The 105,098-nt window shown below is 37.6% G+C and overlaps 12 protein-coding genes, 2 long non-coding RNA genes, 1 other non-coding gene and 2 pseudogenes across 27 annotated transcripts; 7 read left to right on the top strand and 10 right to left on the bottom strand.

Moving 5' to 3' along the window:
• Window positions 1-371: 371 nt before the first annotated feature.
• LOC104702064 (uncharacterized) lies at window positions 372-3,016 on the bottom strand. 6 transcript variants are annotated; one of them, XR_753930.3, is made up of 5 exons: window positions 2,551-3,016; window positions 2,053-2,130; window positions 1,329-1,399; window positions 1,030-1,199; window positions 372-642 (listed from the first exon to the last, which is right to left on the bottom strand). It is a non-coding gene; the product is annotated as an uncharacterized LOC104702064 (long non-coding RNA). The 6 variants fall into 6 exon arrangements; XR_015564144.1 differs by having other exon boundaries at window positions 372-717; window positions 1,329-1,383; window positions 2,551-3,012; XR_753931.3 differs by having other exon boundaries at window positions 1,329-1,383; window positions 2,551-3,012.
• A 1,932-nt stretch (window positions 3,017-4,948) lies between these two features.
• On the top strand, window positions 4,949-12,656 carry LOC104710942 (CLIP-associated protein). Of its 2 annotated transcripts, none has more exons than XM_087462356.1 (21): window positions 4,949-5,591; window positions 5,732-5,887; window positions 5,995-6,057; window positions 6,243-6,311; window positions 6,475-6,640; window positions 6,732-6,893; window positions 7,028-7,125; window positions 7,447-7,521; window positions 7,602-7,670; window positions 7,762-7,847; window positions 7,920-8,037; window positions 8,271-8,369; window positions 8,496-8,850; window positions 8,960-10,752; window positions 10,840-10,938; window positions 11,311-11,415; window positions 11,528-11,602; window positions 11,688-11,756; window positions 11,858-11,926; window positions 12,047-12,148; window positions 12,262-12,656. In XM_087462356.1, exons 1-21 carry the CDS (start codon window positions 5,259-5,261, stop codon window positions 12,418-12,420), a joined length of 4,320 nt encoding a protein of 1,439 aa, XP_087318482.1. In that variant the 5' UTR covers window positions 4,949-5,258; the 3' UTR covers window positions 12,421-12,656. The 2 variants fall into 2 exon arrangements, with proteins under 2 accessions (XP_087318482.1, XP_087318487.1); XM_087462361.1 differs by having other exon boundaries at window positions 5,029-5,591; window positions 7,742-7,847.
• Window positions 12,657-15,776: 3,120 nt separating this feature from the next.
• LOC147950363 (uncharacterized) lies at window positions 15,777-17,231 on the bottom strand. Its single transcript, XM_087513129.1, has 3 exons — window positions 16,570-17,231; window positions 16,409-16,457; window positions 15,777-16,322 (listed from the first exon to the last, which is right to left on the bottom strand). The coding sequence occupies exons 1-3, from the start codon at window positions 17,229-17,231 to the stop codon at window positions 15,777-15,779; spliced, it is 1,257 nt and encodes a 418-aa protein (XP_087369255.1).
• Window positions 17,232-18,398: 1,167 nt separating this feature from the next.
• LOC104702085 (transcription factor PIF1-like) lies at window positions 18,399-21,480 on the top strand. 4 transcript variants are annotated; one of them, XR_015564141.1, is made up of 8 exons: window positions 18,404-18,988; window positions 19,141-20,053; window positions 20,178-20,246; window positions 20,310-20,375; window positions 20,475-20,540; window positions 20,681-20,753; window positions 20,834-21,028; window positions 21,120-21,480. XR_015564141.1 is itself a non-coding variant. In XM_010417915.2 (7 exons), exons 1-7 carry the CDS (start codon window positions 18,891-18,893, stop codon window positions 21,201-21,203), a joined length of 1,644 nt encoding a protein of 547 aa, XP_010416217.2. In that variant the 5' UTR covers window positions 18,399-18,890; the 3' UTR covers window positions 21,204-21,480. The 4 variants fall into 4 exon arrangements, 2 of the variants coding, with proteins under 2 accessions (XP_010416217.2, XP_010416208.2); XR_015564140.1 differs by having other exon boundaries at window positions 18,594-18,988; window positions 20,172-20,246; XM_010417915.2 differs by having other exon boundaries at window positions 18,399-18,988; window positions 20,681-21,028.
• Window positions 21,481-22,019: 539 nt separating this feature from the next.
• LOC104710952 (protein neprosin-like) lies at window positions 22,020-36,378 on the bottom strand. Its single transcript, XM_010427615.2, has 6 exons — window positions 36,223-36,378; window positions 24,805-24,891; window positions 24,530-24,729; window positions 23,185-23,350; window positions 22,799-22,945; window positions 22,020-22,415 (listed from the first exon to the last, which is right to left on the bottom strand). The coding sequence occupies exons 1-6, from the start codon at window positions 36,376-36,378 to the stop codon at window positions 22,020-22,022; spliced, it is 1,152 nt and encodes a 383-aa protein (XP_010425917.2).
• Window positions 25,158-27,232, top strand: LOC109132208 (soluble inorganic pyrophosphatase 1-like). The gene is made up of 5 exons (XM_087509450.1): window positions 25,158-25,335; window positions 25,667-25,790; window positions 25,875-25,903; window positions 25,990-26,055; window positions 26,918-27,232. Exons 1-5 carry the CDS (start codon window positions 25,294-25,296, stop codon window positions 26,939-26,941), a joined length of 285 nt encoding a protein of 94 aa, XP_087365576.1. The 5' UTR covers window positions 25,158-25,293; the 3' UTR covers window positions 26,942-27,232.
• A 1,039-nt stretch (window positions 36,379-37,417) lies between the features above and the next one.
• Window positions 37,418-38,987, bottom strand: LOC104702097 (disease resistance protein RPV1-like; annotated as a pseudogene). Its single transcript, XR_015596309.1, has 3 exons — window positions 38,507-38,987; window positions 38,009-38,081; window positions 37,418-37,904 (listed from the first exon to the last, which is right to left on the bottom strand). The product of XR_015596309.1 is annotated as a disease resistance protein RPV1-like (transcript).
• Window positions 38,988-39,572: 585 nt separating this feature from the next.
• Window positions 39,573-41,970, bottom strand: LOC104702106 (26S proteasome regulatory subunit 4 homolog B). The gene is made up of 6 exons (XM_010417934.3): window positions 41,413-41,970; window positions 41,039-41,284; window positions 40,527-40,696; window positions 40,223-40,439; window positions 40,000-40,140; window positions 39,573-39,914 (listed from the first exon to the last, which is right to left on the bottom strand). Exons 1-6 carry the CDS (start codon window positions 41,884-41,886, stop codon window positions 39,831-39,833), a joined length of 1,332 nt encoding a protein of 443 aa, XP_010416236.1. The 5' UTR covers window positions 41,887-41,970; the 3' UTR covers window positions 39,573-39,830.
• A 434-nt stretch (window positions 41,971-42,404) lies between these two features.
• LOC104702117 (uncharacterized) lies at window positions 42,405-42,905 on the top strand. Its single transcript, XR_753932.2, has 2 exons — window positions 42,405-42,516; window positions 42,645-42,905. It is a non-coding gene; the product is annotated as an uncharacterized LOC104702117 (long non-coding RNA).
• Window positions 42,906-42,942: 37 nt separating this feature from the next.
• On the bottom strand, window positions 42,943-45,227 carry LOC104702123 (uncharacterized; annotated as a pseudogene).
• A 5,102-nt stretch (window positions 45,228-50,329) lies between these two features.
• Window positions 50,330-50,436, bottom strand: LOC147950362 (small nucleolar RNA R71). The gene has a single exon (XR_015565331.1). It is a non-coding gene; the product is annotated as a small nucleolar RNA R71 (small nucleolar RNA).
• Window positions 50,437-65,590: 15,154 nt separating this feature from the next.
• LOC147950361 (uncharacterized) lies at window positions 65,591-66,004 on the top strand. The gene has a single exon (XM_087513119.1). It carries the CDS (start codon window positions 65,591-65,593, stop codon window positions 66,002-66,004), a length of 414 nt encoding a protein of 137 aa, XP_087369245.1.
• A 6,791-nt stretch (window positions 66,005-72,795) lies between these two features.
• LOC147950360 (meiosis-specific protein ASY2-like) lies at window positions 72,796-75,862 on the bottom strand. The gene is made up of 3 exons (XM_087462401.1): window positions 74,202-75,862; window positions 73,370-74,121; window positions 72,796-73,304 (listed from the first exon to the last, which is right to left on the bottom strand). The coding sequence occupies exons 1-3, from the start codon at window positions 74,455-74,457 to the stop codon at window positions 73,029-73,031; spliced, it is 1,284 nt and encodes a 427-aa protein (XP_087318527.1). The 5' UTR covers window positions 74,458-75,862; the 3' UTR covers window positions 72,796-73,028.
• A 47-nt stretch (window positions 75,863-75,909) lies between these two features.
• Window positions 75,910-76,602, bottom strand: LOC147950359 (uncharacterized). The gene has a single exon (XM_087513106.1). The coding sequence runs from the start codon at window positions 76,600-76,602 to the stop codon at window positions 75,910-75,912; it is 693 nt and encodes a 230-aa protein (XP_087369232.1).
• A 10,650-nt stretch (window positions 76,603-87,252) lies between these two features.
• Window positions 87,253-90,529, bottom strand: LOC104702130 (UPF0725 protein At4g11700-like). Of its 3 annotated transcripts, none has more exons than XM_087462395.1 (5): window positions 88,753-90,529; window positions 88,504-88,611; window positions 88,197-88,324; window positions 87,962-88,092; window positions 87,253-87,868 (listed from the first exon to the last, which is right to left on the bottom strand). In XM_087462395.1, exons 2-5 carry the CDS (start codon window positions 88,539-88,541, stop codon window positions 87,494-87,496), a joined length of 672 nt encoding a protein of 223 aa, XP_087318521.1. In that variant the 5' UTR covers window positions 88,542-88,611; window positions 88,753-90,529; the 3' UTR covers window positions 87,253-87,493. The 3 variants fall into 3 exon arrangements, with proteins under 3 accessions (XP_087318521.1, XP_010416263.1, XP_087318515.1); XM_010417961.3 differs by having other exon boundaries at window positions 88,197-88,395; window positions 88,753-88,936; XM_087462389.1 differs by having other exon boundaries at window positions 88,197-88,395; window positions 88,535-88,611; window positions 88,753-88,925.
• A 6,379-nt stretch (window positions 90,530-96,908) lies between these two features.
• Window positions 96,909-99,166, top strand: LOC147950358 (uncharacterized). Its single transcript, XM_087509443.1, is given in 2 exon segments — window positions 96,909-98,928; window positions 99,060-99,166. Coding segments are annotated over 2 exon segments (2,127 nt in total).
• Window positions 99,167-102,851: 3,685 nt separating this feature from the next.
• Window positions 102,852-103,937, top strand: LOC147950357 (uncharacterized). Its single transcript, XM_087513102.1, has 4 exons — window positions 102,852-103,133; window positions 103,198-103,404; window positions 103,494-103,671; window positions 103,705-103,937. Exons 1-4 carry the CDS (start codon window positions 102,918-102,920, stop codon window positions 103,935-103,937), a joined length of 834 nt encoding a protein of 277 aa, XP_087369228.1. The 5' UTR covers window positions 102,852-102,917.
• The last annotated feature ends 1,161 nt before the right edge of the window (window positions 103,938-105,098 follow it).

Here is a 105,098-nt window from a genome sequence, read left to right as displayed (position 1 = left end):
CTTGTCATTACCAAAACTAATAGGTGTGTGGCTCATGTGTTTTCTAATGTACTATAAATAAGGACTTGTGTAAGAAGAGTAATACTTAAGTTGTCTTTTGATCAAACAAGCTTCCCAATCTCTCTCACTCTCGTGCATCCTCCCTCTCTCTCTTTCTTATTTCTTGTTCTCTATTCATAATACTACAAACACATATAAGTGTTTGGTAGTTATAATTCACAACAAAGTATTTATTTTTGAGGAATAATGCTTGAAAAAATGGTTGTGAAGAGAGAATTAGAGCATCATTAGTGGAGTACCTCTCCTAAGTTACTCACAAATTAATTAATCATATAATTAATATTAATTTAAGTAAAGTAACCCTAAGAGTATTTTTGCAAAATCATTCTTTTACTAGAGAACCCAAAGAAGGTTGCTCAATCTTTTAAACAATGTTTTAATGATTCACAATGATTCACAATTGTGGATATGAAAAGATTAACAATGATTCACTTAAACATTGTTGTAACATTGAATTTTCAATTTACAAAGAGTACTTGAGGCAACATGCCATAACACAGAATCTGCAACTCTTATACAAGACCGTTGATGTTTTTTTTCTTCATGGGATTCCACTGAATCCAAAATAGCTTGTTGTATGTTCTGTATCACACCAACATATTAATAAGAACCATGACAAAAAGGAACCTGGTAGAATGTTCCTCAAGTATTGAAGCTCTGGCAGAATAAAAACCATCAGCATAAACAGGAGATGCAACCAATTACAGACCACAAAACAAGTACTATAAACTAAAGAAATCAGAAAGAGCAAGAGAGTCCTATACAATACAAACGTAACAGAGTCATCAACAATGGAGGAGAAAAAAACATCTACACCAAAACCATATTCAGTTATAAAAAGAGATCGGCAGTGCAGATGCTTCAGACAAGTTACATAAAAGATATTCAGCAAAAAATCAACTATCTCAGTCTATGTCTACTATATTTATCAAAGTTAGAAACGATTTGTAGAAGAAACTGTAAAATTACCTTGGTCAGTAGTTGTATGAGGAGCCTAGTCAAAAACGAGATGTTGAGCTTAACACTCTGTTCGATGTCTTGAGATGTTGAGCTTACGCTTGAGCTTGTGCTTGATTGCTACTGAGGAGAAGGAGCAACTAATCCTACTCCTGATCCTGGTGATCTGAATCTCCTTGCTCCTGCAAAATCAAGAAATTAATGAATGATCAATCAATAATTGACTCTTTCACGTGCTAATCGAGTAACATGATCCAAAAAGATCAGATTTTTTCAATCAACCTAATAGATACATAAGCTAAGATACTAACCAAAACAATGTTGTCAAAATCCATTGCACCGAAACCAATTTCTTGAATCCAAAAGCTGAAACAGACAAGAACTAAGTTACCAGGAAAATCAGAATCAATCACTGTCTTTAACCACATTAGCCACAAAACAATCTTAGTGAGATTGAGTAATAAGATCAGCATAAGAATTACAAATTACAAACTTTGTGGATCCTAATGGCAAAACTCGATTCGTTCCATAAGGCAGTGACCAACCTCACATAATCTAGTTAGCCCATATATAAAGCAAGCATCTTTTTTTACATTCAAACTATGATTCATAAACACGAAATCTGAAAACCCACAAGCCAACACAACATCAAACCGTGATCTTCTACTAATTGCATCTCAAATAAAAAAAATTAGACACAAGTTGAAATGAATCTACTATTCAAACTGAAACCAGAAGAAAACTAACTCCAATGCTCTTCACACCAATGCTCAGCAGATTTTAAGTTATAATGTGGCATGTATTACATAATCAAAAGATGAGACAGATTCTTATCAGTAAGACATGCCACTCAACAACAATTCAGAACCATTTGTTAGGATTCACATTAGTACACTCCTTTATTCAATATTTCAATTCACCAAAGAACTACACATCATCGAAAGACTTGATTAACAACCTATTAGCTGTCTAGAAAACCAACTCAACGAATGTTTCTTGACAGGGGAAAAGGGAAAAATATCCAAAGAACTAGACCTGCATCATCAGACCCGCTTGACAAGGATGAATGAAAGCCATCACAGATCAATCGTAGTGCATCCTCCTCCACAAAATCTAAATCAACAAAACAAAACAAACGACAAGTTAATTTGATGCAATTTAGCAAACCCAAAGTTGAAAATTAAGAAGCAAGAACGAAGTGCCTCAGCAAATATATAGATCGATCATAGCATCATAGGATTCACTTCAAAAAAAACCAGCACGACGAACAAAGCAAATTACAATAATCAGAGACTAATAATAAGAAGAACAGAGGGAGAACTACAACAACTAGAGATGCAATTGAAAGAGGTCAACAAATCCTAGAGAATAGTTCACAAGTAGGAACAAACCCTCTAATCTTAAGCTGGAAAAATTAATCGATTCAAGGTGATCGATTGATTTCTATGGATTTCCGTCAAGAGATAAAAGAGAGAGATGTCGCGAAGAGATAAAAGAGAGAGAGAGAGAGATATAAAAATTAATCGATTCAACCTGTTCTTTCTTCTTCTCCTAGTGCTGTCGTTTCTCCTCCTGACTAGTGACGGCGTCGTTTTTAGTACCATCTTCATCGCTGATTTCACGTTCGCTGGCAGTCTCGAATCCGTCGGAATCATCTCCGTCGACTTGTTTCGTCTCCGTCGTGGGTTGCTGCGGTGAAGACGAAGACGAGGGCTTTGGTATGAGAATCTTATCCTCCGCTGACCATCAATCCTCCAGTCGAATCGATTGATTTTTCTAGACCATCAATTCGCCTTTTTAGATCGAGAGAGCAAAGAGAGAAGATCGGGAAAGAAAGAAGGAAGAAAATAGAAAAAACAAAAAAAAAAAGTTTTATATTTACATATAAACGTATCAGAACACGTCACGTAGCATTGCTCAATTCCTTCTCAGAGAATCGATTCTCTTGTTAATGGACCGAAAAATGATTTTTTTTTTAATTCTGGTTTGGGCATTGCTCAAATACAAGAGAAGTCACCGGTAAAGATGGTCTAGCTAGGGAACGTGGTCCCACTACAGTCATTATCTTTTTTTTTTAATTAAGATCGACCACTCTTGAGTTTAATTACTCTTTATATTATGATCGATTACCAGCCAACTAGTAGCTAGCTAGTGATAAAATCAGAGGTTCTTAAGAATGAGTGGATCCATCTGTATTTGGAACTTGCGGTTGCCACAACTAAATATGCGCCATATCCAACACGGACACGGTGTGGCCGGTCTGAGGATTCGCAAAGTGGCTATGGAAATCACACACGTGACCTGGAGCCCTTTCACAAGGGACTTGGTGCCTATGATGCTATTTTCCACATTAGGTACACAGACACAGACTCATGGAAGGATCGGGCTGGTGATGATGTGGAGCGCCTTGATATAGTCAGCAGAAACGTGGATCTGCATTCGGAAATCATTAGAATCATAACACCACCAGCATATATCAAACGGAACTGCTGCGATGGAAGCGTCTCCAGAAGACTAGAATGATCCGTTTGAATACGTACGTACGTACGTGGATCAGAATAATCATCGATGGTGGCGTTTCTCTTCCCTCCACCAGCTTTTGGATTATTAGATCTGAGTTCATCCTTAGAAACTGTGAGTGCATTGTCATGTTACTTGTCTTGTCTGGCTACCAAAAGTGATCACTTGATCACCTAAACTTTACGTTAGTAGGAGAGTCGTACGTAATTCTTCATTTTCATAATTTCATAACTAATCATCGTACGTATTGCCTAATCCGATGGAAAGTAATTTTAATTATAATCAGCATCAAAGCAAATGATAGGTTTTGGGAAGTGCTAAACAAATAAATAGATTATACATTGGAAGCAAGGATAAAATTAAAATAGAAAAAGATGGGAAAGTTTATATTACTTGTCAATTACGTTTCACCCTCTTTGGTCCGCACCAGCTGTCTCAAAAACTTTAAGAACATGATAACATTTGGCATGTCAACGTGTGTGATTTATAATCTGAAGTCTAACTTTAAACAAAAATTTTGAACTTGATTATAAACTAATACGAACGAGACTGGGATAAGCCATTGTAATTAGTTTCCATCTAAAACAAACCATTTTATTTTTATACTTGATCAATCTGAGAACCGACGGGTCGTACTAGATAATTATATCACAGTTGAATGGTCTTAATCCGTCTAATGGAACAGATTTCACAATAATTAATCCATGGGTAGCTATTAATTAGTATAACATATCTTATTTATGATAGTCTTATTTAAAATTTCCAAAGACCTAGAATTTGATTATACATAATTTTGGATTTATTCCAGCTTTTGTTAGGTTGGTGATAGACATGCAGATTTATTTATTTTTGATTTAAAGTTAATTAATGAAATTATAAACATTCCCTAAATTGAATGTGAAGCAATTTATTAGTATTCTCTTTTTATTTTCTCTAACGAACTTACCAACCATTGTATAAGTCATTATATATCCTATGTTTTGTCTGGATTTGGGTGTTATTTTAAGTTTTTAATCAAATAGATTGTAGAAACTTTTGGTTTTTTTTTTTTCCCGGTGAAAGTCATAATAAAACTAAAATGCATTTTATGATTATGTGGTGTAGTTTGATTGTACCAACCAGATTTATTCATATATATTTTGGTCGACAATTATATTATTTGTTATATTTTGATAATTAATACCTCAAGTAGTTTAACAGTTACAGAATTTTATCTTCATTATTCTCAAAAAAAAAAAAAGGATAATTAGTTTATAAAATTCTGTAATGACTCAATTCTCTTCACACTTAACCTAACCGGATTAAACCGGTTCCGAATCGCGACCAGTGCCTTAAGTTCAGACCATAACATAATACAGTGGCATGTAACAGTAATTATTAAGAAAAGCAAGGGTAAGTTGTCAAATTGGCCAGCCAACCACATGGTTTCGTTTATCTTCTTCAAAAAATGAGTTTAGTCTTTTTAACAGTCGCCTTTACTCTTTTTCTCTTAAGTACTAAAAATTAAACGACACTTCTCCTCTAAATCCCTTTTTTTTCTCTCTCTCTCTCTAAACTCTCAATCACATTAGAGAGAGATACACACACAACTCTCTCTCTCTCTCTCTCTCTCTCTCTCTTTCTGTGTTCATCCTTGAATCGATTCGATTTGTGAAGTTCTGATTGGAGATTAAAGCAGATCTGAACGGAGTAGAGTCAGATCGGAACCGTCGGTAGGTAATATGGAGGAAGCTTTAGAAATGGCGAGGGCCAAGGATACGAAGGAGCGCATGGCCGCTGTGGAGCGGCTGCATCAACTTCTCGAAGCTTCTAGGAAGAGTTTGAGCCCTGCGGAAGTGACGTCACTTGTCGATTGTTGTTTGGATCTCCTCAAGGATAGTAATTTTAGAGTCTCTCAAGGTGCGCTTCAAGCGCTTGCTTCTGCCGCTGTGCTCGCTGGTGAGCATTTGAAGCTTCATTTGAATGCGCTTGTTCCTGCTGTTGTCGAGCGCCTTGGTGATAGTAAGCAACCCGTTAGGGATGCTGCTAGGCGCTTGTTGACTACTCTTATGGAGGTGAGTGTTGATAGATTTTACTAAACTTTAGGGAATTTGAATTGCTTTGTGTTTGCTTAGAAGTGTCTACTATTGAGGGATTGGTTTTGTGTTTTGCTTAGAATTGCCTTCTTAGTTAGTGTTTTCTTTGTTTCTATTAGGTTTCGTCTCCGACGATTATAGTTGAAAGAGCGGGTTCGTATGCTTGGATGCATAAGAGTTGGAGAGTTAGGGAAGAGTTTGCGCGTACTGTTACATCAGCTATTGGTCTTTTTGCATCTACCGAACTTCCTCTTCAGCGTGTTATTCTTGCTCCGGTGAGTTTCTCTATCTCTCCCTTTTTTTGATATCTCTACTTTGTTGCCTTTAGTGCTTTTTCTTGTATCGAATTGAATTGATGGCGGGTGTTTGTTTGCTTTATCAGATACTTCAGATGTTAAATGACCCTAATCAAGCTGTTAGGGAAGCTGCAATTTTGTGCATTGAGGTGAGTTTTGTACCATCCTTTGTGTACTGAGATAGTTACTAGTGAACTCTTTCAATTTTGAGTTCAGTTTGAGTAGAGAATTTCACTTCCTCTGTGGAGATCTGTCTATTTTTGTTTTAGAGAATTCAGGATTTAGATGCTCTATTTCGTGTTTGGTGTTAATATTGTAATTCTGTTTTTCTCAGGAGATGTACATGCAGGGTGGGTCTCAATTCCGAGAAGAGCTTCAGCGCCACCATCTTCCATCATATATGGTAAATCTCAGATTAAGATTCATCCATATGCAGAACGAGAATGCATAATGCATATTACTAGTTTTCATCTGCATCATAACTTAGTCTACTTTGATAAAGAATAATATGATTTCTGTCTTCGGGCGCTCTTTGCTACAACTCTTTCTCTGTTTTTTTTCATCAGGTGAAGGACATTAACGCTAGACTAGAACGTATTGAGCCACAACAGCGTTCGACAGATGCCCGTAGTGGTCACCATGTTGTTAATGAGGTTAAGGCATCAAGTGTCAATCCCAAAAAGAGCAGTCCCAGGGCAAAAGCTCCCACGAGAGAGAACTCTTTATTTGGGGGTAAAGATGTTTCTCTCAAGTATTAAAGTCTAAAACTTGCTGTTGTAATATTTCCATCTCGGCTGACTGGTTTTGTATCTTTTCATTTCAGGAGATGCAGACATCACTGAAAAACCCATTGACCCCATCAAAGTGTACTCAGAAAAGGAGTTGATACGAGAATTTGAGAAAGTTGCTGCAACACTCGTCCCAGAGAAAGACTGGTCAATGCGTATTTCAGCTATGCGGAGGGTTGAAGGACTTGTTGCAGGAGGTACCACGTCTACATTTTTGTCTGTCTATCTTTGAAACTAAGTTTCATTTGCTTTGATTGCATACATGATATATTCTCCAGCAGCAGGGGAAATTTCTTGTATTTCATCTCATGAAATCTTTTTTCTGTTGAAGGTGCGACTGATTACTCTTGCTTTCGAGGTCTCCTGAAGCAACTTGTTGGTCCCTTAAGTACTCAATTAGCTGACCGGAGATCTACCATTGTCAAGCAGGTTAGTTAAATTTTCGATTTGACATCCTCATTATTAGGATTCAGAATGTATTGTGATTCTTCTTTTCCTTGTAAAACAAATTGATAAGTTGGCAACTCGGTGAGGTATTCCATTTCCATTAAGTACTTATTTTATAGAAAATTCATCTTTTTCGATGGCAACACCCTTCATCTTTGTAAAACTTATATTCGTTTTAGCCAGAAAATACATTTTGCTAGTAGGCGTGAACGGTATATTAGATCAATGCATCCTATCTTATGTAGTTTTGATAACCATTTTTGCCATTGCCTTTCCTTCATATGCTATGTCTCGTGTTCGTAGGCCTGTCATCTCTTGTGTCTCTTATCAAAAGAGTTACTGGGAGATTTTGAAGCATGCGCTGAGATGTTTATTCCGGTAAGCTTAACCTCCTCTCGTTTACTGCCATAACATTCAACGCATACACATTTTTGTTAATAGTAATATATGGTAATCAGGTGCTTTTCAAGCTGGTTGTGATCACTGTACTTGTAATTGCAGAATCTGCTGATAACTGCATAAAAACGGTAAATTATTAGCTTGCTTTTTTTTGGTTTCTAGAACCTGGCCTGCTTGTCTAAGTTTTGCGCTTACACAGATGGTTTCTTGCTATTCCAGATGCTGCGTAACTGCAAAGCTGCCCGTATACTTCCTCGGATAGCTGAATCAGCGAAACATGACCGTAATGCAATTCTGCGAGCAAGGTAAACTGGAGGTTCTCTATCAAACATAAAATTTATGATGTTCTGTAAATTGATCTCATTCTTTTAATACAGATGTTGTGAATATGCATTGTTAACACTCGAACATTGGCCTGATGCTCCAGAAATTCAGCGATCCGTTGATCTATATGAAGATCTGATTAGATGCTGTGTTGCAGATGCTATGAGTGAGGTAGGTTTGTGGTACTATTTTCCATAAGACTATATGTTATGCTGCAGATGGTATGAAGTAGGTTTATTGTTCCTTGTTTATATCTCTGGTAAGGCAGTGATTAGGATTGAATGCAACTTTAACGGGATGCATGTTCTGCATCAATAGTATCAAATGATTTGTAGTAGTTGTTGTATTGTCCATCTATCTCTTTCCCATGTGCCATTGAAAGCTGTAAATATATTGAATAACAGGTACGAACAACTGCTAGAATGTGCTACAGAATGTTTGCAAAAACTTGGCCTGATCGTTCTCGTCGTTTGTTTTCCTCCTTTGACCCTGTCATACAAAGGGTAAGGCTTCTCAACTCTCTATAGTCTGCTTATTAGCATCAATGAGGCTTGATAAGGCTTCTCAACTCTCTATAGTCTGCTTATTAGCATCAATGAGGCTTGATAAGGCATTCCATATGTTCTCAGGTAATAAATGAAGAAGATGGTGGAATTCATAGGAGACACGCCTCACCATCTGTCCGTGAGAGACATTCCCAGCCTTCATTTCCTCAGACGTCTGCTCCATCTAATCTACCTGGATATGGAACATCAGCTATAGTCGCTATGGATAGAAGCTCAAATTTATCAACTGGAGGATCTCTTTCTTCTGGGTTACTCCTTTCGCAATCAAAGGATGTCAGTAAAGGTTCTGAACGTAGTCTGGAAAGTGTGTTACAATCAAGCAAGCAGAAGGTCAGTGCCATTGAAAGTATGCTCCGAGGACTGCATGTATCTGATAGACAAAATCCTGCAGCCCTTCGTTCAAGTAGTTTGGATCTAGGTATTGAGTTTCTTTCCTTACGAGAGTATAGTTTGTTTTTGAAACGTTCTTTAACATGAGTTAAGATATCCTTGCGCAGCTAAATTGTATTCTTTTTCCCCTAGTGCAGGAGTTGACCCTCCATCGTCTCGTGATCCTCCTTTCCATGCTGCTGTTCCAGCATCCAATAGTTACACAAGTAGCGCAACTGCTGAATCAACGCATAGCATCAATAAAGGCAGTAATCGCAATGGTGGCCTTGGTTTGTCAGATATCATCACCCAAATTCAAGCTTCAAAAGACTCAGGAAGATCATCATACCGTGGCAATCTGTTGTCCGAGTCTCATCCTACCTTTTCATCCTTGACAGCGAAACGGGTCTCAGACAGAAATGAGAGAAGTTCTTTTGAGGAAAACAACGATGCCAGAGAGGCGAGGCGGTTTGTGGCAGGTCATTTTGACCGACAGCAGATGGATACCGCATATAGAGATTTGAATTTCAGGGAATCAAACGCTAGCCATGTTCCCAATTTCCAGAGGCCACTTTTGAGGAAGAATGTTGGGGGAAGAATGTCCGCTGGCAGGAGGAGGAGTTTTGATGATAGCCAATTGCAAGTTGGCGATATGTCAAATTATGTTGATGGTCCAGCTTCCCTGAACGAGGCCCTTAACGACGGACTGAACTCCAGTTCTGATTGGTGTGCTAGAGTTGCAGCTTTTAATTTTCTCCAAACTCTGCTGCAACAAGGCCCTAAAGGGGCTCAAGAAGTAATTCAAAGTTTTGAGAAAGTAATGAAACTATTTCTCCGGCATTTAGATGATCCTCACCACAAGGTCGCACAAGCAGCACTGTCGACACTTGCGGATCTTATACCATCTTGCCGAAAGCCTTTTGAGAGCTACATGGAAAGAGTCCTACCCCATGTCTTCTCACGGCTAATCGATCCTAAAGAGGTAGTTAGACAACCCTGCTCTTCAACCTTGGAAATTGTCAGCAAAACCTACAGTGTGGATTCCCTTTTACCTGCATTGCTTCGTTCACTGGATGAGCAGAGATCACCAAAGGCTAAATTAGCTGTCATTGAATTTGCCATCAACTCCTTCAACAGGTACGCTGGTAACCCTGAAATTTCGGGTAATAGTGGCATCTTGAAGTTGTGGCTGGCGAAGCTGACGCCATTAACCCGCGACAAAAATACCAAGTTGAAAGAAGCCTCTATTACTTGCATCATATCTGTTTACAATCATTATGATTCTGCGGGACTGCTAAATTACATTCTCAGTTTGTCGGTTGAGGAGCAAAACTCTCTGAGAAGATCACTAAAACAATATACTCCCCGCATCGAGGTGGACCTATTAAACTATATGCAGAGTAAAAAAGAAAAACAGAGAATGAAGTCTTATGATCCATCTGATGCCATTGGGACATCGTCTGAGGAAGGGTATACTGGTGCCTCCAAGAAGAATATATTCCTTGGACGGTATTCTGGGGGTTCAATTGATAGTGATAGTGGCAGGAAGTGGAGTTCTTCCCAGGAGCAAACAATGATCACTGGTGGTGTTGGTCAAAGTGTTTCCAGTGGAACCCAGGAAAAGCTGTATCAGAACCTCAGAACTGGGATCAGTTCTGCTAGTGATCTGTTGAACCCCAAGGATTCTGATTACACATTTGCTTCAGCTGGCCAGAATTTGATATCAAGAACTAGCCCTAATGGAAGTTCAGACAACATGGAAAACTTGGACGACTTGTCACCACCACATTTGGAGAAAAATGGTCTGAATCTGACAAGCGCTGACTCCTTGGAAGGAAGACATGAAAATGAGGTCTCTCGCGAATTAGATTTAGGTCAGTACATGCTTGCTTCTATTAAGGTCAGCCCAACGCCGGAATCTGGACCTAGCATCCCTCAGATTCTACATATGGTTAGTAACTATTGTCACATCTGATAAATGTCGTTATCTTTTTCCCTCTGGTACTAAAAAACATATCTGATGATTGAGCTTTCACAGATCAACGGGAGTGATGGAAGCCCTTCTTCGAGCAAGAAATCTGGACTCCAGCAATTAATTGAAGCCTCTGTAACTAACGATGAATCAGTTTGGACCAAGGTATACTTAATGAACCCTGGTTCCACTAGTTGGAGTAATTGGTCGTGACATTTATATCTTATACATTACAGTTCTACTGTGTCCATGAAACTTACAAGGCTTAATAATAAGATTGGGCAAGCCAAGAAAAATGTGTTGGTAAACTCTGTAGGTAGGATAAATTTAACACTGATGAATAGATCTTTAACTTATAAGTGCTACGACTAAAAACCTAGCACGCCAAACCATGAATTCACTGTTGTGGTTTTTGTAAGTGATTCTTGTTCGTTTTGTTGTTCTGAGTCAGAAGTCGTCTATTCTTCATAGTTGCTTTTGCCATGTACAGTTGCCTATTAATCCTAATGGCTATTCCTCCTACTTTTCTATTCCCAGTACTTCAATCAAATTTTGACGGTTGTTCTTGAAGTGCTCGATGACGAAGATTTTTCAATCAGAGAGCTTGCTCTTTCGCTGATTTCTGAAATGCTAAAAAGCCAGGTTTGTTCCTTACTTAGCCTCATCAATCAAGCATCTCTAACACGTTAAGGGTGGCTTTGTGAAATTACAAACACCTTTTCTTACTTGTATATATCTTGCTTATTAATTTCAGAAAGATGCCATGGAAGATTCTGTTGAAATAGTAATTGAAAAGCTGCTTAATGTATCAAAGGACACTGTTCCAAAAGTAAGGATTATACTCTCAAACCTTATTCTTGTGGATCAACCCCTTTCGATACGTCTCCAGGTCTCATATGATAATACCTTTTCAGGTTTCTAGTGAAGCTGAGCAATGTCTCACCACGGTCTTGTCCCAATACGATCCTTTCAGATGTTTAAGTGTATGTACTTAGAGTTCCTCTCTTTTCACGGCCTCATTTGGTTTTATGCTTTTGTTTCTTCTAGTTGATTAGTCTATAAGCAAAATTCATTTCTGCTTCAGGTGATTGTCCCATTATTGGTGACAGAAGATGAGAAAACTCTCGTCGCTTGCATAAATGGTTTAACGAAGGTAAGATTTCTGAATTTTACGGTATATTGTGTGTTTTCCCAGATTGTTAATACCAAGTCGGATAAAGATATAATCATCAGGTCTCATCACTGAAACAGTTTCATTGGTTCTTGTGTACAGCTTGTGGGTAGGCTCTCGCAAGAGGAATTAATGGAGCAATTGCCATCTTTTTTGCCTGCCGTTTTTGAAGCATTTGGGAGCCATAGCGCAGATGTCCGCAAGGTAAAGGAATTGAGAAAAAAAAAAACTTAAGTTTTAAACTCACACCAGTAACTTGAGACTTACGAAATCGTATAATATAATCTGAGCTCTTTTGGGATTTGTGATTGTTGCAGACGGTGGTGTTCTGTCTGGTAGACATATATATAATGCTTGGGAAAGCATTTTTGCCGTATTTGGAAGGTCTAAACAGCACGCAGGTTCGTCTAGTGACCATCTACGCAAACCGGATCTCGCAGGCTAGAAACGGTGCCCCTATCGACGCAGACACCTGACGAGCTGCTTGTAATCATCGTTCATAGGGTTTCTCTTGTGTCTTGGGGTCATTTATTCATTATTGTTTATTTTGTATATGGGTGTGTTTCATTTTTTTGGGTGTAATTTTGCAAATTGGTTTTTTTTTTCTTTTTTTTCTTTTTTCCATTATGTTACGGTGTTGTGTGGTCTATTTTGCTTTGTATTGGTTTATTATCTCCTAAATTTTATAAAACTTTGCATCTGATTACTACAATACCTTTATTACTGAACAAAAAAAAAGATCTATGATTAAACTTCCCATCTGGCCTTAAATTGACACTGCTCTGAAATTTTATTTAAAACAAAGCCAATTTGATGATAGTATCAGAAATAGTAAAATGTAAAATTTGGTGATCTAATAAGTTCACCAAAATAGTAATATTACACAGATTTAAGGTTCGATAAATGTTTTAGAACATTTAATAAAGTTTACTGTTGATTAACATCTTGTAAATTAATTGTTGTATTTTTGAAGTTTAAGATTTTGATAGTACAGTTTGGGTGAAAATTATGTACCTGTAGTTGTTTTTTTTATTTATAAGAATTTATAATTACCCTAAAAAATTTAGGTTAAAATGGTCAGATATTTATGGCTAAAATATACAGTATATAATCATAAAAGAGAAATAATTATTGCGTTAGGATTAGGATCACCAATTATTACCCTCTCGTGGAGGAACATAGCACGATGAGACAGCGAACCTGCTTGTCTTCCCCATCGATATCCTTTTTCAATGCATCGATTCCTAGACTATTTTATTTCCAAAAGTATTTCACAACTAATCATTTTTATCTTTCTTTCTTCGTCTTTTTTTCACAAAAATTTCTTCCTTTTCTATGCTTTAAATCATGTGCTTAATTTAGAATTTTAACAATTGTTTTTCATTTTTGGCTAGTTAATAATTGATATATCCGATATTGGAATCTCTAGATAAATTAGGATGGTTGATGGAAAATAATAATGATAATAATAAAATGGTAGCACGAAATAGAAGGTGTGGGCAAATGATTCCCCAACCACCGCCGAAGTAGTTTGCAATTTTCCTAAATAAGGATATTATATAAAGTCAGATCCAAAATATATGCATTTATTAATATTTCAGTATGATATTTAGGTCCACCTTATCTTCTACGATTACTATATTCGTCTAGTATTAAAAAAAATTGTATTGTATTTCTGCTTTCTTATTAATTAAAAATATAGACACGTCGCCATCAAACATCATTTTTCGTCATCATTTTTGTGTGTCAACCATTTTTGTCATCATTTTTCTACTTGTAAATTTTTGTTGTCAATCATTTCTACCAGTTATTGAAAACTTTGTTGCATGTTGAAATTTCAATAATGTTTTTTTTTTAAATATATACATCTTATAACCTATTGGTTTGTACAGTAAAACTTCTATAAATTAGTAAAACCTCTATGAACCAAGATATTTTATTAATTTATAGTAATATTAATTTATTTATAAATTAATAATAATTATTTTACAGTGTAAATTAATAATTATTAATTTATATGTATAGTTTTAATTGTTTAATTATTTTTAAAATTATGAATTGAGACAATTGTTGCAAAATAAAATTAGAATTTTGGATGTTGTAAATTTTATGGTATTGAAATTCAATTTGAAATAATTAAAAAATATTATTGACAATGAATTACACACATTATAAACAAATTCACTTATACACATAACATAAATATTCAAATTTACGAATAAAATATCAATTATCGTATTTTAATAGTCTATCAAACTATCAAAATGTAAATAATGCATATTTATAAATTAAAAGTTTTAAAAAGTTTTAGCTGTTTTATGAAATATTATAGAATATTTTATATTATTATAGTTTGAAGATACAACATAACAATTGTTTTATAGATATGAGGTTTAAGAGAAAAATACTGTACTATATCAGCATATATATATATATAAATTTATACGATTATTAATTTATGATATTATTGGACCATATTTTATATGGGGATTTTTAAAAAATTATTATTTTATTATCTTATCGAATTTTGTTATTTTATGCACTGTCTCGATTTGAAACTAGCAAAATTTATTGTGTTTATTAATTTATAGAGTATTCATTTATAGAGGTTTTACATATCTACGATGATCACTTCAATATGCATCTTGCATGACAACGGAAAAACAAACTATATGCAATAATCACTATTTATTTAATTATCCAAACCTCAGACGTATATATATAGTACTTAGTATTACTATTTGTAGGTAAATTAGCAATGCAGAAAATAATATATTGAGGTTACGGTACGTGCGATCTAATAAAGTATTAGTATTAGCTTGTGATTACCTGAAAAAAAACATTGTCTTATGCTTTGAAAAAAAAAAAAACATTGTCTTATGCAAATGATTAAGGTTTTATTGGTATGGGTTATCGTTTCCTTAAACCCAACACGCTAATTTAATATTTGAAAGCTAATGGAATTAACTAATCTGATGAGAGGAAAGATGGAGTATTTTATTAATCTAATATAATGAAGACAGACCTTTTTTAATCCCAAAGCTGGTAAAGATCATCAAGTAGACAATATAGTGACCTAAAACTTTATCCTCGATCATAATTTGGTTATAGAAAGAAAGCTACATATTTTGCATGATCATAGTAGAGTCTAGAAGACCAGATATGACAATTTCAAAATATCATTAGCATATTTGAATAAAGAAAGTAATTAAATAAGTTTGATAGATGATAAAAGAGGGCTGGGTTTGTTTAGCAACAAATATAAACATATTAATTATTACACATGTCTCTTACAGTGCTGGTCCAGCAACATTGGAGGTCCAATACCAAAAAAATTGTACTTTTAAAATGAGGCCTAATAATATTTTTTTTTAATTGTTTTTCTCAGTAAGTCCAATGCAATTTTTTAAATTGGGTTTCAACTCAAAGCAATTTTTAAAATGAGGCCTCATCTGAAAATAAATTTAAAAAATGAGACCTTTTAAAAGAAACTAACTCTTAAATTGAGGCCTTATAATTAAGAAAAAAACAAAAAATCCTTACCGAATCGGCTTCAGAAAATTGAGGCCCGATACCTATGTATCATACAAATGTGTACAGGGCCGGGCCTGGTCTCTTATTACAAATCATTGAGGCTTCCAATAGAAACCCAACTTCTGTTTTAAATATTATTGTCCCCACCAATGCCAAGGACAAGGAGTCCATATCTGTTTTCTTTCTACTCTATTGGAGTTATATATGTACATATCAACGATAAAATGCTCTTTATCAAAATTAAAATAGTGAAATGTTTACATTGATAGATGTAATTTTTTTTTCCAGCAAAGTTAATTTATTCAGAATAAAAATTTTCAAGATACAAAGTTTCCATCAGCCATACAGGAGGATTACAACAATCAGAATAAAAATCGATATCATTACAACCCACTTTAGCTAGTAAATGGGCAACTTCGTTGTTTGTTCGATGAATAAACGAAAACCTAACTTCATCAAAACTATTGTAGAAGAGCTTTATGTCATGTAGTAGGCCATGAATGACAACGTCTTGTATAGTTCTGTTAATGCAATCAATGAGCAATTTGCAGTCACCCTCAAACCAAACCTTGTTGAAACCCTTATTAGCAGTCTGTTGCATCGCAAAGAATAAAGCTTGTGCTTCGCCCTCTAACGAATTAGTGGCACTCCTCAAAGTAATGGAACCCCAATAAGTGGCAACTCCAAGATGATTGCGAACCATCCAACCTCCGATCGTTTTCTTTGTATCTGCTCTATAACTAACATCAAAGTTACATTTCACAAATGGATATGCAGGTCGTATCCAATTGGGATTAATTGATTGCTCTATACGAACTGTATGAGGTGATTCCGAGGGAAAAGACTGTATCCATTCAGAGACATCTGCCTTAGATTATGAAACTGTTTGATTATGGTCACTCATAACATTTTGAAAAATGAATTTATTACGATCTTTCCATATATTCCAACAGAGCCAAAAGGGGAGAAGATTATGTTCCTTGGAAACAGAGTGATCATCATAGATATGTAATAAAGAGGAGATATTTGATTCATAATCTGTGGGATGGAAAGTTGAAAGGAAGGGTAGATCAGCCAAATCCCAAACCAACCGTGCTGCAGGACATGTGAATAGAGTATGATTGATTGTTTCATCTGATCCTTGGCAACGCTGGCAACGTTTACTAATGTTAATACCCCGAGTAGCCAGTCTAGTTGCAGTACCTAAAGATTTTGATAAGACATTCCAGAGGAAATGCTTTATCTTTGGTAAAACTTTTAGGTTCCAAATTTTGTTTTTCAGCTCGATGGATCCATGAGGAATAGGAGGACCAGGTATCAGATTCGTAGGATCATGTGTAGCAAGCCAATAGCCGGACCTAACAGAGTATTCTCCAGAGGTATTATAATGCCAAATTATTTTATCTTGTGAGTCAAATTGCTGTACGTAAATTTCTGTTAAACTCTCATAATCATTCGGTGACATCATGCTATGAATTGCAGGTATATTCCAGGATTTAACGGAACCAGAATCATCAATAAATAGTGATAGTATTCCGTTATACTGAGGATCGATTGAACGAACAGGGCGTGGTGGATGATATGCTATAACATTATCAACATTGACTTGTATTGTCGACCCATTACCAACTATTACCCGGATCCCTTTCTTTAACAAACTTAAACCAGTAAGAACGGAAGACCAACCATAAGATTGTGACTTTTTAGGTGTTGCATCAAGGATTGAATTATCTGGAAAATATCTTGCCTTCATCACTTTAACAAATAAACTGTTCGGACATTTTAATATTCACCATGCTTGTTTTGCTAATAGAGCATCATTAAATTTCTCTAAGTCTCGGAAACCAAGACCACCTTCTTTCTTAGAGTATTGAAGTCTTTTCCAAGCAATCCATGAAATACCTCTTGATGATGCTGATTTCTTCCACCAAAAATTCATCAATAAAGATCCAAGTTCAGAGATATGTCCAAGTGGTAGTTTGAAGCAGGACATAGCATAGACCGGCATCGCAACTGCCACAGATTTGATCAAAACTTCTTTTCCTGCAGGTGAAAGGAACTTGCCACGCCAATTAGATGTGCGCTGTCGTACTCTTTCCACTATATACTCAAACATTTATTTTTTCCTTCTGCCAAATTGTTCTGTACTCAAACATTTATTTTTTCCTTCTGCCAAATTGTTCTGGGAGTCCAAGATACTTCCCACCTCCTCCTTGATAGATGTAATATGAATAGTAGAAAGCAAAACAGAGAATCAGAATTAAGAGATAAATATACAGAACTTAACTTCGATTTAGTTACCTATACATGTTTATCTCTGAACCTGATCTTCAAAAGATTTATACAGATAAATAAAAGGCTTGTATTTCAATTTGCTAGTATTAACACTTGATTTGCTAATTTGACTACTATACATAGAAAGTACTCACTTAGTCACTTAAGCTAAAACACTACCCTCTAATTTAAAACTTAGGTCGAATATTTCAGTTCATTTTTATATCAAAATGGTGGTAAAATTTTGTTCATCTTCTATATATATGTTCTAAAAATTATATGATATCCTTCTAATAATTTGAGAAAAGCAAGATAAGATAAAAAATCTCAGTGAGGAACAAAAACTCTGTACATATCCTCTCTTTTTTTTTTTTTTTTTTTTAACATCATCAAACACTATAATATCCATTACGACTTTGATGATGATGCAATATATTTGAAGAAGAAAGAGGCTGGTTTTTTTTTTTTTTTTTTGATATTATTACTGTCATCTACAATGTTCTCATCACTCGTACATTTGTTTTTATTGTTCAAAATTCAAAGGTTGCACAAGTTTCAATCCACAAACACACACTCATAATAAATATTTCCGCTATAGAGAAAGGAGACTTTTTGATATATAAACTGATAAAGTTAGTTGATACACAGAGTAGTAAATGAGATACACACTAAGATAGTCACGAAAACATCAAATGTGAAACAAAAAGACAAACAAAAAAAAAACCTTAGACAGAAGAAGAAGAAGAAAGAAGCTTATCACATTCTAAAAGAAAACACGTAATTCAGACACCCCCCCCCCCCCCCAATAGATAGATTAGATAGATCCCCCCCCCCCAGAAAAATAAATAATAAATCAAGTTGAAGCCTATCCAACTCAGTTCTCTAGGTTAGATATAATCTGGGTATAATATGTTTCTTCACTGATTAGTAATCTCTCTGGGCAGAGTACCACTAGTCACACTCCTACTATTTTGGATCTTTCTGTCTTCTCTTTGTTTTTGGTCGTGACTATATATGAATATACATATAAACCAGAAGAAGCAGAAGATAAACTGTCTCTTTTTTTTTTTTTTTTGAAGAATAGAATAGATAGAACTACTACTTTAGCTAGTAGCAGCTTCAACAAAGATAGAGAGAGATGCATCATTTCGTCCCAGACTTCGATACAGATGACGATTATGTCAATTCCTCATCTTTGAATCTTCCTAGAAAATCCATTACTACTACTACTACTATGTAAGTTCTTCTTCTTGTTTTACTAATAAATATTCAAGATCTGAGTTTTTTTTTTGTTGTTGTTGTTGTTGTTGTTGTAATTACTACTACTATAGTGTATAGTAGAGAGAGTATTTGTTTGATGATGATAACAACACGCACTCACTGTATAGGGGTGGTGATGATGATAATGATCATCTTATGGAGCTTTTATGGCACAACGGTCAAGTTGTTGTTCATAACCAGAGACTTCATCACCATAACAATAACAAGAAACCTTCTTCTTCTCCACCCAAGATGCTTCTTCAACCTCCTCCTTCTCCTATGCAGCAGCAACCGTCAGATCAGAATCTTTTTATCCATGAAGACGAAATGACCTCATGGCTTCATTATCCTCTCCGTGACGATACCGACGACTTCTGCTCAGATCTTCTCTTCTCTTCAGCCGCGCCCGGTGCTCCGTGTGTGGCGGCGACGACGGCGGAGAGACAGATGACTAGTCTAGCGGTTACGACACCGAGACCGCCGGTGGTGGAGAGACAGATGACGAGTCAAGCGGTTACGGCACCGAGACCGCCGGTGGTGGAGAGACAGATGACGAGTCAAGCGGTTACGGCACCAAGATCGCCGGTGGTGGAGAGACAGATGACGAGTCAAGCGGTTACGGCGCCGAACCCGTCGTTGCCGAGGCCGCCGGTGAGGAATTTTATGAATTTTTCGAGGCTGAGAGGCGATTTTACCAACGGTAGAGGTGAATCTGGACAACCGTCGGTTTCCAAGGCGGTTGTGAGGGAATCGACGCAGGTGAATACTAGCGCTGCAGCCGCGAAACCGTCGGCGGCGGTGGCGGGTGATTCTGGTTTATTGCGGAGGACGGATGGTACTGAAAAATGCTCCGCCGTGGCTGGAGGCGGACTTGATCGGAAGGGAAAAGCAGTGGCGACGACGACGATTGCGATTCCTCCTGATATATCTACTTCTATAATGTCGAAGAGCGAAATCGAACCAGAGAAGACGATCGTGGATGAGAGGAAACGAAAAGAGAGAGAAGCCATTGACGAGACTGAGTGTCGCAACGATAACGAGGTGAGTCGAAGATACCGAGTTTAACTATCCTGCGCAGATAGGATTCGGTGCAATTTTAGTCTGGCTCTATATATTTCGGCGCATTTTTAAAAAATTGGTTGAACTTCTTTTGGTGGAGGTGCAGGAAACTAAACAAGGACGTGGATCAACCAAGAGATCCCGTGCTGCTGAAGTTCACAATCTCTCTGAAAGGGTCAGTTGTTTTTTTCTTCATTAGTTTCACATAAGATCGAATCTGAGGACTTTGGTGTAACAGAAACGAAGAGATAGGATCAACGAGAGGATGAAAGCTCTCCAAGAACTCATTCCTCGCTGCAACAAGGTCTTTTTACTAATCTTCTCACTTTCTCTTCTTCAAGTTATCTTAAACATTGATTAATATGTTGCTGATTCAAAGACGACCCTTGTTTGATTCTCTCAGTCAGACAAAGCTTCCATGCTGGATGAAGCTATTGAGTACATGAAATCTCTACAGCTTCAGATACAGGTCTTTCTCTTTACCTCTATCAAAATTTTAGGAACCAATAGATACTCATGAAGCCTTATTAAGTCTTTTTAAATAGTCCATGAAAATTTAAATTCATACCTTCCCATGGAAACTCCAGTTTTTGACTGAGATTAATGCAGATGATGTCAATGGGATGTGGTATGATGCCAATGATGTATCCGGGTATGCAACAATACATGGCCATGGGGATGGGTATGAACCAGCCTCTTCCTCCTCCTTCCTTCATGCCTTTTCCCAATATGTTGCCTTCTCAAAGACCTTTGCCTACACAGACCCAACCTATAGGAGGAGGCTCTGTATTCACAGCACCCCAGTACCCTGTTCATCCTTCTGACCCATCAAGACTATATGTTCAGAACCAGCAATGTGATCCAACAACATTGAGCCAGCCTCCTCAGTATCCTGGTTTCATGGATCCATATCAGCAGTTCCGCGGTGTCCACCCGAGTCAACCACCTCCGTTTCAGGTACTTTACCTCCCATCATCTGGTTCCAAAAATGACAATTGCTCTCCTCTGCTCACAAAAAAATCACAAGGTCTTATCTTTATTCGTGTAGAATCAAGCAACATCGTACCCAAGTTCAAGCAGGGTAAGCAGTAGCAAGGAATCTGTGGATCAGGGAAACCACACAAAAGGTTAAAAGCTTGGAGCAGCCAGCCAGAGTATCTTTTTTGACAAGCAAACACACAATTTTGAGAATTTGACAGAGAGAGACCTAACATGTAAATCGCCATCTAAGATAACGTATCTCCCCTGTTCTTTTTGTTGTTGTTCTCTCTTTCCGAGTTGTAAACTTAGAGAGCTGTACATGTCAAGATCCAGTAATATAGGAATCAATACATAGAAGGTGCAGAGGCTTTAGTGAAGAGAACAGATGGAACATTAGGTTCATATATACAAACCCGAACATTATTCTTTCTTGTCTTCTATAAGTTTTGACTACAGTTAAACAAGTCGTCACATGCTACTTCTGAATTCTGAGAGTAAGCTTAGCTCGGTGAATATGCACAAACATCCCAGTCCTATGGACTCACAGACAAATCCAGCAACAAACATTTATTCTTTTGTCTTTCCTCTTCGCCTAAAGTATGAGCCATGAGGAAGAAGTTTGCATTTTGATGAAAAGAAGAGCTCACGAGTAAAAGGGTCAGAAGAGCTATCGACAATGAACACTAGTTTTTGAAGAGTATACATATATATATACTTCTTCTCAGTTCTCTAATAAATGGCCTAACTATTAATTTCTCTATTAAAATTGATTTCAATCATGAAAATATTCATTAGTTTGACACTTGGACTTGAGAGACACATGCATATAAACCATATCATTCCTAAATTCGTAAAATGAAGAGGATATAAATTAACGTTATTTCGACAACATCCTTTTTATTCTTTTCTTAACACACACAAAAAGAAAAAAACAGAAGATATACTTAAAAGATTTATTAGCTAACACCTAAAATCCTCCTGGCCCTCCAAAGTAGATAGCAGTAGACCAATATTCACCAACCCCTGATTTTGTTTCGACTTTATAACAAGTTGGACTGTTTGCGAACAATATTAAATCTGAAGCTCGTGGACTGTTTGCGAATATTGCAATATTTGAAGCGGGTGGACTCGTATTCTTTTCTGAAACATGATCAATCACTTTAAGACCATTCACAAAAGCTGCTTTTTTGTAACCCTCTTGTGGGAAATGTCCACTTCCCATGATTGGGCTTATCCTTTGTCTCACTGCACTAAATACTCGACTTGCTCCATTAGCTATACCTTCACCATTGAACAATGATCTTGGCCAATACCCAATTGGCTTTCCCTTTAGCAAAAACCACCAATTTCCTGTAATATGATCCTGCTTAAACCAAAAGCCGATTAAGATTATAGTTTGGTTTTGTTTATTTATTTGTTGTTTTTTATGGAAATTCTAACCAAATGAAAAAATTGTAGTTCTTTTGGTTTTGGTTCAATTTAATGCAATTTTGGTCATGAAACTAAATTTTAAACCAAAATTCATGAATTTTTTTGTTCATTCTCTGTTTGATTACACTAAACTAATTAATTTTGGTTTGGTTCTTTAAAAAAAGCACTCATCAATCTATAAACAAATTTTGTTTCGGTTTGGTTTAACTATTCCAGTATGGATTGGTCAATATTTTGTTGTCAGACTATGCCAAACTGTTATGTAACTTCAACTTTTCCGTATGTGAGAAATTTGAGAAAATTGGTGTTATATACCTGAAAAATGATGACTTGTAGGATATATTGTTCACCATCATAAGTGGAAACTGGTTTGGCAAGAGTTCCAAGTCCAAATTTGCTACTCACTTGTACAAACCCAGGGCATACGGTATTGTAGCAACCTGTCTTGTTATCCCCATCTGCCTGTTTCCAATCATAAATTAAGACTGATGATTAACGACCGGTGTAGCTGGGTCATGTAATGAAATGCCAAACTTTAACTATGTTTGAAGAACTTACGGTCCAGTATGTAAACAAGCCACTATGATTCTGTTCAGTTTTGGGGACACCTGTGGGATATATATATATATATTTTTTGCAATTTTATAGTTAAAAAAAAAAAAATTGTTACGAATTTCGAAGTCAATTGGTTTTGGACTTACCATCCATCCAGCTGAAATGCTCTGTAAGCGGTCTCTAAGGCCGTTCTGGATAGATATACTTGCAAGACTAAATTGATCAGGTTTGACAGGCGGATCCCATATATTAATGTTTCCCATTCCTCCATGATTTTCTTTATAATACTCAGCTATCGCAAACGAAGATAATTAAAAGAAGAAAAAAAACAAATATTCTAAGTAACATGTTAGGATGTTAGGGTCTCAACTTCTGGAGACTCTCAACAAGCAGTCAAGGATCCTCAATGTGGAAACAGCTACTTAAGCTGAGAAACATTGCAAAAGCATTCCTCTCATGCAAAGTTGGCAATGGAAAGCATTGCTCTTTCTGGTATGACAACTGGACCCCCTTTGGTGATTTTTACTATCATTCTTAGGTCCAGGAGAACACCAAAGACTAGGCCTCCCGCTACATTCCACAGTTGCAAGTGCACACAATGGTGATGGTTGGATATTCAGAGGTGCGAGAAGTGATAGGATGGAACTCCTCTTAACCCATCTCGTGGAAGTTGAGCTAAATGAAAACATCAATGATGTTTACTTGTGGACTACCGCGACATCCGAGCCTCGTGATCGCTTTAGCTTCACTGAAACTTGGAACACTTATAGGCCACCCGCTCAGGAAGTAAACTGGCATAAGCAAGTGTGGTTTAAAGGATCTATCCCCAAACAAGCTTTCATCATGTGGCTATGTTGCCTTGATAGGATGCCCACCTTATCAAGACTAAGAAACTGGGGTATTCTAGAAGATGATACCTGCCCCCTATGTGAAATCTACTTTGAGACAAGGGATCATTTGTTCCTCAGATGCCCTTACACATACGACCTCTGGAGATGGAGCCTCAACAAGTTAAAGCTCCCATTCACCGGCTTCTTTACCTGGGACAGGTTCCTTTCCTGGCTACAGTCTTCTACAAGTGACGAATCGATGGCCACCTTAAAGCTAATTGTGGCTCAGTCTGTAATCTACACACTATGGCACGAAAGGAATGCTCGGATCTATACCAGCCACCGCACACCAGTGGAAGGTCAGTTCTCCCACCTGGATAGGCGAATCCGCAACACCTGCCTCGCTCTTGAAAGATCAAAAAAACTCCAAGGCTTGCTAGCTCTCTGGTTCAGCGGACTCTATCCCTAGTATATGGTATTTCTTTTTTTCTTCTCTCTTTGTTCTTGTCCCGAGTATGTTCAGCTCGGCTCCTGCTATCGTTGTTGTGGCACCCTATATCTAAATTAACCCTATGTAACCGTTGGAATATATAAAAATCAGAAATTCTATTAAAAAAAAAATGTTAGGGTCTCAACTCTGAGAACAAATAGTGTTTCTTACATGACGACCGGTATGACCGGTTTCTCACCTAAGAGTTTCAAAAGATGAATTTGTATAAGATCTTCAAGTGTAGTTCTTTTAATAATCACTGTCCCAAGTGGACAACGTATGTTGTCGTCTTCTTGTCGAAAAGGCAGGGAACTTGACTTTTCAGAAGTGTTGTTATCTCTTGTCCATTTAGGTATAGATGTAGGCTTCAACTACAAGTGATATGTAAATCCATGCATTAGGAAGAAAAAAAAAATCTTGAATAGCTTCTACTTGTATGATAAAACCTGAATAGAATGGTTTTTGAGCAAAGGATGATCAAAGGCTAGCTGCTTTTGAATGTCTATGCAGTCCAATACGTAACCATGTTTCGTCTGTCAAAAGACAAGGTAAAAAACTAGAATGAATTATTCAAATGTTATCCAAAAGTTGGTTTATTACTCATTATTAAACTCTGAAAATTACTCAAATGTTTAGTGCTCTGGGTGTAATTACAATTTACTCTTTGGATTTGGTTTTTCGATTTTGAGTGATAAATATATAAAAAAAATACACATCAGCAAGTTAAAATATACATCATTTTCGATTTTCCACGTCACTAAACAGTTTTTTTTTTCAGAATGGACAATTGTTTTTTCTTGTTTAGGTCAAAAGAGGAAAACAAACAGTTTCTTTGTTCATAGCCCAAAAAAAAAAAAGACACCTCTCTCTCGTCGTCTCTCGTCCTCTCTCGTCCTCTCTCGTTGATTTTGTTGTCATTGTTCTTGAATGACTAAATGTTTCTTTTAACTTTCTTCTTCGAATGTTTCGATCCGAAGGTACGTTTTTTCTCCTAAAAATCGTCAAAGTTGGATGCTTTTTGATGTTTAATCTACTGGGTATTGCTTCAAATCTCAATCGCCTTTGGAAAGAGAAAAAAAAAAAGTTGAACAGATTTGGCGTAGATCTTTTATTTATCGATACGTTATATCAATAGAAATGTATATCTTAATTTTGGTATTATCGATCTTAAATCTGCTCTAAAAAGATTGTTTTTCTTTTGTGGGGTCTGATTCTGCAATAAATTTGGTATTTTAGATTCGATTGATACTCTCTCTTTCTCTCTCTGCCCCAATTTTGAGTTTTTGATTCGTAACGTTTTGAAAACAGATGAGTGAAGAAGGGAACGAAGACCAGAAGCTGCAACGACCTGCTTCTCGTCTTAACGAGAGGATTCTCTCATCCTTGTCAAGACGTTCTGTAGCTGCACATCCATGTCATGATCTTGAGATTGGTAAACAAAATCATATCTAATTCAGTTTTTTTTGCATGCTTTTTGTGTTTTGTATTTTGGGACTAATTCATAATTTATATGTAGGACCTGGAGCTCCACAGATTTTCAACGTGGTAAGTTTCTTTTACTGTTTTGAGAATCTTGTTATGTGATGGATTCTTGAATTATTTTGTCTTTGGATGATGATGATGATGATTAGGTTGTAGAGATCACAAAAGGAAGCAAGGTCAAATATGAACTTGACAAAAAGATAGGACTCGTCAAGGTTTGGTTATATATCAAGATCAATCGTTATTTTCATATATTATAATGGTTTTCTTACCGCAAAGCCAATAATATATTTGCATTATCTCTCATTCAAGTTGATCGTATTCTGTACTCATCAAGTCAAATATTGGATTAATGCCTATGATTGATCAAGTATTTCTCGTTTACTCTCTAATACTATACAATTCTTGGTCTGAACTTGTAAACTATTCAACCCTAATGCCTTTTACTCACAAATTTGATTGAGAAAGGTTTTAAAGTGAGACACTTTTGATGCTTGTTGCTTAAAGTTTTGATTTTTATTGTCAATTGGTGATACAGGAAGTGCATTTATTCTTTATCAATTGGGTTTTTGGAGAAGCAATATGAGATGTGTGATTGGATTGATTTTATTTAAACTAGTTGTATTATTCTCTTTTGTGAGCTTCGTGTCGTTTCATATTCTCAGTTAGTCTTTGCTGAACTTGTCGAATTGAGGATACTGGGGAGATTCTTGATGTGGACAGAACACTTTTGATTCACAGATTCTTGCAAACTCTTCAACCTTAATGCTTTTTTCACAGTTTTGGTTGAATAGTGATGACGAAGGGTTTTAAAGTGAGACACCTTTGGTTCTTGTTGCTTCAAGTTTTCATTTATATTGTCAATTGCGTTTTTGGGGAAGTAATATGAGCTGTGATTGAATTGAATAGCTCGATAAAGCTAGATTTTTTTAGACTGAGGATAGGTTTCTTGATTATTCCTAACAATGACATTAGCTATACATTTGGAGTCTAAATGTTGTTTTGAGGTTTTGGAATTTGCAAATATCTATTAATTAGTTTTTGGTTTGCTTATTACTGTTTGCTTTTGTTTTGCAGGTTATCTTATTCTTAGGTGGATGATTTGTGAAACTTTTCTAGGAGATAATTGTTTACGTTTTATTTAAAAATGACAGCTTCAAGCGGCTCTGGTTTGGAAGGTGAGAAACATGACCTCAGTTCTGGTGATCACTTGAGATCCTCCATTCTTATGTTGATATATGTTTTCTTTGTATTTACTGATTTTGGAAGTTTTATCTAGTTTCCATTTCTCTGTTTCCCTTTCTTTGAGTGTTTTACTTTTACGTTTTAAGTATAAATAAGGATGAGTTTGATTTGTCTATTTTTAAAGTTATGGCTGATTTACGGTTAAGTTACGGCTGAGTGATGAATTACGGAGTTATGAGATATTAGTACGTATTCTTCTTTCTTTCTTGGGTCTTTCGTTCTGTCAGATTCCTAATAAATTATCTAATTAAAACGTCTCTCGATATCACAAAAAATGTTGTTGGGGAATCGCAAAAAATCACTAATTCTGTGCCTGTTCAGATCCACACATAATAAATAAATAAAGTTAGCTTTTCTCACAATATATTATTCAAATTAATTAAAAATTTTGTAATATTTGTAAATATTTGTAAACGGCTGACTTATGAAATATTTGTAAATTAGATCTATTATAAATCAAAATTAAAATATAGAATGAAAAATGAATATTACAATCATTATAAGCAATAAAAAGTAATAATTATAGACAAAGATTGATTTTTACACAGTCTAATCAAAATGTGTAAAACATTCGAAATATGACATTTAGGGGTTAGGGTTAGGGTTTGAGGTTTATGGTTCATATTTCCAACATTATGAGTTTTAATATAACAGTTTGGTTTTGGTTATATTTTGTTTGGTTTAAGGTGGTAATTTGGATACACTAATATGATAACCATTTGAAATTTAAAAAAATTTTGAAATTACTTTTTGGTTATTTCCGGTTATGGGTCGGTTAGATGAATATATAACCATAAATAACCCAAATGTTATCCAAATTAGATAGATTTACTTAATATAACCGATAATTAACCGAATATAACCGTAATTAACCGAAAATAATGGAAAAATAGTTTTCGGTTTGGTCGGTTATTTCGTCATTCTAATTTGAGGGTTGGCTGAGTTATGGTAAAGTTATGGCTGAGTTATCGTTTAGGGTCTTCTCAATAATATGAAAACGTATTCTTCTTTCTTTCCTGGGTCTTTTGTTCTGTCAGATTCCTAATAATTATTAAAACGTCTCTCGATGTCACAAAATGTGTTGTTAGGGAAGCGCGAAAAATCACTAATTTTGTGCCTGCTCAAATCCACACGCATAATAAATTCATAAAGTGAGCTTTTTATCACAAGATATTATTGCAAATAATTAAATAATTATTATTCGAATTTAGAATTTTATTTTTCTAAAATTTCTCCAACAATTAAATATTAAAATTATTATAAATCAAAATTTTAATTTAGAATGAAAATATGTCTATTATTAGGTTAACTGATGGTTTCCCGCCAAAATATCGCTTTACAGCTTAGTTATAATCATTACGGGTAAACGAAAGGTCATGTGACGGCTGAGTTAGAGTGAGTTATGGCTGAGTTATCACAAGTAACAATCTGAAAGTAAATGGATTATATATATGACTTTACTGCTGAGTTATAATATTTACGGGAAAACGAAAGGTCATGTGACGGCTGAGTTATAGTGAGTTATGGCTGAGTTATCACAAGAAACAATTTGAAAGTAAATGAATGATATATATGACTTGACGACTGAGTTATAATATTTACAGGAAAACGAAAGGTCTCCTCGATTCATGTTACGGCTGAGTTATTGAGTTTTATGGCTGAGTTATCACGAGAAACAATATGAAAGTAAATGGCTGATATATATGACTTTACGGCTGAGTTATAATATTTACGGGAAGACGAAAGGTCTCGTCGACTCCACTAGTTTCTGTAGACTCTTTCGCCGAAAACTCTACACAGAGACGTAGCTGATCGGTTTTCCATAGCCCCAAAAAACATTGCAACTGTCGATCATTGGAGACAAAAACTGGTGGAGTATCATGCGCCATTAGTTTCAGTACCTTGTTCGAGAACATGTAGCTCAGCTTTAGCTCATGGCTAAACGCGTCCAATCCGTAGTCTTCAAGAACAAGCTTCACAAGTTTGTCGTGTGTTGTGCCTCCATTTATTTGCACAACTATACAACCTCTATCATCGGTGTTAAATACATATCTCTGTGTCTTTACCCAATTACCGGAAACAACTAGAACCGGAACTGAATCCATGAAAGAAAAATGAAGAACAAGGTGAAGAAGAAGTAGAAGAACAAGGTGAAGAACAATGTGAAGAAGAAGTAGAAAGAACTAGGTGAAGAACAATGTGAAGAAGAAGTAGAAAGAACTAGGTGAAGAAGAAAAGTGAAGAAGAAGTATAAGAACAAGAGTCGAACGAAATTTCGTATTTTTGGAGAAAAAAAAGATGACATGGAATGCTGACATAGATGTTGCGTCCGACGTGGCAAGTCAGCCATCAAACAATTAATAACTCAGCCTATATAAAACTCAGCCACAAAATGAAAAATATTACAGTAATTAAAAAAACATTACAGTAATTAAAAAGCAAAAAAATTGCTGCCAAATTCAGCCGTATCGTTTAATAAGTCAGCCGTATCGTTTAATAAGTCAGCCGTAACTGAATAACATTCTAGTAATTAATGTTTTGTTAATAAGTCAACCGTCAAATGGTTGAGTTGTATGATAAGTCAGCCTATCACGACTGAGTTGTACGATAAGTCAGCCTATTACGGTTGATTTTTACGATAACTCAACCGTAACAGTTGCTCATAAGTCAGCCGTGTCGCAGTGATAACTCAGCCAAACTTTTGACAACTCAACCATCGGGTGAAAACTCAGCCGTAAGGACGGTTGAGTTATAGCATAACTCAACCAGATTTTAATAAGTCAGCCGTAAGGACGATTGAGTTATGAGTTATAGCATAACTCAACCGGATTTTAATAAGTCAACCGTAAGGACGGTTGAGTTATAGCATAACTCAATCAGATTTTAATAAGTCAACCGTAATGCTTGGTTGAGTTATGCTATAACTCAACCGTCCTCTCTTACTCAAATGTTTTTTTCCATAACTCATCCGCAACATTTATCTGTAACGCGTTACGGCTGAATTAAGGTTACACGTCAGCGATTTCTGACGTGGCAATGGCATTTTTGTAATAATGTTTTTTTCGGTAACATAAAACAAAGGCACGCTGGGTATTTTGAAAATATCCAAAATATTTTAATAATAAAATCTTATTTTGGATTCTGGTAATATTACCTAATTTGGATAACATTTGAGTAAATCACCCAAAAAACTATTGATGTAATCCGAAGAAAGAAAAAAAATGCAACTTAAATTGCTGCGTGGATTAGTAAAAAGACACGGTCAGTCCAATTATTACTGAGACTCAAAGTGAGTTTAATTTTTTTTTTTTTGCACATCCTAAAAAGTTGCTTATAAACAATGGTTATATTTTTCTTAACGTTTAACAATCTCTTTCTTTCGTATTAATTATATAAAAAGACAGATTTCTTTCTTTAATCGTTAAACAAAAAAAAAATCTTTCGTTTCTATCTTTTTTTTTTTTTTTGAAAAAAACGTTGTTACATCTAGTGCAGCAGGATTTTAAAAAAGTGTCGAAAGAAAACTATAACTTTAATTTACAACAGATCAAAGTAGGACAGGGTCTTCTCAACGTGATGCTAACCATCTCTCCATACAGCCAGTTAACTTTCCCGTGGCTTGGAGTGATAATAGTCTGTTGCGGACTTGGCGATCTAGACGTTGAACAAGCATAGTGGGCTGTACCTGAGCTTCCCCATGTCTACCTTTGTTCCTCTCCGCCCAAATTGAGTGGAGCGAGGCTTGGAATGCATAACGGAGCAGGAAGAGGATAGATTTCCCCAACGAGGTGTCAAGGAGATCCATGTTGGTGTTCCAGTATGTGGAAAAGTGATTATCGAGCAGCTTGGAGACGAGACCTGTCCACACCTCTGTCGAGTAGGGACAAGTGAAAAACAGATGGTTTCTAGATTCTTGTGTGGCTTTGCATAAGGGACAAGAGACATCAATGCGAGTGTTCCCGTGCTGCATACGGTCCCCGGTAGTGAGGTGGTTCAGTGTGGCAACCCATACCATAAAGGAGTATTTTGGGGTGGCCTGGGAGAACCACACACCATTTACCCATGATTTCCGCTGACCAGGAGTCCTAGTGTGTTCCCAGGTGTCTTTGGTGTTAAATTTGGTCTTAAAAGTGTCCCCTCTCCCTTTCCACAGTACGACGTCCTCTGCTTCTACATGTCCTCTGTTTCGAATGGTCACGAGAGAATTTTCCATCTGATTCAAATGATCCACTCGATGGTGTTGTTGTCGATGAGTGAGAGCTTCTGCAACAGTGGCATGGAAGCAAATGCCCATGTCAATGGTGCCCCTTTGTCCTGCTATTGTGATCAGACATCCCAGCGGCGACCAATTATCATGCCAGAAAGACGTTCCCTCCCTAATTTTTACGTCGTATCGAACAAAATCCGCAGCTAATGGGCGATATTTGAGAATTTTGCGCCACATCCAAGATCCTGATGTAGTGTTAGCTTTGATTGACCAGAAAGAACCTTGCTTAAATAGATAAGTGCGTAGCCAAGTAACCCATAGGGAGGATGAGGTTAATATGCTCCATATGAGCTTTAGCCAGCTCACTTTGTTTGATTCCTTCAAAGACCGTATCCCCAGGCCATCCTCGTCTTTTGGTTGTCATACATCCTGCCATGAGACCTTTGCTTTTTTAGTGTTTAGAGCAGGTCCAGACCACAAAAAAGCTGAATTCATGCTATCTAGCTCCTTGATACAGGCCATTGGTAATCTAAAAGCTGACATCCAAAAGTTGGTAAGACTGTGGATGACTGAATTGATGAGTTGGAGTCGTCCTGCAAATGATAGATATCGTCCAGTCCAACTACTAAACTTGGCACGAATATGTTCAAGAAGAGGAGAGCAATCCGCCATAGTCATACGCTTAGTGAGGAGCGGGAGACCGAGATAGCGGACAGGTAGAGTGCCTGATTCGAAGGGGAAGGAGTTGAGAATCATTTCCTGATCACCTGCTGTGACCCCGGCCATGTAGAGAGTAGATTTCTCCAGGCTAATGTTCAATCCAGAGCTCGCTGCAAATTCGTCAAAAACTTGGAGAATACCCTCAATTGATGCTCTAGTCCCATCAGTGAAGACTAATAGGTCATCAGCAAAACACAAATGTGTGAGTCTGATGTTCTTACAACGCGGGTGGTAACCTACTAGCCTCTCATTTGCTGCTCTATCCAACATTACAGACATCACTTGCATACAGATGACAAAAAGGTAGGGTGACAATGAACAGCCTTGACGGAGGCCTCTCTCACTGCGAAACAGACCAGACAATTCACCATTTACTTGGACCAAGAATGATGCGGTTGTGATACACAGTTCTATCCACTGAATAAACTGCGTTGGGAGCTGAAAAGTACGGAGGATAGAAAGTAAGAACGACCATTGAACCGAATCAAATGCTTTGGAGATGTCAATCTTGACAGCACTCCGAGGAGAAACTGTGTCTTTGTGATAGTCAGCAACAATCTCAGAGGCTAACAGAACATTTTCCATCAGAAGGCGGTCCTTGACAAAAGCAGATTGATTGGGGGATATGAAACTCGGGAGAAGCCTCTTAAGTCGATTAGCAAGCAGTTTTGATATCACCTTGTATGTCACGTTACAACAAGATATTGGTCTGTAATCCTTCATTTTCTTAACTTCTTTCTTCTTTGGTATAAGAGCTAAAATTGTTGTGTTGACACCCTTAGGTAAAAAACCAAAATGGAAAAAGGATTGAACAGAGGCAACAAAATCTACTTTGATGATGGACCATGTTTCCTTGAGGAACTCCACAGTGTACCCATCAGGTCCTGGGCTTTTATCCATTGGCATGGAGAATAATACATCTCTTATCTTTGTCTCAGTCACTTCCTTCACCAACTGAGTTTGTTCCAGAGTTGAACATCGATAGCTTAATAAGGCTGATAGCTCATGATCATCGATCGGTTGATAGTTGATTAATTTATGGCCAAGAAACTCACAAAAGAATCTCTCAGCCTCTAGTTTAATCGTCTCCTGTGTGTCCGCAATTACTCCTCCAGGACACTGGACCTCTTTGATTGCATTGCGAATCTCACGAGTTTTAGCTGCACGATGGAAGACTTTATTGTTGTCATCTCCAACTTTGAGCCAGTGTAGTTTGGATTTTTGCTTCAGGAACTTCTCCTCTAAAGTAGAGACAAAAAGCCAGCGGCTATAAGCTACAGATTCTGTCCGCATCGCCTGATCAGTTGGATTCTGTAGAGTCTCCAATTGACAAGTACACAGATGCAAAAAAGCCTCTTTCGCCTTCTTTTGCAAATCTCCAAGCCTATCTCTGCTTAACTGCTTCACTTTCAGTTTCAGAGCTTTGAGCTTCTTAGAAAACTTGTACATCGCGGAAGTGGAGTGATACAACGGTTCTGTACTGTCCCAATAATCCTTCACCATTGGCAAGAAGCTAGAATCCTCTACGAGATCATTTGAAAATTTAAACGGTCTTCGCAACTGTGGCTTGCCCCACTAATAGTGATATGACACCTCAAGTGATCAGAACAACCTCCCGCCTCAAAAACTCCATATGACTGTTGATACTTTGCTAGCCATACATCATTCACAAGAACCCGATCGAGTTTCTTACAAATGAGCCCGAAGTCCCGCTTATTACACCAAATGTATAGAGGACCATGGGTCTGCAAGTCACTAAATGAACAATGCTGCACTACCTCTTGAAAGTCTCGCATCCCCTGCGGGATAGTAGGTTGATGTTCATAAAGAAAATGCTCCTCCCCTTTTAAAATTTCATTAAAATCACCAAACACCATCCATGGTTTATTACGAAACAAAGGAGAGTCCTGGTGAAATTTTAAATCTTCCCATAGAACTTTTCTATCCTCCACACCATTTGTTGCGTAAACAAATGAGACAAAAAAAACTCCTCCAAAGCCCCTTCCGACAAAACTGAACAAGTAATCACTTGACCACTAGTGTAACAAGGAGTGAGGCGAACACTAAAATCCCACACAACCCATATCCGTCCTCTGCCATTACACGTATAATTTGTTAAAGAAGACCAATCAGGAAAAACATAACCAAGTATACTCGATGCTTTGCTCTCTTTTACCCGCGTCTCTAATAGACAGCCAAATTGAAATTTTCGATGCTTAACCCAATCTTGAACCACATAATGTTTAGTCGTTTTGTTGAAACCACGAACATTCCAGAAGAAGCTCGACATTATCTAACAGCGGAGGTGGGGGTCCGTCGTACTCTGGCCTTGTGAAACATATTTATGAGTGTCCTTTGAAGCTCGCGGAATGGATTCACGCAAAGGTAAAGTAGGCTTAACTCCACGTCCTTTTTTGCCAGCCACTAATGCCATAACATGTGCGGTAGCAGTGACAATATCTGTTGATTCTGCAGCTACTTGCTCAGAGGGGAGCACAATGTCCTTATCCGACGCGGGAGGAGCATCCTCAATATCATCTTCACCCTTTTCACTAAGAATCGAGTAGGAGTTTGATAACAGAGAAACCTCACCAAGTTGCAGTAGAGCTTTAGCTTTAGTCGGGCTATGCTTAGACTTGGTACCTGTTTTTTGTGGCGTGATCCACTCCTCTGCATCCGCTGTTGCAGCTGTACGATCAATGATAGTTTCCATATTCTTCCTGATCGGCTGGTCTGTAGATTCCTGAAGAGGAGAACCCACCACAGTATCCTTGGTCCTAGTGTCCATCCCCTGTTTGATAGGAGAGCCCACAATAGGATATTTAGGTGCATCAACCTTACTAGTTGCAAGGCAAGCAGCCTATAAATGTCCCCACTTGCCGCAATGAGTACACTGGGGCGGAGCCAAGGGTAAGAGTAGTTAACAACAACATCCAATTCCCCTTCCTCCTCACCCGCCAAGTGGAACTCCACAAGTAAATTCTTAGTAAGATCCGCTTCCACAAGAATTTGTGCTTCCACAAAACTCGAGCACGCCTCTGTTTTAGGATGTAGTCGTATAGGAGTTCCCACTGCACTAGAGAGGAAATGTAGTCCCTTATGAGTAAAAATTGTCGGGGGGACATTCTTAAGTACCACCCATAGCGAAATAGATTTCAATGCTGGTTGTGCCTCTTCTGCAAAAGGCGTCCATTTGGTAATGAGCATTCGTAGACCTCCTATATTCCACATAGCTCGGTTGAGAACTCTGTGCCGGATACTTTCATTACAGACTCGAAACTTGACAGTTGTATCATTAACCACCACAACATCAATAAGAGAAGATTTATCCCCCAATCTCCAGATCTTGTTCACAATCATGTGAATTTTTCCCACATGCGGAGCTTTTGCAGAAGAGGCACAACCAGCATTGAAATCTATTTCGCTATGGGTGGTACTTAAGAATGTCCCCCCGACAATTTTTACTCATAAGGGACTACATTTCCTCTCTAGTGCAGTGGGAACTCCTATACGACTACATCCTAAAACAGATTTGGTAATGAGCATTCGTAGACCTCCTATATTCCACATAGCTCGGTTGAGAACTCTGTGCCGGATACTTTCATTACAGACTCGAAACTTGACAGTTGTATCATTAACCACCACAACATCAATAAGAGAAGATTTGTCCCCCAATCTCCAGATCTTGTTCACAATCATGTGAATTTTTCCCACATGGGGAGCTTTTGCATTGATAAATTTGCCAACAAGGAAATCGTCCCATAACGGCTTCGCATCGACAAAGACCTCCCTTGGAACCACCACTCGTTGCTTCCCCTCCACTTCCGAAACCACAAAAGCTTGTTTAGTAAACGTATGTTTTTGCGCCGCCTTCAACCAGTGTTTTTGTTCACCAGAACCCAAACCTTAGTCCCTTGAGCCGCAATACCATCTGCCATTACACCAAGGTCTGTAGATTGAACCTGTATAGAACTTCCTTGATTCACCTCCACCAAAGGAGAGGTAGCCGAACCCATCCCCGTTGGACAGAACCCGGTAGATCCTGGCGGCGAATCCGCCGTTTGCATCAGACTTGGTAACCAAGCAAAAAACCCTAATCGCCTTTTCAATCGTCCTCCACCTCAGCAAAATCCTTTTTCCGTTCTCCTTCCTTTCGTTTCTATCTATCAAAAAACATTGAAAAGTTTAAGAAAATAAAGGCTAAATTTACTTTGAAACTTTTTAGTGCGGGTTTGTTGATATGGTTGAGTAGTTTCTCGAGCTCTTTAATCTCCTTATTTGATGGTATTGTTCTTCGACTCTCTGTAACAAGGATGAGAGTTACTGTAGAAAAAATCAGCAGAATAAGCTTAGTGCATGACCTCATGGAAAATCAAAACTCTTTTTTTACAAAAAAATAAATGATCGTTTATAGCAACCATATATATGGTGTCACATTGATATAATATTTAATAAATTAAAATTAGAAATCTGAAACAATTAATGAAATAAAAATAAAGATAAATAAGAAAATGAAAACCATTAATAAAGTATAATATAATCTGAAACCATTGAAACTAACAAAAGAACCTATAAACGGTTATTAAAAGACAAATGGTGGATGATGGACTTTTGAAATTGCAGGGGCATAAAACTGTAAAATTGTAACACAAATGGACGGCAACAAAATCAAGCAAATCCGTTTGACTTTGTCTAAAGAACACTCTCGCCATTGTCAAAGTACCATTGTCAAAGAAAGAACTTACAAAAGGGAAATTATATTGATAATTCTTCCATCTCGTGGCACACGAACCAAAGCTCCAAACATAATCTTTATGAAATCGATAGTTCGGTTCAGATTTTCGGGTTTGATTTTTTTCTTTCTCCTAGGCCTAATAATAGTATTTGAAAACATCCGTTTTATTCTTTCCTTAATACATGAAAACAGAGATGATCGATATATACTTAAATGTAAAATGATCTTAAAGATTTGTTAACTATTGTCATTTGTGCATCCTCCTGGTCCTCCAAAGAAGATAGCACTAGACCAATATTCACCAACCCCTGATATCGCTTGGACGTTGTAACAAGCTGGGCTGTTTGCAAATAATACTGAAGCTGAACCTGTAACAAGCTGGACTGTTTGCAAATAACACGATCGATCACTTTTAAGACCATACACATAAGCTGCTTTTTTAAAGCCCTCTTGTGCGAAATGCCCCCCCCCCCCCCCCCCCCCCCCCCCAAAAAAAAAAAAAAGAATACCCGAATTGCTGTTGTAGCTAAACCTTCAAACTAGAACAGTCGACAACAGAGGAAGCTATTTCCAATATGAGGTTGGCGTCTTGGGGATGACTAGTGACCACTTTATTACACATATGCATTTTGTATTGTTTTATTAAATTGTAAAAATTAACAGAAGAATGTATATTAAATGATGAAATAATTTTATTTATAGTAGTACAAAACAATTAAATGAACTAGGTAACAAGCTAGCTAGATCGTTTCAAAAACAAAGTGCAAAGTAAACCTAGCGCAAACATGATTGGCCAAACTGAGAATTTGATGGGAGTATCATGATCTCTACGTGTGATATATGAATAGTTAACGGCAGTGATAGTCGTTTGGCTTAAGGCGCAAACCAATCCAATCATCTCTGGAAAGCTACCAAATCTGTTTGATCTTTGAGTCGGATAGTGAAACCAAGGAATGGGCCCAAGTCCACTTCCACACAACTCTCTCAACTCTGCCTTTGTGTAAGAGATCGACGAGACAAAGTAGACAAGACAACAATGACATTAACATTGCAGCCAACGTGTAGAAAGGTTTATGAGTAGAAGAGATCTGGTCAAAAACAGAGGAAGGTATTTCCAACATAAGGTTGATGATAACTAGAGACCACTCAATTATAACCTGTTTAAAAAAATAAAACAAAAAAGTTTCCTTTTAATCATTTCGCCAACAAAGTTGTGAGCTGCAAAGTGTTAAAGACTTTTTTAAAAAATATCTTAAAAGACCTTCGTTCGTGAGGCTCTTAGCAGTTTGTTCTCGATGTCCCGAGCTATTTCATTCACCAACATCATCTCATCTCTGGGAAAGAATCAAAAAATTAAGCAAACTTGTGAAGAAAAAAAAAATGAACGTATAGTATATGACATATATGTAAGTAAGAAGAATAATGTTAGCCTTTAATTTGAACAAATCTGGTTGCTCAAGCCTGACTCATTTGAGTTTTCAGAAGATATATTCTCAAATTTACTTAGTAATATCCTCCAAAAATATTGAAAACTACAAACAAAAGCGCCCTTACTTTTCTAAAACTCTAGGGCACCAAAATTTCTTGTGAAAGATAAACGACTTCTTTACTGTTAAAAACTTAATTGGTAAAATTCAGTCTCGTTACTTTTTCCAATTTGAATCTCTATATCTTCCAATGAACACATATAGCATCGTTATTTTTGTAGTAGCTCATTAACTATGGTTACTGTAATCGAAAATATGAGTTGCAGTTATACCTCAAGTGTGCAGTACTCCACCCGGGGAAGTTAATGGCTTCTTCAAAACCATCTTTCCATTCTTGAAGCTTTTCGGCTTTATCACGTCGCTTAGCAAAGGCATCTCCAAAGCTTCCTGTCTGATTTTCAACGTCGAGAGGATCAACATGGTAAAGGACAGGACACTTCATTTTCTCATCCAGGTACATCATTCGGATAATATCATCCATATATATTTTGGATTTTAAGATGGCTACAACTTCATCGAAACACCATTTTGAATCCCCAAAATTTTCGGAGATCACAATCACTGAAATTCTCGATACTTCGATTGCTTTTAACGACTCCTCATATCTCTCTTCAGCTGGTAGTTAGTCATATAAGAAGGTTTTGATCCGTTTCCTACGAAGACAGCCACATAGATGGCTTGTTGTCACGAGTGTCTTTACTCCTGAAACTTAATTATGAACACATCGTGTTTCATTTTAGGACGTGGATTCATCCTTTTCTTGTTCTTATCGCATCAGTCTGCCTTCTTCTGTAACCATCTTGAATTCTAATTATAACATTTTTCTTATTTTTAAATTTCTTTGCAGTCCCCTCTAGAAATGAGTATCTTTAGTTCTCTTTACTAACGTACAAAAATACACGACTTGACTCCTTTTTTCTATTGCAATTTGCAAACTTTCTTCGCACGTACGTAGCTTCTTGGCAGCTTCTGCATTTAATTAATATTCTGATTAAGACATGGATCTGTCTACATATATCGACAGCACCTTAAGCTGACTTTTCACGTGCCCCTAAAATCTTCCTACAAACTCTTCGAACATTCATGTCATGTTTTATTGGATTGAACTGAATTGAATAGTTTTTCTCGGAACTCGGAAGCACAGTACTCGATTATGTTTTGTACCACTTCAAATTTGTTGTTGTTGTAATCATACACGTCAGGAGACATTAATTCAAATATGTACTTAGTTTTATATCACATACTGAGAATGATCTATTCAAGTAGTTGAAGTCCGATCCGTTCAATCTTTTTCACTGTGTTCAAACTATGGCAAATAATAACCACAGAAGCTTAGAATTGCAAATTGGACTATATTAATTAGTAACCCACAACGTAAAAATAACGGAATTTTCAAATGAATATATCTATGAGGTGCTTCTGAAGAATGCAAACTAATGAATGGCTAATTTGGATGCAGATTAATAAAAGAAAAAAGGTTTTATATGATCAGAAAAAGAAAAAAAAAACTAAGCAGAGAGTGAAACAGTCAATGGAGAGAGATAAAGCAAACTCGAAAAGAAAAGAGACTGAAACAGCTGTTGTGCGTCTTGTCTTTCACATGTAAAGACCTTCCGGAACTCCTTCTTTCTTCTTGAACATAACCTTCTCCTTTGCCTTCTTGAAGTCCACATGCGTCACCTATAAACCAATAGACCAAATAGGTTAAAATCAAATTATTACAAAGATCTGCATAGATATATTAAGGGGTGAGAATCATCTTTACTTTCATTCGACGCTCTCTAAGAGCAAGCAGACCAGCTTCTGTGCATATCGCCTTTATATCAGCTCCTGAGAACTCGTCTTTCGTCATTACAAACTCTTCTAAGTTCACATCTTCAGCCAAAGTCATCTTTGATGTGTGTATCTAGTAATAGCATGCATTTAAAAACCAATCAGATCGTTCTACAAAAAAAAATTTTTAAAAAAAATGTTAACAATTGTGGTACCTGGAAGATACGTCTCCTTGTTTTGATATCTGGAAGAGGGAACTCGATTTTCCTGTCGATCCGGCCTGGTCTAAGAAGTGCCGGGTCTAGACTTTCGATTCTGTTTGTCGCGAGAATAACCTTAACATCTCCTCTTGAATCAAACCCATCAAGCTGGTTCAGTAGTTCCAACATGGTTCTTTGGATTTCACGTTCACCACCTGAGTTTGCATCATACCTGTTTCAACAACCATTTTCTATCACAGATTAGATACCATCTCTGAAGCAAAGTCCAGAATATTGTTATTATTTGATCAAGTCATACCGCTTAGTGCCAACGGCATCAATCTCGTCTATGAAAACAATAGAAGGTGAAAGGTCATCGGCAACCCTGAAAAGCTCCCTCACAAGCTTGGGACCATCTCCCAAATACTTCTGAATCAGTTCACTACCGACAACACGCAAGAAAGTAGCTGATGTAGAATTCGCCACTGCCTGAAAGAATACCAATAGATAATACTTGCTCATACCTCACAGTTCCGAAAGTAACAAGCATAAGGCAAATTAAAAGGAGACAACATGCTTGAGACATAGACAAAACAGAAAACGAAGATACTAGATCAATCCAAGTGACTCTGAAAATCTTCCTTTATGATCTAATATCTCAATTCTATGTGATCAAACCAAAGAAGCCAGGCCACTGTCCTGACTAATTTATCATTCTAGTGACGAGGAACTACAGCCTTGCTTAGTGAAGACTGATGAAAGACTGAATTGAGCAGTTAACAACTAGGAAGCTTACTGTAATTGATACACCATATAGGCTAAAAGACAAACCTTAGCAAGCAATGTCTTCCCAGTGCCTGGTTCACCATACAAGATCACACCCTTTGGTGGCTTAATTCCAATATCTTCATACAATTCGGGATGTGTTAAAGGTAGCTCAACAGCTTCCTTAATCTCCTGAATCTGAGCTTCTAAACCTCCAATGTCAGCATATGACTCCAGAGGAGCTTTCTCCACTTTCATCACAGACACCATTGGATCCACTTCATCCTGAAGAATCCCAACAACAGAGAGTACCTACCACAAAACGATACAAATGTTCACATAGACGAATTGGTTTAACGTTGCCATGGACAAGCATTGTCAAATCAGCTACTCTTCCGACTAATTCCCAAAAAAACGAAGCCCTAATAACTTCTCAATACCTTGTTATGCATCAAAATTGAGCAGCCAGGTTCAAGCTGATCCTTATCAACGAAAGACAAAATCCCAACGTAATACTCAGGACCAACAGAAGAAGAAACAATGGCATGATTCTCATCAATAAGCTCTTCTAGATTGCCAACACTCATAGGTGTACCACGAAGATCATCAACTTTAGATCTGTCTTCCTCAGCTTTCTCCTCCTGAGGTTTCAACCTCTCCTGATTCGCCACAAACTCTTCCTCCATAAGAAGATAGTCCTTGATTCGCTCCAGTTTAAGCAATCTAAGCTTACATTTGGTAGAAGGAGTCACCGTCGGCAACCTCGCCGCCGCTTCAGGTCCTTTCTGCCTCCGTTGCTTCCTCCCTACACGAGCAGGTGGTGCGGCTGGTTCGAACTTCTTCTCTTTCTTGTCACCACCATCTGGTTTCCGATCTCCTTGTCGATTCAATCCGCCGGACGGTCCTTGACCCATCGGAGTTTCTTCTTTCTCTCGTGCTTCGTCTCTCTGAGGTTTCTTGCTCTCGGAGAAACAAATCTTCAAATCTAAATCACAGAGGGGATAATTAAAAGGGCTTTTTATTTGGGCCTTTTTATGCTATAAGAAACTTAATGGGCTTATTAGTACCGCAAATTTTTATATATATTTTTAATTGCCAAATGTGTCATCTTTTTTTTTTTTTTTTCTTTTTTTTGTTTAAAACCAAATGTGTCATCAGCTAATCAGCTTCACTAATTATGTTCTTTTAAAAAGGGTCATAACTTTGTTTTCTTTCAGTTCTTTAGGAATAAAAAGATCTTGTATGATTATTTAATTTCTTATGGATTTCAATTTTGTATCCGCTTCCATCAGTCTTGTGTACAATTAATGTAGGCATTGACTAATATCATAAAGATAAACCCACACTAATAATGCCACATGACAAATGGCAATACCGATTATAATAATTAGGGAATAGTATAAATTGTTTGGCTAATATATATACTTGAACTTGAGGAAACAAATTACACTGAGACATTTGTTGACTGAAGCAAATTAAAATGGTCTCTACACACAAATGCTTGTTTTTCACATTTCTTTGTCTTGCTCTTCTTTTTAATCAAGGTATTTCTTTTCTTTTCAACATGTCACTAATCAATAGTATTAGTTTTTGTGTTCTACTGTTTTGGTTTTTTTTGGATAACCAGTTCATAAGAAATTGATTGTCTTTGAACTCTTCTTTGTTATTTAAGGTCTTGCGACAAGAGAGATATTTTCTACAAAAAACAAGACTATGTTTGCGATGAAGGATGGCGATTCAGCCGATCCATGTGGAGAGATAACGAGCTGCGACCAAAAATGTTTCGACCAAGATTTCCCTAAAGGAGGATTGTGCTTAGCATCTACTGGTGATGCATCTACATTTCTCTGCCTTTGTAAAATTTAAATTTGTTTGCAACTTTCAACTTTTCTAATTATAATAAAATAAAAGTTATAAGAAACTTATTTTCATATTGGATACAGTCTTATTTAATTTCAGAGTCAGGAGAAAAAGACCATACAATAGTACTTAGATTATTTACTAACATTAATCTTTTTTCATAATACAGTATAGGCTAATAGACACCAAAATATTCGACTACATCACATTGCTCTCATGGTATAGACGAATTACGGTGGCATGAATGATTGCTAACAACTTATTTTGCCTAGTGGCATACAGCTTGTGTATGTTTTACTAATTATCTCAGTCATAAACAGCAAGCTTCTGATACTCATCACCTTTGATGGCTAACCCCATGACATCTTCAGGATTCACGATCCCACCTTCTTCAAGAAACAGAGTCAGTAGATTCTTGGAAAACCCGCTAACCAAAGCCACTCCTTTCTTCTTAGCCGCCACTGGTGTAGCCGACGAGTCCCTCAGGTTCCAAAACACTATTTCCGGAACCTTCTCAAAACCCTTCTCTTTATACTTCCTCTGAACCACCTCATAATCCGTCTCCACTTCTTCTTGGACCGTTCCTTGGATTTTTTCAACCGTTCCTCATATCTACTTTCGTAGTCACTCTCGTCACTCTCATAAGCAGTCTGGTAGTCGCTCCCGGAGTAACTTTTGGAGTCACTCACCTCCCATTCCCAATGGTAGTTTCTTGTCGCACTATCGAACTCCATGTCGCTGAACACAAAGATCCGCTTGATCATCTCATCGTCGGTTAGGTTATTCTCGACTGCAACATCTAGAATACGATCAAACACCTTCTGTAAATCCGTGTTCCCTCCCCATTCCATTCGTCTGATAAAGCCAGTCTTTTCTCTCAGACTCGAACCTGTTACTAGATGCAGCTCCGGGTTCTGACTAAAAGTGATAACTTTCCCTTTCCACGGCTCTTCGTTAAGTTCCGAAACCAACAACCCTAGCGCCACACAAACCTCCATAGGTGTACCCGACATGCTTCCAGAGACATCACAAACCGCCAAAGAACTCTTCATCTTCCCCTTCTTGGCAACATCATCAACCATTCTCTCCCACTGAAGCTCTGCTACTTCCGCCCCGACTTCACCATCCTCCAGCTGGCTGATGATCTGATGAGGAAGCAACGCGCCAGCCGCAATGTTCTTCTTCCCGGATTTCACATCCCCCAAAAACTCTGAAAACCTCGCCAAATCATGTTCCACAAAGTGCGTTCTGTAATTCTTCATAGCCACAGAAGCAACTCTGTTGTACTTCAACAAGTTCCATTCTCTTGCACTCATGGACAACTCAGGCAACTCAAGAGCTTTATGCAACGGCACAAGAACTTGTTTCCTCAGCCTATCTCTAATCCTATACGCATAATGTGCTTCTTCGATTCCTTGATCATACTCACCCCTAGAAAACATCCTTCTAGCGATAGCCTCACATATCAGAGTAGCCTTGTCATAAGAAGAATCAACCGAAGGACACCACTTGGAAGCTAACCCAATCTTATTCAGCTGATTCGAATTCAAACACTCCAAATCCGATTTCAGCACATCCGCAAACAAATCCGCAGTTCGATCAAAGAGTAATCTGTAACTAGCATCAGAGTTATACCTCTCTAGCGCCTTTTTAGCATTTTCCAACTCTCTCTGTTTCCGTAAAGCCCTAGCCTTGATCTTATCCACAGGACCACCAATCTCCTCCGCGGTTTCCAGAATCCGATCTTCAAGTTCACCGGAGATATCAGACCTTTGCTCAATCGTCCCTTTGAATCTCCTCTGAACCCTCTTCCTCCAAACCCGCTTTCTCCCTCTCCCCATCTGTTGATCACCTTCCAAGATCCGATAGAGAATCTCAGGAAAATCTTTGAAATACCCAAAATCAACAAGAGAAGGGAGATTCAAAGCTAGGGTTTTTGGGTGATTCTTGTAAAGCCAAAGCGCAGCAGTGTAAAACCCTTCTTTATCTGATTTTCCGGTTCCTCTGACACCTCTGAGGTTGCAGACGAGCTTCAACGTAGTCAAGGGATCGTGAGTCCAAGAAGCCTCCAGCCTTTGGATCAGATCACCGGGACATGTGTCGGGGACGATGTGGAAGAAGAAATCAAGACATGGGCTCCCGGAAGAGAGAAACGTCGGGGAAAAGTTTCCGGTTAGACCCATCGGTGGTTCTTCGAGGTTTAAACCGGCGGTTTGGGATATCAAACCATGGGAATCGGAAACAGGGGTTTCCAATGAATTGACGGTGACTGGGTTGGCAGTTTGTAGATCGCCGGCGACGGAAGGTGGGCCAAGAAGGATTGAAGTAGAAGAAGCCATTGTAAGAGAGAATTTGTTATTGTGGCGGTGATGGTCTCAAGAGTTATATCTTAGGGTTTTCTACTCTGACGCTTATTATATAATGAGATTAGCTTGGGGAGCACGTTGGAGTCATCATGGTATATCATTATATTTATCAATATATTATCAATTTGGACAAGTGTAACCAAATCACTTTTGACTCCTTAACAAAATAGGAAAACTAATAAAAAGTTTCATATATTAATGTACAAATAAAAATTTATTTTCCATTTACTAAAATTAATGATTTAACTATTAGTATTTTCTTTAAATTAAAATTAAAACTAACAAAAAATATAATAAAGTATACACATGCTGACTTGCGTGAGTATTGGTCAATTAAATTTCAATATGTATCCAAACTACTTAATTCATTTAGCATGAAAATTGTTCAATAAACAATGTATAATTTTAACCAAAAACAATGTATATATGTTGAAGTTTGTAATAACAAAATAAGTAAGTGATTTAAAGGGTAATTAATTTATATGAATGATTTTTTGATTTTTTGACGAAAATTTTAGTATATTTATAAATCTCAATGTATTTAAAATTAGTTTGGCATGACGTAAAACTTTTACTTATTACTTTATTAGATAATAACAAATGTATTTTTTTTTAAAACAATGCCATATATTTCCATATATGGGGGAAAATTCCATTTATTGCATTCGGCTAATTATGTTTTGTTATATTTTTAATTAAAATACATTTGTTGCTTATTGGTGAATTATTCAAATATAACTAGTAAAATTTACAATACCATTGTTAATAACAATTATTATTTTTTACTTAATCTTTAATCTTTTTGAACTTTCATTCGTTTCTCCTTACTAAAATAATTTGTTGTTAGTATTAATTTTTAATAGTATGAACTAAAATATATAAATTTTATTACAATAGTGTATGACTAATCATGGAGAGAACCTTTTGAATAAAAAGAAATTATATCACGATAGTGTATGACTAACCATGGAGAGAACCTCGGTTCTGTCATTCTTCCTTATAGAGAGAACCTTGCGTCCAACCTCCTCCACCATGGAGAGAACCTTCGCTCCGCCTTTCTCTATTGGGAAGATAACCTTGCATCCAACTTCCCCCACCTTCCTCCATTGGAGAGATAACCTTGCATCCAACCTCCCCCACCTTCCTCCCTTAGGGAGATAACCTTGCGTCCAACCTCCTCTACCATAGAGAGAACCTCGGCTCTGTCCTCCTCCTGTGTGGAGAGAATATGTTCACGTCTTTTAGCTATCTCAAAGTGGCTTACTCCAACAACCAATGAAACAAAAGACCTTTTTCCAACGTCACGAAATCTTTTGATAGTAACTAATGTTAAATTTCCAATGTATTTCATGGAAGTTTATTGACACACCATGATGTAGTTTCTGTCTTCAAGCTCCTATGGATCTATCAACAACGATTTATGTTTTTCCAATATATATATGTTTGTTGTAGGCTTGTGTTTGATTGGCTATTTTATCCAACTATTAGGATCTATCAACCATGACCTTCTCCTCTTTATCTTCTTTTGAGATTGAACAAAGGGTAACAATTATCTTTGCACAAAAAAAAGGTCTATGACCAATCAATCAAGGTTGAGAAATTAGAAAAAAATTAATTTGACATAATAATAAAATAATAGAAAATTATAAGCACTGTAATATATAAAACCTAAAGTAATTCAAAGATGAAAATATAAATTAAATAAAACAATCTAAAACTATTACAATAAAATTTAAAATACAGTATTAGAAAAAGAAGATGCATAAATTCATCTTCCATTTTTTTTGGGGTCAACATATTAATATTACCTATTCCAAACTGAAAAAGTAGAAAGTAGGAGTATATGTTGGTTTAAAAAAAATAAGGAAAATTTGTTTTCCCATTAAAAAAGTTTGACTAATAGAACAAAGTTGAAAGCAGTATTTTTGAATAAATTATTCTGTTTGATGAATAATATGAGACGGTCTATGTTTATATAGAAGTGAGTATTAACATTTTTTAGAATTAATAATTGTCTGTATATTTTCTTTAATTCCTTTTCTATTTTATGAGAAAATTTATTCCAATGAGCTCATTGTTTTTTTAAAAATTTCTTGTTTCCCATTTTCTTGTAAGATGTACTATCGTTCGACGATAAGAGCGCTTTCTGTTTAGTTGATCTAGTGTTATATAATCTCTGTTGTTATCTTTGCATTTGTGTATTCATCAATTTTGTTTTGCTACCTGTCGTGCAAATTGATAGAAATAATAATAACACCGTGAGAAATTTGTTAATCCCAAAACCTTAGTTATTATGCATAAAAAACTTTGTTGACACTTCAAAGTCAAAGATTACGTAGTATACATTATGAAATTGAGAAACGGAACAAAATTCGAAGAAACGACGACGAAAACACGTGGTAATATCTAGGAATCTTTTTATATAGTTGCTTTGATTAGACAACAAACAAATTGCCTTCGAGACTTGTTCAAGAACAATGATGTGTCAAACAAAAAGTTAATAAAAAAGAAAAAAAATAAAATTTTACTAAGAAAAACAAAGCTAGTTGAATGATGTTCATATAATTTACCCTGTTTTCCCTTAGTATTTTCACTTCTTTTGCATCATTTACCATCTAGGTTGGCCCTTTTTGCATAGCTTTAGGACTGTTTATGCATTAGTGTATAGTTGCATTGCATTTGCATATTTTTCTTGCATAAACAAGTGATTTTGGAGCCTAAGAAGCATGGAATGAATGCTAAAGAAGATATGAGCTAAGAAGAGAAGAAAACAAGGGAGTTAGAGCTGGAGAATCAAGGTCCGGAAGTCAACTCGACCGAGTGCATAGAGGGACTCGACCGGATGGAAGAAGCAGAAGAAAAGCCAACTCGACCGAGCACCTGGTCGAATTGACCGAGCCGCCCTTCTATTTTGTCTTTTAGCATTTTTAGGGCTTCCACTCCTTTTTCTATATAAAGCCTTGTACCATGCAGCCACCAAAGAGTCCAACTTTTTAGAATTCCATAAACCTAGTATTTACCCTTTTGGGAATTTATGCTTTTTACTTTTTTATTTCCTTAGATCTTTTTCTTTTTCTTTTGAGGAAGAACAAATAATTCTTTGATATTTGTTGGTTCCATAACTTTCAAAATATTAAGAATTCGAGTTTGATTCCTTCTTCAATATTGTAGATCTCTGTTTTATCTATCTAATCATGCAAGTTTCATCATTTTCTGGGTTTATAATTTCGTTGTTCATCATGTGTGATTGTGAGTAGTTTGCTTAGCTATTAGGGATGGTTTAGGCTGGATGATGGTTGTGGTTGTTTGATCTGGTCAAGCTTGATTGTTTTAGATCTCTTCTAAGCTAGATATTCTCTATGCTGATCCTATAACCGAGAGGGTAGGGTTTGATCTTAAGCTTCTTAGCATCATACCAATGTCTAGGTTGCTAGATAAGGCTAGATCCAGAGATTATCATTGAGCATGCTAAGAGATTAGATGCTTTGTTTGATTTTTGACATGAATGATCTGTTGTTTAAAGCTTGCTTTTATATGTTCTTTGCTATGTGAGAACTAGCCTAGATCTGTATAAGTCTGATTGTTTTTGCCATGAGAGTGGATTAACATGTTATATGAGATCATTGTCTAGAGATTAGCTCATGTTGATTGAGATTTGTTGATCAAGTTAGATAACCACAATCCAAAGTCCAGCCCATGAATCCATCCCTAAGACCTTGCTTTTCTATCGATTTCCCAGTTTAAATCCTGTTGTTTGTTTGCTGTTTGATTCGTTTTTGTATTGCTCTGTTTTATTTGTTCTGCTCTGTTTTCCCGATTTCACCAACTCGACCTAGTACTCGATCGAGTGCTTGCTCGAGCTCAACCCAGAGTTTCTTATTTTTGCTTTGCATTTGTCCTGTCTCATTTCCTGTTTCATTCTAGTCTTATTCCTGTTGCATTCATTTAGTTTATGTTCATCTTGTTCATCATTTGTCTTGCATTAGTTCATTAGTAGTCTAACATCTCTACTTTGTTTCTGTTTAGTCTTATCATCTTAATCATTCTGTTCATTTGCATTTAGTATCTTGTCCTTTCAGCATTTACATTATGCATTTTGCTTTTGTCATTAGGATCTTAGTTTCAAATCATCTTTATAATTGGCTCAACTTAGATAAATGTGCATGTTCTAATTGCTTGCAACCCACTCAGATTTGGATCGACACCTCTTATACTGCAACATCATAAGAGGAATTGAAACCCTCTGCCTTGCATTCCATCCATTCATCTTTTATTCACCATCCATCATCATTCCACAACACCACTTAAAATTTTGTGTTTCAATTTGGCGTCGTTGCCACTTTTGAGTGTTTGTTTGTGACATTTAGAATCCACATAGGTCTAAGATTGAGTTCTGTATCTGTTTTGATCACTACTGATCAAGATTCTTCCTCTGCTTGGTTGTTTTGAATCTCAGGTACCAACTCGACCCCCACTCGACCGAGTGTTTGATCGAGTACCTGATCGAGTCATACGCCGGATCCAAATAGACTTCTCATCTTAGTCGACTCGACCATCCACTCGAGCCTGTGCTCGACCGAGTGCATGTCCGAGTCTTTACTCGAGTCTGTTGATGCAAACAAGATCCAAGGGTCATCAGAATCTTCAAAGGCTCCTTGACCACATCAACATGCCACCAAGAGATTTGAGACAACAGAGAACAAGAATCCTTCAAGAACAAGAACAACAGTTGCTAATGGAGCAACAAGCTAATGATGTTCAAAGGCCAAGGAACATTGGTGCTGGAGATGCACCCAACACACAACCAAAGAGCTGGTATTGTTCCTCCTTCAGTTGCTAACAACAACTTTGAGATCAAAAGTGGTTTGATCTCTATGATTCAAGCAAACAAGTTCCATGGTTTGCCAATGGAAGATCCCCTAGACCACCTTGATGAGTTTGATAGGATATGTGGTCTCACCAAGATCAATGGTGTGAGTGAGAGGATGGCTTCAAGCTTAGGTTGTTTCCTTTCTCACTTGGAGACAAGGCTCATCTATGGGAGAAGACACTTCCAACTGGAGCAATCACCACATGGGATGCTTGCAAGAATGCCTTCCTAGCCAAGTTCTTTTCCAATGCTAGAACTGCAAGGTTAAGGAATGAGATTTATGGTTTTGTTCAAAGAAACAATGAAAGCTTTTGTGAAGCATGGGAAAGATTCAAGAGCTTCCAGACTCAATGCCCTCACCATGGCTTTAGTAATGAGTCTCTGCTAAGCACCTTGTATAGAGGAGTCCTACCTAAGATAAGGATGCTTCTTGACACAGCCTCCAATGGCAATTTTCTCAACAAGAATGTGGAAGAAAGCTGGGAGTTGGTAGAGAATATGGCCCAATCAGATGGCAACTACAATGAAGACTATGACAGAACAGTAAGGTTTGCATCCAATGATCAAGAGGAGAGATACAAGAAGGAATTGAAAGTTGTCAATGAGAAGTTGGACAAGCTTCTCCTTAGCCAACAAAAAGTCATTCACTTCATTGGTGAAGATGACACTCAAGCTCAAGATGGGGAGAAAGAGTATGATGAGCTATGTTATATGCAAAACCAAGGAGGCTTCAAGGGTTACAACCAAGGAGTCAAGAATAACAACCTCTCCTATAGAAGCAACAATGTAGCCAATCCCCAAGATCAAGTCTATCCACCTCAACAGCCACAACAGCAAACCAACTATGCCCCCAAGCAGCAACATCAAGGTTTCCAGCCTCCATTGTGTCCCCCTCCAGGGTTTCAGACCTCACAAGGCCAAGAACCAGATTTGAGAGCTATGATGCAACAAATGTTGCTTGGGTAAGCCAATTGGCAGACTGAGGATGCAAAGAAATTTGCTGAACTTAACCAGAAGCTGACTTCTCAGTACAATGATCTAAACATCAAGTTTGAAAGTCTCAACTCAAGAGTGAAGTATATGGAGAGTAATCTTGCCTCTACTTCAGCTCCTAAGCCTAACCAACTCCCTGGAAAAGCTGTTCAAAACCCAAGGGAGTTTGCTGCAAAAGCCATCCTTATACATGAGAAAGATGTCACTGAGGACAGTGAAGTTCAAGCTGGGGAGGATTGGTCATTTCTTGAAGCTCAGAGTGAAGATTGTGCAAAGCAGACTGAATCCGGTAATGCACTCGACCATGTGCTCGAGCCAGCACTCGACCGAGTGCCTAGTCGAGTGGTCGATCGAGCTGAAGGCATTGAAGCTGTCAAGCCTGCTAAGTACATTCCTCCTGCTTACAAACCGCCTCTACCATTCCCAGGACGTTTCAAGGCACAAAAGATAAAGGAACTAAGAGAAATCATTGAGAAAAAAGAAAAGATGGCTTTGCAACAAAAGGAAGTGAAAGCTTTGAAGGAAGAGGTTGTGATTGAGAAGAAGGAAGTGATGGCCATACAAGAGGTCATCATTGCTTACCAAGAAGAAGAGAGAGGACCTGCTTTGGAACAATATGCTCCTTATCCTCTCTATCAAGATTTTTTACTTGAGATGTCAAAGAAGAAGACTCATGACCAAGACATGAAGGATTTGAGAGATATTGGGAAGGCTATTATCCCAACCAAGCTTGAAGATCCAGGCTCATTTAACATACCTTGTTCCGTCAGATACATGCACTTCAACAAGTGCCTATGTGACTTAGGAGCTTCAGTGAGCTTGATGCCATACTCAGTGGTTGAGAAGTTAGGGTATGAAGATTTTAAAGCCAGCAACTTCTATATCAGTCTAGCAGATGGGTCCAAGAGGGATGTGGTTGGAGTGATTGAAAACTTCCCAGTCAAGATAGGAGAAGCAATGATCCCAACTGATTTTGCAATCATGAGCATGGAACATGAGCCTGAAGACCCTCTTATCTTGGGAAGGCCATTTTTAGCCACAGCTGGGGCTGTAATTGATGTTAAGATGGGGACTATCAAGCTCCACCTGACTGAAGACTTCACTATGAAGTTTGACATCAACAACCCAACTAATCTGCCTTCCATCAATGATCCACCCTACACTATCAAAAGAAAAGGGGATCATGAGGTCTCAAGTGAGGAAGCACCTTCAAAGGCTAAGTTCTCCCTTCAAGAAGAATCAGTGGAAAATCTCAAGAATTCTGTTCAAGAATTGACTGATTTGGTAAAGGATCTCCAAGTCAAGCTAAACAAGAGGTCTTTGAAGAAAGCAAGACCAAGGCTCAAGATCAAGAAGAAACAAGGTTTGGGTGTAAAGGGGGAAGTGATCAAGGATCAGATTCACAGTGATCAAGAGGTGCCAGGTAGGATTTCATCACCTCCTTGGTATCTAAACCAAACCTGAAAAGGCATCAAAATTCAAGCTTAGTGACTTTAAACAAGCTCACTAGGGAGGAAGTCCCTAAGGTATCCTTGTAAATATGCTTAATTTACTTTGTAGTTTTGATTTCTTTTCTTTTATGTTTGTGTTGGACAGGCTTTTCAATGAAAGTGTAGATGGGTTTGGAGAAGTTTGGACTTGTGGAAGAAGACTCGCAAGCCCACTCGACCGGCCCACGAAAGGTACTCGACCGAGTTGTGAAGAAACTAAGGTCCACTCGATTCCCATTTCTCTTGAATGATCGAGTAGGGGGGAAAAGAAGAAAAAAATTTGAAATTCAAACTTTGGTCAAGGAGCTCGACCACGTGCAGTCGAGTGGTGGGGTCGAGTGGCAGCAAAAAGCAAGTCAAAGATTCCTCATTCAAATTTGAATGATATGGACGCTCCACCCTTGTCTCCTTGTCCCCTTAGCTTCTTTATATAGAGCTAGACTCGATCCTAATCTTCTCACACTCTTTCATTTGGCTTAAAACAATCAAATTCTTGCTTAAAAATCTCTCTCAAGTTCATGTTTTTGCTCAAAGCTTTGTTCTTTTGGTTTTTGGGTTACTAACCTATTGACTTTGAGTTTTGAGTTTATTCTTTTCAAGTTCCCTTCAAAATGTCTTCAAGGTCTACAAGAGCATCCCAACAAGCTGCTGATCGCTCCCTAGATCGACGTGATGCCAAGCTTGCATCAAGAAAGGAAGCTGGAGGAAGTACTCGACCAACTACTTGAGCAACCACTCGACCGGGTGATGGTTCGAGTGGTGTGCCGAGTTCAAGACATCAGTCAGCTGAGGAAGATCCCGAGAGAACTGAGAGTGAAGAAGAGAGGGAGACAACTCTTAGGAAGATCATGAGGAGAAACAAAGCCAAAGGCAAGAGGCCAGCAGTTGAAGCTCCACAAGAGGAGGTTGAAAATGAGAGTGAGGAAGAAGATAAAGAAGAAGAGGAAATGGCTGAAGGAGAAGAAGAATCTTGTGGCTTAACACCAAAACAACTTTATGAGGTATTCATGAGGATGCAGTTCCTGGGGACTAGATACCCACACAAGGAAACCATGGAAAGGTTGGGTATTGATCAAGATGTGGAATTTCTTTTTGAGAAGTGCAACCTAAGCAAATTCATGGGGTTGTGTATGGAATGCTACAAAGAAGAAAACTGTGAGTTTCTAGCCACTATTAAGATGCACTGCTACTTAAGGAAGGAAAGAGAGTTTGGGCCTGGTCATATTGACTTCGCTATCAAGGGAAAGAAGTATGAGCTTTCATTAAGGAAGATAGCCAATGTCTTCGGTTTTGAAGAAGGTAGTGAGAGGAGCATGGTTATACCAAGAGAAGAGCTCTTTGCTATTTGGGAGATAGCAACATTTACTCATCCTCCAATTCCAAAAGCTCAAGCATAAGGAGCCCAGTCCTAAGGTACTTCCACAAGGCCTTAGCAAACACCTTCTTTGCTAGGAAGGAGACTGAAAATGTGAATGAGGGTGAGCTCAAGATGATTGATCTGGCACTCAATGGAATTATCCTTCAAGCAAGGGATGGAACCATCATCCTTGGAAGTAGTGTGGGGACTGATCTTGCTATGGTCCTCATTGACCAAATGATGTATTATAGGAGCATGGTGAGCAAGTTGCACAAGAAAGGATCAATGGGAGCCCTAACCATTGGAGGCATCATCACTCCAATACTACTAGCTGCTAAGGTGCCACTTAGAGGAAAGAAGGTCATGCCAAGATGGATTGATTCCAACTATCTCACCTCTACCCTAATACTAGCCAAGGAGATGCATCAAGGAAATCACCTTTTCAATTTTGAGCTTCCAACAGTTGGGAAAAGACAGCTTGTCCTCCCTAATCAAGAGCTCACCACCATACAAGAAGGAGCAAACATTGACTTTTGGCCAGCTGATGAGTTCTTGTTTGATGGGACAGCTCAAGTTAGAGTTGATGAAGCTGGAGATGTAGAAATGGCTTATGGGGAAGAGCAATTCTACTTTGAAGAATATGAGCCAACCCCTAGAGATAGTAGAGGAGTGAGGGAAACTAGCAAGAGGCTGACACTTCTACAAAAATGGAGCAAGTGGCATGGGAATAAATTTGACAAGCTAAAGAAGAAGGTGGGAAAAATGACTAAGTCCATCAAGGGCTTAAAGAGGGAGATTGCTGAACTGAAGAGTGCAAACTCATCACCAAGACATTCTAGCCCTTTGAGGAGGTGTAGCTCAACTAGAGCACTTTCAAGAGCTGAAAACCCTGTGGAACCAGCTAGAGCTTCAATGAATGAGCCAATTCAGAGGAGGAGAAGATCAAGTCGCCAAGAACAACAATCTTCGAGGCACTCGACCGGGTCACTCGAGTAGTCGAGTGCCTCGAGCAGTCACTCGACCGAGTACCCCCGATGTACTCGACCGAGTCCTTACCTAGAACTCCCTATGGCTTCCCAGGTCCAACAGCTTATCCAGGATATCCAGGTTACCCTCCCTTCCCACCCCAATACTTCATGGATCCAGCCCTCTTGCACTAGTTCTACCAGCAGCAAGGTCAGCAATTTACCCCTCGCGACACAACTCGACCCCCCCCCCCCACTCGACCGGGCACTCGACCGAGTACCAGTCGATGGCTATAGTCGAGTTGCCCCAATCTCCACCTCCAAGTCAACAACAAGACCCCCACTACACATATGAAAGCATGAATGAGGATGTGGACAGCTTCTTCCACAATCCATAAGGTAACACTATCACCTATCTTTGTAAATACCATTGCATATTTATTTTCATTTTGTTTTTAGTCTTGAATCTTCTTCCAAATTTCTTTTACACAGTGGACTGTGTAATTTAAGTTTGGGGTAGGGTTTGAGATAGCATTTTACATTTTGTTTTGTTTTCTTATCTCATATTTTAGCATAATCATGTTTATATTTGCATTTCATCTAAGGCATAGAAAAAACAAAAAAATTTGAAGTTTTTTGCAAAAATCTTTATAAAAAAAGAGTGTTTATGTAGTTTGCATTGCATATTAGAATCTTGTTTAGCATGTTTCATATAGGACTGTTTAATATTTGCATTAGGGATCTATGATGAGTTTTGCCTTGTTAGCCTTTTTAGATTCACCAAACTAGGATCAATGCCCAAGTTAATAGTACTTTGATGCTAGTTGAGTGGTTAGAAACATAAGATTGAACCAAGCCTTGAATTCCTACATTGCATTTGGTCTAAACTGAAGCATGTTGTGATTTGATGTCATTTCCTATTTATAAGAACCTAATATTGATTGTTAATTATCAGTTTGTGCGTTGCATAAACTCATGGATACCATATACATATTTGGATCATCTTTCTCCTTTTCACCACTCTTGTTGATCCAAGTAGCTGATTTCACTTTTAAATCAGTTTCCCCTACCCTTAACCAACCCTTCTTTCAAGCCATGTTTGTTCTTGTGTGTGTACGGCCTTTTTGGGATTGAGCTTGGTAGAAAGTGTTAGGTTTGAACTGACAAGAGTAAATCCTTGTGTAGTTCTAGTTTGCAATTTTCAAACTAGATAGGACTAGGTGGTTTACTTGTTGGGTTTGGGACTTGGTTGTTTTGAAAAGAAAAGAAAAGAGAAAAGGAAAAAGAGAAAGAAAATGTTAGAGTCTTTAGGAGGGGAATGTGTTTAAATAAAATCAAAGTCTAGTGAAAGAATGGGAAGTATGAAAATGTAAAGATGGTTCTGGTCAAAGATAAGAAAGTAAGAAAAGAAGAGTATAGCAAAATGCTTTTATGTCTTAAGAATAATAAGAAAAGAGAACCATAGCAAATAAGAAAGAATCCCCCATTCTACTAGATAGTTCAATTAAGAAACCTCTCCTAAGGCTTAAAGTCAAAAGAGAAAAGGTTAAAAGAGAAGTGAAAGAAGATAAACGGTAGAACTAGGACAGATTGTTAGGATAAATACTTTGGGTACCATTAGGTAGACAAGGTTTTATTCTTGTATGTGTCTAAGTGTTCTTACCTTTAGCCTTCTTCTAAAGCTCAATCTATTTTTATGAAAGAACCTTGATATTGATAAGCCCCACTCTAAAAAAAAGAGACCATCATTGTCTCTAAACCATTATTACCAAGCCAAATGAGTTTAAGCATTGCATAGAATTGATTCATGTTCTTGATTAATGAATGTTAAAGGAAACGGTTGATTTGAATGCATGTGGACATCTAAGGCTCAAATCAGTAAATGTTGTGATAGGCTTGTCTAAAATTTTTAAGTACAGCTCATTCAACTTGCATCATAGTAATAGTAACTTGGACATTGATTCAAGCTGGTTTATTGGTAAGTTTTAGGAGCTGAGATCCCACTTTTAAACCTCACATACCTTCTTATGTCTTGTTTATTTGCTTGAGGGCAAGCAAAGACTAAGTTTGGGGGTGTTGATGTTCATATAATTTACCCTATTTTCCCTTAGTATTTTCACTTCTTTTGCATCATTTACCATCTAGTTTGGCCCTTTTTGCATAGCTTTAGGACTGTTTATGCATTAGTGTGTAGTTGCATTGCATTTGCATATTTTCTTGCATAAACAGGTGATTTTGGAGCCTAAGAAGCATGGAAGGAATGCTGAAGAAGATAGGAGCTAAGAAGAGAAGAAAACAAGGGAGTTAGAGCTGGAGAATCAAGGTCCGGAAGTCAACTCGACCACCCACTCGACCGAGTGCGTAGAGGGACTCGACCGGATGGAAGAAGCAGAAGAAAAGCCAACTCGACCGGTCACTCGACCGAGCACCTGGTCGAGTTGACCGAGCCGCCCTTCTATTTTGTCTTTTAGCATTTTTAGGGCTTCCACTCCTTTTTCTATATAAAGCCTTGTACCATGCAGCCACCAAAGAGTCCAACTTTTTAGAATTCCATAAATCTAGTATTTGCCCTTTTGGGAATTTATGCTTTTTACTTTTTTATTTCCTTAGATCTTTTTCTTTTTCTTTTGAGGAAGAACTAATAATTCTTTGATATTTGTTGGTTCCATAACTTTCAAAATATTAAGAATTCGAGTTTGATTCCTTCTTCAATATTGTAGATCTCTGTTTTATCTATCTAATCATGCAAGTTTCATCATTTTCTGGGTTTATAATTTCGTTGTTCATCATGTGTGATTGTGAGTAGTTTGCTTAGCTATTAGGGATGGTTTAGGCTGGATGATGGTTGTGGTTGTTTGATCTGGTCAAGCTTGATTGTTTTAGATCTCTTCTAAGCTAGATATTCTCTATGCTGATCCTAAAACCGAGAGGGTAGGGTTTGATCTTAAGCTTCTTAGCATCATACCAATGTCTAGGTTGCTAGATAAGGCTAGATCCAGAGATTATCATTGAGCATGCTAAGAGATTAGATGCTTTGTTTGATTTTTGACATGAATGATCTGTTGTTTAAAGCTTGCTTTTATATGTTCTTTGCTATGTGAGAACTAGCCTAGATCTGTATAAGTCTGATTGTTTTTGCCATGAGAGTGGATTAACATGTTATATGAGATCATTGTCTAGAGATTAGCTCATGTTGATTGAGATTTGTTGATCAAGTTAGATAACCACAATCCAAAGTCCAGCCCATGAATCCATCCCTAAGACCTTGCTTTTCTATCGATTTCCCAGTTTAAATCCTGTTGTTTGTTTGCTGTTTGATTCGTTTTTGTATTGCTCTGTTTTATTTGTTCTGCTCTGTTTTCCCGATTTCACCAACTCGACCTAGTACTCGATCGAGTGCTTGCTCGAGCTCAACCCAGAGTTTCTTATTTTTGCTTTGCATTTGTCCTGTCTCATTTCCTGTTTCATTCTAGTCTTATTCCTGTTGCATTCATTTAGTTTATGTTCATCTTGTTCATCATTTGTCTTGCATTAGTTCATTAGTAGTCTAACATCTCTACTTTGTTTCTGTTTAGTCTTATCATCTTAATCATTCTGTTCATTTGCATTTAGTATCTTGTCCTTTCAGCATTTACATTATGCATTTTGCTTTTGTCATTAGGATCTTAGTTTCAAATCATCTTTATAATTGGCTCAACTTAGATAAATGTGCATGTTCTAATTGCTTGCAACCCACTCAGATTTGGATCGACACCTCTTATACTGCAACATCATAAGAGGAATTGAAACCCTCTGCCTTGCATTCCATCCATTCATCTTTTATTCACCATCCATCATCATTCCACAACACCACTTAAAATTTTGTGTTTCATTGAAGTTATTTTGTTTGGTGATAATATGTCATCATCTATTTGCTTATATAGAGGGGTATATTTACAATCTTTTTCCTTTTAGGATTAACGAAGTTTTTTTTAATATAATAATAAGATTACAATTATCTTTTGTATCGTTTTACCAACCTTGAAAACTGTTATTTCTGATCATTAAAATTGACATGTGTCACGATCTGATGAGTTACTAACTTTGATATTTGATTTATGATCGTTAAAACTGACACGTGTCACGATATGATGAGTTACTAACTTGGATATTTAATCCTTAAAACTGACACGTGTCACAATCTGATAAGTTTTTAACTTTGATCTTTGATCGTTAAACTAACACGTGTCACGATCTGGTGAATTACTAATTTTGAGAACCAAGATTTATATAATAAAATATATATATATATATATATATATATATATAGATGTAAATGCGCGTAAGATGCTGCCTCATTAAAAACCTTACTAGGAAAATCCAGTGGGAAAACCCATGGTTAAGGGAAAAAGAGTGCAGAGCGCTTTTACTCCCCCTCTTGAGTACATCACTTGATATCTTCGAGATGTCGCAATCCAATATGATGAAGTAACTTCTTGAAGTAGTGGTTGAAAACGCCTTGGTAAATGGTTCGTCAAATTTTCACTTGAACAAATGTATAGGAGATGTATATCATTGTACATCACCATTCTTATGTAGGCTATTGGTCTCTTAAATGATTCATCTTGATCATTATTTTCATCTCTCATGATCTCATCAATGTATGTCGGAGACTTTGAAGATGATAGTCTTTCACCATTGGAATCATAATATTCCTCTCAAGACGTTTATCTTTTGCGTGTTCTTTTGTTGTCTCGTTAAAAACCTTTAATGGAAAAACCCAATGGTATAAAACCCATGATAAAGGAAAAAGAGTACAACCACGCACATGATAATATTTCTCCCCCTCAAAGCATCATCTTCAGGTTATTCATTATGATCATATATATCATCTTTTCTGAACTGTTATAAACAGCGCTTTCAGGTACAAACTCATATGATCATCATATCTACTGAGTCATTGAACTTCAAGTCATTTGAACCCCTTTCATATAGAAGATCTATTTGAACCTTAAGTCTAAATCTTCTTTTACATACAATCTTCTGAACAATCATCTTATACATAATAGTTATTATTCATAATCTTTTTGTAAAACTTTCTCTTTCAACTCTTCTTCTTGGTATGGTACTAAGAAACCATTTTTCTATGTAAGATGATGTAAGCATCCGGAAATAACATCTCTTTCATCAGATGTCAAATCTGTAATCTCAAGAAATATCTCAAAATATTTGATCTTGTACAATCTGATTTCTCTATCTTTCAGGAGTAATATTTCATCACTGATTATTTCTCCATACATTCCTTGGTATGTGAAATCTCTACTGGAGATTAGATAACATTTTCATCATCAACATATTTGCATTTCTTATAGATTTTTTTTTTCTTTTAATAAGAACCACTTGTAAGTGCAGAAGAGACACGAGACACATAATTTTTCTTTTAACGAGGTTCAACAAAGGCCTACGTCCTCAAACTTTCTTGAAAATACTTCTTGAACACAATTACAATTAGTGTTCAATCTCGGATTTACACAACCCTAAGATCTTCTCTTAGCTTGTTCTCGATCTATTTTCAACCCACTATGAGATCCCTAAGATCAACAACAATGATCTACAAACAAGACTCTAAACTCTCACACTTTTCTCTCCAAATGTGTCAAAAGACATCAAGACTTTTTCTTGCTTTTACAATATTCTTGAGAACTATAAAGTATTGCTTCTAGCAATATAATTACTTTAAGGGATATCTCTTATAGTTTGAAAACCTTCTAAGTAGACTAAATCAAGTCTTTCCTTACTTTCAAACTCATAAGGGATCTACATAGTTGCTTCCACCATATGAGAGTGCATTTCTCATAATAAATATCAAGTATTTATGAGAATCATTGTACTACTACATGTACTTTATTTCTCATAAAGATCCACTTATGTCTCACTCATTTTAAAACATCAAGTGTAAGGACTACAAGCCCAAACATCATCTCTTTAAGAGACTGAACTATCTCAAATAGTTACTTCTTTCAATGATTAACCAATCTTTGTGTACACTTTTCAATAAAACTTTTATATTAACCGCGGTTTATGATCCTCAATTTTCATCAATAACATCATCAACTGCAACATTGCATGCAAATATATTACGACGTCGATTTGCTTATTGGTTCCTTTTTCATTCTAGACATGACTCAACTTGTTGAGATTTCCTTTCATTATGATTCTCAGGTACCTGAATCTCTTTCGTACTCATGTCTATATCTCTTCTAGAGATTTTTCATAACTCTTTGCTTCCTCGGTGCCATATTATTTTATGTTCCTTTTCTTTTCCGAGGATGCTTAAATTTGGAACCATAAGTCTATCACACTTCGTGTGATCTTTAGACTTACTAGCAGTTGATCTTATCCCCTTCTAGGATATTAATTTCAATTGGAGCACAATTGGTATATGTGACTTTGTCACTCAAGGTCAGAAAATGCCTTGTAGCATATTTGCTAAACTTTGCAAATAAATTATCTTTTTCAATTTCTAACGCATATTTCAAAGTACGAGGATCCAGATAATTTCTCCCAATATATTTATGTCCAGCTGTTTATTTTCTCCCTTTCATATTGGAAAGACTGACTCACTGAAGCAGTCTCTGAATCTCGAGCCTTAAATTCTCGAGATAATCAATCTTTAAAAGAGATTCATATCCAACATATTTCCAATATTCTTTCAAATTCCATCTTAATCACCGTGGTGGAGCAACTCAACATGTATAACACATTTAGATGGAATATCTCTGGTTTCTGACCCAAACCAATTGTACTGGGGAGTACTCATGATAATTTTTTGGCCCGATGCGAACTTATTGACATGTAGAGTCATTTATGTCAATTACATAGCTTGGTTTCACCACCATTGTCAATCAACCAAATACTCTCGCAAACTAAATATTGCATGTTCATAACAAGAATATATGGTGGATGATCAGTCCACAATATCTCTTTGAATACATACCAAGATAATTGACACTATCCAAATTTATGGGGTTGATGAAAACCATATAATAGGCTTGCTTTGAGAAGCAGCACATATAAGAAATCACTACAGAAATCTCTGATTATTCTTTCGCATCACTACTGAACCGGAATGGTTTAACCAGTCATGCCAAACAGTGAATTTTTTTTTTTGTTAACTCAGAGAGTAAATCCCCAGACCTATGGAGGGGTCTGAGACTAATCTCTTTGGAGGAAGGGCATCCCATGGGTAGGGTCCCCTCCGGTTATGCAAATGGGTTGTAAGTAATGGGTTATGCCTAGATTAACAGAGCGACTCTTCCATCAAAACTAGAACCACTACCTCACCAGGTGGTGGTTAAAACAGTGAAATTTTCACAAAATATTTTATATCTACCTGATATACTACACGTACATGTATTATGCATGTATGTATTTATTATGTTATATGTTATACGTACGTGTATTATGTATTATATATGCATGTAATTTATATAATAATAACGTTTATTAAAGTTGCATGCATGTAATGATATTATGATACTAACAAGTATTATGCATGCATGCATAGTAGTTTAAATCAACTAAGCGTATGATCACTTTAGCAAAAGATTTAAACTAATCGATCATAACTCAGATTATAAAACATATATAATAATTTTTTTTAATAAGCAAATTATAAAAATAAGCTTTAGACGTAAAATCATGTTTGACATAAAATTAAAATTAAAAATTTGATAAAAATTGTTTCTATAAAATTCAACCATGTCTGAAATTCAATAACTTAAAATCATAAAATAAAGCCAAAAGTCAGAAACATAAATCATAGGTAAGAAATAAAATAAAGGCCATAACTAAAAATCCATGCAAAACTCAAAAGCACTCCTACTCTTTAAGCAAATCAGAGGTGTCTATATGAGTAACACCATCATGACCAAAATCATCTTCGCCATCCTCGAACACAAGGTTTTTTTCCACCTTTTGCCTCTCTTGCTTTAGGGATTGTTGATAAAGATCAACAAGGTGTTTTGGTGTCCGACACCTCTTAGCCCAATGGTCATCAGCTCCACACCGGTTACAAACACTTACATATGACGCTTTCTCTTGTTTATTACCGGTCCACTTCTTCTTAAAAGAAGGATTCTGAACTGGTACTTGTTGGTACGGGATTCAGCACCCCCGACATACCGAACTAAACCATAAATACTAATTGATTAATTAACCGGGAAATCGGTTAAGGGCTTGATTAGGTCAACAAGAAGTCAGTTCGGCCAAAGTGTCACCTTGAAGAAGAAGGAGCCGACTTCCACTTCGGCACGGCGGCCGAATGAAGCAATGAGGCAGCTTTCCATATCTCACTTCGGCCGATAAGGAAAGTGAATATATATTGTAATCTTAGGGCGTGTATAAAGAAGGAGTGATTTCTCCATTGTAAGGTATCAAGAAAAAAAGACAATAATAGAGTTCTCCTTTTGTTCTGGGCAATAAACCCTAATTCCTTTGAGTTCTACTTCTTACTTTAATTCGAAGGCATAGATCTGTTTTCTAGAGATATAACTCTATCGAATTTGTTTCCCTCCTCAAACAAATTCATTGTTGAAACCTAGTTTCTACAATTGGCGCCGTCTGTGGGGACGCAAATCGTCTCTAGAAAACTTACTCTCTAGCCCGACAATAATGTCTTCCATCATCAACGAAATCCCCGAAGCAAACCGCACAACCTCTAGCATGCTCGATCTCACTGGCATCGCATCCACTCAGGATGACGTCGCTACACGAGGTGGCGTTTCGACTAGGCCGGCCATCGCCGTGTACTCCCGTCAGCGCGTCAACGCAACGACAAACCCGGCCGAAACCTCCGCCGAACTCCCAGTCGGGATCAGATCCAAAGGGGAGACCAGCCAGGGAGCGGGGCGAACTCAAGTAGAGCTAGTCAACCTCGACGCAGAGCTTACCGATGAACAACACCGCAACGAGGAGGCTGCGGGCGTCACGGAGCAGCAGCCCGACGCACAGAACGGAGATCTCCCTGTTCATGCCACACCGGCGATCCAGAACCCGCAGGTCATCTCCATGGAGGATTTCAAGATCTTGTTCGGCTCCATGACGAAAGAGATTTACCAGATGATCTCCGACACCAATCGCAGGGTCGATGCCGTAATGACCCAGACAACCCCATCGCAAGTCTCTGCCGGACAATCGCCTAACTTGGGCGGTCTCACTCGTCGTCTCGACTTTTCGGACGCACAATTCGACAGGAGGAATCTTCCCCCTCACACCACGTCGAGTATTCGACCAACGAATCCGAATTCGCGGATACACGAGAGCTCGGCCGCCCCGGTCGCCCGCCTCACAAACCCCGGACCTTGCTTCGAACTCGAAGAAATCAAGTCGCAAATTAGCGGCATGAACACACTCCTCCATCGGGCTATCAGCACGGCTCCGGAGATCGATAGAATTGTCGAGGTGACTCGGCAGTCGCCCTTCACTCAACGGATAACACGAGCTACCGTACCAAACGTCAAGCTGAAACTTCCAATCTACCAGGGAGACAAAGATCCGGTCCAGTTCATGACGTCCTTCATGGCGACCATGTCCAAAGCACGATTCACCGACGAACAAAGGGACGCCGGTTGCTGTTAGTTATTTGTCGATAGCCTCTCCGGCCCTGCCTTGGTATGGTTCACAAGGCTCGAGCCGAACTCAATCGACAATTTCGACCAGTTGTCCAAGGTTTTCCTCAAGAATTACCGAATCCTCATCGAACGAGGCGTGACAAGTTCGGATCTCTGGGAGATGGCCCAAGAACGAGGAGAGCCCATCGCCAGTTTCTTGAACAGATTCAAGGAGAAGCTAACAAAGGTCAACGTCCCGGAGGACGCTGCAATGGCGGCCTTCAGGAAGGGTCTGATCCCTGGGTCACCATTACAAAGGGACCTCAATATCCGGGAACCCAAAGACCTTGATGACGCACTGCATCGAGCTTCCAGATTCGCACTCGATGAGGAAGAAGAGGCCCAAATAGCCGCGAAAACCAACGACGAACAATCAACGCATCCCCCCAAGGTTAAAAACCCGGGTCGAACATCACGAATCCCGCAAGCACCACGAACCCCAGGATCGGAAAAAAGGCATCATCCACGCAGTCTCCGAGGCGGATGAACAAGACAAGCAGCCGACCAACCCGAAGGAATTTTACTGCAACTTCCACATGACCTCCGGTCATTCCACACATGAGTGCGTCCACCTGAAGAATTATTTGTACGGGAAATATCTCTCTGGCGAAGTCGACGCTGTCTTTCAGCCAAAAGGCGTTCGCGGAGGCAGAGGTCGCCGTGGGGGATGGCGCGGCGGACGATCTAACGGAGGCCGCGGTACGGGTGGCGGACGAGGCTACAACGCACCACCCAACGCAGTCCAACAGCCGGTCAACCAAGCATTCGTGAACCTCCAAGAGGATGCGCCCCAAGCAGACGAACTGCCCGGCCCACCAAAGCGGCAGAGGGGGCAAAACCCGGAGCGGGCCAATTCACCTCCCCAAGGACGAATAACCATGATACTTGGCCCACCGGAAGACTGCGCAGACTCCGTCCGCGCATTAAAGAAGAGGGCACGACAGGTGTGCACCCTTCGAACAACTCCGAGCGAACGTTCACTCTGCTCGGACCCGATATCATTCACTTCGGAGGACGCTAAAGGAATCCAACATCCCCATTAGGACCCCTTGGTTATCGAGGTCACAATGGGCGACTTCGACGTCGAACGAGTTCTGATCGACACCGGAAGCACCGTCAACGTACTATGCTGGCAAACGTTAGAAAAAATGGGCGTCACACCAGATCAACTGAAACCCGAAACTCGGACGCTGACGGGCTATGATGGGGTTGCTAAGATGTCAATGGGCGACGTAAAGCTACAAGTACGAGCTGGCGGAGTGACCCGAAAGACCAAGTTCGCAGTCATTGATGCGCCCCCGATCTACAACGCCATTTTGGGGGTACCATGGATATATGCGATGCAAGCCGTACCGTCGACCTATCACCTCTGCCTCAAATTCCCGACCAGCACAGGAATTTGCACACTTTATGGCGACCAAAGGGTAGCCCGAGTATGCTCTGTTATCGAAAAAAAACAGAGGACGGCGGAAAACGCATAGCAATTACAGAGCGGGGACCGTCTTACCGGTCTCCACAAGCTGGAGCGGAATCGCTTCAAGTCTTCGGAGTGTCGGATCATACAGGTCAATATAGACCCCTCCGACCCCTCGCGAACCGTCGGCATCGGGTCCGAACTCGACGAACGCATAAAGACGAAGCTGATCGCTTTTCTATAGTCTCGAGCTTCTACATTCGCCTGGTCAACAAAAGATATGGTCGGGATAAGCCCCGAAGTCATGTGCCATAGGCTCAACATCGACCCCACATTCAAGCCGATCAGGCAGAAACGCAGGCGTTTGGGCCCGGATCGAGTCAAGGCGGTCCAGGACGAAGTCGAACGACTACTCAAGGCAGATCAAATAGTGGAAGTCCAGTACCCTGATTGGTTGGCTAATCCGGTGGTGGTCAAAAAGAAAAACGGCAAGTGGAGAGTCTGCGTGGATTTCACCGACCTCAACAAAGCTTGTCCTAAGGACAGCTTCCCTTTGCCGCACATAGACCGTCTCGTTGAAGCTACGGCCGGCAACCAACTGCTTTCATTTATGGATGCATTCTCAGGGTATAACCAGATCGCCATGAGTCCGGCCGACCGCGAGAAAACGGCGTTCATCACAGATAGGGGCACCTACTACTACAAGGTAATGCCGTTCGGATTGAAAAACGCCGGAGCAACCTACCAGCGATTGGTAAACATGATGTTCGCGGATCTGCTCGGCAAAACCATGGAGGTCTATATAGACGATACGCTGGTCAAGTCTTTGATCGCAGAACAGCACGTCCAACATCTGACGGAGTGTTTTGACATCTTGGATCAATTCCAGATGAAATTAAACCCAACGAAATGTACGTTCGGAGTAACCTCCGGAGAGTTCTTAGGGTACATCGTCACTGAACGGGGCATAGAGGCAAATCCTAAACAGATCGAAGCCATCCTGGGACTACCTTCACCGACCAACAAGCGAGAAGTACAACGCCTGACCGGCCAGATCGCCGCTCTGAATCGTTTCATCGCCCGATCAACGGACAAGTGCCTCCCCTTTTACCAATTGCTGCGCGGAAATAGTGATTTTCATTGGGACGAGGAATGCGAGGTCGCCTTTCGTCAGCTGAAGGAGTATCTGACTTGCCATCCAGTGCTGGTCAAACCGGAGGACGGCGAGGCGTTGTACCTCTACGTCTCGGTTTCAAGCTCGGCAGTCAGCGGGGTGTTAGTCCGAGACGATCGCGGAGATCAAAAGCCCATCTTCTATACGAGCAAAGCACTTAACGACGCGGAATCACGATACCCCACGCTGGAAAAATTGGCCCTTGCGGTGATCGTCGCAGCACGGAAACTTAGCCCCTATTTTCAATCACACTCTATCGTCGTGCTTACTGACCAACCACTCCGAACCGTCCTCCATAGCCCTCTCCAATCCGGACGCATAGCGAAGTGGGCAGTCGAACTTAGCGAATACGATATCGAATACCGTTCTCGACCAAGTCTGAAGTAGCAAGTTCTGGCTGACTTCATCACCGATCTGTCGCCTGAGCTCGACGACCCCACCCCCGCGGTGGAACAATGGACAATGTTCGTCGACGGTTCGTCAACAAGTCATGGCTCTGGGGTGGGACTCATCCTTCGATCCCCCACCGGTGAGATCCTTGAGCAGGCATTGAAGCTCAACTTCAAAGCGTCGAACAACGAAACCGAATACGAGGCCGTTCTCGCGGGACTCCGTTTAGCCCGGGGACTTGGAGTCAAACACCTGCAGGTCTACTGCGACTCCCAACTCGTAGTCAGCCAATTCAGCGGAGAATTCGACGCCAAAAACAAACGAATGGGAGCATATCGACAGTTGGTCCGCACGTTATCCGGGGAGTTTGCGTCTTTCTCTCTGACGAAGGTCCCACGGAACGAGAATGCATCAGCCGACGCCCTCGCAGCCCTGGCAAACCGCTCCGACCCCGAGCTATGACGTACCATTCCAATCGAGTGCATCGATGCTCCCAGCATTAATCCGGACTGCCAGATTGCCGTCATTAACGATGACTCAGTCCCTATGGAAGTCGATGACCCAATAGAAGATATGACGGACGTCGCCAAACCCCCGGAGGATTGGCAACTTGAGATCAAACTTTACATCTCCGATAGTATCGTCCCGACAGACCGATGGGCAGCTCGACGACTGAAGGCCCGAAGTGCCAGGTATATCCTTTTGGACGGTGAGCTGTTTCGCCAAAGTGCGTCAGGAGAATTCCTTACCTGCATTACTCGGGGCGAAGCCGAACGCATCATGATGGAGGTGCATGAAGGCGAGGGTGGCAACCATTCTGGCGGACGCGCACTCGCTCTTAAAATTAAATAGGATGGTCACTATTGACCTACCATGATGGCCGACTGCGAAACCTTCGCGGCCAAATGCGAAGCTTGTCAGCGCCATGGAACAGTGCGGCACGTCCCGCCCGAACTGCTAAATACCGTGACAGCTCCGTACCCTTTTATGCGATGGGCCATGGACGCCATAGGACCCCTGCCGGCGTCCAAATCCAAGAAGTATGTCCTGGTGCTGACCGATTACTTCACCAAATGGGTGGAGGCAGAATCTTTCACGAGAATCCAATCCCTAGACGTGACCAATTTCATCTGGAAGAACATCATATGTCGCCACGGACTTCCGTACGAGATTGTCACTGACAACGGTACCCAATTCACCTCGATGATCACCAGACGTTTCCTGTCGAAGTGGCAAATCCGCCTCAGCACTTCGACTCCTCGGTACCCGCAAGGTAATGGTCAAGCTGAAGCCACGAATAAATCGATCGTCGACGGACTCAAGAAACGACTCGGTCGAAGGAAGGGAGCATGGGCAGACCACTTGGACGGTGTACTATGGTCATATCGCACAACCCCGCGGTGAAGCACAGGATAGTCCCCTTTCTCTCTCGCCTATGGTCTCGAAGCACTTGCCCCGGCCGAAGCAGGAGTCCCGACACTTCGCCGTACTATGATGGTGGATAATCCCAAACTCAATAACAAAATGCTGATCGACCACAACGACCTTGCCGAGGAGTTGCGCGATAAAGCTTTAGTTCGAGTGCAACATTACCAAGACGCAGCCGCTTGATACTATAATAAGACTGTTCGTCAGCGACGTTTCAACGAAGGCGATCTAGTTCTGCGAGAAGTTTTCGAAAACACCAAGGAAGTGAACGCCGGTAAGCTCGACGCTCGATGGGAGGGTCCATATCTCGTGTCTAGAGCGGTTCGTCCAGGCGTCTACGAACTCGTGACCATGGCCGGGGAACGGATCAAAAACTCGTGGAACGCAGCCCACTTGAAACGTTATTATAGCTAAGTCGCTGTCACGATCCTACACGGGAGTTTTCGGGACTCCGAACTCCATTTATCTTTCTTTTGTATTACGAACTACGGTTGGCTTGATCCCCACTTCGGGGTACGTAGGCAATTCCTTATCTATTGAAGATATAGCGAATGCAGCCAATATATTAATAAAGTTTTGTCCGGTCGAAAAACTTCTTCTTGTTATTTGAATACATTCAATTCGGCGGCAAGCCGATGTAAGGAATATCGACCATGGATTTGATTTTCTCTTACATGGTTTGATAATTCCAATTAAAATAAAGTTTTTCTAAATAAGTCAATCCCCATTACATGCTTTGGAGCGATGACCAACACAAAAGAGAAAACAGAGAAAAGAGACGCAAAGGGGGAAACCCCCTCAACGACTGAGCTCTCCTAAAAAAAAAAAAAAAAAAAAAAAAAAAAAAAAATCCGAAGCGTTCAGGGTTTCGCCGTCACTGTCTGGGGCAGTCTAGTAGACGAAATGGAGGCCGCGGACCTGACAGATCGTCCGCCAGTGGTTCCTCTACTGTTACCTTATCCAGTTCGCTTCGCCAGAACTGACGAGCTTGCCTTAGGGCATCCAGTCTTTCCCCCGGAACTTCAACGCCTCTTGACACCAAGTCTTCCAGGAAGGCGCACGGGCCCTCGACCAGGTGCCTCTCACGGAAAACCGGGCCAGCCGATTCCAGGAAATTGGCGTACCGCCTTAACCTTTCTACGGAAGCCCGGTAGGCCCAGATATCCACGGTAAACGGGTGCGCGGTATCTTCGAGGGGCTGACAGTCGTCCTCGAAAAGGACAGGCACCTCAATACTCGCCACCAGTTCTTGGCACGCCGCATGCGCGGCAAGCAGCCCGGTCATACGCCACTTCTCCAAGAAGAAACCTTCGGCGATTAATTCGTGCAGGACTCGGATAGTCCCGTCCAAACGGTATAGCCGACAGACTTCGGCCAGTCTACGACGTCTCGCCATAAGGTGAGCCCCCAGCCTATAGCGGCAAGCCCGATACCTTCGGAGTTCTTGGCACACGAGGCTCCCTTCTACACCCGCCATATCGACAGGTGGGGCAGGTGTGCGTACTTGGAAAGTCTCTACGCCCTCTTGGGCGGAGGAGTCATCCGACGATTCAGTTTGGTTGGAATCACTCGACGAAGCGGTTAACCTTTCCAGAGCCCGTCTTAGCCATGCAGATCGAGTAGTCACCATCTTTTTCTCTCAATATTTTAGAAAGTTGTGGAAGTTAGAATGAACTCCCAAACTCTCAATCCTATTTATACAGGATTACGGGAAGTAACCGCCACTGAATCCACCAATCAGAGTGCAGCGTGATTTTCGCGAGGTCCCGAGAATAATTCTCAAAGACCGCGCAGCGCATTTAATAAAAAGCACGTTCATTATTTCCAAAACGGAAAAAGGGAATTTTTCCAAAAAAAAAAAAAAAAAAAAAAAAAAAAAAAATACTATATACTCACACGTATACCTTAGCCCGGCTAAGTATCTACTAGTTTCTACCGAACTCACCCCTTGTTGACACCCTGGCCAGGTGATCAGCTGGTATAACTACCTACTATTTTTCGGGATAAGCCGGACCCAGAGTCGTTATTTCGCACCCGAACCTTCAATCATTGGGATAAGCCGGACCCAGAGCGTTTATTCCGCGCCCAATCTCTTAATTGTTGGGGTAAGCCGAACCCAGAGTATTTATTTCGCACTCAACTTTTAGTTCGGACGGTGTGGTAAGCCGAACCCAGAGAATAATTTCGCACTCCGGCCATCGAACTAAAATAAAAGGAGATAAGCCGAGCCCAGTATCTCGCTCTCCAATCAAACACACTTCGTTTAAAATTCATAGACTGCTTTTGAGGCTCTAATCGATTTTGTCTACCGTCACTTAATTAAGATTGCCCGATGTAAGCCGGGAGACGTCTCGCTTCTGGCATATTTTAGGAAATAAAGTAGCAAAATAAATCTCTTATTATTACTGAAAAAGTTTTATTGAGATTTTACAACGAGCAAAGTTCAAGTTTGCCTGCTATATTGCAGTTGTATCTTATTATCAAACAGAACATCCTAATTCCGAACTGGTGCGCCATTTGCAGCAATCTCGCGAATGCTCGTCTTGAGTCGCTTTGGCATCGGCCATAGTAGTTGCAACCCAGTCTTTTCCCATTCCTCGGGACGAGTCTCCAATGCTCTGGCTTTCTGTTCGGATTCATCGAGCAGGTCAGTAGTTCTTTTCCTTTTCCCCTTGAGTAGGGCGATCTCGGATTCCAGAGCCCTCAGCCGTCGATCGATCCTGCCCTTCTTCATATGAAAGTACTGAAGATCTTGAGTCAGCTCTTGGTGCGTACCCTCAATCTGCAAACGCAAAATCAACAACGGGCTAGTACGAAGAAGACAAATTTCGATCGCTCAGAAGGAAAGCAAAAAGGAAAAAAGGGTAGTGGCTACCTGACGGAAAAAGGCGTCGGCCTCGGCAAGTTCAGCACCGGTTGCACGCCGGTTAATGTAGAACGGCTTAACGTTGCCGGGAATGAAGTCACCAATCAAGACAGGGTCCATTTGCGTCGATCTCCGATCTGATTCCCTTCGGCATTCGTCGCAGTACGCAACAAGACATGGCGGCAAAGCAGCTATCTTGTCGAACCCGTTCCTAATCCAATCCTTTGGGTGAGATTCCAGCATCTCGAGTTTGAGTAGCAGATCTCGCTGTACTTGTTCTGACGCGGCAAGACGATCGCGATATTCCGTATGGCGATCTTCCACCTCATGAAGAAATTCTTCCAGTTCGCGCCTTTCTTCCGGTTTGACGTGGAACATCAACATCCAGGGAGCGCGGATGTTCGGGTAATACGCCATCCCCCGTTCGATAGCTTCGGCATTCGAGAACGTCGGCACATCGTTACCAACTAGCGGGGATTCCACGCTGCTAACCGAGCCTGACATTGTCTTGATTGAGAGTTCTTCTTGGGATGTTTAACCCGTAGGCAGCGCCGGATAGATTTATACGGGTATTGGGAGGAAAATTCCCTTTTTTTTTAAAAATGGCAACTTTCCGTGCAAAATGGTAAGAATGCGAATTTATCAGTTTTTCCTTTTATGATGAGATAAAAATTTTGGTAATTAAAAGAGAAAATGGGCCGAGCAAGTCGCCAATGTTTTACAAGGGTACTCAAACCGTGGGATTAACAACAAAAGAAAAAGAAGAGAAGGAAACGAAAATCATAGCTAAGTATCATAAGCACCGGTCAAATCGGCCTGAAAGCTATCGGCATTGGAACCGTGCGGATGCTCGACGGACTCTGGAGCCGTCGTTCCGGGGGGGGGGGGGGGGGGGAAATCCATAGCCAAGTTGATCCGGGGACATGTTGAGATCTTTTTCATTCAGATCAAGGACATCGATCGCCTTGACAGTCTCCTCAGCTTCGGCCTTTTTCTCGTCAATCTCCTTGATTTGCTCCGTCGGGATGATGGCCCCATTTTCGACCAAATATTGTACCGTTTCCTGTATCCCGGAAGCTTGGTTTAGCAGATCCTCCAGGGGACGAATTTTCTCCTGTTCGAGTAGATAGGCCTTAACCTTATCCAGTCGAGTCTGCGCTTTCATTGTTGTTCGCTCCACCTTCTCCCAACGATCTCGCCGGAGTCTCTTGACTTCAAAGTTGAGCTGAACCTTTAACCCGTCGCATGATTCCTGCAGTTCGTTCTTCTCTTCTTCGAGAGTAAGCGCTCGGAGTTCAGTTCATTAATCTTCAGCTCGGAGTTGGCAATGATACCGTCTTTTTCGGCAACAAGCGCCTCGAGCTCTTTGATCCTCGCATCCTTGGCGTCGCTGGCAATCCGGATTTGCTCTGCGCATTCTTTCACCTTTTCGAGCTCCAATCCAGATTTCTTACTGGATTTGGCACGCCTATCGTATAATTGAGTCAGCGTGTTCATCTTGGCGGCAGTCTGTAAACCCGAAGTTCATCACCCGTGGAAATTTCAAGCAAGTTAAACGAAATGATAAAGCATACCATTAGGTGGCACTCGGCTACATCAAGGAACGCCTGTTTAAATTCAAGATCGTCCGCCGACGGAAGGATTCGACTGGAGGTCTTCAGGGTTCGGAAGAGCTCGCCCGAGGCTTCACGATTGGTCACTAGAGGATAGTCGCCGAAGTAATGATAGGAGAAGCGATCTGTTTTATCATTTCTCCTTTCCAGGCGAAATCGATCGGCAGATTCCAGTCCAGCTTCTTCCGCTGAGCGTTTACGGTTCACTACCAGTTGTGACTCAGCGACTGGGTTTTTCCCGGTTTGCCTCTTTTTCTTCTTCCTTCTTTTGGAACCAGCTTCAACTTGCGGGACATCCTGTTCCTCAGTCGAAAGATTGGCATTCTCTAGGGCCAAAGGGAGAATATCTTCTTCCGCGACACCGATTGTGTTGACATTTTCTCCAGGATCCTGAGTAGGATCAACTTCGGTCTGGTCTGGGATGGGATCGACTTCAGTTCGACCTTGAGATGGGCTGATATCAGCTTCAATGGCAGCCTGAGTGTCACGGCGAACTATCTGGAGATTGTCCGATTCAAGGACACGTGCCCTGGTAGGTTCCGCAGTTCGTCCTAGCGACCTAGCAAAACTTGGGAACGTCGTCCTGGGTTTGCCCATCGCTGTTTCAACATGGATACGGGTGATGAACTCCCACTGACGATTGTTTCCGGTTAATAGAGCGTCTCTAACGGGATGGTAGTTTGGAGCTAGCTGCGTCGCGCAGAATGGACGATCTGGAAACATGACACGACAAAGTTAAAACTGGTTAGAGGTTCCGAAGTCAATTAAAACGTGCTGAAAATATAAAGTCTACCAGGATTTTCATTCCACACTCTCCGATGAACACCCAATGGGTTAGCGAGTGAGTACTGATCGACGCGGACATAGAAGTAGCGGTTCATCCACTTCTGGAATTTGCTCACTCTTTTACCAATAAGAAAATTGTGCGCCGGCCTCATATTCACTTCCCAGCGGTGTAAACTCTTTGACAATTTAAAATTGGATAGCTGTTCGAAACATTGAACTCCAATATTAACCCCGACTTCGGCTGCTATAGTGAGGGCAGCCATAAAATTGCAAATAGCTCCGGGGACGAATTGGCAGATCGCTATCCTGCGTCTTTGGGCGTAGAGCGATATCAACGCAGGGATTGGGAATAGGAGGCGACATTCGGTAAAGTAACATTCGTATAAACATATGTACCCTTCCGGAGGGTTCTAAGGGCGTTGGTCCTCTCGAGGAATCAGAATTGTGACTTGGCTGTTGAACAAACCGCATGAGTTAAGCATGTCGTTCACGGTTTTGGACGAACTCAAACTCTTTTCACCACCAATCTGCCCTTTATGGTCAAATAAGGGCTCGATATCTTCGATCAAGAGTCCTAAGGGAACAAACCGATCTTCCTCTTGTGACAGTACGTCTTGAGTCAGTTCGGTGCTTTCCTCTTCAGGACGAACTGATGGCGGCGGTAATACTTGTGAAGATGAAGTTCCTGCAGAACAGCGAACAAGGCGTGGTGGGACATCGGAAGCCGATCTACTCGACTCGCCGATCTGTGTGGTACGATCTGGGTCGAGAGTTTTCCGCCTGGAAGATCGACGAATTAGCTGTTCGCCCTCGACTTCTGGCGAAGAGATGGGTTCTGATGTGTTTGCCATATTCTGAGTTCGGAGAGTGCGGAAGAAAATTGGGACTAACAAAATAAATAGGAGAGAGATCGGAGCAGATTACCTTTCGTTGTTGACAGAAAATGAGAAATGACGAAAGGGGAGGCGTATTTATAGAGTCGAGCGGGTGGCAACCCTACGCAGAGCAATTATGACCTATGCGACTCTTCGAATTCCGGGCTAACTGATGTGATGTAAACGACACGTGCCGTCCGGACAATTCGCGGCGAAATGACGCGAGAATCCGGGTAAAATCAATTAAGTTTTTATGAATTAGATCGGATATTCTCTTCTCATAGTTCGAAATATTCGAATTAAATCTCGAATATTCGGAACTAGGGGGGACTAATTGTTGGTACGGGATTCAGCACCCCCGACATACCAAACTAAACCAGAAATACTAATTGATTAGTTAACCGAGAAATCGGTTAAGGGCTTGATTAGGTCAACAAGAAGTCAGTTCGGCCAAAGTGTCACCTTGAAGAAGAAGGAGCCGACTTCCACTTCGGCACGGCGGCCGAATAAAGCAATGAGGCAGCTTTCCATATCTCACTTCGGCCGATAAGGAAAGTGAATATATATTGTAATCTTAGGGCGTGTATAAAGAAGGAGTGATTTCTCCATTGTAAGGTATCAAGAAAAAAAGACAATAATAGAGTTCTCCTTTTGTTCTGGGCAATAAACCCTAATTCCTTTGAGTTCTACTTCTTACTTTAATTCGAAGGCATAGATCTGTTTTCTAGAGATATAACTCTATCGAATTTGTTTCCCTCCTCAAACAAATTCATTGTTGAAACCTAGTTTCTACCTAGTTTCTACAGTACTCCACGACCTCGACCATATTCGTGTCGACGATCACGACCGCGCGCGGCCGTGGCCGCGTTGATTTCCATTTCCACGGCCATGGTTAGTGGTTTGGTTTTGCTCTTTCTTACCGAAAGATGACGTGTTCGCTTCGGGAAGCGGTGCAGTTCCAGTTGGACGCATACTATTATTTTTAATCAATCGTTGATTCTGTTCTTCAGCCACAATAAGGCATGAAATCAACTGGGAATACCTAGTAAACCCTTTTTCACGGTAAAGTGTTTGTAACAACACATTGTTTGCATGGAAAGTAGATAAAGTTTTCTCTAACTTGTTCTCCTCCGTTACCTTTTCACCACATAGTATCAATTTGGAGGCAATTTGGTGCAAGGCGGAGTTGTACTCATTTACAGACTTATAGTCTTGGAGTCTTAAGTGCCTCCAATCATATTGGGCTCTTGATAGAATCACCATCTTTTGGGGTTCATACCTTTCTTTCAGATCGCTCCAAAGAACGACTGGATCTTCCACAATCAAATAATCATTCTTAAGACTCTCGTGGAGGTGATGGCGAAGCAACGTCATTGCTTGTGCCTTCTTTTGCTCATCTTCTTTGTTTCCATGGATGATTGTATCACCCAACCCTTTGGATTTCAACCAAAACTTGGCATCGAGCGCCCATACCAAGTAATTATCTCCGGAGAGATCAAGGGCAGCAGAATCAAGGCTTGAGAGTTTCGACATGATCACTATACATAATTAACACACAACACAAATTAAACTTAACTCAAAAGAAATATATTTAACGTATGCATGGTTATGTACAAAGTACGTAGAAGTATATTAACATGTGCATGTATCTATATACTAGTGCATGTATGATATTATGCATCATATGATAATATTAATAATAACATGCATAATACGAGTACATGAATATTGATAATAATAATATGCATCTATGTGAGTACGTAATAATTAAGAGTGCATGAATCATATAATAATAATAGTGCATGAATCATATAATAATAATAACATGCATAAGTGAGTAATATCGATTAAATAAACAATCATAAGATGCATGATGTATGTGAGTAATAACATGCATAAGTAATAACAATAAAGTGAAGCATGTATAAAGTAGTAGCAATACGTATAACGAAATCAGAAACATATATAAGATACAGTATCATAGTAAATCTTATGTTCGGATACGTATAACAAGCCAGCCGTGATTGTTGACCAACCAAATAATCAATTATGTGTATCATGTGTACCAGAGAGGAGAGACGTTTCGAGGTTGGAGAGTAGAGATATCGAAAGCGGTGATGGCTGGTCGGAAGCGGTGACGGCTGCTGCTTAACGTGGCGGCTAGAGTTTTTCTTAGGACGGTTAGGGTTAGAGATTGGTGTTGATAACGGGTTAGGGTTAAAAATTGGTGTTGATAACGGTTTAAAGTAATAGATTTATAAGAAAAACTTATATTATTCCATAGATATAATATAATATATATATAGAAAATACAATTTGATGAACAAGCATGGACTATTAATGGGCCTTAATAGGCATCCACTAAATCATACGTAACAATACTTAAGTTATTTGTCCCTATATTTTCTCTTATATTACAATGAAGGCACAGATTGTTGATAAAGTGAGCTTATTTTTAAGCTCCAGACAGAAAAAAAAAAAAGGGTAATAAACAGAAAACACCAAAGAGCTGCTTCGTCTTATCCCAGGAGAAGGAGAACTTTCGCCACAGCAGCCTTCTTTTTTTCTGTCGCCGTCATCTTTTCTTCTCCATTATTTGGCCTAAAATAAAACAAAGCACGAACGAATTAGTGAGAGGATTTCCTTTATTCTTGCCCAGAATAAAAGATCAAGAATCAAATTCATGTACATGCGGGGAGGAGGAGTAAACACGATGCTGCCGTCCGTTCTTCCACTCTTCCTTGGCCTAAAATAAAACAAAGCACGAACGAATTAACGAGAGGTTTTCCTTTATTACCAAGAATACAGGATCAGAAATCAAATTTATGTACATATCGGGAGGACGAATCATGAGGCTGCAGTCCGTTCTTGGATGTGGAGTCCACATCCAGGGTGGCGTCATGATGGGGAGCGTATTTTTTCCGGGAGGCACAACCCGAGTAACTTGAATAAACCCCAATACTTTCACATCACATCCACATAGATGCAGCGCCTTCTCTACGGCAGCTTGTCCCCGTAAAGTAACGGTAGCTATGCTATAAAAACCAACGTACAAAAACAAATCTTTGGTTAGCATTTGATAACATATGAGAGTTGGGAAAAAAAAAACATTGGGGGAAAGAGGCCACAAACCTGTCGAGAACACCTTCGCATTCTATGTGAGCACGAGCACGATCGAGCACGAATGACACGTCCACATTGAGAGAAATGTTCAAACAGCGCATGCTCGACATGACGCGCATCAAGCGAAATGTCATATCCCGTAACTCCCATCCTAATAATTTGATTGCATATTATTAACATGACAGCAACATATCTTACAGATCCAAAAAAAAAAAAAAAAAAAAACGAAACAAGTTGCATGAACTGTCGGCTATTGTCTGAGTCTCTTGTTAGAGAGAGCACAGGGTCAAGGTCAGTGGCGTTAAACGGGCAAGGCTTAGCGACTACCTTGTGTCCTCCCATGTCACTCCCACTAAGTTTCAACGCCTTCTCTTCTGCACCTTCTCCCCGAAGATAAACTAAGGCAAAACTGTAAAACAAATACAAAAGTGTTTATAGCAAATTGCATTTTAACTTTTATGAAAAAACTGGAGGAAAGACGCCACAAACCTGTTGAGAATACTGGGGACGCTGCTTACACGGTGTCCGGGAATATGAATGTAAAGATGAGAACTTGTTTATCAAGCATCAAAAGTAACTGCGGTTTTTTATCTGTAGTCAAGGTAAATATGGGTTGAGTTACTTTTGGGACCACAAGAAGGAGCGTTTGGTTAGTTGGCCAAGGAGGACAATTTGTCTCCTTGTAGAGGAGCGTGTTGTAGAAGCACTAGGGTTTTCAGGGTTTATCTCTCATATAAAGAGACATGAAGACACAAGGAAAAGTGTGTCGCCAAGCCAAGCGGCCGTAAGAAGGAAGAGAGGCACAACATAAAGAGAGAGAGCTATAATCTGGTAGAGAGAAAACTTGTGAGAGTGTGATCTTGGGGAGAGTTTTCTTAAGTGTTACAGAGTGTTGTTAGTGAGTCTTTGGTTGTTGAGATCCATAGATGTCACTTGAGTTATCTCTGTAAACTTGTCTCTGATATAGTGGAGTTTGGGAATCTGTTGATTCCGACCGGATGTAGTGGTTAGTTAACACCACGAACAGGGTTAACATTTCTCTGTGTGCTCTTTCTTCTCTTTCTCTTGCTCTGTTTTGATTTCTTCTTCTCAAGGATACTGTTTGCTCTTTCTTGCTGTGCTCTTGTGTTGTTCTTGTTGGCAAAGGTTTAAGCTTGAGGGACTGTAGAGGTTGACAAAACCCAACAATGAACATGTATCACCACTCCACATGAAGCGAAGTGTTTTCTCATACCCTCAACGAAATCATAGCTAGAGAGTGAAGTGTCGTATCCCTCAACGTAAATTCTGCTCAACATCCTACTGCAATTGCAGTCGCTCATCATGCTACTGCAGTTAATAATATTATTATTAACATGACAACAACACATCTTAAGGCATTCCCAAAGACCTGCAAAATTGACATCCTATATAGATTTTATTAATAGTTTAATATAATATTGTTATTTAATTTAATTAATTATCTTTTGTTTTTAAATTGATCAATCATATGGTGACAGTTAAACAATAGAGGATCTGTGAGTGTCTCAATATTTCTTCTGCGAGACACGAGATCATTCTCTCTCATCACTTTTTAAATTTATTTTTTATTTTTTGTTAAAAAAACAGACATCATCGAAATGGACTTGGTCTTAGGGCATCTGCATTGCATTGGGAGAACTCTTTTTGGTGCTGTTAAAGTAAAAATATTATTAAAATAATGTAAAATAATTAGTTTAGATCTTTTGTTTAAAAAGTTGGTTATTAGAAGAACATGTTTAAGATTATAAGATTTAATAATATAATAATCTAAAACATATTACAATTTAAAAACTTTAAAAAATAACATTTATATTAAAATTTAGTAGGAAATAAAAACCAACACAAAATACAATTCCAAATTATTATGAAAGAAAATAACATGAAAGATATAAATGAAAAACACAAAAAAAACATATTAACTAATAAAAACACACAAACAATTTATTTAATTAATACAAAGTTTAAAAACCTTATTAATAAAAATACACAAACATTATTCCTACCAAAGAAAAAGAACACACAAACATTATTTTATTTCTTTTGCAAAATTCTCACCCACTCTGGTGGTGCCACGTGGACAGAAGATCAGGCCTAAAACAGATCTTGCACAAGATCTATCTCCACTGATCTAAGCCCACTGTTCCATTAAACTCTATTTTTAAATTGTTAAGAACATAGAGATTGTTGGCCGAATGCAGATGGCCTTACAAGTACACATCTCAACAACAAAAAAAAAAATCAATTTTGTACGTACCTGCTTCTCCGAATGCCTCCTGTTCGGATATTAAGAAGAAGAAGAAAAGAAACAGAACAAAACAGAGCAAGAGACCTTTGTCTCTTCTCTTAAATAGAAGGCAAGAACGAAATTGAAACTTTTATTTATATGAAACTTGTTGTTTACAATCAAGGCAAAATTGGTCTATATAGTTAACAAATAGACACGATAACACAATGGCTTGTGTCTCTTCGTACTTGATGCCTCTCTAGTGAAACATCACATACTGCAAATTTAGACCGAAACGTTGCAACTGTTGACTAAACTCAATTATCGACCAACACTCCCCCTTAATTGAGTTATGGTCATACACTAAGCTTTCTTCTTCGTTTGTCACACCTTTCAACTTGATATTCAGTATGCTTCTTCCTTGAGGATCATTTATGGAACAGCGATTGTCTTTAAACAAGACTCCATATCCATTTGATATCTTTTGCGAAACACTTAGCAAATTTCTTGCTAAGTCCGGCACTAGAAACACCTCTTTGATGATCTTCTCTCCTTGGCTTGTCATCACTTGGGTATTTCCTTTCCCTTTTGAAACTGGCTGCTTTTCCCTTTTCTCTCTTAGGTAAGCAGCTCCTTTCTTGCTTGGTGTCTACCTTTGAACACCATCAGATTCACGTCTCTGTGACGTCTCGTGCGTGAAACGTTTTCACGTCTTCTTCGGTTATCTTATCAACCGGTTTATGCTCCATTTTTTTCTATGAGGTAAGCATCCTCCTTTAGTGCTTGTGCTTGGTGTCTTTCATGGATTAGACTTCTGTTTTTTCTTTTTTTTTTTTGTTTGAGGTCGGTTAAGAACTCTTTACCTGCTTTTTTTTTTTGGATTAGACTAGATATATTTATAACAAAAAGAATTATAAATACCTTCATCCTCTTGGACGGTGGAAGACCGGATCTTTTTATGGGTTATTATTGCGCCCTCGAAAACCTAGCGCAGTCGCATCTTCTCAACTTCTCAATGGACGGATCCGCCATCGAAGTAATCTCTTCTTCGGTCCTTAATTATGGTTTCCTATAATCTCTCTGTTTCTCAGTTCGAATTTTCTGATTAGATCTGTTGTACCATAGGGTGTGGAATTGAATGATAGTGATGATGTAGGTGTTGGTCGATAATTGAGTTTAGTCAACAGTTGCAACGTTTCGGTCTAAATTTGCAGTATGTGATGTTTCACTAGAGAGGCATCAAGTACGAAGAGACACAAGGCATTGTGTTATCGTGTCTATTTGTTAACTATATAGACCAATTTTGTCTTGATTGTAAACAACAAGTTTCATATAACTAAAAGTTTCAATTTCGTTCTTGCCTTCTATCTAAGAGAAGAGACAAAGGTCTCTTGCTCTGTTTTGTTCTGTTTCTTTTCTTCTTCCTCTCAATATCCGAACATGGTAGCAGAGCTTATGTTGGTCTTGGAACCTATCAAAGCAAAACAAAATTTAGAAGTAAACAAAATTTTTAAGACGACGACATCGATTGGGATTCATGGATTAGACAGAACGACAGGCTTCGTACTCCGATAGAGTCTATTATGCCTGGGCATAAAATCCAAACCTAAAAATCGAATAGAAACCAAATTGATATTGAGGAAATAACCGATCGGTTTTTGTTTTCATTATTTTTGGATATCGGATTAAATCCGATCAGAACCGATATCCAATAGATATCCGATTATAGCCGAAAATATAAGAAACAACTTTATAAAAATAGATGTATACGTAACTACATACGATATACAAGTATCATAGATATAGATATACACACCTAACTATATACAATATACACGAATCATAGATATACTCATATATCTACGTTATTGTTTACTTTGATTTTTATTTTTTATCATTAACACGGTCTTATGTCTCACTTTGGATGTTAGTACATCACATTTTTATGTATTGGTATAATTTTATGTTAGTTTGAACTTTAAATTTGTTATTTGTTTCATTTCTATCTTTTTCACATACTCGGTTAGTATGATTTATTGGACACAATCAGATTAAAAAGTACTTGAATAAAACTTTATCCAGTAAATTTGGTTTAATTTTGGTTATCGACAATACATCCGAACCGATCCGAATTTTTTAAATATCCGAATGGATGTTAGAGCTAATATCCAAAAAATCCAAAATCCGAAATATTCGAATCGAATCTGATCCGATATCTGAACGCCCAGGCCTAGAGTCTATCATTAAGACGTTATATCTTATCTTTCCTACTTAGCTTGATATAAAATTATTTTGTCGAAACCGTAGCCAACAATTTCCGGCGGAGCCTTTCTCCCTTACATGCCGAAGTCGAAACTTTCATTTGGGCTATACGGTGTATGATCGGGCATGACTACCGGGATGTGGCTTTCTACTCAGACTTTTCAGACTTGGTGAAGATGGTGTTTTCGCCACATGACTGGCCAGCGTTCTCGACATACCTCGATGATATCAAGATGGACATGGAGGAATTTTCTTCTTTTTCCTTATCTTTTATTCCTAGAAATGCAAATGTAAAAGCGGATTGTTTGGCACAACATGCGCGCACTTCTCCACACAATGTTTTGTGTGTAAACAATTTCCTTCTCATTGGCTCGTTTGAGCTAATCTTTTGTTGACAAAAAAAAAATCTCGTTTTCACACATCTCCGTCTCCAAAACCATTGAGATAACTAACCTCGTCCTTCATTGTTTATTGCTTCGGTCAATGCATAATTTAACTATCGTTTCATGAAATATGTTTGTTACTGCTAAATAACATCAATGAATCTAGTAAGTATGTGGACTATTATTGTTTACTAGATAAGGACTTGTTCGATGTGCGGGTTAAAAATTTTGTAAATAAAATAAAATTTAATTAAAAGTATATAAAAATTTATTGCACATTATTTCTAATTATTATTTGCTATAATACACTGATTTATATTTATATACAAATCTTTTATGTATGTTACCATTAAAAGTATATTTTTTACACCTACGTTTATTGTATGTTCGTTTACTGTATGTTACAAATCTATTATTTACCACTACCAATAACTAAAATTAAGCCAACTATTATATGTCTATATGAACAAATTAAGCCAACTATTATATGTCTCTTTACTTTCACTTTTGCATAGTTTCTTTAATAACTAAAATTATTGGCTCAAAAAATATTTTGAATTAAAAATAAATTACATCACAATAATGTATAACTAACTATAGAGAACCTCGGTTCTGCCCTCCTCCCTTATGGAGAGAATCTTGCGTCCAACCTCCTCCACCATTGAGAGAACCTTCGCTCCGCTTTCCTCTCTTGGGGAGATAACCTTGTGTCCAACCTCTTTCACTTTCTTCTCTTGGGGAGATAACATTGCGTCAAACCTCCTCCACCATAGAGAGAATGTCGGCTCTGCCCTCCTCCTGTGTGGAGAGAGCATGTTCACGTCTTTTAGCTATCTCAAAGTGGCTTGCTCCAACAACTAATGAAACTAAAGATCCTTTTCCAACGTCACAAAATCTTTTGATAGTAACTTATGTTAAATTTCCCAATGTATTCATGGAAGTTTCTTTGACGCACCATGATGTGGCCTATGTCTGCAAGCTCCTATGGATCTATCAACAACGATTTATGTTTTTTCAATCTATCTATGTTTGTTGTAGGCTTGTGTTTGATTAGTCAATTTTATCCAACCTTTAGGTTGATGACCTTCTCCTCTTTATCTTATTTTGAGATTGAACGAATGGTAACAATTATGTTTGCCAAAAAAAGGTCTATGACCAACCAATCAAGGTTGAGAAATTAGAAGAAAATTAATTTGACATAATTAATGAAAAATAGAAAATTGTAAGCACGTTAATATATGAATCTCAAATAATTCAAAGATGAAAATATAAATTAAATAAAATAATCTAAAACTACTACAATAAAATTTAAAATACAGTATTAGAAAAAGAAGATGCATGTTGAAAAAAAAAAAAATGCATATATTAATCTTTTTTTTTTTTGGACAACATATTAATCTTACATATTCCAAACTGAAAAAGTAGAAAGTAGGAGTATATTTTGGTTTAAGAAAATAAGGAAAATTTGTCTTCCCATTAAAAAAGTTTGACCAATAGAACAAAGTTGAAAGCAATATATTTGAATAAATTATTTTGTTAGATGAATAATATGAGAAGATCTATGTTTATTTAGAAGTGAGTATTTACATTTTTTAGAATTAATAATTTTCTGTATATTTTTCTTAATCCCTTTTATTTTATGAGAGGATTTATTCTAATGAGCTTTTTTTTTATTAAAAATTTCTTGTTTTCCACTTTCTTGTAAGTTGTACTATCGTTCGGCGATAATAACGTTTTCTGTTTAGTTGATCTAGTGTTATATAATCTCTATTGTTATCTTGCATTTGTATATTCATCTTTTTTATGCTACCTATCCTGCAAATTAATATAAATAATAACAATACCATGAGTTTGTTAATCCCAAAAACCTTAGTTATTATGCATAAGAAAATTTGTTAACACTTCAAAGTCAAATATTGCGTAGTATGCATTATGAAATTGAAAAACGAAACAAAATTCAAAGAAATGAAGACGAAAACACGTGGTAATATCTAGGAATCTTTTATATAGTTGCTTTGATTAGACAACAAACATATTGCCTTCGAGACTTGTTCAAGAACAATGATGTGTCAAACAAAAGGTTAATAAAAAACAAAGAAGAAAATTTTACGACGAAAAAGAAAGCTAGTCGAAGTTTTGTTTCGCGAAAAATATGTCATCATCTCTTTGCTTTATATAGAGGGGTGTATTTGCAATCTTTTTCTTTTTAGGATTAACAAAGTTTTTTTTAATATAATAATATTACAATTATCTTATGCATCATTTTACCAAGCTTGAAAACTGTGATTTCTTATCGTTAAAATTGACACGTGCCATGATCCGATGAATTACTAACTTTGATATGTGATTTCTAATCGTTAAAATTGGCACGCGTCATAATCTGATGAATTACTAACTTGGATATTTAATCGTTAAAACTGACATATGTCACGATTTGGTGAGTTTTTAACTTTGATCTTTGATCGTTAAAACTAACACGTGTCACAATCTGGTGAGTTACTAACTTTGAGAACAAACTTTGGTCTGATAATTAAATTCTTCTTACATTATTTAATTATGTACTTATCGCCACATACTTATGTGATAACATGAGATAAATAATTGCACATGGAGTTCATACTATAATCAATTGATCGCTTAATTTCATTATTAGCGTTTTTATATTTTATGTATACATGTTTTACTATATAAGCAGATACAAGCTTATTGTTTGTTAGTTATGCTTGTGAGAATAATTCGTTTGTTTAACGAAACGAGAATCAAGGTTTACTAGATTTTAATTCGCGGTACACCGAGAGACTTTATTTTTAAAATTAAAATAAAAATGTAATTTTTTAGTAGATTAACTATATACATGACTAATGTTTTGTAAATTTAAAATGTAAATCCCTTATATTTATATATTATTTAGGTTTACCAGTTTAAATTGTTAAATTCAAAATAAAACTTGTGGTATACTGTAGTACTGTTTGTTTATTTAACATAACTGTAATTTAATAAACTCAATTAGATATGCCTAATATTCTAATGTCATGGTGTTAACAAAATAATGAACTAATGATTTACTAAAAGTTAATGATATAATTTTCAATTTCTATTAATATCCAAACACATCCCGTTAGATACCCAAACACAATTGTTCCTTTCTGCTTAAGTAGATGCACGTTTTTCAAGATCCAAATAACGAAAAATGCAAAAAAAAAATATAGTTACAATGATTTTATGTATTTTATGATGATTTAAAGCAAGTAAACTAAATAAATCAAACAAAGATGATAGGAAAATCGTAATTTTAATTAAAAAATATTATTTTATATTTCAAACAAAATCTTTTAATTGTGTTTGGTTATAAGGATAGTAGAGAATTAATTGAAGATATTATTTAGATACATGTACTGTAAATAAGTATTTTTCATATTCCATATTTACATTTGATAAACTTCCTAATCTATTATTTGAATCAATAGTATTGTATTTTATATAATTTCTTAGAAAATCAAAGATTCTCTTTAAAATATATTTTAAAAATGTTAATATACATGATTCTCTCTTCGTTTCCCCCTGCTCAAAACTATATATACCTACATATTCCTAACTCGATCATCACCAACTCACACACTGCTTTCCTTCCTTACAGCTAAAATAAAAATTATATCAATGGCTGCTTCATTTGCTTTCCTTTGTGACTTGCGACCATACAAGACCCATTGGAGAGTGCAAGTGAAAATACTTCCTTCATGGCGTCAATATACTCCTAAGGCTGGTGAAACACTTGAGTTTATCTTAGCTGATTCCACGGTAATGTGTTGTTATATACACATGTTTTCATATTGCTATTCAATAACGTCGAGTAATTAAAATTAAATTATTTGAATTAGGGTACAAAGATCCACACATCTATCAAAAAGGATTTGGTGGTTTGATATGCCAATCAGTTGCTTGAAGGTCAATGGAGATTCATTGAAACAAATAACTTAGGCCTTGAATGGTTTGATATACCCACACCACTGTGAAAACGCAACCCGGTACGGTTATATAGATAAGATAACAATCCTAAGACCAATGCCACCAAATAACTTAGGCCTTGAATGGTTGGTTGGTATGCTCCAGACCAGACTAAAATCGGACCAGTCCGCTATTTTTTTTACCAATCACACACTCCAGACCAAATCCAGACCAATACTCCATACCAATAAAACATACTCCATAAAACAGTAACTCCATACTAGAATATAACTATCTATTTCCATATTTTTGGTCTGCTTTAAAAATGAGTATGGAGTCTAGCATACCAAATTATCAGTATGCATTGTTTAGTATAGAGTGTATGGACCAACCATTCAAAGCCTTAGTCAACTATCATCGACGATTATTCTCTGATCCACGTACGTACGTATTCAAATGGAACATTCTAGTCTTGTGGGGACGATTCAATGGCAGCAATTCCGTTAGAGGCTGGTATGGTTTGAAAGCTCTGAGTAAGACCGATGATTCTAAAGATGCCCGTATGCACATCCACGATTCTTCTTACAATTGCAACGCGATAGCCATCATCACCAGCACGAGCACGATCCTTGCAATCGTCTGTGTATTTAATGTAGAAAGTAGCATCATAGGCGCCAAGTCCAATGTGAAAGGGCTCAAGGTCTCGTTGGATCTCCATAGCCACTTTGTGAATCTTCAGAGCGCCTACACCGTGTCTGATATGGTGTCTATTAGTTGTGGCAACGGCAAGTTCCAAATACAAACGGATCCACTCATTCTTAAGAACCTCTGATTTTTCCAGCTGCAAAAAAAGAAAAAGAAAAAACAATATATACGATTAGTTGGTAAAACTCAAGAGTGGTAGGTACGGGGGAGGGATTGAACTTTTAATTACCAGATGAAATCGGCCTGTGTCATCTTGGAAAGGATTCTCTCCTGGAAGCAACTCATCGGGCTCGAAATATGAGAGCAACTTGCCACCCAACACGTTGTTACGATAATGTTCGAGGTGTTTCTTGCTTTCAGCTATATATATATATATATATATATATAAACAGAGAGAGAAAGAATGATGAATTGTTGTATGTCTACCATTACCAACCAATAAATTAATGATAATAATTATATACCAGGATAAGGTCCAGATCTATAGGAGACCAAAATGAATTGGCCATAGTCAATCTCATCTACTTCAGCCTCAAAAATTGGAGGCTTGGTGGTCTCTGCAGCAGCAGGATCCTCGGCTTTGAAATAGATCCTGTAAGCGGAAGCAGCAGAATAAGTGGACATGGTGTACTTCATTACGCTACCGAGCTGCACGTCTTTTCCCTAAAAAATTGAAATTGAAATGGCAAAGCAGATATATATATATATATATATATATATATATTAGCTAAAAATGATCACAAAACAAAGAAGAGAGATCACTAAACTAACCATGAGAAAATTGTAACGATGAAGGCCCAACCTAGCATAAAGGCTGACTAATACACGACGAGAAGCGTTTCGATCCTTGGAGTAAGTGTACCCATTAGGAAGAAGGTCCTAATTAAGAACCGTACGTTTGTTACTATATTAGTCTCCAAATTAAGAAGAAGCGATATACTGATACATACATATTGAGAATCAATTTAAAACGTACAACAATTAAATAAGCAGGAGGGTTGAAAGAAACGAATATATTACCCAGTCATGTATTATAGGGGGAAATTTCAGATCCTTCCCACCCTCTTTTGGGTTCTTGAACGTCAACACCTCACCCTCTTCTGGGTTCTTGAACGTCAACACCGCCGACGACATCTCTCTTCTGAGTTCGGAACCGAGAGCGCTGATATGGATGGACAGAATGCTTCGAGTCTATTTTGGTTTTCTCCACTCCACCCGTTTATATACCTAACTTATGTGCTTTAATTGGGCCTTCAAAAGCCCATTTACATATAATTTACACGCGTTTTGTATGCATAATTTTCTATAATTAAATGCTTAAGGAAAAATAATAAAAAGAAAAACTTTATCCTTTTCACAGAAAAAGAAAGAAAAACTTATAACGAAAAAAAACTTCTCTCTCTTAACACATCCTTATATTTTAGAGAGAGAAGGGAGATTTCCGGTGATGGCCGGATTTTTTGTTTTTTTATTCTGACAAGCTTGTCACTCCTTTATGCTGTGTCGGGTTTATATATTTCCATCTTAGCTGGTTGTATTACTTATTAGGCTAAGTTTGGATTTTGGATTTTGTTTTTGTCTTTCTTTTTTTTTTTTACAGGAACTTCAGTCAGATCTCGCAAAAAAAAAGATTGGTTTAGCCATCAGCTTAATTTATCTGATGATGAAGTAAAATCTTCGCTAAAAAATTCTTCGTTGATGAATAATGGAGTAGACCTCAGAATAGGTCTAAAGGCGGAGTTTCTGTCACGGATTTAGTTGAAGTCGGAACAGATCTGAAAATCTTTTAAGGATTCCAATCTTGCGGATGAATCAGTAGAAGAAGTTACTGATGGTAAATCTGAAGTCCGGCGATGGAGCTGAGCCTGATCGTGGATCTAGACGGTGACGATCGTGTCAAATCTCCTCTTTCTCACGTGTGGACACGTGGCATACATGGCACTTTAATCTCTTATCCTTATTTTGAATTAGGTAGGATAAGTGGGCTTATTTTAATCGAAGTTGTAAATGTTGAGGGAAATGAGCTTTCATTACACCATCCATCTGTAATGGCCTTTTGGATTTTCACTTTTCATTTTAATAATGGCCAACAAAAAAAAAGGAAAAAAAACAACAAAAAAAAGAAAGAAAAACTTTATCCTACACTCTACACTCTAATTACATACCAAACCACATGATTCGTATGACTGAACTTCCACATTTTTAAGTTACACAGTCAAACATTTTGTGTTCAAACATATAATGATAAATACTTATATTTTTTAAGCTCACACAAAATACTTCTGTAATATGTCACCTTGCAATTTCTAAGAGCATGTGCAGTGGGAAAAACCTCTATAAATCTCTCAAATATATTATTTTAATCTGTTTTGAGTAAATTTTTTTATTTAAAATTTAAATTCTAAAAAAAATTTAGAACTAATTATGATGAGACATGTCTTAAGTGAGTCTCTCGCAATGTTCTCAAAATCTTTCAAATTAGAGACTCATTTAATTCTCTTTCTTACTTTTTAATATTATATATTTTTTTGTGGATGAGAGACTCATTGAGATACCTACCACCATGTGCATGCTCTAAAGCAAACATAGAGATGATTGGGAGGACAAGTGTTAAAGTTGTATATATACTAGGATCGGACCCGCACTACAGCGCAGAGGAAAATTTGCAAATTATGATAGCTGATGACAATTTATAAGGCGGTGTATGACACTCGCTACCGGTGTTAAGAGGTTTATCTGAAAATGTATTATCTCGTGATTATACTAATTTTATTTCAAACTACCTCTTACTGTTGTTAAGAAGTTTTTGGAATAAATCAGTTATTTATATATGGTTATTGAATTCCGGTTATATACAATCATATTCATAAAAGTAAGGTTTTGGTCTCTCTTTATTGGTTGATTTTCATTTAATTTTTTAAAATTTAATATTTAATTTTAATTAAACAACACATTTAATCATATACATTAATGCATACTATAAATTCATTAGTTACTACTAAATTGCATCTGAAATTACATAAATTGTGAATTGACTTTTTCTCCTCCATTCATTTTCTTTTAAACATATTATTAATTATAACTGTAACTCTTCTAATTTAATTATTTTAGAAATGTAACTTCCATCACTTTTTATCCTATAAATAACCATTCTCACATCCTCCTCCACCATATCCCAAATCCTAAATATTTTATTTGTTTTTATTATAATGTTCTTGTATAGGTTGAAAAAACTCAATTAAGAGTTTGATTATATTTTTGGTTTACTATATATTTTACATTGTTTTGAATTTTATTGTTTCTTTGTTTTATGTCCTTCTTCTTTTCTTCTTTGTTTTCTTATATTATTTTGATTTAAAATACAAATGTATTATAATATGTATAATAAAATTTTGATGACCAAAATAATATTTTGGTTATAACCATCTCATAATAAGGGAATCAATCTAAAGAAAACATCTTAATTCTTTACTTTAGATGTTTGATTGGTTCTTACAAATTCATGTATATTTATTTTATTCTTAAAATTTGAAATGTTCTCATGAAAGAAATTTTGTAATATAATTATCAAATTATTGTTTCCTACCTCTCTCTTACCTCCAACAAAATTGTAATAAATATATTTTATAATACTGATCATTATATTTAGTTTGTGATTCAACATATAATTATATAAAAATCATTGTTTTTAAATTTATTTTAAATATGTACTTTAACAGTTTTGCTATATAAAAACCAATTTGATATCTATTTTCTTTCTAGCTTTTACTACAAGGATGAAAAATTAAAAGTAAGCCTATCAATATAACTTAAATTAAGGAGAATATAAAAAAAATTGTCATCATATATATAAAAGTAAGGTTTTGGTCTCTTCTTATTGGTTGATTGTCATTTAATGTTTTCTAATTTAGTTATTTTTTATTTACTTTCTAATTATTTAATTGCTTTCAACAATATTTAAGACCCAATTAACACAATATATTTATAACTCACACATTAAAATAAAATTATAACTGAAATAAAATAAATTATGCATTAATCATATTCCACCACTCAATTTTATTCAAACACAATAAATTATAATTATGCACTCACTTTTATTTTGTAACTTCCATCAATTCTTATCATATAATTAATCATTCTCTCATATTAGCATTCTTTTACTTTCACATATTTATATTCTCTCATTCTCTTCCACTTCTCTCATTTTCTTCCACAATACCTCAAATCATTTCTTTGTTTTTGATTTTCTTATTTTTGTTGTATGGGTTACAAAAAACCAAATGAAATATCATTGTAAAATTTTAATATTAGAGACTGCATGTTATATATTTTACATTGTTATTTTTAACGATTCATCTACATTATCTAATCTGGATTATCATCTTATAAGTAATCATTCTCTCTTCATCTCCCACCAATATCAAATGTTGTGTTATCTCACATGTGTTGTAAGAGTTTGATTCTATATTTTAATTTAGAAAGTATTCTATATATTTAACATTGTTTTTAATTTTTATTTTATTTATATAAAAAGAAAATATTTCTTTTATATTTCTTGCCTATCTAATCTATTCATATTTATCATCATATACATAAAAGTAAGGTTTCACTCTCTCCTTATTGGTCCACTTGGCAATTCAACTTTAACAAAATTATATTAAATCACAAATTAAAAAAAAACTTTTAATCTTCACATTTAACTCACATTTTTACACAAAACTGAAATCATATAAATTATGCATTAACTTTATTTCTCCACTCAATTGTATTTAAACAAATAATAAATGAGAATTGTAACTCCTATTGTTCTAAGTGTAATTTTCTATCACTTCTCTCCCTATAAATACTTATTTTCTTATTCTCTTAGTCTCTCATTATTTCATTCTCTCATCCTTTTCCACTATATCTCTTTTTTTTTGTGTTTTTTTTTGTTATTGTTCTTGTATGAGTTAAAAAAATCAATTCAAATATCATTGAGTTTGTATGATATGTATATCTTACATTGTTTTTTAATGTTTTAAAAGGTTTATCTCCATTGCCTATATTAGATTAACATCTAATAAGTTATTATTTTTCATACTCTTCTACAATATTCACCACACAATCATGAAGTTGAAAAGATTCATCTCTAATTTTCTATTATGTACTCTGATTATCTCACATATTCATGTATCATTTTTAATAATTTATAAAAATCAATATAATAATATTTAAAGATCAATACAATTATCTATTTATAAAGTCTATTTTGTTTAAAGTCTATAAACTCTATTTATAAAGTCTATTTTGTTTTGTGATCCAATAGATAAATATGTAAAGATCAATATGATATTTATTTTATTTAAAATTTGAGGTTTTTGAAAACAAAAAGAACTTCATTAAAAAAAAATTTGGTCTTTGTGATTTAAGAAAAATGAAAAAATGATCCCCTTGGTATTCATTTTCCTTAAGTCAAAACAAATTAAAATATTTATTTATATTAAATCACAAATTTAAAAACATTTAATCTTGACATTTAACTCACATATTAATCTAACATTGAAATCATATAAATTATGCATTAACTATATATTTCTCCACTCAATTGTATTAAAACAAATAATAAATTAGAATTGTAACTCTCATTTTTCTAAATATAATTTTTCATCACTTCTCTTCATATAAATATTCATTCTCTTATTCTCTCATTCTTTCATTCTCTCATCCTCTTCCACTATATCTTATTCTCTTATTGATTTGATTTCGATAACTGTTTTGAAGAAGAAGAAGAAGAAGAAGAAGAAGAAGAAGAAGAAGAAGAAGAAGAAGAAGAAGAAGAAGAAGAAGAAGAAGAAGAAGAAGAAGAAGAAGAAGAAGAAGAAGAAGAAGAAGAAGAAGAAGAAGAAGAAGAAGAAGAAGAAGAAGAAGAAGAAGAAGAAGAAGAAGAAGAAGAAGAAGAAGAAGAAGAAGAAGAAGAAGAAGAAGAAGAAGAAGAAGAAGAAGAAGAAGAAGAAGAAGAAGAAGAAGAAGAAGAAGAAGAAGAAGAAGAAGAAGAAGAAGAAGAAGAAGAAGAAGAAGAAGAAGAAGAAGAAGAAGAAGAAGAAGAAGAAGAAGAAGAAGAAGAAGAAGAAGAAGAAGAAGAAGAAGAAGAAGAAGAAGAAGAAGAAGAAGAAGAAGAAGAAGAAGAAGAAGAAGAAGAAGAAGAAGAAGAGAAGAAGAAGAAGAAGAAGAAGAAGAAGAAGAAGAAGAAGGTTACAAGAAAAATTTCTTGTTTTCCACTTTCTTGTAAGTTGTACTATCGTTCGGCGATAAGAACGCTTTCTGTTTAGTTGATCTAGTGTTATATAATCTCTATTGTTATCTTACATTTGTGTATTCATCTTTTTTATGCTACCTATCCTGCAAATTAATATAAATAATAATAACACCGTGAGGTTGTTAATCCCAAAAACCTTAGTTACTATGCATAAGAAACTTTGTTAACACTTCAAAGTCAAAGATTGCATAGTATGCATTATGAAACTGAAAAACGAAACAAAATTCAAAGAAATGACGACGAAAACACGTGGTAATATCTAGGAATCTTTTTATATAGTTGCTTTGATTAGACAACAAACAAATTGCCTTCGAGACTTGTTCAAGAACAATGATGTGTCAAACAAAAGGTTAATAAAAAAACAAAGAAGAAAATTTTACGATGAAAAAGAAAGCTAGTCGAAGTTTTGTTTCGTGAAAAATATGTCATCATCTCTTTGCTTTATATAGAGGGGTGTATTTGCAATCCTTTTCCTTTTATGATTAACAAAGTTTGTTTTTAATATAATAATATTACAATTATCTTATGCATCATTTTACCAAGCTTGAAAACTGTGATTTCTTATCGTTAAAATTGATATGTGTCACGATCCGATGAGTTACTAACTTTGATATGTGATTTCTAATCGTTAAAATTGGCACTCGTCATAATCTGATGAATTACTAACTTGGATATTTAATCGTTAAAACTGACATATGTCACGATTTGGTGAGTTTTTAACTTTGATCTTTGATCGTTAAAACTAACACGTGTCACAATCTGGTGAGTTACTAACTTTGAGAACCAACTTTGGTCTGATAATTAAATTCTTCTTACATTATTTAATTATGTACTTATCGCCACATACTTATGTGATAACATGAGATAAATAATTGCACATGGAGTTCATACTATAATCAATTGATCGCTTAATTTCATTATTAGCGTTTGTATATTTTATGTATACATGTTTTACTATATAAGCAAATACAAGCTTATTGTTTGTTAGTTATGCTTGTGAGAATAATTCGTTTGTTTAACGAAACAAGAATCAAGGTTTACTAGATTTTAATTCGCGGTACACCGAGAAACTTTATTTTTAAAATTAAAATAAAAATGTAATTTTTTAGTAGATTAACTATATACATGACTAATGTTTTGTAAATTTAAAATGTAAATCCCTTATATTTATATATTATTTAGGTTTACCAGTTTAAATTGTTAAATTCAAAATAAAACTTGTAGTATACTGTAGTATTGTTTGTTTATTTAACATAACTGTAATTTAATAAACTCAACTAGATATGCCTAATATTCTAATGTCATGGTGTTAACAAAATAATGAACTAATGATTTACTAAAAGTTAATGATATAATTTTCAATTTCTATTAATACCCAAACACATCCCGTTAGATACCCAAACACAATTGTTCTTTTCTGCTTAAGTAAAGAGATGCACGTTTTTCAAGATCCAAATAACGAAAAATGCAAAAAAAAAAATATAGTTACAATGATTTTATGTATTTTATGATGATTTAAAGCAAGTAAACTAAATAAATCAAACAAAGATGATAGGAAAATTGTAATTTTAATTAAATAATATTATTTTATATTTCAAACAAAATCTTTTAATTGTGTTTGGTTATAAGGATAATAGAGAATTAATTGAAGATATTGTTTAGATACATGTATTGTACTGTAAATAAGTATTTTTCATATTCCATATTTACATTTGATAAACTTCCTAATCTATTATTTGAATCAATAGTATTGTATTTTATATAATTTCTTAGAAAATCAAAGATTCTCTTTAAAATATATTTTAAAAATGTTAATATACATGATTCTCTCTTCGTTTCCCCCTGCTCAAAACTATATATACCTACATATTCCTAACTCGATCATCACCAACTCACACACTGCTTTCCTTCCTTACAGCTAAAATAAAAATTATATCAATGGCTGCTTCATTTGCTTTTCTTTGTGACTTGCGACCATACAAGACCCATTGGAGAGTGCAAGTGAAAATACTTCCTTCATGGCGTCAATATACTCCTAAGGCTGGTGAAACACTTGAGTTTATCTTAGCTGATTCCACGGTAATGTGTTGTTATATACACATGTTTTCATATTGCTATTCAATAACGTCGAGTAATTAAAATTAAATTATTTGAATTAGGGTACAAAGATCCACACATCTATCAAAAAGGATTTGGTGGTTTGATATGCCAATCAGTTGCTTGAAGGTCAATGGAAACTACAAGAAAACATGTCATAGCCGACTACATTTTACGACTATTATTCAGTCGCTAAATTTAACGACTATTTGGTTACTCCGTTACGACTATTTTACGACTAAATAAAAATGATCGTACAGTAGTCGCTAAATTGCGACCAAATTCAGTAGTCATCAAAATAGTCGCCATTTAACGACTACGTTACGACTAATATATAGAATTATAAATGCAGTCGTAACCTTGTCGTTATATAGTCCCTCAGTTACGACTATCTAGGTAGACGCATACAAGTCACCAAATTAGGCGACTATATTACGACAATATCGGCGGGTCGTACAGGTTGTCGCGTAGTAGTCGTTATTTAGCGACTATTATGCGACACTTTCGGTGGGTCGTAACGTAGTCGTATAATAGTCGTAAAATATCGGTATTATAATTCACGTTTTTTTCGTTTGGGGGGGGTTGGTGTACTTGTATTATGCGACTGAATTTTAATAGTCGCTTGGTAGTCGCCAAAATTGCCTATATATAACAGCTTCACCACTTCTTCTCTCTTCACTCACCATTTCTTCTCTTCTCACTCAATGAACACAAACACATTTCCGAAAATTAAAAAAAAAATCTTCCAAAAAAAAAAAAAAAATTCTATTACTCTTGTATAATGTCTGGGAATTACAATTATAGTAATTCTCGAGAGTGGATGTATAAGAGGTTCGATGAAGTGACGGACAATTTTTCGGCGGAGTTTACAACGGGGATGGAGCAATTCATGGCATTTGCAAATAGTCAATCTCTAGCACAGAATAATGGGGGTATGTTCCACTGTCCTTGTATTCGTTGTAAGAACGATAAATTTATGTCGGGAAAAAGAATTTGGAATCATCTTTTTAGCAATGGATTTATGTCTGATTATTATATTTGGTATAAACATGGGGAAGAAATCAATATGGATATAGGAACAAGTTATGTTGGTAGTGATCAAGAAGTAGATAATGCAGATGTGGGTAATGTAGTAGAAAATTCATATGTTGATATGGTGAATGATGCATTTCGTTATAATGTGGGGTTAGATGATAACTATCATGAGGGTAGTTCTCAAAATGTAGAAGAACCAATACGTAATCATTCAAAGAAATTCTACGACTTGTTAGAAGGCACAAAAAATCCATTATACGATGGTTGCCATGAAGGTCACTCACAATTATCGTTAGCTGCTCGAGTCATGCAAAATAAGGCGGAGTATAATATGAGTGAAAAGTTAGTGGATTCGGTGTGCGAAATGTTGAATGAGTATTTACCAGAAGGAAACCAGGCAACGGGTTCATATTACGAGACGGAAAAATTAATGCGCAATTTAGGTCTCCCATATTATACAATTGATGTTTGTATTAACAATTGTATGATATTCTGGAAAGATGACGAAAAGGAAAAGACTTGTCTGTTTTGTGGTGCCCAAAGATGGAAGCCAAAGGATCCTCGACGTAGAACCAAAGTACCATACAGTCGTATGTGGTATCTACCTATTGCTGATAGATTGAAGAGGATGTACCAGAGCCACAAGACTGCGGCGGCGATGAGATGGCATGCTGAGCACAAATCTAAGGAGGGAGAAATGTGTCATCCTTCAGATGCGGCGGAGTGGAAATATTTTCAAGAACAAAATCCTCGATTTGCAGAAGAACCCCGTAACGTTTATCTTGGATTATGCACTGATGGGTTCAATCCGTTTGGTGTGTCTCGTAATCATTCATTGTGGCCTGTGATCTTGACTCCATACAATCTACCCCATGGTATGTGCATGAACGAAGAGTTCTTGTTTCTTACAATTTTGAATTCTGGGCCAAATCATCCGCGAGCTAGTCTGGATATCTTCCTCCAACCTTTGATTGAGGAGTTAAAAGAGTTGTGGTCTACTGGAGTCGATGCATACGATGTTTCCTTGAATGAAAATTTTAATCTAAAGGCAGCGCTAATGTGGACGATAAGTGACTTTCCGGCGTATGGCATGTTATCAGGATGGACAACCCATGGAAAATTGTCTTGTCCAGTTTGCATGGAAGATACAAAGTCGTTTTATCTCCCTAATGGAAGGAAGGTGTGTTGGTTTGATTGTCATCGAAGATTTCTTCCTCACGGTCATCCATTAAGGAGGAATAAGAAAGACTTCCTCAAGGGAAAAGATGCTTCGAGAGAGTATCCACCTCAGTCGTTAACCGGTGAGCAAGTTTATTATGAGCGGTTGGATGAAGTAAAACCACCAAAAACCAAGGACGTTGGTGGAAACGGTCATGAAAAGAAGACTGCTGGCTATGGGAAGCAACACAACTGGCATAAGTTAAGCATCTTATGGGAGCTGCCTTACTGGAGGGACCTCAATCTTCGACACAATATTGATGTGATGCATGCAGAGAAGAACGTTTTGGATAACATCATGTATACTCTTATGAGTGTGAAAGGTAAATCAAAAGACAACATCATGTCAAGATTGGATATACAAAAATTTTGTTCTCGGCCACAACTACATATTGATAGTGATGGTAAAGCTCCTTTCCCACCCTACACTTTGACAGAAGAAGCGAGAACAAGTTTACTAGAATGTGTCAAACATTCGGTGAGATTTCCTGATGGCTATTCGTCAGACCTAGCTAGTTGTGTTGATATGGAAAATGGAAAGTTTTCAGGCATGAAGAGTCATGACTGCCATAAGCGAGAACAAGTTTACTAGAATGTGTCAAACATTCGGTGAGATTTCCTGATGGCTATTCGTCAGACCTAGCTAGTTGTGTTGATATGGAAAATGGAAAGTTTTCAGGCATGAAGAGTCATGACTGCCATGTTTTTATGGAATGACTACTTTCATTTATCTTTGCATAACTCCTAGACCGGAACGTCCACCTTGCATTATCAGGTATTAATTAATTTCATATATATACCTATATTTTTTAAGTCATTTAATAGTAATTTCAAAGTAATTAACCCTAATATTTTGCATTGTATATTGTAGGGCTTGGAGCATTTTTCCGGGACTTATGTGCGAGAAATTTGCATAAAAGTCGCATTCAAATTCTAAAACAGAACATAATTCAGATCCTATGCAATTTGAAAAAGATCTTTCCACCATCATTTTTCAACGTGATGGAGCATCTGCCTATACATCTCCCTTACGAAGCTGAATTAGGAGGCCCTGTCCAATATAGGTGGATGTATCCTTTTGAAAGGTTTTTTAAAAAATTGAAAGGAAAAGCAAAGAACAAAAGATATGCATCCGGATCAATTGTTGAATCTTATATCAATGACGAGATTGCTTATTTCTCAGAGCACTACTTCGCCGCAAATATACAAACAAAATCAAGGTAAATTCTAAAATCAATCAAGGTAGATAAAACTGTTATCATTAATTTGAAAGTCATTTACTTTACTCATTTGGTCAGGTTAACACGATTTGATCAAGGTGAAGCCCATGAATATCATGTCCCTCGAGTACCTCCTATATTTACTCACATCGGCCGTCCAAGTGGAGAAATGAATGAAGTATGGCTGTCTGAAAGAGACTATCAATGCGCACATGCATATGTATTACGAAATTGTGACTATTTTCAGCCAATTGAGAGGTATAATTAAGTTTATATCGATTAAGTAAAATAAATATTATATATATAATCCACACAAAAAAAATCTCATATATTTGTGTTGGTCTTGTATATATAGTATGTTCGAGGATTTTATTGGTGCAAAATATCCGGGACTCTCGGAAAAAGAACTCTCCACCAAAAGAGCTGACGAATATCATTTATGGGTTAAAGATTATGTATGTCTTTATATAATCCTTATTAAAAATATTTTTATTATATATTATAAATAATTCTAATATAATATTGTGACTAAAATGCAGATTTCTTACTGGAACGCCACAAATCCATTTCCTACCTGGGTTCAAGAGATAGTGCATGGACCTTTGAACAAGGTCAAAACATGGCCAATGTATTTTACAAGAGGCTACTTATTTCATACACGTGATCATGGTGTTGGACGAAAGACTTGTAACTATGGAGTCTGTGTTAAAGGTGAAAATTACACTGATGCATCCGATGCAGCGGATTTCTACGGGACTTTAACTGATATTATAGAACTCGAGTATAAGGGGATGGTCAATTTGAGAATCACACTTTTTAAGTGGTATGACCCTGTTATGGGTAGAGGCACTCGAATGAGCAATGGTGGCGTTGTAGACGTTCTATCATCGAGAAAATATAATAAATACGAACCATTTATTCTAGGTACGTATATATATATATATATGTATATTATTTTTTAATGTCGATAATATATATATGTGTAACTCATATTTGTGTTGATATTCCTAAACAGCCTCCCAGGCGCATCAAGTTTGCTATATTCCCTGTCCATACACAAAGAAGCCAAAGAAGGAATGGCTCAATGTTTTAAAAGTTAATCCGAGGGGAAACATTGCAGGAGAATATGAGAACAAAGAACCGACTCTTTTGCAAACAGAAAATGATGATGCTGTCTTGGTGACTACTATTGAAGATCTGGTTTTCGATAATTTAGAAGAAATAAATGAACCAATAAATCTTGATTATGATGTCGAAGATGCAGAACCAGAAGATGAATTTCAATGTAATTTATCACCTTCAGACGATGAAGTAGATGAAGACGAAGATCCTCCTAACTAATTATGCTTGTGTAAAATATTTGTATCAATTTGGATAATTATGCTTGTATCAAATATTATTAATAATTATGTTTCTATTAAAATAAATAATTATGTGTTTATATTAAATTGTAATTTATGACTAATTAGTTTCAAAATATTGAACTTTTAGTTTCAAAATATTAAAATTTTAGTTTAATTATGACTAATATTTAGTTTCTAAATATTAAACTTTTAGTTTAATTATTGTGACTAATTAGCGACTAATTAGGGACTAATTAGCGACTAAATTAAAAAATATGAAATAATTAATCTCAACCCAAATAAACCCGGGAAACCAAAATAATTTCCCCCTAAACCAAAATTATTTGCCCCAAAACCAAAAAAAAATCGATTTTCCCCTTTACCTAAAACCTAATTTTTACCCCAAAACCAAAACAAAAATCCCTAATCCGAAACTTTTCTCTTCTCTTCGATAACTCCGAAACTCTCCTCTTCGATAACTCTTCGAAACTCTCCTCTTCCCGATTTCTCTTCTGAATCCCGATTTGCTTTCTCTTCTCTGTCTGTCTTTCTCATCTGTCTCCCGATTCTCTTCTTCACGATGGCTCCAACACAATCTGTAACGAAGTCTGCAACTAAGGCTCCGACCAAAGCTCCAGTTAAGCGAGGAAGAAAGAGGAAGATGGACCGTAATTTCTTCCAAAGAACCGAAGGGTCGACCCCCATCAAGGAAGCGAGAAGACCAAACCCTCTACCGCCACAATACAACTTTACGCCGGCAGCAGATTTGCCCCATCCTCAAACACCCCAAGAGCAAGACCACGTTTTCCCGAGACCCTCACCGTCAGGAGCACCATAGATCCGCAACTATCCACCGCCACAGACTCTTTTCCAGACCTCGGTGAACCAACAACGTCAAACTCAACAGCCTCTTTCGTCAGAGGAGGTCCAAAACAATCCGCGAAAGTCTCCAACTGATCCTCCACTACAAGACGCTCCACCGTCTCCAGCTGATAACTCTCAAGCTCAGAGCCGTCCATCATCTCACGGTAACAACTACCATGAAGGCTCTGAGGCTTCAAATCCGGAGCTCCAGGAGGACACGATTGTCACTCTAAATGCCCTGCTTAGAGTTCCAAACCGTGAGAGGTTTACCACCGTCCTCTCCCCCACACCGATGCCAAAGACGACCTGGTATTAATACATTCTTCTAATGAGCTTGTCTGTTTTGATTGTTTGAGGTGGTTAGTTTGAGGATGGTTAGTTTTAGAACATTAATCCGGAGCTTGTCTGAGGATGGTTAGTTTTGATTGTCTGTGATGCTCTTTGATGGTTAGTTTTAGTACATTGATGTCTGTTTACATTGTTCTTAATAGGTTCTGTTTTGTGTTGAGCCGGTTTGTTGGTATAGGTACTCAATCAAACAAACTATAACTGATTTGTTGGTATAAGTACTCAATCTTTGATGGTTCTTAATAGGTTCTGTTTTGTGCCTATATATATGTATAAGTACTCAATCTTTGACATCTGTTTTGTGTTGGACCTATATATATGTCTGTTTTGATTGTTCTTAATAGGTTCTGTTTTGTGTTGGTCCTATATATACATAAGTATAAGTACTCAATCTGTTTTGACATCTATTTTGTGTTGGTCCTTATCTGTTTTAGAACATTGACATCTTTTTTGCTGTTTTGTGTTTGCAGGTTTACTCGTGACGAAAAATCGCGACTGGTAAGGAGCATTACTAAAATTTTACAAATAAATTTTATGGTCCATACTACAGCTGGACATGTGTGCCTCGGGACAAACAACAGAGATGGTTCATCGAGTTTGCTGTACAGTTTTCTTCTCTCTTAACCTTTTCACATATAGGTTTACTTGTTGAGTTTCCACTAACATCATTATATTGTCTTTGCTATGTAGAAAACACACACATGGGATCCTTTGATTACTGGGACAGTTCAACAGTTTTTCGAGCTCATCTGCCAACGCCGGATGAAAGACATGATTTGCAATGCCAAGACTAGTGGAGAGCGACCAAAATGGATCAGAGATACTATTTGGCAAACAATGGTTGATTATTGGGAGACTGAAGAAGCACAACAAAGGAGTCTCACCTACTCTAAAGCTCGTATGTCTGATCGTGGTGGTCTTGGTCCTCACGTCCACTTATCAGGGCCAAAGTCTTATCAACAAATCCATACCGAAATGGTTAGTAACTTTTATATACCCATAAATTTTGTTTTTCTTTACATTTGGAGCTTTAAAGTTGCAGGAAAGGGAATTGGGAAGACCGGTTAGTCTTGGTGAGGTTTTTATTAAGACACATACCAAGCCAGATGGTACTTATGTTGACCGGAAGGCGGAGCAAATCTCTCTCAATTATGAGAAGAACTTGCAGCAGAAGTTGTCCGACCTTGGGGAACATACTTCACAGCCTCCAGAGCTCACAACAGATGATTACACAAACATCTTTATTCAGGTAAATATCACTTTTCACAACCCACATTGAATTATCTTTCGATTTCTACAGCCTCTTTATGTAGTGTTTTTCTCTTTGTTTTCTTGTAGTCTACTCAGAAAGATTCACGAGGAAACCTGTATGGAGTTGGAAGTCTTAAGCATACTCTTCAACCTCTTCTCAATGGCAAGAAAAACCAACAACAAGAGTCTGCAATGTTTCAGTCATTGCAAGAGCAAATGAGGGAAACTCAACGTCAAATCGAAGAGCAGGCTGCTTATAATTCTCGTCGTGATGCAGAAGTTGTTGCTCGTGATGCAGAGCTTGCTGCCCGTGAAGCACTACATTTCCAAGCTGTGGCTGAGCAGAAGGACAAGTTAGAGCATTTGTCCTTAGTCGAGAAGTACCTGCGCAAAACTGACCCTGCCTTTATAGAGTTTATGAAGACTCAATCAGCTGAAGCAACCATAGAGCCACTCTCAACCACACTTCCTGCAACAGCTCCACCTTCAAATCCGGTTCCTTCTCCATCTTCAAACAGTGATGCTTTTTAGGTTAACTTCTCACCTAAAATTTCATAGACCAAACTAATTAGCTTGTCTCTTTTGTTGAGCTTGTCTCTTTTGTTGAACTTGTCTCTTTTGTTGAGACACATGTATACTTGGTATGCATTTGTCTCTTTTGGTTTGTATATTTGTCTTGTGAGAAACTTGGTCTTTTGGTTTGTATTATAAATCATGGTTAATATGACTTTATTGTCTTAATCTTGTTTTTGTTCTATTTACAATATTGGTTTCATAATATTTTGAGAAACATGTACCAATTTCAATTTAAAACATTTATAAATTTGTTTTCCACAAAACATTAGTCGCTAAACAAATTAAAATTACATTATTAATTTGTTTAGAATAGTAGCCAAATAGTCGTAAATCAATAAGCATGTTACGACTACGTTACGACTACAAGCAAAATTACTGTATATCATGATTAGTCGTAAATCCGTCGTAACCGAGTCTTCAAATGTTACGACTACACTACGACTCCTTTACAACTGCCTATATAACTGCTGGTTAATCGTAACTTTGTCGTATCGTAGTCGTAATATTTACGACTCTGTTACGACTATGTTTACGACTACGGAATTTTGTCGTACAGTAGTCGTTAAATAACGACTATTTTTACGACTAATTCCGACTAAGGATTTACGACTACACGTTTTAGCCGTAACTGAGTCGTAAACAGCAAATTAGCGACTACTTAACGACTCTTACTGTAGTCGGGAATGGGCTGTTTTCTTGTAGTGGGAGATTCATTGAAACATTCAGTCTAACCAATGGTGCTGGTCATTTCAGACCTGCTTCGCACGTGTACAAGTATAACTTTGTTAACGGTATCAATGTTAGGGCGAGGGACAATGTTAGTGAGTCGACTTTCTTATCCCTAGCAAATTTTCCAAAGATCTTAGTCCACGAGGTTAATACCAGCATTTTGGTTGGTAAGTTCTTATAAATCTCTTTTTATGTATTTAAAAATTATCGCTAACTAATAATTGTCTTCTTTAGATGTCATTGGTCAAGTTGTTAATCTTGGTGATGTTGAAGACTTTGATGTTAACAATAAACCAGTTAAGAAGATTGAACTTCGAGCTAGAGATGAAAAGTAAGTTTTGATTGAATAAAATTTTCTAACCAATCGATGTTTGTTATTTTGATAAC

Source organism: Camelina sativa, chromosome 1 (assembly GCF_030686135.1).
Source record: "Camelina sativa cultivar CO46 ecotype springtype chromosome 1, ASM3068613v1".
Lineage (NCBI taxonomy): Eukaryota > Viridiplantae > Streptophyta > Magnoliopsida > Brassicales > Brassicaceae > Camelina > Camelina sativa.
Note: the sequence above shows the minus strand (reverse complement) of the source record. Positions and strands in the feature narration are given on the sequence as shown.

Bases quoted from the DNA above. Each gene is read 5' to 3' on its own strand.
- LOC104710942 (XM_087462356.1), top strand. From the start codon at position 5,259: ATGGAGGAAGCTTTAGAAATGGCGAGGGCCAAGGATACGAAGGAGCGC. The intron at 8,370-8,495 runs GTAAGGCTTCTC...ATATGTTCTCAG, and splicing joins TTGACCCTGTCATACAAAGG to GTAATAAATGAAGAAGATGG. The intron at 10,939-11,310 runs GTATACTTAATG...TTCTATTCCCAG, and splicing joins ATGAATCAGTTTGGACCAAG to TACTTCAATCAAATTTTGAC.
- LOC104702130 (XM_010417961.3), bottom strand. From the start codon at position 88,866: ATGTCGTCGGCGGTGTTGACGTTCAAGAACCCAGAAGAGGGTGAGGTG. The intron at 88,612-88,752 runs GTAATATATTCG...GTTCTTAATTAG, and splicing joins CCCCTATAATACATGACTGG to GACCTTCTTCCTAATGGGTA. The intron at 88,396-88,503 runs GTTAGTTTAGTG...TCAATTTTTTAG, and splicing joins ATCGTTACAATTTTCTCATG to GGAAAAGACGTGCAGCTCGG.
- LOC104702106 (XM_010417934.3), bottom strand. From the start codon at position 41,886: ATGGGTCAAGGACCGTCCGGCGGATTGAATCGACAAGGAGATCGGAAA. The intron at 40,440-40,526 runs GTATGACTTGAT...TTGTTGAAACAG, and splicing joins GATGCCGTTGGCACTAAGCG to GTATGATGCAAACTCAGGTG. The intron at 40,141-40,222 runs GTACCACAATTG...TGCTATTACTAG, and splicing joins CAAGGAGACGTATCTTCCAG to ATACACACATCAAAGATGAC.
- LOC104702085 (XM_010417906.2), top strand. From the start codon at position 18,891: ATGCATCATTTCGTCCCAGACTTCGATACAGATGACGATTATGTCAAT. The intron at 18,989-19,140 runs GTAAGTTCTTCT...CTCACTGTATAG, and splicing joins ATTACTACTACTACTACTAT to GGGTGGTGATGATGATAATG. The intron at 20,054-20,171 runs GTGAGTCGAAGA...CTTTTGGTGGAG, and splicing joins AGTGTCGCAACGATAACGAG to GTGCAGGAAACTAAACAAGG.
- LOC147950359 (XM_087513106.1), bottom strand. From the start codon at position 76,602: ATGTCGAAACTCTCAAGCCTTGATTCTGCTGCCCTTGATCTCTCCGGA.
- LOC147950360 (XM_087462401.1), bottom strand. From the start codon at position 74,457: ATGGCTGCCCTCACTATAGCAGCCGAAGTCGGGGTTAATATTGGAGTT. The intron at 74,122-74,201 runs GTAGACTTTATA...TCATGTTTCCAG, and splicing joins AGTGTGGAATGAAAATCCTG to ATCGTCCATTCTGCGCGACG. The intron at 73,305-73,369 runs GTATGCTTTATC...TCGGGTTTACAG, and splicing joins TAGCCGAGTGCCACCTAATG to ACTGCCGCCAAGATGAACAC.
- LOC147950363 (XM_087513129.1), bottom strand. From the start codon at position 17,231: ATGAAGGCAAGATATTTTCCAGATAATTCAATCCTTGATGCAACACCT. The intron at 16,458-16,569 runs GTTGGTTTGGGA...TCTGTTTCCAAG, and splicing joins TTCACATGTCCTGCAGCACG to GAACATAATCTTCTCCCCTT. The intron at 16,323-16,408 runs GTAATAAATTCA...GAATGGATACAG, and splicing joins TTGGAATATATGGAAAGATC to TCTTTTCCCTCGGAATCACC.
- LOC109132208 (XM_087509450.1), top strand. From the start codon at position 25,294: ATGTTTCTTTTAACTTTCTTCTTCGAATGTTTCGATCCGAAG. The intron at 25,791-25,874 runs GTAAACAAAATC...ATTTATATGTAG, and splicing joins ATGTCATGATCTTGAGATTG to GACCTGGAGCTCCACAGATT. The intron at 25,904-25,989 runs GTAAGTTTCTTT...GATGATGATTAG, and splicing joins CTCCACAGATTTTCAACGTG to GTTGTAGAGATCACAAAAGG.
- LOC104710952 (XM_010427615.2), bottom strand. From the start codon at position 36,378: ATGAGGTCATGCACTAAGCTTATTCTGCTGATTTTTTCTACAGTAACT. The intron at 24,892-36,222 runs GTAAATTTAGCC...GTCTTTTGACAG, and splicing joins CCGCACTAAAAAGTTTCAAA to ACGAAACATGGTTACGTATT. The intron at 24,730-24,804 runs GTTTTATCATAC...TATCACTTGTAG, and splicing joins TCAAAAACCATTCTATTCAG to TTGAAGCCTACATCTATACC.
- LOC147950361 (XM_087513119.1), top strand. From the start codon at position 65,591: ATGGGCGACTTCGACGTCGAACGAGTTCTGATCGACACCGGAAGCACC.
- LOC147950357 (XM_087513102.1), top strand. From the start codon at position 102,918: ATGAAAGACATGATTTGCAATGCCAAGACTAGTGGAGAGCGACCAAAA. The intron at 103,134-103,197 runs GTTAGTAACTTT...TTAAAGTTGCAG, and splicing joins AACAAATCCATACCGAAATG to GAAAGGGAATTGGGAAGACC. The intron at 103,672-103,704 runs GTCGTGATGCAG...CTCGTGATGCAG, and splicing joins GCAGGCTGCTTATAATTCTC to AGCTTGCTGCCCGTGAAGCA.